A 144,179-nucleotide genomic window follows, 5' to 3' on the forward strand; every position below is an offset into this window, starting at 1 on the left:
GAGCCTCCCAGGAAGTCTGTCCAACACTTTAGGGGAGGCACTGTCTGACTACTCATGACCCAGTTTCATTTTATAGCTCTGCAGTAGGCTGGGATGATGGGAGCTGGTCATCTGGTCAAGATGCCAACAGCTGCCCACTGACTTCACCCATTTGTGGCTTCCTAAATACAGGTTCAATCAGCACTTACATGGACTTCTTTTGGCCTCACGTTCTGTTATGTTTCAGATCTCCATCGGCACCAGACCTTCCCCATGTCCATCTTTTCCACCTCTTGCCTGTTATTAAGTTTGGACTGGAGTACTGGGACCATCTCCTGCAGTACCTGGGCATCCCAGCAAACACAGTGCAGTACTGGCCCTGTTTGAAGAATCAAACCCAAATGTTGCTGATTTTAATTTTTTTTTCTTTTAGTTTTTCTTTCTCTTCTTCTCTATCCTTTCTTTGCCACTGTGTCATGGGTTTTTTTCTCTTTGTGTCACCTCTGCTGTGTCTGGAAGTATGTTAAGAGCCTGGAGCAGAGCTAGAAATGTAAGAACTGACTTTTAGCCATTTGAGGTTCTGGCCATGAACAGCCGGGAACTGCTGACAACACATCAACAGGCCAGGGGAATAAATTCTCTCTGGTTGCTGAGAGCACTGGTGTTAAGATCCAATTATTAAGGTTCTTTAGAAATTCCTCTTCCCAAATTAAGGTGCAAATGAGACCATATGCCAGTGACAATAGTAAGGGTTTTATTTGATGAGAGGGAGAGAGAGAGAAAAGGAGAGACAAGAAGAGAAAGAAATAGAAAATAGGTGGGGGAACAGAATGGCAGTGAAGGAAAATATCACCACTACATGGATCCCAGTGATGTTCCACTGATCCTCTCCAGCTGGTCTTCTTTGTGGTGAAGGTCTTCCTGAAAAGCACAGAATCCCACGGCTTAATATACCCTTGAGCCAGGGGGCAATGTCCCGGCATGTCCCCCTAGGGGAGGAGGAGCATCTCTTACAGCAGTCTGGGGATCTGTTGCATCCAGTGGTGCAAAGCCTCTGGGGAGCACTTTGGGGGGTTATGACTCCCCCTCAGCTGCCTCTCATGTGAAAGTCCCGTGGATGTGGCCTGTGGCGCTGGGGGTTCCACAGCTGGGCTGGTTTGTGTAACCGGATGTTGCGGATCGTGCGGCTTGTCGGTGCTGGAGCGCAAGGTGCCGCGACCTTCCTGAAAGCATCTCCAAAGCAAAGCCGCTCGGCAGGACCTCCACACACTCACACAAGCATACACGCACACACACACAGATAGCTCCAGGAATGCATCGACGGCAAAGAGGCAGGAAGGGTCTCCGTATGGAGTTCCACAGGAGGAGTTTAATGCAGCCACATGCGTGAAGGGTTCCACGGAAGAAGACAAATAACATAGGAGGGTCCAGGTTTAAGTACGGGAGAGGATCGAGTGTCCGAGACCAATGATCTGAGGGCACAGGGACGGTACACAGGCAGGACTAGGGTAAGGGAGCCAATGGGGAATTCTGAGGGAGTGGCAATGGGGCAAGGGCCAATGGGGGGACCTGGAGTGGAGAACCATCTAGAGCAGGAACATATAAGGTATAAAGGGGCAGGGAGGCCAACAGGCCAACTGGGGAAGCAGAACTGGGGTACATTAACATAACAGAGCAGAGCATCTTGGGGCAAGCCCTTTCGGTCACCCTAACCTGGGGAGGATCTCTTGGTACTAGGGACTGTCCCACCAGTGGACTCTCTTTGTTCCTTGTACCACAGGCTCACCGGCCACCACAATGGGGGATAGGTGTTCACTGCCTCAGACCAGAGGTTATGCCACGCATCTGAAACCTCCTCCCCCCACCTCGGTTGCGGCGGAAGTCTGTGTAAACCTGGCTTCTGTGAGCTGTGCTCTCTCCTCACCCCAAACTCACCCAAGGATGATTGAACAATGGGTTTCCCTTTATCTAATCAACAGTTTGGCTTTCAGTACAAAGTCCCAGGCTTCAGGGAGGCTTCTTTAGTTGTAGCTTCTTTATAATGAGCAAAACTTTATATCAGTGTTTGAGGCATGAACTATTTTCAGTCTCTGACAATTGGTCCCTGCTGAAGGTTTTATAGAAAGTATAAGGGATGGGAAAGGAAAAAACGCAACAGTTGTTCTCATCAGTCACTGATACATCGGGGCACTCCTCCTAAGATTTCTGCAACTGAGCACATTAATTGTTGCTGTAGCTAGGGTTAGTTGAAAATGGCTTAAGTCAAAGCAGCGGATGAAGCTTGGTACAAGAATTAGAAACCAATGCTCCAGAAGTTTCAAATTTGAGTGTGAACTTCTGCTGTTCCTGTATTTCAGAAGAATTATCTCTGATGTCAAGAGGCCCAGCTGTAGAGCCGAAGAACGAAAGGCGTTCTCCACACCACAGCCCCTCTGTCATTTTTCTGTGTTTAAGCACACAGGAGGCTGTGCCTAAGCACGGGCTCTAATCTGTGCTGAAAAGGAACCAGCAAGGTGACTGATGCTCTATTTCAGCACCACATTTTTCTATCTGTCTGCTTGTTTTGAACTCTTTCAGAGTAACAAGCAAGATTAATGCTAAGATTATTACTGGTAATAATCTATAAATATTGGTGAAGTGATAACATTTTCCACTTGGTGGCAGATACTCCTTTTAAAAAAAGCACAAACCTCAAAGACACATTTAATGCAGTTTTTTACTGAGGAAAACCTCTGTGGTGCCTGATGAGCACAGAACATGTGGATTCAGGGCTGAGCTGCAGAGTTTAGGGGCAAGGACTTGCCCCAGGAGCCACATATATGGCAGGCAGCCATGCATGGACACATTTTCTCATGTGCTTCTGAACCCACCCATACCTATGCGTGTCCTCTAGGGTTGACAGGAAGATTTTGGCTTTACCATTCGAGGAGTCCATGGCACTCCACGAAACCCACAGGCCTTGGAGAATGTCAGAGCATGCAGGTTTTGGGTGTGTCAGCAAATGTTCAGCTTCCTGTAGGCTGTGTAATTGAGAGGAAATGCTCCCTCTGCTCCTGCTTTCTCCCACCTACCTGCAGGCAGGTTGGAGGCTGTTTTTCCCCATTCCCTCATGCGGTGCTGCAGAGCACCCAATAAGGGACATTAAATGCGAGGACACTATTTCTAATTCAGGGCACTTGGAACACAAGCTGCTGGGAGCTGGAGAGAGCTCTGGGGAGGTATTGCATGGCCCTTGCTTCATGTTCTCTCCAAGGCATCCAGTGTCATTCCTCTAGGAAACTGGGCACTAGACTAGATAAACTGTTACCCTGCCCCAGTACAACCAACCTTTTCCCTTTTTCTTCTAAGATCCCACCACAGTGGGAATGCAGAGGACAGATTTTACCCTGATAGCTAACAATGAACACCTCAGAATCATGTGAATCCATCTACCTGCAAGCAGGACTGTTGCACATTCAATCAGGTTGCTGACTAGAAACAAGGTCATTATACTAGCTGGCAAGCAATTAGTCAATTAAGTTCATGAATGTCAATGCATTTTTCTATGAAAACTTTTCTTATAAAACACACAAAATATTTAAGGTCTTACTCTTCCTTCAATATTCAGCATGGTCCTTAAAATGCAGCCCTTTTTTTTCTGGTGAAAATTAATGCTTGTCCTCAAAACAAGGCCACTGCTAACTCAGTGTTCTGAGAATACTTCTTGAAGTAATACTGTGTCAGCTGGGGAAAAAGAAGCAAACATTGCAATGATACCTCTCTCTTGAGCAAAAGAGCGTGGTGGAAAACAGCTCTGTCACATAGTGCTGTGGACAGTCATGTCCTTTCTGCAGCAGGACATCTCAGTTTCTAGGTAATGCCTTCATCTCTAACATAGCTGCATATTCTTTCAACAAAGAAAAGATATCCTGAGGCCATGACATGTACTTCTGTAGCTGAGATTTATTTTTAACTGTGTTGAACAAGAACACAGCAATGCATCCTCTCTTAGCACAAAGCAACACTCTCAAAGTTCTCTTCTCTCACCACTGAATAGGAAGCTGAGTGCTTCTGTCTAATTATTCTGACCTTTCCACTATCAGGATTTGACTAAGACTATTCAAGGAGCAGAGAAAGAGGCTCTGGTTTTGCTTCAGTAATGTGTTGCTTGGTGGGATCATAGCCATCTGACACTGTACCATCTCTCCTCAGCATTCACTTCCTCTTGAGCCTCTTGTTTGATACCAAAAAGAAAATATCCACCGAAAACAAAACAGCAGGAGAATATAAACCATTCTCATCAATCCAGCACCTCTCCTGTGTAAGAGTGGCTCTTTGCCATTGAATTTTAATGCCAATGAATCCCATCACAGAAAGGGCATGGGCCACTGCTTAGTGATGCTAATGAAATCTCCCTCCCTCTCTATTACAGCCGTATCTGCTTCAAGAACTGATGGTGGAAGGAAGGTGGCTTTCTCTCAGCGAGAGAGTCATATGTGATATGCACAAGTGATAGGTCCAAGGGGGCTATTGGGAGGACCAGGTGCCAGGTGCCAGTCATAGCTCTGCCTCAAAACCAAAATTACATTTATTTCCACTTTCCAGATAGTTGGCATGGTGCTGCCTTTGTGCTAAGTCAACCGCATCATGTCTCTACACAGGGAGTTTTGTGAGGGCTTGCAGTTAGAGTCACATTTTCTATCTCATTACTTTGTCTCTTGCTCATCCTGACCTTCTCACAGGGCTTATTTTCCCCTTCCTGTTCACTTTTCTTTGTCCCCCTTTCTGCTGCTTATGATAGTGACAAGGTACAAGAGTGGCTACCTAAATTTCCTTTCCTTCTAACTAATTACTTTTGCAGTCCCAGAGGAAAAATTTTAAAGATAGGTACCATACTAATTGGACATGAAATTTTATTCAGAGTTCCCCCTGCTCCATGCTTTTGCTATCTTGTATTGCCTGGGACTAGACTGGTGGTTATGATGTAGAAAAATGAACTGTGAAAAATGACAAGTGAAAAATGACCAAGAGCAGAAATGTGGAAAATGATGAGTAAGTAATTAGCACAGTTTAGCCCACTGATCTGAATTTGTTTTTATTATTTATCTGCTGACATTTTTGTACAGCATTGGAAAATTCCTTCTTCCATCCAGGTGGACTACTGAATACCCATGCCATCTGCTTAAATGTCTAATTTGCAGTATGTCATCTATATGACCTTCAGTTTTCAAATCATTTTATAACCCATCAATCTGTGCATCTGGCACAATACCCTCTGTGTACCTGATAACTGGTTAGCACATTTTAACCTCTCTCATGGCAAACAACAAATATTTTCTATGCTCATCACAGCTTTGTTCCTTCCCATTCCTTTGCTATTGCATGAGGGCAACATAATGAATTTGTCAGGATCAGAGTCATTTTCATCTGACATTTTTCAAGAATCCATTTGCTTACAGCACTCAGATTTTTTTATATATTTTGGCTGGTCTTACCTGTCCTGCAGACTCTGTGAAAAAATACCAATTCTGCATTTTTAAGAAGGAAAAACTGTTCAACTCAGCACAGAAACTGAGACTACAAAGATCATGTAAGACAAAATACTGTGGACTGAGAGCATTATTCATGCAGGTGCTCACCACGTGGTATTCTTCATAAAAATAGTATCCGGTGCTGTCATCACTAGAATTGTCCAGAAGAACAAAGCCAAACAGCTGGCTACGTGCTCCAGATGGGGTTAAGTGAATGTCTGTCCCTTAAAGCATTTTCTGAAAAGTTTATATGTCATGTCCTTCAGCTGCCTGGCCATCAGTGATTTTTCAAATGCATTCACCGTTTCCTTCCTTGCTCCCAGCCAGTCAGATCCTGCTGATGCGGCAATACCAGGAATGTGACTTATGTTAGAAGGGAAAATGCTCACCCAGCACATGTTCAGCATGTGTCACAGGGAAGACACAAGCCCAAACAGATAGCAAGAGCCAAAAGATGCCTCCTAGTTCTGATCTCTGACATAGTGAAGCACTGGAGCTCTTAGAAAAGCTTTTGTGCTGAAGGAAGTAGATCGTCAGGGCAATGCAGGGCAGTTTGATGAGAAAAGGTTTGCATCCAGCAGCGCAAGGCAGCAGAAATTGAGGGAAATTAAGCTTACTGTCTTCTGTGGGGGCAGTAAGAAAATTGTTCATATCTTATGGTGTAACCTAGGACACTGGAAAAAGGCGTTAATACTCTTTTTGTTTAAACTGGAAAGCATGCTCATATTTCCAGTGGTCCTGCTAGGTTTTGGCATGAAATAGGTAAAGACAGTCAGTGTGAATGTGCCCTAGAGATGCCAAAATGCATATTGATAGGTCAAACATAGGTGTGCTTCCTCATCAAAAGAAAGAAGGATACCACTGAAGACCATTTCCCTGCAAATCAAGATGACAGCTGGTAATTAAGATCAGAGCATTTCTTCTGTCACCTCTGATGCCTTGGTTAAATCTTGCTAAGTCTGCTGAGCCTAAAGTAAACATTTTCTAGTCTCAGCCACATGTTGGCAAACAGGACTTGACATTGTGAGTGAAACTGGCCAGGAGTTTTCTGGCTAGTTCCTTTACTGGAAAATATGAATTTGGAAAAACTGACACTTTAGTCCAAAGAACGTTTCTAAGTTAAGAGATAGAGAGAGGCGTTTGCCCCCGCAGTGATAATGAGGATAGTAAGAAGGATAACTTATCCTTGCTTTGTCTTACTCAGATCACAGACTTTGGTCTGGGTCTGCTTGGTGAGAGCCTGGTCCTTGACTGCAGACACGGGGGTCAGTCTGCCATCAGCACCTCATGGGTTCCTACTTGATACCTGTGCAACTGTTGATGACAACAGTTGATGTGAGAGACAGATTTTCTATAAATTAATGCGCATACTCTGGATGAAAGAAAAGAGCTGAGCTTTTTCCCTCCAACCTGCTGGAATTACACCTATCTCTAATTCGTGGTCAAAGTGTGACTTTCTAGAAGAAAGTATTCAGTTTCATCCAGTCATAAGAAAGGAGGGATGCTGAAATCTGAGCAGAGTTTGAGCACAGCCCTCACCACATGTGACTCACCATGCTGGTCAGTGCCAGCCAGCTGAAACCCACCAGTGGTAACCTCGCTCATCCCTTCTGCATTTGACTGGTGTAACGGCCACCTTTTATGAAATATCCTCTCTGTTCTCTTCTTAAGCCTTGAAGATTTTAGCAACCTGCTGTCATCTATGAAACCAAGATCAAAGGCAAAAAAATGCCTGTCTAATCTTGAATGTAATCCTCCTTACGTGCATTTGTTCCTGAGCTGTGGGTCGGTGCCAGCAGTCTTTCTATCCCCGTCTTTGAGCTCAGGGATTGAGACACTGGGGTCACTCACACTGTTGCCACCATGGACCTATTTTCCAGCTGTCCAGTTTTTGCTACTATTCATGGTGTGTCATACATAAAGACGTGAGCAGAGTTTGTGAATAGTCCCACAGCATATGACAAAGCTATCAGAAACTGGCCTGGCATCACACTTGTCATACTGCTTTTCAAAATGAGAGTTCCTGTCATTAAACAGCCACTGACCCCTTGGCAGCAGGACCAGACAGGTGGGACACTGCAAACAGCTTCCCCTGTAAATGCCAACACATTGTCCTTATCTGACACTGTACAGCTCCAGGTGATAAAATCTGTTTGACAAAAGTGGAAGCTGGGAAGCCTGCATCATCAGACCTGTAGGAAGCTGGAAAAGTAAATAAATGCATCACTTTATTTCCCTCTTTTTTTTCTTCCAGATGGATCTTTTTTTAGCTTTCATTCATGCTGTATTTCTCGCACCTGCGTGCATCTGTTGTCAGTAAGGCAGAGCATTCAGCACAGACCACAGATCTTTCCTTGTGTGCATCCTCTCAGAGCCTGGCCAGGCTCTTCCTTCCTTGATGGGGATTTAACATCACTCTTTTAATATTCCCAAGATTTTCTTGGGTTTAAATATTCCAAATATTATGTAGTTCTAATTATTCCAGTAAGACTGCAAAATCTCAAGTGCTTTTGTTCCCTGAAAAGCTGGCAAGGGATGTGTAAGTTGTCTGTGCTTTTGTTTCACTTACTACACAATTTGTTTTCTCTGTCTCTCCTATTTGACAGTGCAGAACCAAAATCTGCAAACTTCTCTCTAAACCACCCTGTGCCAAATCTTCCAGGAAGTGATCTGTAGTACCGAGTCCCATAAGGAGCGGTTGTTCCCACTGCAACTGACAACAGCACAAGAAAAGATGACTAAAAGCTATGCAGCTCCTATATTCTTTACATCTATGTGGCTATAACCTATTTAGGAAACAAATTTCAAAATTTCTGTTGTGATTTTTAATTTCATCTACAATTGCATTTTTTGCGTATAGGAATTATTTTATCCACTGCCTTAAAGAAAAAATTTACCATTTTTATCTAAGGTTACAATGAATTCAACACATTGATGCTACCTAGATATAGTGCATTTAGGATAATAATTCTAACTTTAAAAAACAATCTTTTTCTTAAGCTTTTAAAAAGAAAGAGTTGATTAAAGTGTTTATCTCTTAGCTAAGTAACATTAGTCATTGTTCATTGTGAGAAACATAGCCACATATTTACTGTAATACAGATTTCTGTTGATTAATTATGAAAAACAGTACCGCTTTTTCTTCCCTGGAGTTAAGAGAAAGACTCCTGTTTAAAAGAAGGACTCTTGAGAAAACAAATTTCATTTCAAAGGTCATTAGCAAAAAGAAGCCTTTGTTTTAATCTTAATGGAATCATTCTCCTAGGATGACACAAATATCCATAAAGCACCATGATTTCATTTGGGTTTTAAAAAAACAAAAACAACTTTATTTTCCCTTGACACAAAACAAGATTAGCTGGGGTGGTTCTTTTCTGCATTGAGTAATACAATAATAGCTAGGTTGTTTTTCTCTGGCCATCGCACGAGCATGCAGGGAGCAGGGATGAAAACATAAAGTATTTCCTCTGCAGAGCCGCTGAAGAGCAGGAGGCGTTGTGCCTGGAGCACAGCCTCCTCCTCCCACAGCTCCCGGGGCTCGCTTCAGCATCACACGTGCCTGCCGGGCACAGCTGGCTCCCAGAGCCATGCAGATTCACCCCTGCACATTTGCAGTCATGGCCAGGGAGGAAGCGAAGAGGAGGTTGGGCTGGGGTCTCGTATTCTCTCGACCAGCCCACAGACCCCACCTGGTCGCAGCACGCAGAAGATGAAGCTGCAGCTTCCTCCGTGGAGCGGGGTGGGATTGCCCTGCGGTTTGCAGCTGTGGGGGAGGCTGTCCTTCCCCCAGCCAGAAACCGCCAGGGGCTCTGTTTACATCACTGCAGCTGTGAGGTCCTCAAATGCAGCCCAGCTGTTAAAAGCCAAAATGAGCTCCAAACAGTGTGAACCAAACTGTCCTCCTACATCTGCCTCTTCAATCCCATCCAATAAAATGTCCACTGGTAACAGAATGAGGCTGTAAGATGCAGAGCACGTGCTATAACATTACTGCAATGGTTGGTAGATATATCCTACTGTGCCTCCATGGAAAAGGAGCTATCCCAGCCCCTGCCAAGGCCCTGGAGAGGACCCCTCACCTTCACAGAGGGTAAAGTGACCAAATTTGAAAATATTTGCCTGGTTTTTACCAACTCTTATCTGGGAAAAATCTCCAAAAATAATTAGGCTAAGATAAGTAACTGAGTTTACTTAATTTGTTTACAAACCTCTTCTGTTAATAAAGAAAAAAAAATAGGGAAAGGTAATAGGGGTTTCTTCAAACAAATACTGTAAGGTCTTCAGACTTGAAAATGTGTTCATTTATCAGAGGGCAAGCCCTTCGAAAATACTGGAAACGTCCAAGTGCTGGAAAAAATATACTGTACCATGTTAGTCAATTATCTATAAAAGCAAGGGGCCCAATTGAAAAATATTGCCAAGCTGGAGAGGATCAAAATTTGCTCATACCCTATGGCATGAATCTGAGAATCTGGCTGTACCTAATAAAAATCTCCTCCTTGATGCATATTGCCCCATGAAAATTTGTGATTCCTAAGTTCAGGGGGATTTTTCTTTCTTTGAAAGCATCTACAGTGAAAAAAAGACACCATCAAAAAATCTTTTAGAGCACAGAAGGAAAGAGATTATTGTGTTTGTAGCAGATATCTGCTGGAAATTCTGCTCCAGGTATCATAACCTGAATGTGTTGTGAAATAAAACTACTCAGAAAGTTCAACAAATAGAGCAAATTGTTTTCTTCATGGTTCATTGTGAGCTTAGGTACCTTATACTTCCTCAAGGAAGAGCTAGTGCTGCATTTGAGAAACATGTCATGCTCCAGATTTATTTGCATATACAAGAAGAGTACTTTGCAGCACAGTTTGATAAACAGTTTATAAATAGCAAATGTTACTGATAAAAAGAAGAGGGAGGGTATTTTTCAAGACAAGGCTTTTCTTTGGGAACAACTGAAAGGAGGGCATGTAGGAAGCCTTGTACCTCCTGAAGCCCTCCTGGAAGTAAGTAGCACTCTAAACAAAGGCATTATCAAAGGAGTCCTGAGCATCTCAGGAAATTAGCTGTGCTACCTTAACCACATTTGTATTCAAATCCGTATTAACATGGGCATCACATCCATGCCACACTTTCATGATTTTGAGGCCATAGCACAGACGTGTGACAGTCATTTGCATTGTATGCTTTGAAAAATACTGCTCAATATAATAAATCTATTTTCAGAATGTGCAAGAAAGGAAGGGTTCATTTCTAAATAAAGAAACCATTTTCAGGAAATGCAGAGTTTCTGTCAAGTTGTTAGAAAATAATTTTAATAAAGCATTTGCAAAATATTAGAAAATATAAATAATGCATTAATTATTATTTCATAATAACAATAAAGGTATTTGCTTTTAATACGGACTTTCCCCCTTCAAAAGGGCATTTTTTTACCAGTGAACAGCTGATGTTTTGATCAGCAGGAATAAGAGGAAAAAAAGTTGTGAGTAAATGTTTTTAAATGGACAAATAGATAAATATGCAAATAATCTATGCAACACTCATTTCCTATTATTTCCTAAGTAAAAAAATACAGAACTGTTCCATCAGATTCTTCAAAATAAAGTCCTGAAGGGTTGTTGAAAAATGACCCATCTATTCCTACATCTGCTTAATTAATGCAAGTGAACGTGTCAAATATCCATCCTGGTAATGGATTAAGAAATTATCTACAAGCGGCTTTGGAAAGCTGTAGGCAGACAGAATTTCTCAGTATCACTATGCAGAACATCCTGCCCTACATCAAGGCATAGCTTAAAAAGTTGAGGTAAAGCAAGCGGGTTACAAAAATATGTACAGCTTTAAATTTTCCTGTAGCAGACCAAAGCAGCATTACCATAATAGTTACATCTATCATGTCTTCTGTCACTTTCTGGCTCTCCCGCTCCAGTTTTGCCAACCTCAAATGCATATTTCTCTCTTTTTTGCTGGTGTATCTATAAAGCTTCAGGCGAATTTCCCTCACTGATCCCTTTGCACGCACTCCCTGAATTAAGCCAGAAAGATGCTTCTTATCTCCTTCAAATTCCTCCTCATGACATACATATCCTGTGATGCTGACAGGGAATAAAAACCTGTAGCTGCTAGGAGCCTAGGAATCACCTAGGAGCCACTTTGAAAAGTGCCTTTATGAAACAATGTTAGTTGGCAAAGACATGTATGATTATGTTGCTCATGCCCAAATTGTTTCCTTCACTTAACTGTTGTATCCTGGCCTCTGCTGATGAAGGAAAACAAACAGCATAATTTTTACAGATAAGGAGAGCAGAAGGTGAAGGAAACATGGCAGATGGGCTTTCATAAGAAGAACATTGACCTAGAGCAAATAAAACATTATCATTGAAGGAAGTCACTCTTTCACAAATACAGAGAGATTGCATGGGACATTTTTCTGCAAAATATTTAGCCATTGGACATGCAGTTTTAAAACAGCTAAAAGCCTTTTCAAAATTCAAGTCTGGTTGCACAGAGAAGAAAATGAAAAAAAAGGACTTGATGAAGCAATTGGTTTCAGCATTTACCATATGAGAAGCTTCCATTGTGGGTGTTAAATTCACAAAAGGGTTGGGAAGATCAATGCATCTGGTTCTGTTATATTGTCACCTCTTAGGAATATGAAGAGACAGTAACTGATGTTCAGACATCTCTGGTGCCCAGATTTTGAGATGTTCTTGCAAGGAAACCAGCTGAGGCATGCAAGATACTGAGTCCTGAAGGGATGTGGTCAACAGTTTAAGACCACAGCTCTCTATTTAACACTCCTCTGAGGTGCTTCCTTGTTCCTCAAGGACCCTGGTCAGTAACGTGGCCCCAGCAGTCCATAGGGCCTTTTCTCAGAGAATCAGCTCAAGATATTCTGGCATTTCTAACAAATTTGTAGATGCGTGGGGCCTTTGGTGCGAACCTTCCTCTTTTTTACCAGAATAGAGGACAGGCTGCAAGAGCTCTGACCCCTCTCTAAGGGCAAGTCTCTTTTGTACTGCCCTCCTGTCTCTCCTCTCCATCATCTGGCCTTCTTTCTAATCTGCTATTACAGATTTAAAAGATTAAAAGGATGAACTTTGACCATAGCAGCCAGAGGGCCTTCAGATATGACTTGAAAAGCAGGATGGTCTCTGTCCAGCAGAGTGCCACTGAACAGGAGATGAGGCAGTCTTCAGAAGGGAATGGGACAGATTCTTTCTCTGCTTGTTTCACTGGCTGGGTAAATGCTGGCTCTCTGCGTTTTTCAAGAGGTGTTGAAACAGAGGAGCAGATCGTAATTAGCATGATTGTTTCTCCCAGCCATTATGGACAGGGACATCTCTGCCTCTGGGACATCTCTGCCTCTGGGACTTCGACTAGGAGAATCCTGCAGTTTCTCAGGAGTTTCTTACATGCTGTAAGAAGTAGCCTAATTAAAAAACTCAGTTAGGAGAGAGCACTCTGCAAATGGGATACAAAAGTTCTTCCTGGATGGGAGAAGATCACATTATTCTTCTGGCCCACAGGCTGCCTCACCCTTCCCTGCCCTGTGACAGAATGCAAACAGGAGGGACAGGAAGAGCCTGTGTCTGGGTATGAAAACTTGAGACACGGGGCATCAGAAAACTGCAGAAAAGTGCCACAATCAGGAAGAAAACATTCCAGCTAACTGAGGAGGGGGAGAAGATGCAACACTCCCTACAAGACCCAGAGGTTTTCTCTCAGGAAAACTACCTAAAAGAGTATTGGTCCCTTGCTTGGTTGCAGAAGAGACAGTTGAGCTGTGTAAGCCTTGAGAAAGGATTTATACCATGAAGCCCAGTTTACAGATGTACTAAAATGAGGCAAGAAAGTGTGTTTTGGACACATCTGTTGTACCTTCTACTGATTAGCTTTTTGTGTTCCCCTGATGAACATCATGGCTTCTCTGCAGTTTCTTCTTGGATATACAACTGTATAACTGATCATAAATGTCTATAGTGCCACTTCACTGTACAAATACACAATAGGAGGCTACAAGTCTGACACCTGAAAGTTCATTCAATTCCAGGTCTGATATTTAGGCATCATATTATGTGTACATATTTTGGATCTCGCTCCATGATCTTGTACATGTACTGCTTTTCGGTTCCCCAGAAAATCAGTAACCTTGTCAATATTTAAATATCAGATTAGTCTGGTGTGAACTGGTCTTTGGTGGGTTTTGTTGAATTCTCTCCTCTGTTCTTTTCACCTCTATTTTTCATTATCATTTCTTTCAAAATTCTTTCCTCCTCCACTGAGTGCTCCTTAAGTTTTTTTTATGGCAGGCTACTAAATGATCCATTAGCCTGAGAAGCTAGCTATTCATCTGTGGTTCCATACTTTTATACTCACAAGACTGGGTAGGCTACGGCTTAAATATATGTAGTTAAAATACAGGAAATTCAGCACACCTACTTTCTTAATTTCTACTGAGTGAGACTAACAAACTGGCTTTTACTGGCAAATTTCAAATCCTGTACTTGTTTTCTGGTGCTGCTCTTACACAGAGAAATCACAGGGTATGTTGAGAGAACAGAAGAAACCCCAGGACTGTCCTCTAAGACTCTCCTGTGCCAAATTCTTTGTTCTTGCCTGTGGTGTGTGCCCAGACTTCGTATTGCATCCTCTCCCTCTCAGCCTTGGCTCCATCATCCTTCACTCAGCTCTTGGCCTCTGATCTATGTGCAGAAACCAGTGCCCTACAGTAAGAGCCTCAGCCTCACCTAGGGCTGGGGAGTGCACAGGCTCCATCTCTCACTCTCACCCACCTGCTTCCAGGACCAGGTGTCTCTGCTACTGCCGCAAACGGAAGTACAGAGCAGCTCCACAGATGGCTCCTCCTTGATGCTACAGGGTCTGAGAAAGGGCCTGAGATTGAAGGTTCCAAGGCTGAGTTTCCAGCTGCTCAGTTGGGACATCCCAGAGAGCTCAGGGACACCTGCTCTGCTCCTTCAGTGCCTACAGGAGCAGATGTGCTATTTCAGAGATATTTCAGAATTACGGAAAAAATTCCTACTGCCAGCTGATTTTCTTCTCTCTTCTAATGCCTTCTGCTGCCACTCCTGATTCCTAGGAGCCATTTTCCTTCTCTTTCTGGGTAAAAAAATACTTTTGAATTTGAGCTATTCTTAGTCAATTTGAACCTTTGTCCTATATTGAATGTACTACTGAACAGGTACTACTGTACTACAGTACCACCTGTACTACTTTTTTGAAGCCCAGCACTTGAAGGTTAAATAATTTTCTCAATATGTTTTAACACTTTTCTTTAGAAGGCTTATGTCGCCCTTATATTTGGTGGTTTTTACTTTGTCCTGTGCTTTCTGATCTGTATGAACCGACTTCTTTGCTGATGTGTCCCTGTAATAACCTTTTGTTTACTGGGCGCTCACGCCTACCATCATTCAGAAGCAGTTGTTGACTCGAATAGCTTTGGGACTCTTTTCTTACAATTTTCTCCCTCTGCTTGTTTGGCAAATTCCTTCTAGGTTTTATAATTTTGATTAGAGGAGACTTCAAGCCTCCTCCACATTCAAACCCCTGAACACTTCAGTCCAGTTGACTTTACAAACCACTTCCTTCAATTTCACAAACTTTGCCCTCCTGAAATGACTCTATTTATTTTAAACTTAATCTTAACTTCTGCTCATACAATGAAAGGTAATTTTCTACAATCAGCCCCCTTAGAAGGTCCTTAAGCCTACACAAAATTTAGTCTGAAATAAGTAAGTGCAAATTCTCTTTTCCCTTTTGTGATTGTGACAGAGAAAATGAATAGTGTTTAAGGACTCTGCACTTTTATTATCATAATGAAGCAATAAGATCTGTAAATACAGTTTTCATTTATCATGAGCCTTAAATTTGTACATGTTTCATCTGGAAAACTTTTGTTTTGCAAGTGAACTGAAATAACATATTCTGAAGGTAAAATCTTGGCTTTATGGGAATAAACAAGGAACTGAATTTAGTAATGTTAGGACTTTGCCCAAGAGTTGTGAAAGTGCTATCAAGTGTGGAAACTTTCAGCCCACTCTTAGAGAAGCTGGCTGTGCATCACACCCTATGTGTCAGGAAAAAAAGGCTGATAAAAGGCATCTGGGAGTGGACTCATTATTTTTCACTTTTGCATGTACTCTTTTGCAGCGGGGATTACTGCAACAAGTATATTTCAAACAAGGAGTCCCGTGGAAACGAAGTATATATGGACAGATTCGTGGCAGATGTTTCAGGGATGTTTATTTCTCCAGCCGCATGGCCAGGGCCGTCCCAGGAACTCCGCAGTCACGGGACCCAAGGGTCCTTGGCCACCCCGGGGAACACAAAACAACCAATGGGGAATGAGACTGACCAGGGGCAGGGAGACCCCGCGTCTCCCCCCCAGGGCCCCCCGCCCCAGGGCTCCATGGCAGGGGAGGGACCCCAACATCTCACCCATTTTACTTTAATAAAAGGAGAATGAAAACAACTGGACAAACATAACAAGAACAGTTTCAAGACAAAACAAGCCACCCTCCTGAGTCTTTAAATGTCCAAACAGATTCTCTGGAACATCTTAGGGCTGACAGAAGGGAGACAGAACTCTCCGGGCATGCTCTGTGGGGAAACTGAGGCAGGAGAGGGTTTAATTTCTTCCCTCCCGGTTTTCATCCCCCCCTCGGTACCGGAGAGGAATTGTAGGGAAATGGAATTGTATAGGGAAGCCATGGGGTGAAAAACGGATTAGGAATAAACTGGGGATAGGGTGAACTTAGGAAAGGGTTCATATTGGGTATAGGATAAAAGGGGAAAGTAGGCTGTGGGTAGGGAAATTGCTGGGATGGATATTGTTTATAATTTTGTGCATAATGGCTGCCTTTGACTGGAATACCTCCAGGCCCAGTAACATTTGCTGCTTGTAAACCCTTCTTTCCTTGCACTATATCAAATTGCACAACCTCCCCATCTCCTACACTTTGCAGGTAATTTTTAGGGTTATTCCTTTTAATGGCAGTTCTATGGATGAATACATCTTCCCCTGTAGCATCTCGTGTTACATATCCATAGTTGGTTTTTTACATTGTATCATTTCACTGTTCCTGTGACTTTCATGGCTACAACTCCTCCTATCACGTGCTTGCGTGTTCGTCGTGGGTGCCGGTCCTGCGTTGCCGCCGACTCCGATGTCTCGGCCGGGCCCCTCTGTTGTGGCTGCTCCGCGCTCTCCGAGCGGCGCTGCTCCGGCGTGTCTGGGCTCTGCGCGGCCCCGCGTTGCCATCGCCGCTGGCCCCGTGCCCTGTGAGCGGTTCTGCTCTGCCAACTCCACGCTGCTTTGGGAGCGGCCCCGTTCCGGCTCGGCGCTGCGCGGCTTCTCGTGTCGCTGTGGAAAGCGCCGCTTCTCCCTCCGCAGGGCTCTCCGAGCCGTGTGCTCAGAGCGGGCTGCCACGCCGATGCCGGTTCCTGGCTGCTCGTGGCCCACGGCACCCGCGGCGCCTGCGGCATCGCTCCCTCACTCGCGGCCGTGTGTCCGGGGACCCCGAGACAGGGATGGGGTCCGCGATAAGGCACAGGCTCCCAAGGAGGCCGGGCGCATCCAGCGCAGGCACCTCCGCCGGCACGGCTGCAGTCATGTGCCACAGGGATGGCGGCCGCGCGGCCTCGGCCACGGGATAAGTAGGATCCTCTGCTTTAGGGGTAATGGGACCATGCAAATGCTCCTCAAGAGCTTCCCTGATTATAAGGTATGCACGGAAAACTTCTCTTTGATCCCATACTTTATCCCATATCTCGTCCCAGAAACACCCCTCACAAGATACAGGAGGTTCGATATCAAAAAGTAAGTCTCGAGAAATATAGGAGAACCTTTTGAAAAGCCAGATGAAAAAATGTTCTAGATCTCCCGGTTCCAATACTTTCTTGTTTTGTTCAAGGATTCCTTTTACTTCTAGATACATTTTTCTCTGTGGCTCAGAGAGCCCCATTTCCCACGATTCTTCCATAGTCCAGAGAGAATATCCAAACCAAGATGAGAAGAGAGAGATCTAGAGTGATTATTTTACGAATCTTCCTCAGGGATCGGTATCTTGCTCGCATTCCTCCACCAGTTTGTTGCAGCGGGGATTACTGCAACAAGTATATTTCAAACAAGGAGTCCCGTGGAAACGAAGTATATATGGACAGATTCGTGGTAGATGTTTCAGGGAGGTTTATTTCTCCAGCCGCATGGCCGGGGCTCAGCTCAGGAACTCCGCAGTCACGGGACCCCAGGGTCCTTGGCCACCCCGGGGAACACAAAACAACCAATGGGAAACAAAGTTGACCAGGGGCAGGGAGACCCCGTTTCTCCCCTCAGGCCCCCCCCCCCCCCCCCCCCCCAGGGCTCCATGGCAGGGGAGGGACCCCAACAGTACTCCATGTATTTTTGCAGAAGTTCTAGGTAATTGTTAGGAGTCCAGTGTGGCAAGAAAATGTTGACCTAAAAGTGAAATGTGAGGCTTAAAACACAGGCCCAAACTAAATCATAGATGTTATAGTAATGTGCACTGGGGCTCAGACATTATCTTCACATGAGGGGATACAGTTTTTTCTTTTAGCTTAGTCTGTGTTTGCTTTATTAGTCTTGTAACTAAAGATGGATAAAAAATTCTAAAAAGAATTCATTTGAATTTTCCTTCCTCATATGAAAACCATGGGCATAGGCTACCCTCATTTGTAGCTTCATGATACTCAGTATTCAAGAAGCATTCAGGTGTCTAGGCTGCACTCTAAATGTCCTTGCAAGTCCTAGAAATTCAGTGCAACTGTTTACTCCACAAAATATTCCAGGCATTCATTACCTTGTTTTGCACAAGAGTTTCCATAGTTTACCCAGAAAAGAGAAGTGTTATAGCATGCCACAAGCAACAGACAGAAAAATCCCAGTAACCGATAGGCATGAGGCCATCTTCCCTCTAAGACATCTATGTATTTGGGGGATGGTGAGAACAGGTGTGAGGCAAGGGTGCAGGGAGCCACTGTCCAAGTTGGCACAGGTAATTCCAAGATAGTTTAAATATCCTTACAACATGCTTCAGTCCAACCTTGGTGGGTGGGATGTCACAGAAAGGACCGAGGAGGTGTCAGATCCTGTCTGTGTGGCAGCACAGAGTAGAGAGCAAGGCAAACCATCCCACCACAGGCAGCTTCCTGGGTACCAGTCACACAGCCCCTTGCAGGTGTCTGCACCATGTTGATGGTGTCCTTGCATCAAACATTCAAAACTTAGGAGCATTAAATACCATTAAAAATATTAGGTTCCCATTCTTCAGTAAGATGCTTTTTGCAATGCAAAATTGTTTTTAACAGTGTTACTGTCCTTAGGCAGTTCAGATTCTGTGTACAATTACAAGTCAGATTTAAAAACTGGACTTGAACTCACGGTTTGCTTAGGTTCCTGTGAATTTTCCCCAGAAGAAATTATCCCAGTGTGGGAATTATATGAGAAATGCCTACAAATCCTTATTACTTGGCCCAAGGAGCAAGTTCTTAATATATTCACCTGTTTTTGAAGCACTCATACTATGGTTTTATTTTATTTCCTCGGTTCAGAGAGATGAGCACAGGGTCTGAGACGCCTGAAGGAGCGGGCCTGCACTCAGCTCAGCAGGTTTTCACATCCCAGGCATTCCCTTCCACCCATCCACTCTATACCATGAAGCCTGTTCTTCTTTGCTACCTGTCTTCCATCTGAGAACAAATATACGTAAGATAGGAAACATGAGCAGGAGGAACAAATCAGAGGGGACCACATATTGTAATGGAACATACATCTTTTCTTCTTCTCTAGTATTTGCTAGAGAATAGATATCAGGTTTCTGACTGATCAACCCAACTGCAGCAGGCTTTATAGACAAATGACGTTTTAAAAAGCCTTTTAAATCCAGGTTTCTCATGATCGCTCCTGGCAAAGAATTAATCAGTTCAACATGTGAGGGGGTGTTTTGGTCACTGTTGAGTTGATGTCTGAACTGCATGCAGACAAAACAGTCTGTTTTTCTTTCAAAGAAAAAGCTTTGTTGTTTCGTGAAGGACTACAATTCATATTTCTTCCTGAAAGGATAAAAATAATATCTATATTTATATTTTTGTTCTGTGAGCATATTTTTTTTACTTGGGTGGTAAGCTACTAACATTGTACTGAATAAATTGTGGCCTTTCTAAAACCTGCCCTCAAAAACATAGTAGCTTAAGCCAGCTATCAATGTTGTCAATAATTATGTTTTACAATTTCATGGTTGTCATGTAAGAATTCAGATAAGTAAAACAAGAATGACTAACTGCTATGGCAAAATGTTACAGACATTTACAAATAATCAGTCATTGTAATGAATTACACCCTTGTATTACAGCTAATTATTAATGCTTGCTTAACTGTGGGGGGAAGGAGGTGGTAGTTATTTGATTACTGATTATAATTTTCTAGTTACAGCTGAGAGACAGATAGTTTTCTTCCATTTCCAAATAACAGCTAATAGGCTAAAATGTGTCTGGGCAAATCTCCTGTATCTTTACACGGTTTTGCAATAGGAGCCCAGCACAGGGTAAAAGCCAGGGTTCAGGGTGGGACACTGTTCTTTCTCACCATGCAAATGCATGTTTTTCTGAATGCATTTCTCTTTCTCTCCTCTCTTATACCACTTGCAGCACTCATATGTTATGAGGTGGTTTCTCCAGGGAATGAAACTCATGGAGAAAGAGTGAATGTCTTTTAGCCAGTGGCAGTCAAGAAGATTCACAACAAGACTGTGCAAAAGCTATTTGTGGCCACTGCCTGTAACACAGGGAGCACAGGTGTTGGCAACACCTCTGTGAAGGGCGGCCTAGAGCAATGGACCAAAGACAGAGATGTGTGCTCCAGGGGAGAACTGTTGTTGGGTTAAGGAGAATTTTAGAGAGGCAGGTCTCCAATTCACCCTTTAATTTTACATCAAAAGTAATGTCTGCTAATGACTGCTAATCTCTTGCCTCCTCATACATTGGTTAAGAGGTTAACTTCCAAATAAACCTCCAGGTAAATTCAGCATGGCACTACTCTTTCCATTTCAATTTTTAACAAATACCTTGTTCTACTATCAAAACCCTCAGTTATTTTTTCTTCTTAACACACTATCCAAACATATCCAGTGCCATTTTGTTCATGCGTATGCACCACATTGCTTTGCCACATCAGCTTGTCATCCTTACATTTCATTCTTTTTGTCAGATTCCAGCTTCATTATCTTTTCATAGACCATCATTTCACCTCTGTCACACACCATGTTACTCTTTATTTAAAGCAACCCTGGCTTGAAGACATTTAGAGGAATTGTCTCTGCCACTTCCACTAATGCACTGGTGAAATTCATACACTCCTTTTAGTCCTCAGAGGTATTAATTTTTATAAGGCTTTTTGTCTCCTCAGAGTGTGGGAAACCCTTTTGTCATTTTATTAAGTAGCTGAACAATACATGAAACATAACCTTGTAACTGTTCATGCAATCATTCGTTGCAACCCTGTGTCACTCTGGACATTCACTAGGGCAGATGAAAGACCTCAAACACAACCACTATATGGTATATATCATTATATAGCTAATCCTCAGCTGTGCCACCAAGGATTCCAACAAATCAACACATATTCGAGTCAGTGAAATCAGGACCTTCCTGTGTAAAATTTTTACTCCTCCATTTCAAAAAATAATAATTAAAACTACTGTCCAAAGACTTCCACTTACTTTGTGGAAATCAACATAAACCTAAATAATGGTCTAACCTGATGAAGTGAACAGCAAACTCCCACAGCAGAGGGGCAAGTCCATGGGATGCTCTTTGGCCACTGTGCAGGGCCAGTAGCTCTGGCAGAGAAGAGGGGCCAGCAGCCAAGGGAGAACTCTTTCATCTCCCTTGTAAGAAATGTTGGGGCCTTTACATCTGAGTGCTCAGTGACCACTCTCCTGTCCGCTTCAGAGACAACTGAGGTGTGAACAGGAATTATTTGCTCCATTTTGGAATGTGATTTAATTACAACTAGAACAAATGTCAGTTGTGTAGATTTCTGAGTTATCAAATTCCTTCAGTAGATAAGCAGACTCCCTTTCTTAGCTCTTTGACACTCTTTTGGTGATTTTAATGTCTTTATTAAATTACAGGACCATTTTCCATCTAAGAGATGTTCAGACGTAAGCTAAAGAACAACTTACTGGATTGAAAAAAAACAGAGGCTAATTTAATGGTGGTATTATCAATCAAATGATTAGCTGCCATCTCTTGCTTTACCTTGAGCACCAGAGTCCTAGAAACTAAAATTGTAATAATAATAAATAGAAAGCCCAAGAACAATCTGAGTGCTAAGGAAATGTGGCAAACTTTGAACAGAGCCAGAAGGAAAGGAAGATAAAAAGTGTGAATTAATCTTAGCCAGAGAGAAACTTAGAAACTCTAAAAATACTGCCTGCTGTCTTTTCCCATATACCTTCAGCAGTAGGCAGCTACCAATGAGTCAGTCTGTGTCTGTGAATACGTGTAAAGATAGCTGATATCCCAAGGCATCAGAAATAGCTGCCACCAAACACAGAAGTAGTCCAGAGGATCCAGTAGAGACCCTGGCAATAACAGATAACAGTGATGGAAAGGGGAAAGGCTGCAATTCACCTGTATTTTCACACATTCCCAACCATTTTTCTCAAGAATATGACTGTCATCCCCCAACTATTAAACCTTCAGGCTATGCAGCTGTATACACCGAAAACTGACTACAGCAGCTGCAATTCATCTTAACTCTTCAGCAAGTACTTCTAGACTAAGAGGTAGCTTTTAACAGGCTGATACTGAAATCCGTGTGGCATTTAAAAGTGCTTAAATATTAATGGGTGTGTGGGGCTGAAATATTACCAGGTGGGCTTCCCAAGGGGCCTCCTACAAAACCAAGCTCAACAACTGGCAACCAGCTTCTCACTTATAGTCGTCTTCTTCTGAGGAATGTATCTGAGTGAAATTAAACTCTCAGGACATGCCACCTGTAATGCTTACAGAACCAAGAAAGCATTAGTAAAGCATTAGCAGAAAATGAACACATCATCTCATTTGCCTCAACTGGTCTCCATCTGCAGCTGAGCAATGGGAGCATACTGTACCCACCTTCTCATCCAGATCCACCTCACACACTGGAAGGGGCCCTGTGCAAAAGCCTAGGCACCTGGAGCTTTGGTGGATTGCAGAGTTTCAGTAGGATATCTGTCCATGACGGCGTTCCTGTCAAACAAGAGGAGAAGACAAAAGGCTAGGAGTTTTTGCAGCACTTTGAGCCAAAGGAGAGACACTAATTAGGGGTTGACTCCAACCTAATGCGAGGCTGAGCCCATTGGAGGCAGGCCTCTGTCAAAAGGGTGGAGGTTTTCTTCAGTTCTGAGTTTTGCCCACAGTTTATGCTGCAGCCTGGCCATCTGCGAAGCATCAGATTATAGTTGTCTGTGAGTCTCCTCATCTGACAGGAAGGTGTGAAAGAGGATTTTGAAAAAAATATGCAGTGGAATTTCTGTTATTTAGGACTTTTTCCTATCAAATGTCAAGGGGTTTTATATGTATTTAGTGAATTGATTTTTTTTCCTGCCTTCCTATCCCTTCACTTTTTAATCTGCTCAATGGAAATGCTGAGAGGGAGCCGATGGCCTGTGGGGAAAGTGGGTAAAATCAGAAACACATTCAACATGAGAGTCTGTGAGAAATCTTAAGAATTATTTTTTTCCCTGGGAGAAAATATTTCTTTAAAGTCATCTCTAGTTTTACATGGAAAGGGGACTTGGTTATGTCAGGTTGGCCCAGAAATTTTACTTTCATCGAAGCTTATATTGAGCTAAGCTGTTTAATGTTTCTCTTCTCCCTGATCTTTTCCCTAAAGGGGGACCAGATTGCTACTGCATTTTAACTCTGCCAAGTAGATTTTCATACAATTTTCGCCAAATTTCTTCCTCCTTTCTACAAGTTCAGTTACTGCCATGCCACAGGCTTTCTTTATAAGAAAAAACGTAAAATCTCACAAAAGACGTTTTTGTGCCAGCTTCACTGTCAGACTGAGTCTGTTATGACCAAGACCTCAAAACTTTGAATAGAGGATAAAAATTAACATATTTAGCTTCTGTTAAATAATACAATAAAATAACAAATACGCACACCATTTTAAATTATCTCCATATCATATAAGAATGAAAAAGGGTTGCATCCCCAAGTTAGCTGTTAAATGCTTATGGATGTACTGTTCTTTGGAAATATGATAAGCAAAAGAAATCATGCTTTCAAAGTGCAAAATAACCATTGGCTAACATTATCAGCAGTGTGTCACAGAACAGTTTGGCAGGAATTCATACAAGTTTCCTTATTACCAATGTTTGGTTTTCTCCTAAAAGATAACCAATTTTCCATGAAGCACAACATATCAAAAACTCTACTACAACCCAGAAGGTGTTGGTGGCTGCTTGTGTACTATGGGGGATGGCATATGGGCTGTGAACTTTGCAGCGTTCATGTCTCCATGAATACTGTCAAGCTACGCATCAAGCCTCTCTTCAACCTCAGCCTCCCCTTCATTGCACAACAGTAGAACCCTTTTTATCCTTTTTATTTTATGGGCAAGTTCCTAAATCCCTATTGCTCCCCGCTGGATTGCAGCTCCACTGGCTGTGACCTGGAGAAAATGATGCTATTCAGGCAGAAGGTGGTAGGATTTGACCCTCAGAATCCTTAAGGTCAGGAAATATTCAGGAAAAGCCTCTTCTTCTGAGGTTCTCACCTTGATGTTCCTCACCAGGTTTGTCCTGCTGCCTCTCACTCTTAACATGAAAAGGAAGGAAAGAGTTGTTAATGTGATGGTTTGGGTGAAAGCACTTTGAAAAATTGAACAGGAAAAGAAAAATACAGGAGAAAAAGAGACTTTACATTGAAGATTGTATAAAGGTAACTGGTGGTACGACTTAAAGACTCTGCATAGCTGAGGTATCATTTAGGAAATTACATTTTTACTCCACAGACAAGAAATGTCAGCCTTTGGTCTTATCTAAATACTTTATTTTGGGGTATTTGTGATTTTTCATCATCCTCCTGAATTTCTCTGAGGAAAAGAAAGTGATGTAGCAACTGACAATCAGCATAAACAACCTCTAGACTTTAGTGAATTTTCCTGCATAAACAGCAGGACGTCTCTCATAGAAAGAGGTCTTCTTTTCCTGAATGTCTAAAGGCAAAGATGCATGTAGGATTTATTTGTAGTACAGTAACACAAAGAGGCTCCAGCTGAGATAACATTGCTTTTTTCCAGGTGCTCTTTTCACTGAAAAATAGAAGTCCTTGTGTCTGAAAGTTTACAGTCTATCTACAGGAGACAAAGTAGATATTATTGCCTCTTTTCTTGCACAGATGGCATTAAGATGCTAAGAAATAAAATAATTACTCCAGAGTACACCAGAGGAGTCCAGAATCTAAATTTCCCATTCTTATTGCTTGGGTAGAATGACCTAAATTTTCCCTGCCTCCTGCTCTGGTCTCTTGGGTTTGATCTGACGTGGTGACAAACGTGGCCCTGTAGAGGGTGCATAGAACAGGCACGGAGCCAGGAGCAAACCACTATCCCCTCACGGATGCTCCAGTCACCACACAACCCTCCCACTGCAATGTCTCCTACTCAGGGGAAGCAAGGGCTGTTTGCTGTAGAAAACAGTGCAAGAGGCCCCTTGAAATGACCCATGTCTGCAAACAGGAAGTCTTCTTCCTTGCTCCCAAATCAGAGATTTCCTTCTACTCCAAAACATAAAGTTTTAGGCCTTGTGGGATCATCTTATTACCAGTATTAGCTTTACTTTGGATGATCTCATCATTCATGTAAAATTCAGTTCCTACATGAGAAATATATACAAATGGAGGGATCAAAGAAACTCATAGGGATTAACACTCTCTGATCTCCTTTGGGAAACTGAAAAGTATTTTATTCATGTCCTGTTTTTCAGACCAATAACTTTCTGTATTTATTGAGTCTTCTGAGAATTTTCTCCCAGCTTTGAGAAATTTAGCCAAACTGCTTTCCTATTCCCTATGGATATCCTGGCTTTTATTTCAGTCACCTGTACAATACATTTTTGTTAAACTAGTATTGATTGCCACCAAAGTCCTCAACATTTATTAAAGCACTATTAAAATTTTATCTTGTAGAGAGTTTATTTATCGGAAAGAGATGGTACACTTGAGTCCCTTCATGCCCTCAGTAGACAGCAAAGTTGAGTTACCACTGTCTCTACCCAGCAGAGCTGAAAGGCATCAGCAAGATTAAACATTTCCACCAAAGGTCACATCCATGCACACAAAAATGGCCTTACCAACACCTTGCCTCTTTTACCCTCTTCTAAATACATGTATTATCGTTTCTAATATCCAGCTTTATGATTAACACATCGTGATGATTTTCTTGAAGAAATACACAGTTGGACTAGCAAATTCATGCAAATGTTCTGCCAAAATTCTGGGAAGTAATTTATCCCTTGTTGACTACAGGAACCTCTTGCAGTTTTGCTGCTGCCTTTAGCATCCATTGCCAGATGTATTCCTGCTATCAGTCTTGTCTTTATCTCCCTATGCAGCCTCATTTCATCTACTGAAAAGAAGTTGCAGTATTTATTTGAGTTTTGAGTAATACCTGCCTATTTTGAATCTGTGTCCACTTCACCTTCTCTTTCACTATTTTCTTTAAAAATATGCAGCTGAAGAACTTCATGCCTTTTTTTGAGTGTCCTTTCTGAGTTATGAGTCAGCTTGACTTAGCAATTCTCACCTCAGCACTACGATTTTTCACTTATAACACACAGCTCTCTTCACCCACCACCAAATTTTTCTGTTTCTTAGATGCTCTCTGTCTGACTGCCTAGGCTCAATATCCTTATGGTAGTTATTTATCTGTTTACATCCAGTGCTTCTTGTCAAAAATCTTTCTATGTCACTTCTGGTACAAACTTAATGACACAAACAGCTTTGTGAGCCTCCTCTGCACTGACGCCCTATATTCTCCAGTCCAGTCTCATGAAAATTATCTGTCACATTTAATCAAACTTAAGTTTTTCAACATACTAGTCTTAGCTGTCCTATTTGTGTCACAGATGGGATTAGTTCATGTTCACTTGGTCCACGGTTATTTTCTATAATGTCATTTCTTTTACATCTTCACTCACTGCTTACTTAAATCAAGTCTAATGAGATATTGCCTCTTCTTGCTTCAGTGATTATTTAGTGAATAGCTGCTGGTTGTTACACCTTTGAGCATCTGAGCACAATTAGTAGTATTTTTTTCTCCCGTCTATTAACTTACATGTTAAGGCCATCCAAAATTACATTTTCCATGCTCAGATAAGTCTTTGGGGTCTACAAAGAGCTGACAGTACCTTCCTAGTAGAACTTTTCTTGCAAGGCATCTGAGAATTTACAGTGATCCAAAAAGTTTCTTTTTTAGCCATACTTATTTCATTTTTCCTAGAAACACACAGTGAGGTATCCGTACGATATCAGACAAGTGTCCTGTTGCAAAGTGGTTGACTAGGGATTTTGTTTAAAAATTATTTGGTAGTTTGTGGATTTTTTTTTTCCTTTGCTGAGAGGTGTACAATGACATATTTGATTTTCTCCTTAGCCAGATTAAAACCAGATAAAAAGATTTCTGCTCATGCCTTCAAAAATATGCATTTGGGTGGAAGCCAAGAAAAGAAAGCAGGATCTGCACAGATGAATCAGTCTTAATAATTTATTAGTCTAAGAAAAGAGGGTTTATAGCTGAAACCTTTTCGTATTTTTAACATTTGGTTCTAAGGCTCCGTATAAGATAACTATAAACTATACATAAGGTTGCCAAATTAATTATTGTAGAAGAATGTAAATTCAATTTATACCAGTGATAATCCAATAGAAGTTCACACTTTGGAAAATAAAAATTTTTCAAATAGAATTGAAACATTTTATTTTTCAGATACTATTTTACAGTAAGACTTGCTATGTAAATTTTGTGTTCCAATACAAGTTTTTTTCCAGGGGAAAGCCATAGAACATTTACATTTGCATTTATGTTAAAAATGTGGCTGTCACTGATCAGGGAATGAATGCATAAATCTTTATTTTAATTACCAAAGTAAAACAGAGGAACCCTTATTTCAATTGTAGGTGTGCTACTTGGAAAGCTGCAGCTGACTGATATCTCACTACTATCCTCAACTGGAAACTGACCATTTTCACAAAATAACACACAATTCCTTGAACTCACAAGCAATGCAAGTGTATAATCTAGGTCTCAGTATAATAGCTGTGCTGTTTATTTTAACCTCCAGAGAGCTCTATTCAATCCCATCTCTTGGGTGCCTTTCTTAAACCCCCAAAAAGAAAATAAAATCTGACTTTTTGTGTTCCAAAGGCACTTACATTACATTGTGTGTCTTTATAATTAACTTTTTTTATAACAATGGGGTTTTTTCCCAAAGGCCTGATTTCTCTCACTGTTTAAGAGAGTGGCACCCAGCTGGGCAGTTGCACTGAATGGTCACAGGGTCTTTCAGCTCTCCCATTAAGACCTGCCTATTTGAGTGTTTTATAATGTGGCCATTTTTATTCACATCAGGCTAAATCTTGGCAAGTGTGTTCCCAGCTTAGGATTAAATTGTTTGTACAGAACTGAATTGATCTGGTTGTTGCTCAGTGAGAACGATGCCAAAAACCACAGTTCCTGAGGTCAATTTCCACCTTGCAGGCAAGCCGGAGGCTAGCTAGGCATTAAGTAGACCTTGGTCTGGGACACCTATGCCCTCGATCCCTCCCATTTCTGTCCTGTCCTCCCAGACAGTTGTGTCTTTTCTCTTTCTGCAGGAGCCTAACTGAAACCCATTTCTTTCCTTATCAGACTATTTGGAGAACATCCATGTTATTCTAAACCAAAATACCACCATGTTGCTGGGAGCAAGATGGACTCCAAGGACTATCTACAAGGTTCATCTTGATGTTAGCTTCAAAACTAGATTCACAAGCAGTGCAGATGAAGGTGTGGAACAATCAGGCATGGATGGTCCTGGACAGGTCACAGAGCTCACCCCCAGGAAAGCTTGCCTCTGCCACCAGGCCACTATTTGGGCATCAGACAAGGGAGCAGCCCAGGCTCAAAAAGCCCCCAAAAGTCTCCTGTAACAGCCTGCTAACCGTCAGTCCTCAGTACCACTTTTCTGCCCTCAGGTAGCCTAGACTGTATTTTTAAGATTAATGCATTTTCATTTCAGCAGTTCTTTTAAATTATTATTTGATGCCTCTCTGTCTTCTCTTCAAAACATACTGATTGCATTCTAAATACATAGTATTTTATTACAAAGAAAAGAAATAAAGTAATAGCCTACTGTTGCAGTACTTCTTCCCACTGTTGTTTTTACCATTATAAACACCATATTCTGGTCTTAAGGCGGTTCATTGCTGCATTTTTCCTTTTTACTTATGAGGCCCACTTTCATTTCAACTGAAACAGAGATTATTTTCTGAGTACTAAGTAAAATCTAAGGTGTTACTTAATCCTACTAGCAGAGTCATCTTTTTATTATCTGTAGTTCATCATGGAAATTTCAGATGCTCTCTTGTGTCCTGTTAGACATGCCTACAAATGGAATCAATCCCAGTAGTGCATATCTAACACCAAATTGTGTTGATCAGCTAAGCTGGTATGTTGCTCTGTATTTGATTAAGTTGTCCTTTTGCTAACTTAATTGTAAGTAATTTGTCAGTTTTAGTTTCCCAGTTCAACAGACAGTTTCCCTGTTAACAGACAGATAAAGTTTGCATATTCCCTATGTGTATCCCGCTGTGAAGCTAAAAGTGTGCTGTCAATTGCCATGTAAAATCAATTATTTTTAAATGCAATGTCTTACAATTACTTCCTCTACTTCAATGCTTTTAACCTTCATCCTTTGGAAATCCTTCTACTACTGGCACTGTATCTTCAACAAAGTAAATTCAATCCTGTATCATTTTATGGCACTTCTGCCTGCACAAATATTGGGGTTTTATATGAAGATGTGGCATAAGAAAAAAATGTAGTATTTTTCTTATAATTTTCCTGTTTGATGCAAACTATAAAAAGCACTTTTAATCAGTGGTGCTGCTTCCTGAGAAACTAACTCTTCCCATGTTTGCTCACTCCAGGTAAGTACCAAATAGAGGTAAGCTTGGTAGAATTTAGTTTCAAATGCTATAGTCTGTAGCTATCCACAACATCCCAAAGAGTTCAATAACCACATTGAACTAGGTCATCTTGTTCATAGACATGACACTCTAAAATTAACCTAAAATTAAAAGTCTGCACACAGTTTTTTCTTAAATTTAGTTTTGACCAAAGCATTTAAGCTTTTGTAGTTCATTGTGGAAAGGGTTCCACAGAAGGGTAGACCACAACATCAGAAGGTGTCTTCTAGAAACTTCCTCCACTTTATTTACCCTATCCCAGTCAATAACTATTTCAGGGCTGCCCTCAGACATGGCCCTCCTTTCACCTGACCTATTTGCATGCTAGGCACAAAAAAACTGAGATATGCTAGGATGCAGACACACACCCAGCATCTGCTGCCAAGGCAACAGGAACAGGATACTTCAGATAAAGAAGGGATGACGTTTTGGTCCTGCCAACACCCATTGTTTCCTTCAGGAGAGGCCAACTTTGCCAGTAGATCTGGAAGTCATCTAGGATAAACACTTTGCACTTGGCTTACCTTGAGTTTGTCTGACTGAGGCAAGTACAAAGCGCAGCTTTCAATAATGCTATTTAGAAGCTGGAATCTGGGCGCTTCCTTCCTCATGTATATATAGCATGAGCTTGCATGCCTTCTTCTTACATCACTGCCTGAGAAGACATCATCTGATTCTTGCAGTATGTGTCTTCAGCATAACACTGGCTCACTTCTTTGGCCATTTGTGGTATTACTTCATTTCAGCTCTTTGATCAGGTTTGTGCAAATTAGAAAAGGACAGTTTTGGATAAACACATGAAAAAAAAATGGGCAAGTTCAGTTAAATTATTTTCTTATCCCTCTTTTAAATTTCACAGAATGAAATGGGCTGAAATTTTTTATTTCACAGCAAGCAACTCTGTTGTGTGATGTTGGGCATGGAAAACTCTTGCCTTTACCTTCCTGGAGGACTGCACACAGAGTAGTAGCTGGGAATGTTCTCGGGAACACCAGAGCACAGGAAAGAATCTTTTAATTGTCTTTTGGAAGCCATTTTATGAACACAGGAAGGGAGTGCCGTGTCCATTTGGAGAGAAATGTATGCGCTTGGAGCACAACATTCTCTATGAGAAGTCATTGGAGTCTGGCATTGAGGAAAGCCTTATGCAGCCAGCTCACATGGTGTCAGATACTGGTGTTTTTCAGCCTCTCAGATGTCATCACAGTTCATCAGAAAACAAGTAGAAAATCCTCTCTGTGTACTTCCCTAAATGTACATTATGTATTGTTGAGGCATGTCTGCTGAAAGACCTCAAAGCCCTTTGAGCTGAAGCGGCTGCAGAGTGCAAGGGGAGAAGTTGCACACAGGCCCCACTACCCGAGACAGAAGAGCTGCCTTAAGTTGTGTCACGGGAGGTGTAGATTGGATATTATGAACATTTCTTCATGGAAAGGGTTGTGAAACACTGGAGCAGGCTGCCCAGGGAAGTGGTTGACTCACCATCCCTGGAGGCATTTAAAAGACATGTAAATGTGGCCCTTAGGGATATAGTTTAGTGGTGGACTTGGCAGTACTGGGTTCATGGTTAGACTTGACGATCTTAAAGGCTTTTTCCAACCTAAATGACTCTATGATCCTAAGATGCTCTCCTCATAGCCTTCTGCCATCTCCAGTGTACCTAAAGAAGATAAACATTTTTATGTTATGACCTTAGAAACTACAATGGTTGAATGTGCACATGGTGTATTAGGGGTCAGGCTACATACTGTCACCACAGGTGATCAAATCTCTAATGATGAACCAGATTTAAATTGTCTCACACTCCTTAAAAGCAGTGATATAAACCATTATAACATTCACCATAAATATTACTAGCATATTCAGAGATATCAGGCAAAAATGCTACTTATTATGATTATGATGATGATGATTATTATTAGGCAAACTTCTAGTTTGAGTCACAAAATTAGATTTTTTTTTCCTTGATTTTTATTTAACTGAGTAAATAAATGTAGTTGATGCACCATGGAGGAAACATTTGATTATCTGTTTTAGTAAACCACAATGGAACATATGAAAAATTTTAGTGGTTTTGGAAAGACTAAGACAATGCTATAGGAAATATTTCTGAAAGCAAATTAAGTTTGAAAAGTTGTTTCCAAAATGTCAGTTACACTTAGTTGAAACAAAAAGTTTTTAGTGATCCTCTGTCCTGAAGAGTGTATATTAAAAAAAAAAAGAATATACAAATATATATTTTTACCTAACTGTAGTCACTGTGAGGTGCTTTTAGAAAGTTTGGGGTTTTTTATTGAAACTATAGTTCTTGGCAATATTTAAGAGACTGAAATAGGAATTTCTGGTACTACATGCTTATCCTGTTACATTTTAAATGTACAGAACTATCCAAACAATCTGCCTAACTGTATTAAATTTGGGAAGTTAATTGGCTTTACTGGAAATATAATTATGTATCTGCATATTCAGGTATTTTATGTCCACTGACAGTTATTTTTCAGCCATGGTGTTTTCATTTTACCTAAGCGCTTATTTGGAAGTTTCATTTAGAATAGCAGATAATAAAGGTTAGTGTTAACATTCTTGGCTTCAATGCAAAGGAAATCCTCCTGAAATATATCTCACTGTACCTTGTATCTTCAGGATTTATGTATTCCCATGTCCAAGTTTCTATCATCTAAACAGCAAGTGGCTATTCCACTCCGCCCTTTCAAAAGCTTTCCAAAAGCTCTCAGCAAGTGAGAGGGTTTTTCCAATATCTTTCCTTTCTTCTTGTATCCAACAAAAGCATTTTAATATTACAGCAGACAAAGCTTCTCTTGTGAACTGCCCTCACTTCCGCAAAACATTAAGAACATGATTAACTTTCAATGCATTTTTTAAATTTAAGCTCAAAATATATCCCCATACGACAGACATAGCTGATATATCATATATGTGAAAGTAAATGCATGCCAAAGTGCTTTACCAAATATGAATGGCTGTCCTGTAGGCTGAAAGATAAGTATGTGCTTAACTACTTGGACATTCTTAATACCAGTAGAGTTTTGTTCCCTGTATTTTTTTTATTTCTAAACAAATCTCACTAACAAACCATAAAAAGGTTTTAAAAAGGAGAGTTCTGGTGGCTTTATGAAGGGTTTCCGTTCATTGAATGCTTAGGATCATGTTTTTACAATTGCACATTAGTGCTTATTTTGGGGGATTTTATACTACTTAAATGAATTGCTTTTATGACGTACAGTACTTTATGTTGTACTATCTTTGATTTAACTGAGCTAAATTACAACCTTTCCTTTTTATTGATTTTTTTATATATAAAGTGTAATTTAGTTTTCTCGTTTTTGCTCTTTCATTCACTTAAACTATTACCATAGTGCTTTTACTTGTGTATGTGTCAGATTTACCCTTAAAATGAGGCAAATAAAAAGCCCCCAGAACGTCATGGGGTTTTAGTTAATTAAAGATAATAGTTCCACAAGGAGTAGATGCCAAAAGTTACACTCTTTCTACAAGACCAGGTAACAATTGAGTATGTCAGAGATTATGTGCCCAAGCTCTATAATTATCATCTCCCCTTTCTTTTACAAGTTTCTGATCAGAAGACTGTGTGCTCCAGGAAAAAAATTTCAGTGTAATTTTTTTTATGTTGTTGATCTATAAAAACAAAGATCTCATAATACTAGCAATCGTATAAAGTTTACACAGGTGTGTTTTCAGAAAGAATAGATCATATCCAAATATCAAAATTTACTCAAACTCTCTTCCCAGTTAACTGTGAACTTTGCTTGTCACAAGAAATGCAGTCAGTCTCATACCACCTAAAATATTTTCTTAGATTCAGAAGAATTTCCCACAAATCAGATTTATTTTCAGCACAGTACATTGAGTCATACAATAGAGATTATTTTGTATGAAGAATTTTTACCTATTGCTACAATAATCAGAATTATTGATACATTTTCACTATCATCTGCATTCCTTCAGGTCAAAGCTTGCTTCTGGTGCCGCCAAACCAAAAAGAATAAAGAGGCACAGCTGAAAAATCTGTTACAAAGCTACAGTTTTATACTTGGATTTCTTGAACCTTTTTTATCTATATAAGGGGAATCCCCCTGCCTCAGTTCTATGCATACATTGCCTTTCAGAAGCATCTGATTCGTTTTTCGGCTTCAAGGCTCACCCTCAGTATTCCACCAATTGCATTGTTCAGTCCATGCCTTGAAGTAAGACATACACAACAGTTGCTGGCCCCCTTTTACACTGTGGAACATTTTTACTGTTGGCAGCTGAACCATCCCCAGTATCTATCTCCCACATCCTCACTGAAATACCTTCCTTTCTGTCTGTACGACAGTCTTTATGAGAAGCTTGTTCCTGAGTGCTGGTTTCACTATTCTAAATAGGAGGAACCTTCTGACCTTTTCCAGAAGCTCACAGGCACCAGGAGAGCCATAAGTCACCCAAATCTGGCAGTAAACCTGCCTGCATGTCTACTCTTTCTGCTCTTTCTCCTGTGCCTTCATATTTCATTCTGTCTCTTGGTGGTCATGGATGTATATATTTACCTAATAGCAAAGTCTCTCGTGTGCTCTTGATAAAGAGCCTGGGGTCCCACCCGGAAGGTTTCATTGGCACAGGCACAGAGATGTTAAACAACCACAGACAAGCTGTAGGTAAAGGCTTCCGGAGCTCACGGGGTTGTGTGATCCCAGATGTGATTATCTTTAACATGGCGGTGAGCCATACAAAACAGACTCTGCTTTAATCTGGCCTACAGCTTGCAAAAACCTGGTGATAAGCAAGCAGGCATGAAGTCCTGCTCCTGACAGCTTTGGTCCTGCCCACAGGTATCACCCAGAGAGCGCAGACAGGGAATGACAGAGTCAAAAGAAGGTGACGGATCCCTGTTAAGAGCTAGTTGAAATGTTTTCATTTCCAGTTGTGATTGATGAGGCTAAGGAAAGGGTCAGCACACGGATCACTGTTTTCCTTCATTCTCTGAAGAGGCACAAGATAAATTGCAACCAGACTGTGGGTTTTTTTCTGTACTTTACAGCAGTAATTAGTGATTCCAGTAAACAATATATTTAATAACATTATTTGGAGTAATAGGGTGCACCTGTGTTAATTCACAGGTTTTGCAAAAGCAGGGCCAAGGACTACCCACTGGAAAAATGGGAATGAGATCCAGCCACGTCTCTCCTGGACAAGCTCTCTTCTCATCATTCTCACCTGGCAGCAGCAGAGCTCTACATGTAGCTGAGCATTTTCAAGGGGTTTGCAAATATTTTATTTCTGAGTAAAATCTGCTTTTCATAGTTATTTGATTCATTCTCAGTTTTGCCTGTTGTATTGGTCATAAAGAAACCACCTAACATTTTTTAAAATGCATTCAGATACATCCCTGAGTAAATAACACTGTCAAAAGTCTTGCTGGCTCACCCATGGTCCATTGCTTCTATTACAATGAAATCAATGAAAGAGGCACAGCAGTGTCTTGAGAGACCCTTTAAAACCTGCACAATAAAGTGAAAGGCTTGGATAAGGATGTGACATTAAAGATTGTGGATTTAAAGCCACATATGTGGCAGATGTGTTTGATTGTACAGAGAATACACAGCAGCTTCCTATTCCAGTGACCAGAGTCCTGGCATATTAACATGGAACAAGTTAAATAAATGTCAGAGCTTCTAATCCTCTAATACAACCATAGTAAATGATTGTTATTTACTGCAATAATGTGACAGTGATAAAATAAAACAGGACATAAACTCAGGTAGGTAGGCACTAAGACGGACTGCAAATTTTCTCTTTCTCAAGTACAGTACAGGTATTTTTAAGTGGATATACAAAAATAGTCATCAAATATCTAAATTTAGGCTCAGGAGTTTATCACACACACACACTAGCTCCATGCACCTCGCTGAGAAAGGTCAATGCAGCATGACCCAGACTGTGCAAAGGGTTCTCCAACTGGGAGTCAACTGTTGGGATCAATGGAATGGCCACAAGAGTCAAGCTCGGGGATTACAACTGAAATCTGTAAGTATTACGAAAAATATTTCATTTTTCAACAAAGTAAGGGAAAGATTTATAAAGGAAATCTATATCTTTAGTTCCCTAGGCAAGCCATCTTTTTCACTGAATAGCTCAAGCAGTTTTCCCTCTGCTTGAATAACCTGCAATTATTTGCTTAATCAGCTGTTCTGTTCATTGAATCTGGACACCTGATTAGGAAAAGGAACTTCCATCTTATGAATTAGATCATAAGCCAGGTTAAAAGAAACTACTGAATTTCAGATGGGCTGCATGGAAATTTATGAATTTCTGCAACCTGAGAAGCTTGTTTAAAATCATTTGGCAAACAAATATAAAAAATTAACAGTAATTTATGAATTTCTGCAACCTGAGAAGCTTGTTTAAAATCATTTGGCGAACAAATATAAAAAATTAACAGTTTTGGGAAAAGTCACCAACACTACATGAGAGTCCAAGAACAGGAGAAGGAACTGACCATTATTTTGTCCAAATATAGAGGTCTTCAGCTCTGTATTTTGGTGATTACTGAGCTTTGAATGGAAGTATAAGTTTCACATGGGATCTTCTAAAAGAAACTCCCACTGAGCACACAGTGTGCCCCAAAGCCTGGCAACAGTCCATTGCCTTCCTATCTTTTCAAAACAACTTTTTTTGGCCAATACTGGTTTTAAAAAGAAACCATGTAACTCTCTCAAACGTATCAATAGATCCCATGTCCAACTTGGTTTGTAATCCTTCAAGTAGATCTGTCTTTAACTCCTACCCTCCAGAAAGATAGACGGTTGCAGTGGACTATGTAGGTAAGATTTAAGTTGGATTTAATTAAAGAAAACTCTTAAATAATCAAGATCCTTTCCCTTCCAATGTAAACATGAACTATGTCCTCTCATACAATAGTGCTCGCAGCAGGGACTTCCTGTGGATGTTGTGTTAGCATTTTCACACGTCGTGGGCCTGCCTGTGAGAGTACAGGCTGCTGCAGCATTTCAGGATGTCTCTGCTATAGGCAAAGTGCCCTGTGGCAGTCACTGCCAAGCACAGCACATTATCGAGACTCCCAAGGGAGCAGAGCAGGTGTGCCCTGTTGGTCTGTCACCATGAGTAAGCAGGTTCACAGCTTTCTAAGGCCAGAAGGGAGTGTTATGATCACACCCTAGCTCCACATTTCTCCTTTTGCATGCGAAGGAACATTTAAGCAAGACTGCAACAGGACAGCGCTAGAGGAAACAGATACCCTCATTTTTCAGTATTGAACAGAAATGTCAGGTTAGGACCTTGTTTTTCTGACAAAACAAGAGACAATTATCGGCACTTATGTCTCAGTCTATAATTTCCACATGGGTTTTACCCATTTTTCTATGGTGAGGGAAAAAGATCTCTGTTTATAACTAAACTACTCCTCGCTTTCAGGAACAGACTTCCTGAAATTTATGAGGATCACTAAGAAAAGCACTCACTTCTTCATTCCCATTGAATGGTCAAAAGATAATCACAGGAAAACAGTCTTTCAATAATTTGGAGCATTAACTTACTGCAAGAATTAACTTAAAATGCAAAGTCCTAGCAACCAGAGCTACGTAAAGGCTACTGGATGGTCTCTAGACCCTCCAGGCACCTTCACATGTAAGATTATACTAATTTTTAAGACAGGCATCATTTATGGGAAGACACAACCATAATATGAACTGGGCAAAAACAACCATGGCACATGTCCAGGGATGTGCACTGCCAAAGGGCTGGTGGGTGAACTGCAACCCTTTTGACTCCCTTTTCCTCCTCATCCTGTCCATAAACCCTTGTGTCCTCAGCTCTGACAGATGCTATGAAAAAGCTTCACTTCAGGTAGAGAAGAAGTCATAGCTGGAGAGCATCTCTCCTTCCCTCTCTTTTTGGAGCAAAGTGGGATAACAGAAAAGAGCATCAACTTCCAATGAATACATCCTCATAGGAGGCTCTATAACAGATCTATCTATCTCCCAACCAATGTGGTCTTTGAGAGGACATTTTTCTATACCCTCAGAAACACTGTAGGTACATATATGTGTGTATATACACTCACACAGCTGCACTACTAGATCACATTTAGAGCATAATATACAGTCCCACACTGGCAGGGGAATTTTCAGTCCATCAACAACAAACTGGTATTCTATCAGCACTATATTTAAAATAAATCATGGTTGAAATCTGGTGCATGTCACTGCCACACAATAGAGGATCCAGGGCTGACACAGCTGCCAAGAGTGAAAGACTACTGCTTGTGGGTGTAAAGAAGGAGGTTGATTAAAAATATTTGGATGTATGCAAGCAGGGCTAAATTCAGGGAAACACATAAATCAATAGACATCAGCTTTCAGCCTCTCTTGGGGAAGGCCAGAAATTACTCTCACCTGTAGGAGAGTAAATTCTAATGAACACTTGCAATATAATGATAAAACTTCAATTCACTTAAATGGAAGCACCTGACTATAAAAAGTAATTGATTACATGCTATAAAAGAGAAAAGGCAATTACAGGCACAGAATGCAAGAAAATTCTATTATATACAGGATGAAAATTGCTGTACTGTAAATAAGAAAAACTCTCATTTATGTATTTATCTAGAGTAGTTCTGATCTATGATGGCTACCTCAGAAAACCATTGTGCCTTGTGAAGTTGTTGAGTAAGTAAAATGGAATTTACATCCCAGTGAACCAGAGAATATAATGTTATCAGTATAAATACTTTATTTTTTTCCCTTGGTTATAGTAATATTTTTTCAAATTAAAAACCTGATTCTGCAAATGTTATCTGTCCTGCCCACCAGCAAATTTACTGATGTTTAAACATTTCTAATTTGTGCTTGCTCTCAAATAGTCCAAGAACTTACTTAGAACAGGACTTTTATCCAAACATGCGGATTCTCCAAATAATTTGAGTAAAATACTTTTTAATCTTTGGGGAATTATCAAAAATTTTCATTTAGACTCTACATTTTTGGGAGGGTCATTGCACTGGACATTGCAAATTATATAATGCACGAGTCCTCCCTCCTTGAAACCTTTTAACCTGCAGACAGCATAGAAGCCAGTGAATTACACTCTGTCCTCCTGACCTTTAGGTTAAGCCAAGTCTGCTCTGCAGTACATCAATGAAGCAGTCAGTTTTATCACCCCCCTTCCAAAAGGCTGCTGAGTATTAAAACTACACAATGGTATTGTATTCAAAGGGCAAATCTGAACACATGACACTGATTTCAAATGCACATCCTTACCGCTCATAACAGACTTGATCCCATGCCCACTGAAGTCACTTGGGATGGAATTCCCCTCTTTTAACCTTGCACAGTTAGCACAAAAATATCAACACCTCAGCCAAATCTTTGCCATTACAGTCAATGGAAGAAAACAGGTCCTTTAGGGTGTGTCTCGTCTGACCAGTTCTTAACTTCTACATGAGGATGGAATAAATCTCCCTCCTGGAGCTCCTCTATTATTTCCATTGATTGTAAAGTGATCACAGCATAACTCAGATGACTTTATGGATATCTAAAGTTAGTCAAGAGAAACTGGAACCTCTGGGTCACAAAGGTATTTAGTTTTGGTTTTTTTACTCCCTACGAGGTAGCACCATGGTGCAAGTGTGAATCAGGACATGGAAATTTTCAGTCTCTACAGGTGTACTTATGATGAGGAAAACTTCAAAATAACCTGGAGAAGGAAAGGAGTCTCCAGTTCCTTTCTGAGAAACCTTAAGTGCCCCAGTGTGCATCTTCAGATCTCTCTTTACACAGATCTCTCGAGATGAACAGCGAAGTGAGTGTTTATTTAAATTAATTCAAATGCATTAAATGTAAGTTCTGAGTTGCCATACACTAGGTCAGAAAACACAGACTCATTTTACACAAAGACACCTTATGTGGTCTCATGCAAGCCCCACACATCAGCTCCTCAGCCAGCACTTGTCACAGTGTTTGGGGAAATCTCAAGCAATTGCAGAGTTGTACCCCAGCTCTGTGCCAGAGCTGTCCAGCTTGTCCCTACATGTGGACATTTCTGTGTTTTCAGTGCTCCCCAACAGTACTGTCTGGCAGATTGGATTGATGGGCAGCAGACAGGATGAGCGTGGCCAGCACAGGGCAAAGAAGGGTACACAGCAATCACCCAGGGGCATGACCGTTTCATGAACTTGATCCAAAGGCTGTGAGTGTATAAAACTCACTCTGGTGTGAACTTGCAAAGTGTCTGTTCTGTATAAACAGCTTTCACCGCCCCTGCATTTTCTACTTGCAACTTTTCAGATGCAACTCTAAGTTGTCATCAGTGTATCTAATATAATTCAGAGACTGGGCACTGAGAGAGGCAGGTAAAAGCGTATCCCTTTTATTCTAACTCTGCTTCTGCTTAAAGTAACTGAAAAACCATATTAAATTACTTGAGAACAGAGTTAATCATCTTCTTTTTTGTTCTGTGAACTGCCAGGAGACACTAAATTCAAATATAACACTGTAACATGAGGCACCTTTTCTATTCCTTAATATTTTAAGAGCTAATTTGGTTTTACACTAATTATTTGATTTATTGTATTTATTATTGAAATTTACATGTTATGAGAGAAAGATTCTAAGTCAGGAGTTTTGCCTGAATAAGAAGTACAAGCCTATAGCTTCTGTAAATGAAAAGTTGGCTTGTTTTTTCACAGACAAATGTAACATGCTGAATGCAACAAAAACAGATTTAGAAAAAGGAAATAATATGAAAAGGAAAAGAAAGAGATTGAATTTCCAGTGATGTACTTTCAGGCATTTGCATTAATACTTAATGCTTCCAGCTCTGCTCTCTCAAGAATCCATAAACAAGATAACTGGCTCCTTTATGAAAGAATAACATGAAATGTAGCTTCTTTTGCAAAAATTACTAAAACTCTAACTGCCAACACAGTATCTGCCCTTAAGAAATGCATATACTTAAATACATTAATTATAATGTGTTGACTGTATTATCTAAGAAATTGATTTATTTTTTTTCCTTCCAAAATTGTTAATCATGTCCTGTGGCAGATTTGTTTGAGTGTACAATTCCCAAGCTTTTATGCTTTAATTTAAAATAAATTCTGAGATGCAAATTTCATTCTCTTGTTTTCCTTTTTTCTTGCTACTATATTTCCTCCTGTGCTCCCCAGTCCATTCGGGAGATGAACTCCCCATTTTTTTAAGTCCTGTTCGGAGATTTTAGGCACAAAATCCTCTCTAAGCAAACACAATTACAAATTTTACATTAATTACTTTTGTGATGGTAAAATTCTCAAATAGTTACTCAAGTACACTGGTGAACAGGTTTGAATTTTAACACTGATAATATGAATGTATTTTATTTTTATACTTGGGAAAGCCATCTCTCGACCTAGAGCTTCATAGAGCTCTGTGCAGCATCAGGTGATCAGCTCTGAGCCCTGAGGACAGATTTGTGTGAACATAAAGGCTTTGTTGCTGCAGATGAACCACAGTTCCAGTAACAAGTGTTTGCAGTTGGTCTCTTTATTTCTTTATTGCAAAAATTACAAATGAAATAGAATATAATCTCTGCTTATTTTCATCATTGTGTTGGATGGATCTGTCTAAGATATGTCATCCTTTTTTTCTGACCCAGCGCATGGGAATGGTCCTCCAGTCACACCTGGCATGTGTAGATAGGTCAGAAAGAATTCTGGTATCTGAACCACTAAGGCACAAATTGGTGTTGTAAAATAGGAAAGAAACTAATTAATTTAGTCTGTTACACTTATTGAAACTATATTGTGATTTAGCTTCATTTCACATCTTTATTTCCTGACATTCGTCTTAGACTAACTCTCGATTCTGCACAAAACTTCAGCACCCAAGACCAAGCAGAAATAACACAGAAATCCAATGCTTAGTAATGCTCATATTTATTGTGTTAATCATCTGAAAGGTATTCTTTAAGTTCATTCAATAACTTCCACAGCTTTCCATTCTCCAAGGAATGGCCTTGAGAAGATAAATGTACCCTGAATTCCATGGAGAAGACAGGGGAAGAGTGGGGTAGCTGGACTACAGGACTGAGCAATTATCTTACATAGGTACTACTGGACAAAGAAGCAGACTGGGACTTGTAACTCCATGGCTGAATGTTGGAGACCCTGCTAATGGGAAGCGACTTTGGGAGATTTGCCACAGAAAGGGAAGTTTGCTTCTGTCTTTTCTCCACTCCATTCTGTTTTGTTTAACTCCTTCTTTCTCAAGGTGAATCAGGTCAGTTCATAAATCTGGCTGAGTTCAGCACAGAGGAGAACTGGTTAATAATGATTTTGCACCCTTCCCATTCATACAGATCAGGTCAGTGTTTTGGCATGTTGACTTGAACAGGAACCTCAGTCTCAGGTCTCCATTTACAGGCCTGAAGCAGGTACTTACTTTCAGATGAAATTGTGAGGAGAATGCCTCTTCAGATGGATTTAGTTTCTGACAAAATCCTGTTACATGTGTTTGAAATAAAGTTGAACCAGGCTGGACCTCCTTTCCTCTCTATTTTTTTTTCTTTTTTTTTAATTGTCAAGCTAAATGTGACTTTTTGTCAAGACAGACTAGGCCCTCCTAAAAGAAGAAAAGTTGGCTCAGTCCAGGCACCAGCATGAGGCAGCATCTTGGGCACAGAATTAATTCAGGAAAGCATTCACTGGGAAGACCAAGAGCAGTTAAGTACAGCAGCCATAATGTTTGATACACAGGCTTGTTGCCATCCTGCCACCCTTCTGCAGTCAGTCTCACCCTGTAACTTGTACCTCTTTCTGCAGAGCAGCATGGCCAAAATGGGATTGAAGTCAACAGAATTATTTCAGCTTCAGAGCCCCATGCCTGACAATAATCCAGCTTTCCTCTGCATTTAATGTGGCCCTAGCAGACCACCCTGAGCAGCAGCATATACAGACAGGACTTTCTGTGGAAGCTCCCAAGTAGCAGTGCCTGCTCCCCCTCCAGCCACAGCAGCACCAGCCCAACACCTCTGATTCTGGGGTTCATTTTGTTTAGTGTAGGGAAAAAGAAAGGGAAAAAAAAAAGGCCAAAACTTTTCTCAGTGAACCACATGCATAGCTGAGGGAAAGGATGGGAGATGGCTGATGATTGTCAATTAAATTCAAAGTGCTCACTACTCAACAAAAGCACCATAGGAATCCCAAAGGTGACTCTGTGGTATTTCAGAGTGGTTCTGCTGCTGCTGCTGTTGCTCTTGGGGTTTTTTCTTAAACCCTGAACCAAGATTTTTCTTCTAGAAGTGAAAAAGAATTCCTGAGCTAATGTGTTATTGAAGCACTGCAAAACAATGCATTCCCTTTACTTCCAGGGCACATTTTTGTTCAAAATAAAACAGTAACAAAAATAAAATTACTTCTATGCTGTTCAGAAGGGGACTTTGTTAGGCAGCCAAGAATCTTCCCTCATTATTTCAGGCTGTCATTGAGCCTGACTTTCATAATAATAATATTTTTATTACTTTGCATTAATAGGAAACACAAGCCAACACTATCCAGATATAGCTGAGATGAGTGATCACAGCTCCCAGGACTGCACACATAGCTCACAGCTATGTTGTCTTCCTCAGAGCACACCACTAGAACTGCAAAGAAATCCCACCACCAGCCCCTGGCACAACTTGGCAGGAGAGTCCTCAGGACTGCACATAGAAGCTCCCATCCCAGAAACAAATGAAGGGGATCTTCAAAGGGAGCCTCAGGGAAAAGAAGCAGGTTTAAGAACATGGGGTATCCAGGAGATATCACATGTGCCAACAATCCCTTGAGAGGCTTTGGGCATACCTGTAGTGATTTCCTCATTTGAGAGTGATGAACCTCCTATGTTTTTAGGATATCATGTTCATTCAGACCCCTCTGTCTTCACCTTGCACAGCCCTATGTCCTTCTCTCTCTCGTCACCCGGTACAAAGTCCCCATCTGTAGCTGGGTGTGTATGCTTGCTCCAAAGGGTGTGTATGGGTGTATGCTCCAAAGGCTTACCACCCTTCCCCTTCTATCCCATCCTGTTTTGGTTTGGCCATTATTTCAGCACCTGCTTACAGGAATATAATTGATGCCATTGGCTCTTGTAATGAGTTGAAGGATCTGGCAGAAGTTTCCTACTTGTTCTTCCCTTGGTCACTCTATCTGATAAGAAGTTCATGATACTTTCCTGTCTCAAATTTCTATTTTAGATGTACTTCAGAACAAAGCATACCCCAAGTTATTTCAGTAAGTTTCTGAGGGCTGAGAGCAGATTTTCTGTGTTTTTTATTGTATCTAAACTAAGGATATACACACTCTGTAAATGTTTCCTTCTTTTAAGGAAATACAGGGTGGAGGGGGGTGTTTCTCTGATCTGACACCACTATGCTACATGCCTCATGACTGCATTTGTATTCCTTCCATCTACACCACTGTGTTTATTGTCACCCACCCCACCCCCTGCACTCAGCTCTCTTAGACTCTACAGAAAGCAGGCCTTCATTTCTCTCAATAAGACAAAAATTCCTACAAATACTTTGCCCAGGTTTTAAACAAGCTACAAACAGAGCCAGAAGCAATTATCACCATATCCATTAAATGATGATTTTAGCAGGAGAAAATCAGGAGAAATCATGCTTTCTCTGGAAAACAAAATAGCCTGTCAATCTGTAATCACTTTTCCAAAGAATCCCTGCATCACCATTAGCTAAAGGAAACTACTACCTCACCACAGCCTCCATCTCTTCTCCAACAAAAAGGTTAGAGGTATTTCAAAGCAGTTATGACCACATGTGTATAAACTCTCTGATTTCTAATCTATGGTGTGGGGAGAGCACTTTATACTCTTTGTCCCCTCTAACATTATCCTGCTGTCTGAACATCCAGACTGAAGGTTGCATTTCTCGTGTACCTGGTCATGCTTCCACAAGATGAGTCACTCTCCCTGTAACTACTCACTGCCACACCATCTAACAGTTCTCTCCATCATACCCATTAAAATTTATTAAGCTGAATCAAATATTTTCCTTAAAAACATCCATTGCCCCACTAAAAGTGGGGAATCCCACCTGAGCTACTTGAAATAATTATTAACTTTTGGTATGGTTAATATCTTGTGGTTGCCTGAATTCCAGGCCTCTTTCAAGAGTAAATGGTTCATATAGCAAGAGCCAAAAAATTATTGGGATGTTTTTTACAGTAAGTATGAGATTCTGAGCTGACACAGATGTCCTGCTAACTAGCCAGAAAATGTGACTGCCCTGACTACTGTAGTGCTATGCCAGTGAAAGAATCTGCATCTTCATCTAGCATTTTGAGGATAATTTGAGACCAAAATCTATACCCAACTGAAAGAACAAGCTGTGTTCAACACAGAAATTACAAACAGCTATTCCTTCAATTTAGGCAGTCCATAGGAAATAAGCACTTTGCCTTCTGGCTGAGTGCCATTTGCTCAATACTCTGCTGTCTACACAAATGGAAAAATAGATATTCCAGTACCATCTGATATATTTTCTAGGTTACATGCAAAGATGTAGTTTTATCAGTAATTTGGTTTGTAGATACAAAAACTGCGTCCATGAAGGCTTTTATTAAATACCATCAAGCACAAAGAGATTTGTCACAAGCACCTCAACTTCCTCCATAGGTTATGTACCAAATCAATGGACCTTAAATCCAATACTTTAATCCTGGTTAGTACTCTCTTCCTTGAATTTTGCCAGCCCATGTCCATTTCCACACAAAGCCCAAGAACTCAGATTCTTGTGCCCATCCTTTCCCCCAAACAATTATAGATAAAGGATGCATTCTCCTCACATTACTTCTTCTGTAACCTGTGGACATGCTAAGACAACTACCCATGGCTACTACTTGTTTCAGGCAAGTACTTTGATGTGAACTACATGACAACTTCAGAATTAACAGTAATCTGACACACAAATTATTAATTATAATTTCCCCAGTTTACAATGTCCAAGCTTCTTAGACTGTTAGATACCTTTGCCCATTAACTGGCTTTAAAAGTTGTGTGATTAGGAACAGTGTGCCTTCCTGTATCAGATGCTTCCATAATAATCAGACCAGTCTGTAACTCTCACCACAGAGAAAATAAGCTCTTAACTGTATCAGTACCATATATTTTCTCAAATGAATACACTGACTGAACATGTGATATACATAATGCTTTTTCTGTAGATGGTTTGACAGTCAAAGACCAGGCAAGTCCTAGGGGTTTTTTTGCTTGAAAACTCTGTTCTTAGCCATATATTTCTGTTTTCTTCAAAGTTATATTGAGATAACATCTTGCATTTAGAAATATAAATAAGAAAATCCCTCTCCATCTCCATCTTATCTTCACATTGTTTGTCAGGCCTTGTGGCTGGAGTCCACTTCACTGTGTGCACGGTGGGCATGTGTTCTGTTGCCTGCTCCCCCATCATGCACCACTCAGCACGAAGAAAGCAGTGACTGGAGGGATGTCCACTTATCAGTCATTGTCAGGAGCTGGTGGTGACAGCGGGAAAGCTAACAGCCCAGAAATCTCTTAAGCAGCCAAAGTGCAAGAGAAGAAAAGAATCAAAATAAAATAAGGTTGCAGACAGTGGAAAGCAAAGACTGTTATTAAAAGTATATGAACACTTTATTGGCGCAAAAATAGGTGTTGTTGGACTGCCATGTGTTTGTATGCACAGAAGTAATTAATTGATAAATTGGCATTGTTCAGTGTTCAAAAACATTTTTCAAAGTTTTTCAAATTAAAAAGTCAAATATTATGTATTGAAAGTATTTCATATTTTATGTCTTTGTGTATTTCTTCATGTCACTGTTTAGTAGGATTTCTTTCAGGCATATGTACTGGCTTACAAATTATTGTAAATTCTATTAAAAATGTTATCTTGAAACATTCACTCTCAGCAGTGTTTTAAAAGAATATGCAAATATATTGGTCTTCACTCTTCTGAATATTGAGGAACTAGTCAGCTAATCTTCCTTAAAGTAAATCGAACTATACCTTTTAAAAGGAATTAAATTAAATTTTCTGCTGAAAATCGAGGTGCTCAATAGTGGTGGAGCTGGATATAGAGCTCTTTCAAATAGTGTGAGAAGGAAGACTACTCCTGCAGTATTTCATTTTTACGCTATTATTAATAAAAACCCCTTGCACAGTTTTAAGCAGATATAGGGTTCCTTAAAGGTGAGTAAGTCACCACAAAGCAACTAAGAATCATGCAGTGAATCTCTGCTCCGTGCCCCAGGGCTCTAACTAAATTATTTGTCTTTGTGGTAGCAGAATGTGTAGACAATGGGAAGAGCTGAGCAGTCTGCTCCAGGAGGGGATGTTAAAGAGCAACTTAGACTGTACCCATAAGCAGTGACATGCTGTTTCCTTGCACAGAGGTGCAAAGCATTGCCTGAGGGCCTTTTTGCAGCTTCAGACTTGTTTCCACCGCCCTGATGTGTCAGAGATGGGAAGCAGTAAACCATCAACCCCACCACTGGAGCAGGTCATCATATTTATAATCTCCATATGTGCACACACTGACCCACCTCAATTCCTACTTTTGCTCCTCTTCACTTCCATGTGCCTTTGCCAGATAAAACAACATGAAATAAAATCCCACAACTGCATATACATTTTTCTTTAAACAAGAACAAACCTGTCTTCAGCCCCTGACTCACCCTAACTCACCCAAGCCATAGGGTAGTCCTTGCTTGGGGTGAGCTTTTGGCATCCTGGAGCTCAGCAAGGGGGAAACTCTATACACAAGCCATGGGGGATCATTCAATGTACACTGGTGCCTTGAAAGTAGCAGATGCAGTTGTTCCCACCACGACCTCATCCTGGCTTTATCAGCAGCTGGATATGCACAGCACTTTGCAGTCCCATCTGGCCAGAGGTTTCAGCTTGTTCTGCTTAGCTGAGGGGCACCACACACTGCAGCAAGGTGCTACAGGAGAAGAAAGTGAGTGAGGAGGAGGCAGCAGAGGATTTGCAGAACAGACAGCTCTTCAAGTGGCTCTGTGCTCAGCCAAGAGGAGTCCAGTGCACTTGGGGTGCAAACTCAGTTGCCTTCAGGACTTCATGCCATCCAAACAACCTGGAACAATGAAGCCATTCTTCAGAGGAGTCTGCCTCCAGGAGCTGAGCAACTACAGGGCAAGATTTATCCCTCCATGATCAGGGATAAAGCAGCACATCTTGCAGTCTTTTCATTATTTTGGCTGTGAAGGATTTGTCTTAAATCCTTACACAGTGTCAGCCATGTAAAACTTCACTGTAGCATCTCCTGTTAAATCTTCATTTTTATGTTGGGAGGTACAACTAAACTCCAAATGGATTTTGAAGCATTTCACGTAGCTGAGAGTGGCTTACTGCAGTCCTAATGTATTAATTTCATATGCTGAGCTTTACTTCAGAGTGACGAGATAAACAGTTTCAGAAAAACATTTTTCAGTAATTCATAAACAAAAACCCCAGCACTGGTCCAGCTGAGAAATCTTTTTCTCATAAAAAAGTGTGATGCATCTAAAATATGTGTTGACCATCAATGCAATCTGTAGATAAACAAAAATCTGAGAATTTCATTATTTGCACTTGTCTATATTTGATATTAATATAAAATAAACAAGAGCAGACAGTCAATTTGTTTTATACTTAAAAAATATCTGAAAATATAGATGCATTACCAACAATTATTAGCTTATTATTCTAAAAGGATTTTGTAAATTGTTCTCCTTAATATACTACCACAATTTTTATAAATTGCTCTATTAGCACAATTTATGGAAATTTTGTCACGCAGACTGTTAGTAAATTGAGTCTGTTTTTCTCATTTATTTCCATTTTTCTTTGTGAGGGCACAATTCAGCAGAAATACAAGGATCATATTCTTCTCTCAGCTACACCAGACATTTTCTGAGTTACTACACTGGACTAATTTTAAGAAAGTGAGCCTAGATCCTGATTTTCCATGTTGTTAATTCCATAAAAGACAAAAATGTTCTTCAAAATGTTTCTGCAGCTGAGATGAAATTAGTTTACCCATTACTAACAGGATGCTCAAATATTTCTTTTTTTTGTCTTATCATAGTATTAGGCTAGACAGTAAATTCTAATTTCATCTAAAATAATGTGGTTAAATTGCCCATAGAATTATTGTCATTTAACCAAGTTTTGAGCAAATTATCAATGCTGGGAAAAAAAAAAAAAAAAAGCACATAATAAATTAGCAAAATGTGTAGAAAAGGCAAGACAATTAACAAAAATGTGGAAATTATCCTCACTCTAGGCTGACTTCCAAAGACTCTGGTAGCAATTCCCCATTGCACACAAACCTGAGTGAAGCTCCTTTCATGACACTTTTTTCTCTATCATAAACAATATGGGCCACATTTCTGAAGACATGCCTTCCAGAGGATACAGCATCGCAAACAACTTAATCCCAAATATTTGGAAAATGTGGGGCTAGACCTTGAGTGCTATCAAGGACCGAAAAGAATCCCATAGGGTCTTCAATAAGTTTTGTGTAAAATCTTTAATGTTTCCTGTCTAAGAACAACATCCTGGGATCTCCCAAGAAACACTGCAAATTGCTCTGTTTAGAGGACCTAAGGAATAAGGATCATGTTTAAACTGAAGGAATATGAAGGGGAGCCAGTCACCCCAAAGAGGAGGGGGATGATTTTGCCTCTTCTATCTCCAAAGGCTCACAGAGGCAGCAACAGGCTTGACATCAGAGGGAAATAAATGTCCCTGTAACTTCCCTCCATAAAAGGCATTTCATGAAGGCGAGGCACAGGAAGCCAGTCTTGTCAGGAAAGGTTAATAGAGGTGCTGGAGGTTGGAGGCACTGGGGAGTGGGGTGTTACACAAGGAGACAGCCCAGAAATGCTGCCAAAAGCACCCTGTCTCATCAGCAGCAGGGCAGAGGAAAGTAAGAAGAACCTGAGACGTCAGAGGGGAGACAACAGAGACAGGCACAAAAAGTAGAAGGCATTAGAGCAGGTGAGGTATAGAGGAAATGCATCCAACTGTTGGAGAAGGGTGAGAAACAAGATACACGGAGATACATTTAAGGACAACTAATAGTTTCAGAGCAGGACCAGGCAAGGCAGAAAAGTGGGATTGCTGCAAGGTGTGATTTTTCATCAAACCAAGAGATTTTGGCAGGTTTTTGCCATCCTGAGTGCTAAGGGACCTAGTAATGAGCCTCAAGGCTCTGGGGTAGGAGTATTCTTTGCAATGCAGAGTTTCTGCAATTTCACTCACCCACACCTCCTGCCTTTTGCCCCTCTCGCCTCTCTAGAAACAGCAACTGCTTCCTAAAATGTTTGTGTATTACTTAATACTGAGCTCAAAATCAGCGTCTGTCTTATTTTAATGAGCACAATAATATAACTTGTGTTCTTTCATCTGATGGAAAGCACTGGTAAGACAACTGGAGCCCTGCCTCAGACGGAGCAATTTACTCTTACTGTTATAGGAGCCATTTGTAGATCATTTGTTTCTCTAATATAAAGGCTTACTCGAGAAAAGAAAATACATCCTGATCAAGATACAAACATCTTTTAAAAGGGAAAGAAAATATATAAAATGAAATAACAAGATCAAGGATTAAAACCGAAACTGACTTTTTTCATTATTTGTAATAATTTTCCCTTTAAATATATATTTTTAATTATGTTCATGGTTTTATAATTTGATTAAACATTTACAGAGGAATATATAAATGCAAATGTTATAAGAAACCATGCAACAAGGGTCCTTCAACAATAGTCGTGTCACTGTAATACAAGCATGAACTGAAGTCACATAACCTCCTGGTATATAGCCCCCTAAGAAGAGAAACAAAAGTTTCATTACTTTTCTTTCATCTTCTGACTTTAGCCAAGAATAACCAGATCACCAGTGGGTCATCAGGTAGCACTCTCCGTGTTCACTTTTCCCCCCACTAGTTTTCTTTTTTGACAGCTTTACTATCACAGACAAAAATGACACAAGTAGAATCATCACAGAGTCACAGAATGGTTTGGGTTGGAAAGGACCTTAATGATGAAAAATGTTTAACCCCCTTGCCATGAGCAGGGACACCTTCCACTAGACCAGGCTGCTCAAAGCCCCATCCAACTTGGCACTGAACACTGACAGGGATGGGGCATCCACAGCTTCTCTAGACAACATGTTCCAGTGCCTCACCACCCTCACGGTAAAGAATTTCTTCCTAATATCTAATTTAAACATTCCCTTTTTCAGTTTGTAATCATTCCTCTTTTTTCTATAACTACACACCCTTGTAAAATGTCCCTCTCTGACTTTCTTGTAGGTGCCCTTCAGGTACAGAAAGGCTGCTATAAGGATCCCACAATCATATTTGTGTAAATGAATGTACAGCAGAATGCAGGTCTCCACAACCATCTGTGCTTTATTTAAATATCACATACATTCGCATACTTGCAGGCATCTAATAATGAGCAAGCAATGAGGTGTTTGAAGGAGCAGGAGAGGATGCATTTTAGGGAAGCTTTTGCCCTAACTCAAATCACTGTTATGTTTTCAGGGTTTGTGATTCATCTGATGAGCTTTTTCTTCCCTTCCCCACATAGGCAGAACAGTGAACAAGAATACGTGACAGGGTTTTACCATGTACTACCAGAGAGAAATAATTAGTAACTCTGAAGACGTAAGAAAGGGAGCTTTCATAGTAACACTCAGCTTGCACTTGCAGGCATTTTTTTTATTCTCTTGTTAAAATAAAAAACAGGATAAGGACTCTTGATCACAGCTTCTGCTTCACTTTCATTGTCATTGATGGCAATGTTTAAATAGTTTAAAATATTTTCTTAGTCCCCAAATTCTTCAAATAAGTACCATTAATAGATTGTTTTACACAGGCACCAAGAAATTACTAAAAATTCTGTAGAATATACATTCCATCCAGAACACCAAAAAAAATTTATGATCTGGTAATGGAGATAGCAGGAAAGATTTCGAAGCATCATTAGTGTCTAGGATGCAAGTCTCTATGCAGACTTCAAATACATGTGCATGAAGTCAGAACCTGCCCTATTACTGAACAATGAAGGATATAAGGAACCAGCTGAAGTTCTCCCACTAAAAAGCTCATTGCATAGCCATATCTGGTAAGAATCAATCCTCTCTTCACAGGGTCTGAACTTTAACTACTGAACTTTACCTGCTAAGCACCTCCTTAGAAAAAAAGAACAGTAAGTTGTACCTAAGGTGAAGGATGAAATAATAAAATATTCAATTCTAAGAAAAGAGGCATCTGGGAGAGACCAATCCAGGCAATTCAAAGACAAAAAGATGAGCAGGTATGGCACAGAGACAGTCATTACAGCAGGGAAGGGATGAAGACAAGTCTGGAGAGAAAAGGATGAAGTAGAGGGTTGAGCAAAAGGAAGATAACCAGAGAGTAGTTGAAAACTACAAAGAAGGTCACAGATAATAGGTGGGAAGTCGAAAGAGCTGCTTTTAGGGAAGATTAAACTCAGATTCAATTGAATTCCCTTTACAGGGCAGGTGATGGGACTGTTCATTCAGATAGCTGGGCAATAGGGTTAAGAAACCCTAGTATTTGCTCAGGGGACAACTCCAGCTGAGACAGAAGTCTCTTGGAGCACATCTTTCCCCATCCCTACTCTCATGTATTTACCTTAGGAGCACATTTAAAGGGAGGCTTTGTCTGCTCCAGGCTTTTGCTACAGCAGGGAGTTTTAAGCTGTTCAGCTGTTCAAGCGTATCAGATGCTTGCTTTGCTCTGGGGAATTTGGAAATTTTGTAAGGGCACACTGCACACTTGACCCCTATGGAGGGTACATTATAAGAGAGCCCTGCTTTTGCAAGTGGTTCTTAACTTAAATGACCCACCTTTCTCTGGGATTTTAAATTAAGAATTCTGGGATTTTCTCTCTGTTTTTCTCATTTTTGGATTCTTTTTTCCCTCTCCATTGTACCAAAGTCTGTCCCATTGCTCCAAAACTAATATAGCAATTTGACAGGAAATGTTCCTTTTTTAAAAAAGGGTAGGGATGTGAGTGATGCCTTTTCCTGGTCTTAAAATCAAGAGTCAAACATGGTTAGAAGGGAAAAAGGGGTTTTACCTTGGTATTTATTTTAAGGATCCTTAGGTGGACTATGTCCAGGTCAAATGCACCTCAATGCACCCTGCAATGCCCCTACATGATAGATCAAGTATAACATTATAGGTTTTACTAATTAGCATATCTATCAAAGATTCCCCAGTGAGAGGCTCAAGTGAGCCTCCCTTCCCCAGGAACCTTCCCCTGGATGGTTCTATCTCAGTTTACAGAATGTGTTCTGGAGAGGACCTTGGGGTCTGGGGCACACTGATCCCTAACTATGAGGCTTCTAAGATGTTTAGTCTCCTAGCTTGACAAATAAGTCTAAGAATGTAGGCTAAAAAACATTAAGAATACAAAAACCTATAAAAAGGTATATAAAAGGGGTATAAAAGACAAGGCAAAAAATTATCATAGCATCATGAGAAGGTAAAAAATTAATTCAGTAAATACTCCAGAACAACAGAAAAAATAATCAAGGGTCAGGGTGAGGCAAGTACAATCTTTTTTCTTTCTGATGTGGTTTATACACATCCTGGTTTTGCTCATTTTCAAAGCAGGCTTTGTAACCATCAAACCATATAGTAGAGCCCTCTTATTCTGTCTGTAATACCTTTTTATACTCATGCTAATTTAAGTCAACCTAATTTCCAATTTCTGTACAAATGCTTCTTGGGCTTGAGTAAGTGAGAAGATGGTGATTCAGCCAGTGCGTCTCTCGCTACCCTTCCTCACTTTCCTAGCACAGGGAGGGTTTGTAGCTGTGCTCTTCACACTGTTCCTGTCACACAACTCTCCTCAGCTCTTTTTACTCAGATTTTCTTCCTGAGGGTCCTGAGCAAGCTGGCCTCTGATCCGGCTGAATCCAGCTTTCTGCCCACCTGGTCTCTGTTTTGCTGCTTTTTCTCCTTCCTACCCCAGGAGTCAGAAGCTTTGTGCTTTCCTCCCTCGCCAGGACTCACAGCCTGCTGGTTAGGAGTTAATTAACCCCAGACCCTCTCTTCTGCTTTCTGTATCTTCTGAAGAAATGTCACCAACTCTTCTTAGTCATCTCCACCTAATCTGTTGCTTCACTGTATTCCTGGATGGCTTCATAACTAAAACCCTTCTTCCCCATTAGTTTCTGCAGGATCACCCAATGTGGTGATCCTGTAATAATCAATCATCCTCATTTGGGGATCACTGGACAAGTCCTGACATGGTTTTGCCCTTGATGATTACTCATCTCATTGATCCACTCTTCAATATGATTCCACTAACATTTGTACTGTCAGAACTAAGGGGATGTGAAACAGCATAATTAATCTGAGAAGAAAGAAAATGTCTTTGCCCCACAGGAAAAGGTTTAAAACAAATTATAGTTTTGATAAGTGCAGGACTTTCAACTTTGTGCTTATATATCGGGAGCTTTTGTCAGAACAGAAAGAACTGGAAGAAAACAGCAGCAAACCAATATAAGCTATTTGCATAATAGACCTGCTACTTCCAAATACTGATGAACAAGGTTCCCCTTGGCTAAGTTTGAGGGCAAAGGCAATTTTTCTTGTTTTAACATCAGCCCTTTCTGTTCCCTAATCAAGCTGCCATTTTCTGGTCTCTCTACTTCTCATATCCAAAGTTTCCTTACTTTTTAACAACCAGAAAATTTTGTTCAGAGCTCATTATCAAAGTAAATTCTCCCACAATTAGTTTTCTAGACATACAAACACAGAAAATATGGAAGTAATAATTTGCATTTCATTTCTCCATCTTCAGAAGATTCACCAGGAAAAAAATGCAACCCTCCACTGTGATTCTGCAAACACACAAAAGCATCCATCGCCTAATGAGAACACCCACCTTATTTAGATACCTGAACTTGAAGTGATCAATTACAAGAGAGGGACTGTATCTGTACATGAATGCCAAATATTGGTGGAAGACATGCTGGGACATGTGGGCTAACAGCATTTTGGAGAAGTTGGGCTTTTCGACATTTACATAAGCCTTCCAGATTCTGTAAACTCCACGTGGGGTTATGCTGCCTTACTGAGGCAGCCTAAATGATGGATGAGTGACATGGTATCCCATCCATCAGAAGACAGGGAAGACAGGAAACGGGGAAGGTAGGAATAGTTTTGTCCAGATATGAACTCTGCCTTCCTTTTAACTGATGCAGTATCACCAGAGTGGTTCTCCAAAAACAAGTAAAGCTTGTTCTGTGTGCTCTCCAAAGCCTTTCAAAGCCCCTCCTCTGGTTTTCCAGGACTTCTGTAGTTTGGTTAGACACACCTGCACACTTTCCTGCCATGTGCTGTTTTCTATTTTCCACTTCCCCACTCTCTAGACACGACAACCCCTAAAAAAGAAAGCAGTGACCCCCAACAAAGAGTTTTCTTCACGAAAAACTGTCAAAGCCAGTACTGGAATGGAGAACATTTTTTCATCTTCAAACCCACAACTCCATTTTGTATAATTTCAAAAGTATTGCTCTTCACCTATTATGACTTCATATGTTTTCTATGTCTGCACAGGGCTCAGACCAAAGCAAAGCTGTCATGGTCAAGCACCACCTGAGTCAGAACTTCGAGCTGTCTGACAGATTTTACGTGTCATGCAATAGCTCTATGTTCCCAGCTGCAAACTATACATAATGACAATCTGTGTTGCTTCCAGAGACTGTCCACAAGCCAGAAGTGTCCAAAGCATGGATAAAGACAGTCCCTGTGAGCAAGGCCAAGAATAGCAATGTCAGTCTGGTCTACCAGGCACACACCTGAGGCACAAACCAAAAAATCATCAAAAAAGAAGCGTCATTGCTCACAAAGGGATAACGGCATTTCCTTCCTGTTTGTAGAAAATTTTCAGATATGCAGCTGTGAAATGCTGGATAAGAAAAAATCCTTCCTGATTTACATCTCCTGAACAGATTTAATTAGTTGTAGAGTATCATAAAATGCCTAGGAAGCAGGCACTTGCTGATGTATTCACCTGGGAGCAATTTGAGGAACTGTTCTTCAGCCCTCTAGACATGCGAGATGAAAGAATAGACAGATCATTAGCCAACAATGAAATTAAAAAGAAAAATACAGGGACTAGAAAAAGCAATTATCACCTCCATTAAATTTTATCCAATTCACTGTCAAGTGTGGCTGGACAAAGGGACAACAGCTGGCGTCCTGACACTTCCTTGGTGAGCTGCTGCATTCAGGACAAGCAGAGATGAAATGTAGGCCCCTGCACTGAGGGTTAGGTAGGACTTTGGCATAGCAAATCACTCGCTCCCAGGATCACAAAATGTTCACAGGGAGCTGGAATTAAGCTAGCACTGATGAATAATTCAGAGACAGGACCTGAATTTGGAGTCGCTACTCAGACCTGAAGTGAGTAGCTGTTCTGCCTACAGAAGAGCCATTGGGTGTCGTAGTGCTAGGTGTGGTTTAGCAAGCTGCAGCTTTCCCTGAGAGCTCAGCAGAGCTGCTTAGGGCAGTGGGACCATTGCCGCCCTCCCGCTGTCCATTTTGGGACGGCTCCGTGGTTTTGCTCCGGCAGCTCTCAGCTCTACAACACAGTGACGGCGAAGGAGGCCAGAAGGGTCTCCCCATGAGGGCTTCAGAGCACTTTTAATGGTTACATCTTGTCCCAGGGACCCCCGAGGCAGAGAGACCCCGTGATCCGGGCGCAGGGGGTTTTGTCAGGGGCTCGGGGGCGGTACATGGGCAGGGTTGGGGTACAGGAATCGATAGGGAGAGCCCGAGGGAGTGGCCAGGGGTAGGGGCAAGGAACAGGGGGGGAACAATGTGGGATAGGAAAAGCAGTGGGTAAACAGATTGCCACAGTTGGGACTTCTAAATAAAGTCATATTTTTCATAATGTGTATAAAGCAGTCAGCAAGAGTCCTCTTCTGCTCTCCATGGGCAATCCTCTTGCAGGGCAGAGGCTTCCTTCTGATGACTCTTAGTAATTGCATGACTTGGTGAGCAGCCACAAAACCTTCCTGCATGCTGCTGGACCATGGCAAGGTCTGTCTGAACCTTCTCTCAGTTCCAGGTGGTGACTCCTGTGCCTGTCTGCACCTAAGGGACTTCCTCTCCTGAGCCATGACACAGTCATTCTCCCCTACTAAGGTAACAGACTTAGGGCTACAGCTACCTTGCACAGAACAAGCTTTAAAATATTTTATTAAATTACCAAGAACGCGCACCAGTAATTTTCTAGCTTGTTCTCTTAACTGTATCCAAGAATATTAGTAGATCATCATGAGTAGGTCATCCAAGAATGCTGTCAAATAAGGATCTCCAAACTAAGAGGAAAAAATTTATTTTGAATACTTGTAATGTCTGTGATTAAATATGTATATTTCTTATTTCTATTTTTCAGGCTTGCTTTGAAGAATAGGTCATATTTAATGTCCACCATATGGGAAACAGCCCACCAAATGAAACACTACTTGGGATAATTTCATGGGTATTCAGAAGAACACAAAATTAATTAATTTTCCTTCTGGTTCTCAAAATGTACCTAGACAGAAAGGGAGGTTTTATGAGATGCTAATTTTCCTTCTGTCCCAAAATACCACAGGAATAATTTTCTTGATATATTTTGCTATTTCAAATGCTTGTCCTGATCAGAAATGAAAAAATTCAAAGGATGAACAAACGTGAAAGGTTAGCAAAACATATTTGAACCTCAAAAATGTTACATTTGCAGTTTTGGAGAAATCTAAATGTCATTTCATGCAAACAGATTTTCCCATAGCTCTCCTTAATTCTTAGAGAACATGATAACAAGGATACAGTCAAGAGGTAAAACCAAGATTAATGAGACATAAGTGAGGCACTTAATAGTTGTATCTATGGGATGATATGCACAGGAAAATGATGAAATGGTCATGAAGCATGATTCAAGAGTGAACTTCACAAGAAAAAATATGTATCACAGGAAATATATTTGCATTTTAAGAGGAGAGAACTCAATAAACCAGCAGGGCATTTCCGTTTCTAATTACTTGCTACTGTGATTCAGTGACTGGATTCTGGGTTTTGTGAAAATGCTTCTGTACACTGCATGAAAGAGATCAAAAGTCATCCATTTTTATGCTAATATAAAGGAGCTCAATCTCAATACAAGATCTGCCTTGACAGACCCTTATAGAAATACAGCATCCAATTAAAAGCAGCCCAATACCTTTATTGACATAAAGCTCTACAGCAGCATGCATATTTGCAGAGTCCTACATCATCTTAGTCAATTCTTTTTAAGTAATTCATTGTTCAGGTGACAAATTTCTCAGCTTTGTTTGCTGACAAACACAACCTGTGCTTTCACATTTCCTCTCATCCAAGATCCTGGACCAGGACTACAGAGCTAGAAAGTACCCCACAGAATATATGAAAGAGAATAAATTATTTTGAAATACTTTTGACAACTAGTGTAAAACACTGAAAGATCTCAAATATTCCTTTTGCAAAATATGGGCTATTTGTCCCATTTGTCCTAACATTTTCCTTGGAGAATAATATATTCCTTTAATGTTGTGATTTTTTTCTTTAATGACAATGCTGAAGATTGTCTTTTCCCATTTTTTGTCGCACTGAACCACCAATCATAATTTTTAGATCATTTCTCTCAAAGGAAACACATTTTATCCACACTGATAGCACCCTGATGTGAGTACTAGCTGATAGTAAGCAGAACGGGAAATTACCAAGATGCCAATATTTTTCAAAGATATTCCTGAGAACAGATGAGTCTAGGTTTTATATTAGCCTTTAATTTGCTTTAATATAAATTTTCCTAGTTCAAATTTAAAAAATAATTTATGAGAAACACAGTCACTCTCTGTATCACAAGGTGCTACAGTTCCATGGTGATTTTGGAAGGTGACTTCTCACTACTTTCCGGGTGTATGATTCTTACTCTATGAATAGGAGGGGGTTTTTTTATTCTGGAAGATTCATTTGTTGAAGATTAATTAATAAGCTTCAAGCAGCCTACTTTTGCCCTAATCCTCTGTCATGTTAAGGACTTCACCCTATCTGACAGCATGAATCAGAAACTGATAGTGAGGCCTCTCACTGCACCTTGTAAATGAAACACATACACAGGTACCAGAAATTAGTTTCCTTCCTCAAAGCCAGAATGTTCTGGGACAGAAGGACAGGAGTACAACCCAAACCACTAAACTTTGGAAGGAAATTTGAGACAGGACAGGTAGCAATAAAAGAGAAGAGACAGAAGAAAGACAGTTTTTTCCTTCCTCTAGGCTCTACTGACATAGTAAAGTTTTATTAGAAATGGGATCCATCACATCCATCCATGTTAAAAGGGTTGAAAACCTGGCTTCCTTTTTCTGCTTTGCTTTGACAACCAAATGCAACACCCGGAGAAGGGAAGGAGGAGGATGGCAGCATTTGGCACCTGCTGCCATAAGGTGTTCAAGTTCTTGGGGAGAGAGGACTATGGATTTACATGTACCTCACTTATGCTACAGTTTGTAAGACAAGAATTTGATATATGAATGAATACAAAACTGGATCTAGGAAAGGCAAAAAATAGTATTATTAGGACAAAACAGGCCTCTGAAAGGTAGCTGCAGTCCTAAACCCCTCACTGTGCTGTGGGGTGTGCAAGTGGCTGTCCCCACCACTGGCCCCTTGCCCAGGGAATGGGGCTGCATCCAGCCTCAGAGCCATGGCAGCCACGGATCAACAGAGAGCCCTACTCATCCTCTCCCTCCTGCCTCTGGGATCTGGGGAAAAGGCTCAGCCCCTGTCCCTCTGGTGTCCCACACAGAGACCAGCCTGTAGGAAGACTGCAGATGTGACTCACTCACATCCCTTCCAGGGCTCTGGTTGCTGCAGATGTCTCTGCCACCTGGGAAGACCAACTGGGACATGTTTAATAAACTCTGTAGCACTGACCAGATTTGGGGAACACATATTTTACTGTGAAAACATGGAGCAAGGAGCCTTACTAAGAATGCAAATACAGTGCAAGACATTATGTATGAAATATGTTTGAGTCTCAAAAGGGTACTCAGAGGAGTGTCACAGCTGTTAAACAGCCCTATGCCAAGTGCTCAGCACAATATTGCTCTAAGACACTGCACTCCTCAGGAGCCACCTGGGTGAAGGGCATCACCTGGGCATCCCTGGTGCTACTAAAAGCTTTATGGTAAAAATGAACCCATCAGGATACATTCTTTGTCCTGACTTACTTCCAAACTGGGTTATTCAACTATGACCTAAGACATCAGCTGGATTCTGTATTTATCCCTTCCCTCAATAGACTGGTATAGCATGTGGCTATACACCATTAAACAGCTGTTGGCTTTCCACCAAAGCTGGCCATCATTCAGCCATGGATAAAATAATTATGTATAGCACTTCATTGTGTCTAGCCATCCCAAGACAGCTGCTCAAGCGTTAAAGAAACAGATTTCAGGGAATTTTCCCCCGGCCCCATTTCTGAGGTGTTGCATGACCAGCACTCTCCAGCACAAAGGTCTGTGTAGTAAGGCCTCTTTTTAACGTGCAAATGGGTGTGTGCAAAAAGGCCCACAACAAACTTCAGTCTGAGCTGGGGAATTTGGTGTGGTTTTATAATGCTGCTTTTTTTAATAAGGTATCCAACTCTCTAGAGCTGCTCTAGGTAATCCTAATAGGTACTTAATGATTTTCTTCATGTTACTGTTTAGGCTTGAAGTAAAATAAAGTTACCGTGCTACACATGTTCTACAGATAAATCTTTTTGTATTTATTATTTTCTGATTGCCTCTTGGACATTGTGTACTTTTTTCTTCAAACTCTCAATTTGTAAACTGCAGTTGAGAACAATTTATGAAGCACCATTTGAACCAAAAAGCATTTTTAATGAGTATATTTTGCAAAGGGCAGCAGCACCACAAATAACACTAATTAATAGCTTTATTTGATCTGGGGAGGAGGAAAAAGCAAATAGAAACTCAGATATTGATTTGTTCAATGGTCTACTTATTGTAGAAAAGTAATCCTCTGTGTTCTCCACGGAGTTCAATTTTCATTTCTTTGCACACCATATGCAAGTACAACATCTGAGCAGAAATGAGAACTGGGAAATTCTCCTTCTGACAGCATACAGTAAATGACATGTTTCTTTTGGCACTTGATCAGAAGCAGCTTTAGTTTTAATACTGCTGAAAAAGACTTGAATGGAGAGACACATTTTCATTTCTTGCCTATTTGTTCAATATCTACAAACTGGTAAAGCCAAATAATTAGACTGGGCAGTTTAATTCTTAAAGAAGAAAACAAGCAAATACTGCTTAGTTCTTTAACGCTTTCCCAGTTGTGTTCTTTATTTCCTGCATTTGTCAAAAGCTTACAATTTTCTTTCTCTCCCTGCTCCTTCAAGACCTTACTTAATGACTTAGTAAGTAGGATCCTCATGAGTAAATGAGGATGCATGGAGAATACACAAGGGCAGGTTTCACAGTCAAGGGCAAACAAGCCCTTCCCAAAGGTCCGTACTTCCTGCATTGCCACATGGAGCCTGTCATTTTGCAGCAGTTTGTTCTACGTTAGCTCAGGCTCCTCCAAAGTTGATACTGAATGCACTGATTCCCTAACTCTTGAGCAACCCTTCTAGCATAGCCCACCAAATTTGCTGCTCTAATTGCAAGACTTATTAGGTTTTTTGTCATGACACCTAAGTTGCTTCTCAGATCTTTCTGAGAGTATCTTACTCCCCCTGTCCCCTCTTGCACTTCACATGAAACAACAGCCCCGTGTGACAGAATGTAACAAAAATTAAAATAGACTTCTTTAAAAATACTGTAGATCTGTAACACAATGTAATATGGAACACAAAGATTATAGAGATGATTCTAAAATATGTCAAATAAAATTTTTAAAACTACAGGGGCTTTGACTATATCCATATCTCTTTGGTATAAAAAAAACCCTAGATGTGGAGAAATAGTTATAGCCATTAGGACATTTTCAGGGCTGCAGTAAGTCTCTCCATCTGCAATCACCCTGAGGGACTACTGTCACACTGAGAAGTAACACAAATACAACACATTTTACTATTGTGATTTTCTGGATGCTATTTTTTATGTAGGACACCTGGTAAGGGGGAATAACAGAGAAATTTCCCCAGGCCTCAGGGCAGAGTGATCCAGGAGTGACGGATGTCCTGCATCCTGGTCCCTTCTTCCTCCTTCTCCCCAGCTCCTTGTAGACAGCTCAAGGGCTCTAAAGCCACTGGCTCTACAGGACTGGCTCTGGGTTACAAAGTTAAGGAAAGCAAAGAAAGCATTTCAGATGGCAGAGACAGATCAGCTGCAGAGAGAAAGAGAGAGAAGTGAGGATTTGGTTTGTGACAGGACCACAAACCATTTCACTGAAATAGCCTCGCTCCAGGTTTTTTCCATAGGGATGCTTTCTGATCAATAGAAGGGAATGCCTATCTGACTGCTTTCTCTGCTTTGCAAACCAAATTAATAGCATTTCTCAGGTATGCACATTTTAATACCAGTATGTGTTTGGATTTCTTCCAGGTTTGACATTTACTGTGAATTTCCAGGATTTATGTTCTGGAATTTCCTTTGTAAAGCAATATGAGATTTACAGATAGTCAAATACCGCTCTACTAGAGCAGGCATTGTTGTTGTAACAACATGGTCCTCAAATGCAGAAATTTCGTATGTGAGTCCATGACGGACCTATATGTCTGATGGGACTTATAAAAACCATCAATTGTTAGTTACATCAAGGGCCAAAATTCAGTCAGCATACTGATATCAAACACATGGTGCAGCCTGATGAAAGTTCTTCTTCTGTCCAAAGCCTAAAAGGCCATCCCAGAAGGTTCTCTGTGATGAACCCATGGTCAGGGAGAGGAGGCAGTGGCACCCCCAAAGTCAGTTGCAAGTTCAGCAAGGCAGAGACATCACCTGAGCTTCTGCATTCAGGGTGTGTTTCTGTGGCAGATATGCAACATATTCTTTGCTCTCCATGTGATTAGTTTCCAATGATATTAGAGGTTTTCTGCTGAATGTTAACCTCCAGTTATTAAAGCCAGTGATGCTGCCTGCTTTGTGCATGACACCACCACCACTGCACAGGTGATCGCATCTTTCATGGACTTTGCCCATCCATCCCAACCGCCTTGCTGAGCACTGGGTCCCTGCAGCAAATCAGAATGAAGGGCAGGTTCACTGGCTAGCTCTTCCCCTACTTTGTGTCTGTCTGTCCCCTGGACATTTCAGTGTGTATTGAAAGAGCAAAATTGGGCAACGAGCCTCCGGCTGTCTCTGTATTATTTTAAACAGGTATTATGGAGGCAGAGAAAGACACGTATTTAGCCAGAGCTGCACAGAAATGCTGTATTTCCTTTTAAATATGCATAGAAAATTTAAAAAGAAAAATGCTAGGCTTCAGGACTGCCTTTGGCTCTGATTAGAAACAGCTGAGCAAAGCCAAATGTTCAGCTGTTTCTGCAAAGAGATTAACACCTGCTGAAGATAGAATAAAAATATGTGACAGAGTTTAAGAGCAAATATCAAAAGACCATTATTGTAAAACTAACAGTAACACCAGTGACTGATCGCATCCCCACCCTGTCATGCTACATCATTCCTGGGAGGGAAAAAAGCACTTTAACACATCCACAGCACATAAGTAATATGTGCACATATTTTCAGCTCTTCATCCACAGCTGGGAGAATGGCTCCTCGACCCCGTTGTCCAAAGAATATTTACAGATGGTATCAGGTCGTCATGAAATAACATCTACCCAGGCATGCCATGTACGCTTGAGGCAGACAGCTGTATTATAGCATGTGTTGTTATAGTTCATGCTAGCATCCCATTTGGGCTAGGAGGAGCATTCTTAGTGTTTTACAGGGAAACCCTTGCAGTACATAAAGACTGGGGAACGAGAAGTTGGAGAGCAACTCCATGGAAAGGGACCTAGGAGTCCTGGTCAATGGCAAGTTGAACATGATTCAGCAGTGCCCTGGGAGCCAGGAGGGCCAAGCATGTCTTGGCGGGCATCAGGCACAGCATTGTCAGCCGGGCAAGGGAGGGGATTGTCCTGCTCTGCTCTGCACTGGGGCAGCCTCACCTCGAGTGCTGGGGGCAGCTTTGGGTGCCACAATATAAGAAAGATATGAAGTAATTAGAGGGCATCCAGAGGGCAACAGAGATGGTGAAGGACCTCAAGGGGAAGCTGTATGAGGAGTGGCTGAGGGCACCTTGGATTGTTCAGTTGGAGAAGAGGAAACTGAGGGGAGATCGCATTGCATTTTCCTCCTGCCAGGAAGTGGAAGGGCAGGCACTGATTTCTTCTCTGTGGTGACCAGTGACAGGACCCAAAGGAATGGCCTGAAGCTGTGTCATGGGAGGTTTAGGATATTTACCCAGAGGGTGGCTGGACACTGGAACAGGTTCCCCAGGGTGTGGTCGCAGCACCAGCCTGACAGTGTTTGTACAATGCTCTCAAGCACATGTTGTGACACTTGGGGTGCCCTGTGTAGGCCTAGGAGTTGGACTCGGTGATCCTTGTGTGTCCCTTCCAACTCAGGATATTCTGTCATTCTATGTGTGATTTCCCACATTTCTATTCCCTTGTGCTGCAGGCACAGTAGGCACAAGTTTTACCTCTCTGTCTATTGGCTGAAGGAAGCTGCCTCCCTCAGGGACCAGAGTTTCCCCTCAACCCCACAATGCCAGCCTTGCCCCAAATGGTACTGGGAAAGAAGGCCTGGCACTGCCGGAGCTCCCCTACCACCCTGAAGTGCCCTCCCAAGGGCAGCAGAAAAGTGCCAGGCCCTGTGGGCTGCTCTGCAAGCTCACTGCATTTCTCTGAGGCTGATGCTGAAACTGAAATAAGTGACCTCACATTTTTGACCCCAAATCAGAGTTTATTTCCTGATGAAGACCAATTATGGGAGCACTCCAGGTCCCAGTGGGCTCATGTGGCGATCTGTTTACCCATTGCTTTTCCTATCCCACATTGTTCCCCCCCTGTCCCTTGCCCCTACCCCTGGCCACTCCCTCAGGCTCTCCCTATCGGTTCCTGTACCCCAACCCTGCCCATGTACCGCCCCCGAGCCCCTGACAAAACCCCCTGCGCCCGGATCACGGGGTCTCTCTGCCTCGGGGGTCCCTGGGACAAGATGTAACCATTAAAAGTGCTCTGAAGCCCTCATGGGGAGACCCTTCTGGCCTCCTTCGCCGTCACTGTGTTGTAGAGCTGAGAGCTGCCGGAGCAAAACCACGGAGCCGTCCCAAAATGGACAGCGGGAGGGCGGCAATGGTCCCACTGCCCTAAGCAGCTCTGCTGAGCTCTCAGGGAAAGCTGCAGCTTGCTAAACCTAGCATTACATCATGCTCCCCAGTTCATCAACATGGAACTGTGCAAAGTAGGGGCTACCAGGCTCACCCTGTGGTGCGCCCACACTTCCAGAGAGGGAAGCACTCTAGACAGTGTTGAAGGTTACGCTTGCAGGGTCACTGAGAACACACCTCAGGAGTGCCCTGTGGTGCAGATATATACCAACATGCACCACACCACATGGTGGTGGCGGGGACACAGCCCAGGGCTGTGCTCTCTCAGTACTGATTGGACCTCCACAATCTCAGGCATGTGAATTGTCACTTACTCCCCTCAAGAGGAAACACTGCAATTGTACCTGAGGCACATTTGGGTGTGTTCCAAAGCTGCCTGTGGTGGCAGAGAAGATGAGCCCATGCCACCCAGGCTTCCCATCAGCATCTTCACTCCAGCTGCTAGAGACTGCTGCCACCTCTAGTCACTTAAAAACTGGCTGAGGCAAAGGCCATGCCTGGCTTTCCTGTCCCTGCAAACTGAGGAACCGCAGCTTGCTTCTCTCCTGACGATGTGTCATTCTTTGGGCTGTGCCCAGATAGAAAAGCTGTTTAAATGGCCGTGTCCAGTGCACGTCCCTGCACAGGTTCCCCACTCCCGATGGAGGCAATGACTCAAAGATTTACGCCAGCTAAAAGTTTTGAGGCACATTTCCTGAAAGCCAATTTCTTTTTATTCCAGAAGTTATTAATAATAGAAAAGCCTGAGTTTTGTTGGCTGATCTCTTTATTTTTTTTTTTGGTCATTTATTGCAGCTCCATTTATTTCTTCCTCTGATTTCAATTTCTGTTCTTGTTTCATTTTGATTCTAGTTTCCTCAAATATTATGCACATAATTTAAGTAGCAGTATTCAGAAAAAGAAGACCTGGGAGACACCTGTGTAACCTAGAAACTATGAAAGGATGCAAAATGAAGAGAGCACAGAGCATGAGAAAAAAAATACTGACATTTTTATTCTATTTTCTTTCAGTGGTGTATATGGAATGTTGTATTTCTCATGTTATTAAAAAAAAAAAAAAGTAGATATAGGAAGCGTTCTGAAAATATACTTTGAAAGGATAAAGAAACTGGAAGACTATCCATAAGAAGACAGACTATAAAGATTTAGAGAGAAACTAAAAAGATGATATGCAGTAGGTATATCTAATAATGGATTTTCAGAGAAAGTAATTCAGTACATCCTTTTTCCATACCATAAAGGAAAGATACTACCCCTTTGGACTAGAATTTCTTTCAAGACTTTGTGAAAGTCTATTTATTTATTTAGATTGTCAAATTTTCACAAAGTCGCTGGATAGGTTTAAAAGTAATTAAGAATAAACATCCAGACATTATTCTTAGTGTATTATTAGAGAACTGATTGCTTTATACTGTTCACCTTGAAATATCTTGCTTACACCTCTGGAACAGCTGATATTATCAGTTTCATTGTTAGTAGCTGGACTAGGCCGACCAAGAATGGAAATGTTGGGGTTTCTGTAACTGTACAGACTTTTCCAGGTCCAAGTGAGAAGAGTAAAGTCACCTATTTATTCTTAAATGCAGTAGTTTATTACTCGGAGCACTTGGTTTAAAAAACCATAACACTTTGCATGTCAAATACTGCAAACTAAAAAAGTAGAAAAAAAGAGGCTACTGAAACTAAGACAAGGTTAATAAATCTTTTTAATGCTTGAATAGCTAACAAGGAAGGGCATGCAAGGACAGACTCAGTGATATAATCATTACCAAAAAAGGATTTTGTGTCACCTACTACAGAAGTGTAGAATTTAAAACATTTGAAATTATTGCCTGAACACGAATTTCCTTGGGCCAAAATACCATATTTCTGGTAATTGCTTCATGCATTATCTGCAATCACAAATTATTTCACTCTGCCATTCACATGAAAATGATCCAAGGACTGTTGATGCAAGTTCAAACCTATTTTTTCTCTGAGCTGTCACTTTCAGGTGAATGTTGTAGAACAGTGATTTTAATTGCCAGATTCCCTCAACCAAAGGGGTCCATCTGGCTATGGCACAGAGAATCAGAAAAGAAGTAGCAGAACCCTCTGTTTACAGCTTTTAATGGTTCCTTTACTTCTACAATTAGCACTTTTCATAACTGAAGGTAATCACTTAGTTCTCACATCCCAGTTTTAAGTGTCCCTCATTTTAAGGATCATCAGATCTCACTGCTGGAAGAGGCAGTCATGGAGTTTGACTCACTGAAACCAAGAGTTACTGTATCAGAGAGAAATTGCCACCTACATTGATATAATAGTGTTCTCCCTAAAACGACTCTTCAGAGCATCATTTCTGTACAAAACTTGCACGAAGTAATCAAAATGAAACTTCTGTTAATTGCCTAAGATATCTGAAGTTCCCCAGTAATCTGACAAGCTGCAATTAGCTGCATATTTCCAGAGGGACACTTGGGGGAGGAAACAATGCGGGAGGAATGAGGTATCCTGTAGAAATGTGAGATTTCAATGACTTGCATTTTCTTGTATTTATGGATATAACCCTACCAATGTAGTTAGAGCTTTTGTTGCTGCTTGTGACAAAAGCTTGCATGTACCATAAAGGAGCCAGTCTTTAGACCCCTGTTTGAAGCACTGCCGGGCAGGCAGCCATGGCAGCAAGCTCTGCAGCTGCCTGGGAAACCAAAGGCTTGGCAAGGCCTTGGCTGTGGACTACCACAGTTACATTATCATCTGTTTCAAGCTAGGTTGGGTGTGTCCATATGAACAGCAGAAGCAGTTTTGGCAAGAGAGCAGATATGGCTACACAGCTCCACTTTTTAGAAAAGCACTTGAGTTATGAATGCTGGAGCTGAAAAACATTGATTGTTTCAGACCATGCATGAAAGACAGCAGAAGGCAGAAGTTATTGAATCCACATGTGAAATGGAAGAAATTGAACCCATTTCTTTGTGAGCTGGTTTGGTTATTACAAAAGTAGTCCACCAGGTAGAGCATGCCACAGACAGAGCTGTAGACATACAGTAACTTGCCAGCCCATGTCCATGATGCAGAGAGAGGGGTTCTGGTAGAACAACCTTCTCACAGAAGGCTCTGTGTGTTCACTACAAAGGCAGCAATAGCTCCACATGCTCCACATGCTCTTTTGAGAACAGCCCAGTCAAAATCCAGGATTTGTTCCCCATGGACTCAGGTACCAAGGTAAGCATCTTGGCAAAGGAAATCACATTTTGTCTGAAAAATAGTAACGATCTCATTACCAAGAGTTGGAGATTTTCTTTGATTTTGTCTTTTTTCTCCCAATTTGTTCAAAGGAGAAATCAAATGGACAGGTTTAATAATTATAGGCAGTGTGGTTTGGCAAGCTCAGTATCTCTTTCCAAGTAGTGGCAGCTGAATACAGTAGGCAATTCCCAACCTCCTACCCCAGAGCGGGCAATCTCGGTCTTCCCTTGCTGTGTATTTCCTCAACTGCCAAGTACAAAACAAGTATTGAAGGAATGCTGTCAGGTCACATCGAGACCTGAAAATTTAGAATTTCTACCTACCAACATGAACAAGACTGCAGACAACAAAAACCCCTTACTTTTACCTCTATATTAAAAAAAAAAAAAAAGAGTTAGCATGTAAGGTAGCAACCTCTGTATTTCAGAACTGCAGAGGTTCATCTCCTCACAGGTTCACTTGTGCAATTGAGTAAATTGCCAAAGAGAATTTGGGTCTCTCACTGTTGCTAAAGGTGAGGGAATTGGGGGAAAGGGGGGAAGAATACAAAAACGAAAAGTAAATTACATTTTATAAAATCCCTCCATGTTTCAAGCTGGGGAGTTTGATTTAATGTGGTAGATGTTCTTGGAAGTGAGCATTCTGGATTTCATGTGCTTTTTGAGCTTTAATTAAATAATTTGAAAAAGAATACCATATGTGCACAGACTTCTCAAGGGGTAAGCATGTAAATTTCTACGTTGATATTTGCAGACTGTTCAACTCATACCAGCGTGGAAGGAGGCATAGGGATTTTTCATTTCTTCCAAATAAATGCCTGAGCAGTTAGGAAACTAAGTGGGCATCTAGTAATCTTTGTCACATTCTCCAAGGTTCAAGTTCCCCAACAAAGAAGCTACTGCATTACTGAAAAATTTTGCCAGAAAGAAAACACACCTTTATGAGTGTTTTTGTTCTCCCATAGTAATAATAAAAAAACATTAAAGCACACATAATGCAGCAGTCGGTACCTATTCTACCTGTGCAGAAAAAAGCAAAAGGAGCCCAGAAGAACAAAGGGAAGGCACCAGGTGGAGCGGCACAGCCATCTGTACCCTGACTGACTCACTCACCCGGCTTGTTTTTATATACATCAACCACGAGGCAAACTCCCTGTTATGTGTGGCTTTGATGATACGTAATTAGTTGGTGATTTAGCAACCCTCAAAAAAATCCAGGACAGTAATCATGGCAGGGGGAAAGAATGAAAAGGAGCTGAACTAGCCTCTGCAGCAAGCAATTTTTGAACTCTTTGGGTAGTTTGTCAGACTGTAACAATAGAAGTGATTTTGGAAATAGGAGCAGTTGATAAAGTGGCAATGCTGATGATTGACATCCCTCTTCCAAACTAAAGAAATGCTTGTGAATCTGTAGTGTAGAACTCTCTTAAGAAAATATTTTAAAACCTGAGTAACTACTGCAAGCATTGTTTCTCTGATCAGAAGGATGAGGTGAGCAACAGCTACACAAATGGGGGTACAAGGAGGCAGGAGACAACCAGGCTTGAGGTTTAATTCTGGGAGAAACTCACAGCTCTCTCATCAAAAAGAAAGCTCATCTCTATTCCTCATGATGAATAAGATAAAAAAAAAGTATTAAAATTAACAAAAATTATTCCCAGTCTTCACTGCAGCCAGTGTGGAATGTGCCACTAGCATCAACTGATGTAAATATCTGTTCAATTCTGCTATTAAAAAGACAGGAAATATTCTCTGTTAGGAAGAAAGCACTGGAATTATCCTTTGCATTCATTAGAGGTACATATTACAGGGGATACGCATTTATTAAAATACGTAACATAATTGCAGTTTTAGGGAAAGGCTCTGAGGGCTTACAAATATGATCACATTTTTTTAGTTTGTGATCTCTGGGATCACAGACTGGGAAGAGAGCTTTTACCCACTCACTTTATCATTCATCTCAGCTGCCTCTCTCTGCCACAGAAATTCTTTCCAAAAAAGCTAACCTGAAAGCTCCAATTTAACTTGCTGCTCTGTATTTATGCTTAGGTATGTTCCCTTATGGAAAACTATTTTTGAGCAAGCATTTTATATACAAGTGCAATTTACTATGCAAAACTTTGTGCAGGAGAAATAACAGCATCATGTTTGTAACCTTAAGACTCAATATGAGCAGAGTTTTGTGTTTTGTTTTGGGGTTTTTTTTCATCTAAGCTCTACAAAGCAAGAGATCAACTCAAAAATATAAAAATGGTGTTCTGGAGTTGGAGGCAATCCTCGACTTTCAATTATCTCAGATATTATCTCAGAATTTTGCCTTTTTGCCCTCAAAACAATTCCAAATTGTGGGATCTCTAAGTTGGAGATGGTTTTGCATTTAAGATCTCTTAACATTCCAGTGCATTCTAACTTAAATTCAATAGTAAACTCAGCTTAAGAGCTTCAATGTGGAAGTTAAAAGTTTGATAAAAATTATCATAATCAAAAGATCTATCAAGGCAGACTTCTCTTTTACTGGCTGATTTTAATCTTGAGTTTTCACTTAAATAAAGAAAAAAAGAAAACCTCACACTTTCCTAACTCTGAAGGAACTTCATTAGAATTAAATTTACTGACCAAAAGTTTATTCTCCTTCAGCTACTCTTGCTTAGGCACAAATTCTCCTTACACTTCTTCAGTCACCCGTCTTCACCCGTCTCTCTGGTGTTCTGCACAGTTTTGAAAAAAACTATATACGTACACACACATACACACACACACACATATATATATATATGTCCACTGGGGAAAAAAAAGTTAAGCATTAATTTTACTCTTAATAAAATAGGAAATACACATTGCCTTAAATCTCAAATATTAAATCAGTTGTTCTTATGAGATAAATTGTTATTGTCACCCCAGTTGCACAGACAAGAGCCACGAGTCAATGGTGTAATAGTTTGTTCGAAGGGAGAAGCAAGTGTGTGTGCACTCATGCTAGCTAGAAGGGTGAGAATTGGAGCTGCACAATTTCTTCCACAGGACTGACAGGATGTTGTCTGTTGTCTACCATACCAAATAAAAAGGGGGAAAAAATCAGAACTTTACATTTGAAAATTGGGCACACATGATATCAAATCAGTAGCTTTCAGGCAGGAATCATACTGCCCTTTTGGTCATGTTTTGGTCCCTTTGGCATTTTAACATCTAGCAGTGACTCTTGCAATAAAATCAAGAGGAACAAGAACAATAACAAATTCAGAAAGGGTACTGTGAAAATATGAGATTAAAATACAGTTTTGCAAAAAAAGAGCTTATATGCAGATTGCATATAGAATGTAAGATTTCACAGTAGTTTTCATATTGATAAATATTGTATAAAGCATATGAAGACAAAGATTCCTGCTGAGAAGCTGTCTGGTTCATTTCCAAGACATAAAGCAAGAACTTCTAAAATGTAGCTGAGGTGATGAGACACACATTTCAGTTTTATTTCTTAATTTTGCTGACAGACAGTATCAACACCACTTGTTGCCAAGTTGTTCCGGAGTTTATTTTTCCCAAACAGCTCCTTTAAAAAAAACTCTTTTGAATGTTGAGAGCACTCCACAGATAATGGCATGGTGCAATCTTGAGACCTCTGCCTCACCAAAGATAATGGCAGTTCCCTCAAAAGCAGTCAGATGTGCTCCTGTTGTGATATGTATCTGTGTGATGCATTTGAGTCTATTGAGGTATATTGGTATATTTGGGATATTTCAAAGCACAGCATTCTTGTGATTTAAAAAGCTTTTTTTCAAATGATACATGATGTGTAAGAGTGCGTTTGAATCCTATTATACCAAATTGTAAGGCTCATCCTTGGAAGAAAGTACTACAGATCTGGTTGAGGGACATCTGAAAATTCAAACAGGCTTTGACTTCAGGACAGAAGCTTGTACTGCTGGAAAAGGATTGAAATTTAAGATCTTCTAAAAACTCTGGCTATTTGGAATTATGGCACCAGCCAGCAGCATCAGCATTTCACGAATCTTTTCCAAAAGCAGGGAACCTCTGATTTCAAATAGGGTTGTGACCACTTCCATTTCCCTCTTCAACTGTAGTCCTTACCTTTCTTCTGCAAGTGTGAAGGAGTAAGAGAGTTCAGGAGGCAGTTACACTCATTTGTCTTAGTCATCTATTTTTTCTTTTCCTATTTTGTTAGGTAGAAGACACCCAGCTCTTTCTATGCTCGTCAGTTTCCTAGTGCTAAAATGTAGTTTTGTATTTCCAGATGTGCACAAATTTCTCTGAAAAAGAGAAGAGCTGGGACAGACAGTTCCTGAAGCTTAGAAGTCATAGATAACATTGCATAAAATTGCTCTTTAATGTGTTTTTGGGGGCATCTGTTTGATCCTGAAAGACCTGAAATTGTCATCTGCAATTTCTGATAACTTCTGACAAACTTCTGCTTATCGGGAGTGTCCTTTTCTAAGACTGTGCTACATATGATGGCACTTGGGAGGTGGGAGTAGGATTTACTCATTACTGAGGAGTAGGATCTGAAGAAGGAAGTTAGATAATTGGCTCTGAAATGGTGTTTTTACCATAAAATAACCCAGCTCCGTGCTACATTTCTGTCTAGCTCTGGGAAAATATGCTTTTTGGAATTCCTAGCTAAACAGACACATGCTTTCATAGATCGTCGGAGTTCATAAACAGTGTGGGTTCATCAAGTTGGCAATTTGGTTTCATTCTGATCCAGTGCCGCAGTCAATTTGTTGACTTGATTTTGATTTGATGTCTGTAATGCTCCACTTTTACTTTCGTGGAATATTAATGCTAGATTGGCTTTGATTTCATGGTTCTATTTTACTTCAAGTTTCTTAACAAAATATATTGAACTGATCCTTCAAATGGGATTTTCAAAAGTGCCTAATCTGCACAATTTTTTCAGTATGCAGCATCATTGCAGAGCATTTGAAGACATGAGCTAGCCAACCCAAAACACCAACTAGCTCTCAGTGCAGCAAGGAGTTTGCTCAGTACAGCAGTAAGCAGGACAAATACATCACCCAATGGAGTAGGTATTTGCGGGGGAGGGAGGAGGAAAGCTTTTAACTTATTTTTATTTTTTCTTAAGAGTAATTGTTTTCAACAATGTCCAAGACAGAACAGAACTTCCGTGCTTGTATACCATGAGCCACCCAAGGATGCTTCTGAGAAGAGGGGTGTTTGCACACCCAGACATCGCTATCTGAAGTGGCCAGCTAGAGCCCGCATGCCACCGCACTGCAAGAGGAGACAGAAAGCTGCGCTCACACTCACTGCTTGCAAGGACTTGTTTCTTCCACCTGTCAGAGACCAGTCCTCTAAGTTATATGCCTGACACTGAGTAGAGCAAATAATCCCCAGAGCATGTAAAAATGCAAAGGCAATTTCTGCGTTCAGCTGAGGGGTTTCTGATAGGAGGCAGGGATGGCTGAATTGTGAGGAAAACACCTCATGGAATGTTTTGTGCCATTTATTTTCTTCACAGTGAAGGACATGAAAGAGTGATTCAGGTCTGCATACACAGCTCCCCACCCCACATTCACCTATAACACTGATCACACTGAGTACACTCACTGTGCCAGCGGTGACTGAGTTGACAGCAGGACTGCAATTTCACAAATCTTCACCCTGTGCTTGAACTGCAAGGCAGCCTTGTCTACTCTTCTACACTGCATTTGCAAGCATCCCACAGCTAAAGTGAGGCTAATTCACAGCTCTCAACACCCTCATGCACTCCTGTCTTGACTTGGTATTTTAAAAGATTGAGAAATGTAAATGTTCATGACCTTAAAACTGAATCACCTTTTCAGTCCAGTTGCTCTTTGTCTTTCTTCAGGCTCTAAAGAGATTGGTTAAAGAGATTGGCTCTAAAGAGATTAGTTTTTACTGTATTACTATGCTGAAAAGCTAAGTTAGTGCTGCCACAGGTCATCTTCTTATCAGTTAGTTTTCATCTGGAGTTGTCACTTATCATCCTCAGCTCAGACCAAGCACCCCCTTTTCTGAGTAACAATTACAGAACCACAGAATCATGGAATGGGCAAGGCTGGAAGGGACCACATGGGGTTATCTGGACCAACCTCCCAGCTCAAGCAGGGTCATCCTAGAGCACATGGCATGGGATTGTGTCCAGATGGTTCTTGAATATTTCCAGTGAGGGAGATTCCACAACCTCTCTGCGTGCACAGTCACCTACACCATAACAAAATTCTTCCTCATGTTCAGGTGGAACTTCTGTGCATCAGTTTCTGCCCATTGCCTCCTGTCCTATTGCTGGGCACCACTGAGCAGAGCCTGGCTCCATCCTCTTGGCACCTCCCTTCAGATACTCACAGACATTGATGAGGTCCCCTCTCAGTGTCTCTTCCCGAGGCTGAACAGGCCCAGCTCCCTCAGCCTCTCCTCATAAGAGAGATGCTCCAGTCCCTTAACCATCTTTGTTACCCTCCACTGGAGCTGCTCCAGGAGCTCCAGGTCTCTCTTGTCCTGAGGAGCCCAGAGCTGGACACAGCACTCCAGATGTGCCTCACCAGGGCTGAGCAGAGGGGCAGGATCACCTTCCTTGACCTGGTAACATTCTTATGCTGGTATATCGTTTCTGTAAATCAACCAAATAGTCTCTGTAGGAAAGCAAATTCACCTGGTAAACAGGACTCACAGTGGTTACCTGATGGAGTTTGTTGTAGGAAACAATTTCCCATCTCCTTTGCAAATTTCAATCTGGTATGTTCAACTTCACTTTCCTCGAGAGCCCATCTTCCCCTGCCTTCCTCTCAACACTTCCTCCCACTGACTTTCCAGGCCTTTTTGCTGCATTTCCTTCCCAAGCTGCCTCCCTTCCCTCTCCAAGAGGCCTTTCCCCAGTATTTGCCATATGCATGGCCCCACCAGTCAGTGCTGCACCTCTCATAAGTTTGTATTTTTCAGCTCCCACAGTCAAATGATTAGGTGAGAATCTTGGCTAATGGTTTTAAGTAAGTTTCCTAGACCTTGTGGTAGCAAAGAGAAACTTAAAAACATGACTCAAGTGCACCCTAAAGGCTAAGAAACCTAAAGGCAATAAACCACACCCTAAACTTATTTTATTTTTAAAATCTGTTTTAAGTTTTTAACCAATCTCAGGCCTTTCTCAGGCTTTTCTTGTGATTTGTGAACATCTGGGATTGGCAGTGCTGCAATCTGAGCAAGCAGGTTGGAAAATGTATTCCTACACTCCAGCTGCTCCCTAGGGTCCACTTCCCACTGTTCCCACCGGACTACGTCTCCTGAAATGACCTTCTTCTGAGATGCACCAGGGACTCCACAGCATCACATAATGAACCACTGCATTGCCTGAGTTTCTGCTTCCCCATTGCTATCTTTGGAAAAGTTAATGACCACGTTGGTTTTTTTGAACTATCCCAGTGAGAGTAGCGTTCTTCAGGCAAGCACAGATATCTGGAAGCAGGAAAAAGAGGTGTGATCAAATCCATGTGTTTTCCATTCCAAGAGGGGTATGTATTCAGCCTTCACCAGCAAAATTGTCCTCACTTGCTTTTCTTCTGCAAAAGAATGATTCCAGGCACTCCTTCAGCTTGGTAAACATGCATAACTAGAGGTTGGATTTTTCCAAGTAATAAGTTTTTGTTTCTTTTGTTGTCATTTCCAAACATAGGAGGCCCAGAATAAAGGTTTGTATAAGATTTGCCCATCAAAGATTATTGATTTCCTGCCTAAAAAACACGGCATTTCACTCCAGCTGCTTACTCTGTTTTTCCTCTGTATCTTATTCTGCTCTCAGATCCCCCTGTCATGCTGGGCAGAAGAGCCTGCCTCCATTATTTAATCTCTAGCCTCGGTAAGTGCTTACATTTTAAAGTTAAATTGATTTTTCCCTCTGTTCTGTGAACACTGTCACTTGGTCTTCTAGCTACACCAGTCCACCCACAACAGCCAACAGAATTTGCAAAGTGCAAAGTACAAAGTATACATTTTATAAGAAGCCTGAAGAATGCTGAATTCTAATGAAGCAAGGCCAATGTAATAAAAAGCACTGAAATTCGGTGCTGATGCTACTAACGTCACTGGTAGACTTAGCCCTGCTGCGATGAGAACTGCAGGGATTACTAAGCGTGTCTTCCTTCTTAATAGCTCAATTGATGGTTTCAGTAGTGATGCACAAGTTGCTGCCACGTGCTAGATAAAAATAACTAAATACAGTATGTTCACAACAGTGATGATCAATGTGGGTTATGACAAAGAGTCTTTTAAAGGGAAAACACATTTCCCAACTTTGGTCTACTAAGGGTTAGCTGCTTCATGAAACTTACTTGAAATAGAAAATAACTTTTTTTCATTTGTGCACAGTCTTACTGGTCATGACCCATTACTGGAGGGCAATAGCAAATAATTTATTTATTATTAATTTTTAATATAAATATACCAGAAAAACCAAATCCCTGATATTTCAAGGTAGGGGTTGGAGCTTAAAATCACAGAAGTCTGTGGCTTTTTTTGTTGTTGGGTGAATAAACAAATTACCACAAGACCGGAGGATGCTCCATTGACAGGAACGCAGAGCTCCTGGGATGGAGTCACAGAGGATAGAAGATGACTTGTGGCATCTCATATTAAAAAAACCTAATTTCTTGGTGTCCAGACAGAAAGGCTGCACCAAAAAAAATCAGACACAAGAGCATATCAGAAAATTTGCAGGTCCTCTGCCTACCAAGGAAATGTCTAAAGTGTGACATACACAGCTCACATTAAGTAATTAATGAAAGACTTGATTATGCTACTGACCTTGTGAAAAAATATGCTTTCTGTCACTGAAAAAAATCAAACTTGTGAAAATTAGCTGCCCCTTCCTTCTACATATGAACTACAGACCTCCTCCTTAACTCTCTGCTTCACTAGATGTAAGTGGGGATAGCAGGAAATCATCTTATTACTGTTAGTTGTTGGCTACTGATACAAGCTTCAGTAGTAGCTACATGAAGGCATTAAAAGCCTTGAAATGGAAGCAGACAGCTGAGGGAGGGATGGGCTGGGAAGGAAAGTATAGAGAGAAATGAGACTGCAGCCTACTCCAGCTGCTGCTTGATCTGTGAAAATAGTAGAGCCTTTTCTTAATATATGCTTTTAGGATGGGATTGAAACACTCAATAAAAATACACCTGGAGCTAACAGACAGTTAGGTTTTATTGCTGCTTCTTTTTGTCTGTCAGTACTCCTTAGATTAACCACTTCGCTTTAATTTCAGTATTTGAACAAATGGTGCTATTACAAGCTTCTCCTCAGAAGCAGTGAGGTGGTTTGTTTTGGTAGCTGAGTACATTATACCCACAGACTATCCTCTAAGCCCTAAAAAGAATAAAAACCTTTGTACTGTGCTAGATAGTCTATTAAGTGAAAACTGAAAATTTTAGAGGCAAAACACCTCTTGCAAAACATGACTTCTACCAGTGGCGTTGTTCAACTTCATGAGGAGTTGGGTTTCCCACACAGTGAGCTTCCCACTAATTGAAATCAGTTCAAAAAAAAGCACACTGTGAACTCTTACAAAATTTACAGGAATGCAAACCAGTGGATGCCATTACATCCACGCAGCCTGAAATGCATGTTAAGATAGACAAGCTCCTCTTCTGCTGAGTTTCCCCAGAGCACTGCTCTCACCTGGTGAAGCATCAGAGCAGCATCATTTTTCTGCTGACTGGCACCAGATGCTGCTGTCCTGCAGGGATGAAAGGGATCAAAGGGAACTGGTTCTCTAGAGAGCACTGCCAGCTTTCCCAAAGTCTGACAGTGGCAACATATGCTTACATTTTCTGTTTTTTAACTTGTAACTCTTATTCTTGCAACCCCAAGAGAAAGAGGAAGGTGTGAGCTCTCTCTTGCTTAAGCTGAAATGCAGTAGCCATTTTTGGTCTCTCAAACTCTCTGGTAGCTATGCTCCTTTTTCTGTTCAGAAGGCTGCCTTAGAGGAAAGCCAGGTAGTGCCTATATTTGCATGCCAAGGCTGTGATATTGGCAAGATCAAGGCCAAAACTGTGCCCACTTTTTCCCCCGGTAGAAGCTGATTCACCGAGAGCTCTGTTATGTGCTGTGTCTGCTGTGCCACATATCGTGAAGCAAAGCCAACAGCCTGGCTAGGGATCAGTATTGAACAGAGAGATGACACAAATCACTGGGGAACTGAAATGACTCACTGACTTTGCATTCAGCTCCACACCTACAGCTTCGTGGTTATTACATTAAAAATAAATTAAAGCACTTTATATTATCTGCTTTATGAGGTAGTATTAGTGACAGCTACCAGGGTGCTGTGCTTCTGTAAAACCCACACTTTACAAATATTAAATTACACAATTATTTATAAACACAGCAGCTTTGTAAAACAATAGAGATATGGTAAATGTAACTAAACCCATGCACTAAGTTCAAAAGAGAGAAATAATGAAGATATCATCCTGTCGTGAAAAATGAGTGACAGATTAATAAATTTTTCCACACATTTCAATATATTTATCATAATCCTTCACTGAGCATTTCTAATTGTGACATGTTTGCATAAGATCCCTTTTTTAAAATTGAGTCTTAGCAAGTGCTTGCTCTCCTAGAAGAATAATAATGCTGGACTGGACCAGTGGTCCACTGGGTGAAATTCATAATGACCACAGTTCTAATGTAGCTGGATGATGAACTTGGTCTTCAACTTTAATCTTTTAATCCTTGTGATTAAAGCATAACTATAAATGAAAAGAAGTTAATTCCTAACATTAAAGTTGTCAGCAGGATATTTTCTTCCACTTACTTCTCTAGCGGTAAAATATCACCCATAACTGTGACTGGGAGTTGTTCTTAATGTGTTGAATTGGTTTATCCTAGGGTTTTGGGGTTTTGTTTTGTTTTCTTTTCTTTTAAGATTTCTAACATATTTGTTTTCACTTTGACCTCCACTTAAAATAGCAATAACACTTTGTTCTTCCTCTTTCCAGAGCTGCTGAGGCTATGTTTTTCCAATTATTTTTTCTGTGTTCTTTGCCTTACATTACTCAGGGATATTTTTCTTCTTTCACTCTACCATGTTTTAGCCTGCTTTTGTTCCTCCAAGTTCCTCAGTCATCTCTCATCCAAGCTAACCTGGTTCACTTTGTCTACTGCATATTTTTCATCTCAGTGCTCTACCTACTTTTCAAGAAAAATATGCATGTAAATACATGTATTCAGAGAGGGAGCCAGAGGCACTTTAGTATTAACCTTTGCCCTCACTGAGAATTAACCATTTAATCCCACTTTAGCGAGGTTTTCTTGTTTTTCAGTCAGGATGGTGCAGAATTTCAGCTCTTCTTCCATGTAAACCTATTATCCTCAGTCATACATCTAATGAAGGATGAAGAATTTTCTGAAAGGAAAATCCAATTTAAATGCCATCCTGTTCTTTAGTACTAGATTTCTGTTAACTTATTCAAGGAGTTGGGTTTTTTTTAATAGAGAAGTTATGATTTATCACATGAAACACAATCTCGATTAAAAATACCTGAATATTATTTCAGTATCTCCAGGTGTCAGCACTCTGATCTTATAACATCCTTTACTTTTCTTCCTTATAAAGAATAGGTTTCAGAAAAATATATCTGCTATTAATTCACGTGGTGAAGATTAAGGCAAATCTTTCGCCATTCGCTCTCCTTAGCTACAGTTCTGCAAAGTTACAGGTTTTCATGCAGGCTTTCTGATTTCACTTTATTGAAGACTGAAGCTTTATTTGGTCTTCTGTATCTCTGGTTATTTGTGTTGCCCAGGTCTCCCACATTTCTGAATTCTCATATTTTTTTCCCTCTTTATTTCCCTCAGTTGAGCAAAACTACCATTTTTTAAGAACTCCGGTTTGCTTAGGAAAAACCACTTGAAGCCTTGCCACTGAGTCTGGGGTGTTTGCTCTTACCATCCTGCTTTTCATTGTACCTATTTCTGTCAAGAATGATTCCAGGTGGCCTTCACACTGGTTTCTAATAATTTTCACATTTTAAAGTACCTTTATCTGTAGGAATTTTTTTGCCAGATTTCCTATTACACAAAATACTTTTTTTTTAAAAGCTAAGTGTTAGGGTGATAATTAATTTCTAATAACTTATTTCTTTGGAACACTCATCAGAGCTTTTTAATGCAAGTGTCTATATTTAGGTTGAAAAATAATTTGATTTTTCTAAAGCACTGAGCTCTCTGGAACCAGATGAAACTGCTCAGCATTTTAAAATCTTTATATTTGGAAGTAAAATTTTGCATACCACTTATTTTTAACGTCCTGAACCACATCATTTTGGAGAAAGAAAACAAACTTTACATGGCACTCCAGATGTCTAAAACAAGCAAATAACATTAACAAAACTAGGTCTCTAACAGCATTTTAGAAATTTTAGAGAAAGCTTGTCTGGTCTGTAAATGCTTTAGGGCCAGCTCATAAGCAAAAACTTTATGAGCAGAAATCTAGAGACACTAAGTGCTAAAGATAAGAAAGCAATTTAAATCTCTTCCACTGGAAATATTATTAATTACCAACATTTTTACAGTACTGCCATCACCAGCACATACCCAAAGCCCCCAGAAATTATTTAGTGACCTCAGCCTTTCTTTCTTACAGCCCTGTACAGACTGACATACTTTCCACAGAAGCACTTGACTTCAGTTAATGAAGTTATCATTCAATGAAAGATAAAGGCTTGAACAAAGCTTCTGCTTTTGCTATATTGCTATTTTTCCAGAATCTCGCATAAACAAGACTGTTGTAAGAAGAGCATTTGCAAAGCAATTGTAAAGGGCATCATTCTACCACACCAAAATTATTTAGTCTGGAGCCCTCCCTGGCTTTCTTCTTCAGCTTTATTGTCAGTAGCTATGCCAAAAAATCATAAGACATATGAAAAAAAAGGTCAAAGTGAAACAGTATTTTGGGGTTTGTTTTTAAAATAACTAAAGTCAAAGCAATTTTTTTATTTTAAGTAGATTAAGCATTAAGATTAAGTAGATTAAGTTCAATAGGAATCTCTGAACTGAGTTCTGAGTCACTTCAGCCTAGCTGCCATTGTTCCACAAATTTCACAAGCCAGTAGACTTCTTGACACGTAAAAACCTTTTAGTTCTTTAAGAAATTCTACAGCAAGCCAAAGTTAAGAAGCTGCTTCAGTATTTTACACAACTTATTCCAAGTCATTCTTCTAAAGTCCCTTCCCTTAATAAATCACTTGAATAATTCCAGCTCCGCCATCAAAGATAAGTGCTGTCATGCATAGGTACTAAAGCTGTAGTTTCCCTCTGTTATTCCAAGTAACAGATTAGATAGCAATCTAATGTGATCTATTTCAAACATGGGAAAAACAGTATTCATTTTCATTCAACAATAGCATGTTCATGTTCATCATCATTATTATTATCAGTCTGATGGCCTTCTTCCCCAAGAGGCTCTTACCTTCTTGAGACAATTATCTTCTGCTGCTAAAAAGATTAAATATATGGTGAGATGTCATGTTTGAAAACTATATCAAAAGCAATTTTTTTGGTTTTTTAATATTTGCTCAAATGCCAGAGAGTGTTTCCTAACAAAACCATAAAAATCTTTCAAGTAGACTTTGGTACTGAATACACAGATGGGAGCAAGTTCTCAGGGAGGATAAATATTGTGTCTTCATCTAGTCATGAGTGATTTATGCCCTCTGATGTAGCCCAGTTAAATAACCATTTCCTGTTTCCTTAGTTACTATCTGAAGTAGCAAATGATGGCTACTGCAGAAGCAGACATCACTCTCAACAGTGAGTAAAGTGACAAATGGAATTACGTGGATTGACTAACTCTGAAGATGACACAAAATGGAAATTCCTACCAGAGAAGTGCTTGAAGACATGGTGTCAATAATTTCCTCAGTCATTAAAAGAGCAGTGCATTCAGTGCTGGGAAATCTTTTGAGAAGAGATGTAAAGCTTTTCTCAAAAGAGTTCACACAAGCTCGTCCTTGAAGACCTCATCTGGGCTCTCCACTAATGGAAAGACAGACAGACAGGCATGTCACTCACTTTCTTGATCTGCTTGAGCCTATTTATAACCCCATCTTAGTGTGTGTCAAACCACAACAGGATTTTCACCTGCATCCCAAGTCTGTCTCCACAACAGTCAGAACTGGCAGTAGTATCTTCTTCAAAAAGAAACCCCAAACCTCAGTGAGTGACTTGCTAAGAGCAGATGTGGCATGTTCCACAGGTGGCATGTCACATGGGTTTCTTTGCCCTGCAGTCTCTAACAGACTTGCTGGTTTGTCAATACTTTTCCAGCAGCAGGTTTAATGCAAAGTAGATGATTTCATCTTAATTCTACTAAGAATTTAGGAGACGTAGATATTGAAAAGATGAGATTTGGCATCGAAAAATACCTGGAAATAACCACTATTATAAAGTTGCCTCACATTTGTAACTTTAAAATTCCCACCAGGTGGGAAGTTAAAATACAAGACAAAGGAGGTGAGGGTAGAGAAGAACTAAAAATCTTTTCCTTCTTTGTTTTTAGTCTGTTTGCATCACATGTAGCCAAATCATTTTCTTTTAGGTTAGTCCCAGGTGACAAATTGCTGAGCAACACAGTGTCACCCTTACAAAGAGCAAGCTGCCCTGTCACATTTAGTCAATGTGCACTTCATATTCTAATGGATTTACATCCATGCATTAAAATGGTTTGGGTTTATTCATCACGATTATTGCAAGTGTGGGCTGCCCGTTAGTTTGTCTCTTCCAAATTGAACTGCTTTATGGAACATTAAGGTAAAATAGGAATGCCCTGTGGGAAAAGTAGGAGTACTCATGGCCAGTCCAGGCTCCTCTTGCACAGGGGTGGGTACCTGAGGAACCACCTTGCAAGGCAGCCACAGGTGCTATCCTGCTTTCATTCCCATTCCAGCGGGCTCAGGCCATGCCAAGGTGGTGCCATGTTGGGGTCCCGCTCCCTCGGCGCGGGGGAGCCGCACCGTGCTGTCAGCACTAGAGGGCACTCCGGCATTAGGAAGTGCCGCGCCGCTCCGCAATCCCCGGGGTGATGGAGGCTCCGCCGCTGTGGGACGGGCCGGGTGCCCATCACGTATTTCCCACCGGGAGACCCTAGGCATGATGAAAGCAATGCTCTCTCCCTGCCCAGCGCAATAAAGGGGACGTGGGGGGTGTCATGCTGCCAGTGAGGAGCTGACCAGGTAATACTGCAACCTTGCCAGCAGAGATAAGCAATAGCCGCCTTAGGCGTGAAGCAGCGTTTGGAAGAAGCCACGTGGCTCTTCCCAAAGGAATGGTTAGTGTAGCACTTCTCATTCACTGTGCTGGGTTTCTTTCCTCATGGCTTTTCCTTCAATACCCTGGTTTTAAAGAAGCTCAGATTGCAACTACTCATCCGTCTTGCAGAAAATGCCGTGTCTTTGTGAATGAGCATCTCCACCTCCTCTCCAGCAAGGCAGGGAGAACGGCACATTTCCAGACGATTGCTTTTCCTCAGATGCTAATGAGAAAGCTGTTTAAGAAGTGTACAGCTAATGGGCTAAAATACGAAGGAGGAGAGAGGGCTACTCGACCAGACAGTCACTTTCCAGAAGGGAGAAGAAGACTGTCACTGAGGTTCAAAAAACCAGCCCATGGCTAGAACATGAGAGGAGCCCATTCCCAGCAAGTTCCGCTATCTTTTTTGTAATGGGAGACTTAAACTGACCTTAAACCATCTCCAGCTGTGCTTTAGGAAGTTTAGCCTTAGTCTAAATGATGTTAATTCTAAAATATTCCCTTCATGACTAATTCATATTTTTCCTTGATATTTAATCTAATTTGCTGCAGGCTAATCCCTTTAGGTTTTGGCCTGTTGACAAACAAAAATGACTAGTCCCTGTACTCCTGTTCCTTCTCTCTGTGGATCTATGGATACTTATTATCTCTTTCAGGTATTTTTTATTTCTTCAACAACTCTTAGAATATAAAAACAGCTGCTACTCTTCCTAGTTAAGGGAGAAGAAGATTCCAGGTGTTCAGAGATGACTGAGGGAGACATTATCAGCAAGCTTTTTGTAAATGCTACATTCCGCATACATCTATCTGGATGAAATTATTTTGTGTCTAAGTGCCTTTAATTACCACCTATAGGCTCTAACTGAAATACTTCTCCCTGGGGTGTTTTCCTCCTTGCTCTTCTGGGTAATATATCAGGGTATCTTTTTCACTGCTTCTGTTGGCTTTAGTTTAACAGCTATTACATACTTCATTAATATTTTAAGTAACACATAATAATAATAAATAATAAACTCAATGCTTAATGTGACCCTTTCAAACGGCAGTAGCTTTGGTTATGATCCTGGACTGCAATATTCCACAGATCCTTTGCAGAGAGTTTCTCAGTGATTGATATATATGGAAATTTGCTCAAGAAAAACTGGCATGCTACGGCCACCAAGTTTCTGTTGCCTAAGAAGACAATGTCTCTCTGTCATCCTAGAGCAAGGTTTGTATTCTTTTCTTTTGTTTAGAAAATACTCTGAAAATTCAGACTGCAAAAAGGTGGCTCAGTAGTTTTTGCAGCAAGTGGAATGACAGTCCTAATTTCAGCCCAAGTTTTCATAGGCAGCCTTGGGGAGCTATTTTACCCAACCTGCATCTCTCAATTTCACTTCTATAAACTGAAGATAATGTTCCTTTCCCGCCTGGGAAATACACTGATACTAGTGAGATATTTGGATGCTATAAAAGAAGACCTAGGCAAAGCTTGTGCAGAGTCAAATTATAAAAGTCCTGAAAGATAAACAAAATAAATCAGATTTAATATTCTTCAGCTTTTGTTTACCTACCTTCAACACTAGAAATTCCCTGGACTCACTGCTATTCCCTTGTGCTGTCTTCATAAGTGAAGCCTTGAGCTGGTCAGATCACTTAAACTCAGACAAAGCTTTTTCCACGAGCTGCCTCATTGTGGTAGCTGGTTTAGGCACCCCAGCCACAGCAGTGGCTAGAACAAAAACAAAAGAGGTTATTGGGACATAGATTTCTTTTTGTTTTGGATTAGCATGCACTAAGCAACATATAATCAATGCAAGGAAATTTTTAACCCATTCTGGCTACATTTTAAAGAAGAAATCATTTGGAGGCTAAGTTGGAGAATGAGAAACTTCATCTCAACAGGCTGATTTTTGTAATAAAAAACATTCTGCCTTACAGGAGGAGAAAAGGAGAGGCATTCCCACCTGCTGCAGATGATGGTTGCCTGTGTCCTCTAAAGTAATGATCCATCCTACAGGCCAAATTCTTCCAATCTTGGTCTTGGAGGCATCACCTACAGAAAAGTGCCCATATGCTTTAGCATATCTTTTTTAAATGAAAAATTGTTAATTTAAGCATGCTACAGGTATACACGTGAAGCCATAAGGAAAAAAGGAAATCATACAAGCTGAGCTTAATTTCTAAGCCCTTGTCCCACAGGATTACTCAAACACGAGTCCAAGGTTTTTCAGATAACTGTGGGGCATTTGAGCAGTATAAGGCAAGTCCAGAAAGTAGTGGACCCACTGCTCATGCCCTGCAGAGTCTCAGCGAGTGTGCACGGGCAATGTGAGGGCCTTCCTGTGAATACGTGTGCACTGTGATTGTACAGGTCTGCCAGGTAGAATATCTGGCACTTGCAAAATTGTGCTCATGTATGCCAAAGGGCTGGATCACAGGGCTGGAAATCCCAGGTAAAATACAGAGGTCCTCAGAATCTTCCCAAACTTTTCATTTGAAGAATTAATAAGAGAAAAAATAATTTTCAGGGAAAAATGTGCATATATCAGCCCTGTTATCAAATATTTTATTTTGATTTCTTCAACCCCCCTGGGCAGCAACCAGTTCTAAGTTACAACACTGAACTGGATGGAATTACTCACATATTGGCATGTAAATAGGTGTCTGCAGAATTCTGAGCCTGCTTTAAGATTAAACTTTACTGCCAATGGCAATAAAGATGTAATTAGCATTATTGTAATAATGGCATCATCTTTTGTCTTGTTTTTTCCCAGTCAGGAATTAGAAAAAGGAAATAAAATTATGTCAGTCTGCATGAGAAGAGTGCTAGACCTGCAGAGTTATACAGAGCACTGCAAGCATCTTGCTAGTGCAAACAAGAGCAACTCACCATAAAATTAAGGGAACAAACACTACCCACTCAACAGCATAGAACACAATGTTGTTCTTTATTATATTATTTAAAAGGGGCAGATTTAGTCAGTCATAAATTAATAATTCAGAAGGTGTAAGAAGGCACAGCCAATTAGCTGCAGTAATTTGCATTTTTATGCTCCTTCATTAGTTTTCTAAGGTTCTTCTCTCCTATTATAGCAATGCAAATGCCATCTTCCAAAAGGTGAATAGCCAACCTGTTTTTTGTTTGTATGGTAATGAAGCCTTTTCAATTATTGAAAGACCAAACAATTTAATAATTTTTAAGACAAATTTTTGCTGCTACAATATCTCTTCCTTGTGTTGTTTTTCAAGAAACATGCTTTTTAAATGTAATTTATTTTAACCTGAAGCAGGGAGTTTATCAGGCAGCTGATTTTCTGAGGTTCCTAGAATCATGCCTAACTTTAATCATGTGAGTAAATCTCTTGAAGCAAGGTATTAAAATCCTTTCTTAATTTAGAGGCTGACAAATAACTCAGTGTATGATGTCTTTGTTTGCAGCATAGGGTCTCTTTATCCTTTGTGCAGGAATGAATTGAGAAGGGTTTAATATATGAATTTGACCGTTAGGGGAACTTCCCTTTCTTATGCCCATGCCCCAGGTATCTGCTGGCACAAACACCTTCAAAAGCTTCCTGCAGCCTGCCCCAGGGATCTCCCTTTTGGTCTTCACTATCTGTGGGCACAGTCTCGCTAAAGTTGACATCTTTAACTTCTGAGACATACTCCTGAGACCAGCAAGGTTAAAGTCTTCCTGCAGGCATAACTGAAGTCCTGGTCACCAGAGTGCTGCAGGGCAGCTGTGCTTGCTTGGTCTCTGCCTTCCCATGCAGGGCACCAGCAAATCCCACTGGCTTCCCAGAGAGCTGCTCCTAACCTGCAGCTGGCCTGATACGTACTTATTTTTCCATTTTTACTCTGGTATTTTCCTTTCCAAATGCTTTCCATGTGAGGCCATTTCATTTTATTTTTATAATTATTTTATTTTTAATGCGGCCCCTCATTCCAGATGTAGATAGTACGTACACACACTCAAACACACGTATAAGCAAAGTAATGCTGAGGCTGCACCTTTATAGAAATGTATCTGAGGCAGAGGGTAACCCAGGAGAACTATACAGCTGTTTCAGAGGGCCGGTGGGTACTAATCTCAAAAAAAAAAAAGGGAAAAAAATTAAAACCTGGAGAATGAAACAAAGATATGGTATGTTTTCTGAGGCAACCTCAGAAGGGACTTGTGTGTTCAGGTTACTATGACTGCTATCAACTGGCTGCAGAAGACAGGAAACCTGCCCTTCTCTGTTTGCATCAGCAGAATGCTTTTCTTTTGGGATATTTGGTCTTTCTAGGGGCAACCTACAGCAGCGCTCTCTCCTAAGGAGCATGGCACCACTCCCCAGCCCACTGAAATCCACTCCATCCTGTTCCCCAGTTGCTTCAGCCTTTCTTTCTTTTAGCAGAGGTGGTGTTCACAAACTGCACAGATTGTCTTGGAAATTTTTGGCAGCAAACAACATACAAGAAGGCACAGATTTTGTCATTTCACTGATAGTGCAGAGAGCAGGCCTATAACACAGAGCAAATGACCAACCATACAAGAAGCAGGGTGTGTTGGTGTGTTTTAAAAGGCTTTCTTCCTTTTTTTTGTTAACTTCTTGGTGAAGGCTGCATGTGAAGGCCAGGCTCCAAATCACTTCAAGCAGGAAGGGCAGGGTGGCAGAGAAATGGATGGCTGAACCAGCTACATGACTCAAAGGCAAGTGACATTATGCCAGTGGGTATAATGAGGTGAAAATGGTGCCAGCAGGCGCAACAAGAAAAGAGAAACAAAATGGCTTGAGTTAATATGTAAGTTGAAGTAGAACTGGCTAAAAATAAAATAACCAAAACTTTGCAAACTATACAAATAAAGACATCTGAAAGTAGAAAGGAGAATATTTTCTAACATCATAGTAGTGGCAGGAGTCTCTATCTGTGCCCTTACTCCAGCCCCGTTACCTCCTCCCCTTGCCCCCAAGGCCAGCCCCAACACATCTCCTGCATGACCCCATGCAAGGGGACAGAGGTGGCCCACAGGCAGGCTGGGGCTGTGGGCTGTAATCCCACAGCAGGACAGAGCCTCCTGACTTGCAGAGTTAATGTCAAGAGCTGCAGTGCTTTGTGCTTTCCTCTTCCTACGTGGACAGAAAAGAGGGTCTCTGAACATGCTTATTTGGAGACAAAAGACCAGATTTTGTGATCTAAGTGAATTTCTGTTCTTTACATCAATCAGAAAAATCAGTCTTTCATTACTTAGTGGAGAACTTAAAGATTTCATATCTTATATGTCTGATATTTAGCTTATAAATTAAAATTATTTGCAAAGCACGTTTTTTAAAAACATCACTAAGACCTTATTGCAGATCATCTCAAAAGAATAACGTGACCATTCATATCTCTGACTGAAATATGTTAGTATTAGAAGGGATCTGTTGACTATTGAATGTGACTTCTTATATCTCACATCTACAGGACTCCCCTAAATGAATTTCTGTATCAAGACCAATAGTGCAGCTAAGCCAGAATAAAAACTGATCATGGTTTCAAATTTTCTCTTCAGACAAAGTCCATTACAGTAAGTTTTTCCAGTGGTCAGTTCCCTTCTCTGAGGTTAATTACTTCAAGGCTAAATTTCCCTAATTCCAGGCAATGGATTTTGCTAATCTTTTCCAGAGAAATTAGAAATGCCTTGGTACCATTTTTCTATTCTTCAGTAACTCAAGAGTTTGAATTGTAGTCCTTCATTTTCAGCATATTTTCCAGCTCTATAAGCTCATCCAGAGTTGCTATCAAACCCTTCTTTCTAAAGAAAACTAAATAAATAATGTTAAAAAAAAATTAGAAAAAAGGCCAAAATCCTTTCCCACAGGGTAGGATGAGCAGTGATGAAGTACGATGACAGGCTGCTGGACTCCAGCAGGAGCACATAGGAGGAGCTGTGCAGTACCTCCCTTTCTCCTCTAGCAGAGGCACAAAGCCTCAAACTTCCCTTGCCAAGGGGCTACAGTCTGTGTAGCACTTCCTCTTTTCCCTCACAGTAAATCTTTGCCTGAATAATGCAAGCTCTCTGCTTTTATTCATATTCTCCTCGTTATAGTCCAATGATCATTTTAGCACTTTGGCCGTGGTGCACCAGAGGAGCTCCACGTGTATCTGATTATCCATCATAAAATCAAATCCCTTTCAGTCCCTTTTTCCCAGCATGGAGTCTTTTCCATCCTACAAGTGTGGCTCACACTGTTCTTCACTGCACAGGCTTCCAAAAAAATGACTTGTTCCATTTCGTAAAGAAAGTCAGATTGCTCTGTCATTCACCAGCCTTATTTATCATTTAATCCTCCGCTAGTTTTAGTGGTATAAGAAAACTTCATGGAGAAAATGTCATGTTTTCTTGTCTCATTAAAAAAGATAATGTCTGAGGGAGATGGACCTCATGAGGGCCAAATCCTCACCATGATCATTCCTTATTTTCAGTTATACCAAAATATACTTACATTATATTTTAAATAAAATTCATAGGTATTAGGTTGATTTTCTATTTCTTTATTTTCTTCACAAAATGTCTTCTGGCATGAGTGAGAGCACAGCCTTTCGAAAAATTTATTACGTCAACAATACTATCCTGATTGAAAAGAACTTGTAATCTTATCAAAGGATGGGATCAAATTAGTCTGACAAAAATTATTTTTGTGAAACTAATGTTGATGGACATTAATTGTGTTAAAGCAATCTCATCTTGATAGGCCCTTAATTTCCTGGCTTAGTCCTATTATCATTTTTGAATATTGGTACACATTAAATTTTTCCCAACACGAAATTTGAAAATTCTCATGTTTCAACACTGTGATCACCAAAATAAAATGCCTATGAGGGTCTTTTGCTAGTTCTTTTAAAACTATCAGATGAAAGTTAATTAGACATGCAGATTTTAAAATGTCTAACTTGAACAAACTGCTGTGTAACTGGTTAGAATTAAAAGGACTGCATCATCATGTCATATGACTCTACCATCTGGCTTTCCCCAAATGCAGACTCCAAGTGAATGAGATTCTGCCTTTCATGAATTCTTGTCAGTTCTGCTGTCATCATACAGTCATGGAGCAATAATACTATCAGGATTCCCAGTACAACTGGGAACTCCTTTCTCTGCCTTTTCATTCTTGGATCTCCTAACCATAGATGTTTGTCTTTAACATTTTGCTTCCACTGTCTACTTCCTAAAATCCAAGAGAGTTGTTATTATGATTGCTCCAGCTTTTTTCACATTTCATTATGATTTAGAGAAATTTTTCATTTTACTTTGACCCATACTGTTCTTTCCTCAAGTCACTGCAACAACATAATTCTGAAGTGTGCAATTTGGGCATCTAGTAAAATGTTATTCAACAATGGACAATTATCTTTCTCATGTTTCTGTTTACATTTTCTCTAGTTGATTGTCTCAATATTATTTTCAGCTTTATTAAATTGTCCTTTTCAACCCCCTGAGAATATGTATTCTTGGCAGAACTCACAATAAAAATGTAATCAAGATAAAATCAGTTTCATCTATTTTTTCAGTTCTTTTATTAACTCTTCACTTCGTAAGGTCTTGAATAGAGTTAGGCCCCATTAGAAACAATTTTTGTTCATATAGGAAATTGTTATATATAAAATTTTAAAAATTCAAAGGCTGCCTTAAAATCAGCTACTTATATCACATCTTTCGAACTGATGCCAACCCATAAAAATACTTGTTCTAGCCACATATTGTAGCTCAATGGTTGCAGAGCCAATTTCCTTATTCTCTAGTGTGTTTGTGCATTTCTGGCAGGCCAAAGCTAGCAAATTCTCTTGTGCTTTGATCCTACAGAATCCTTCTCTTTTTTTATCCGTGGCCTGTAATTTGAACTTGATTGAGGCCATTTTAAAACGGAATCTGTCTCATACGGCTGCATGTTTCATTCAACCTTTTCCACAAAGACTGTTACAGCCATTAATTTTAACATTACCAGCATGGGAATCTTCTTATTTGCTTTCAGAACATCTAGCTTTATGCTAATTATTGAGACATTTCCACTGTGTATATACCACATAATAAATGAAATGCTGTATCTATTAGAATCAACAAGTTGCAATTAATCTATGTTATTTAAATATTTTTAAATTTCACTGTTATGGTTATATTTGCCATAGACAAGGTCAGATAAATTAAACCAGTGTGAAATGCCAGGAAAAGCAGATATTCCCTATTTATTTCTCTACATTTCATATTCTTACAATCCTTCCACAGGTTATAATGAGTATGAAATATGACTGAGTCTAGACAAATGTGTTAAGGTCTTCTATTAGCAAATTTCTTGGTACAACTGTCATTATTTTTTTAAGTTGCTATGGAGACTTACAAGTTTGAGGCATCACTGTTTCAATGATTTTCCATAGCAATACTGCTTTGGCTCCAGTGCACACCCCAAAGCAACCATGAACGTCCTCCAAGATAATTTATGTCCAGTTGAACACACTAAAATATCTACACAATTTCCTAGAATATGGTAGTAAGCAATAAGATGTGAAAAAGGACTGACCTACTTGATAAACCTATTGTTAGACAGAATAAGTTTCATAATTGAGATTTCAATAAAATAAAAGTTAAAAATACATAGCTGGGAGAAAATAGGAAAGTCAGAGTATTTTGTCAAAATAATATTTTTATTCTTTTCCAGTATTTTAGATTTTAAACCTTAAGACCAGGTCACCCCTGGTAAACCTCAGACTTCTCAGAAGATAAAATACTAGACTTTTTCAGGTATATTTTCTTCCTCTTTATGCTTAAACAGAAAAAACTATTTTCCTTTTCCTTTTTAGCTAATTGCTGCTTTATGGAACTGTGGAAGTAATAAATTTTAAGAATTGTGTAGCTCAGTGGCAATAATATCAAATGACAAAATTCTAAACTACAAAGCTTGTAACTATTATGTGGATGAATGAGGAACTCTCACTCAGGCAGACATGTAAAATATTATGTTCTGAATTTAAAATACTCAGAATGTGATGTGTCTTTCACCAAATGCAGAGAGATATAAGCAGCCAGGAGTAACTAATTTTACACCAGTGGAAGTCAGAGAAAATACAGGAAGTCGCTCCAGGCTGGAAGTGAGGTAGACCTCACCTCCCAGAGGTGCTGGGCAGGGGCAAAATACACTGAAAATTTTGCTTCCCACCATTTATTTTCACTGATGCTTCTCAGCCTTTTGTTGCAGCTTCCATCCGTTTGCATGATGAACCCAAAACAACCTTCTAGAGAAATAAAAGAGAGCAGTTCAAGTGAGAACCAAAAGCAAAGTCAATCAAAGCAATTTTTGCCATTGTAGTGATACTTCAGACCATGGTTGAGTAACTCAAATAACTGATTGATTAAACAAAAAGGCCACAGAAAAGTTACCTCTCCTAAGAAAGAGATCAAGGTTCTCCCTCCACCATTCAGCCCCATGATTTCCACACCCTTGGTGAGCAGCAGCGGAGGAGATGCCCTCACATGGACATGCAGCCCTTGACTGGGGTTCTAAAGGAGCAAGAGCAGCCCTGCTCCCTCTTATTTCTCATCATCACTAACATCCACACACCTGGCCTGCCTTCCTGCAGCTCTCACATAACTCAAGGCTACAGATGGATGTTTTTCACACATCCAGCTTTTCTTTTTTTATCAGTTTACCGAAGTCTATTAATAAAGAGAAGAAATAATAACAATAAAATTCCCTTCCTGTGTTTCTCTTAATCATTTTATTTCACTGTTTGGAAGAAGCGCCAGGAGACACCTTCAATTTTTTAAACATGTTCTGGCTTTTTATTTTCCCAATGTTTCACATTGAGGGTTAATTTTGTTTGCAGGTATTTTGTTTGCATTGCTAACATATTTTCCATTAACATACCCCTTTGTAGGCACATCAGACCACAGGATGCTCATCTAAGAACTTTTTTACAATAAAATTGCTGTGTGGTGTGTATAACTTTGAGTTTTCACCTCAGTAACATTTTGTTAGAAAAAAAAAGCATTTTTCTTCAAACAGCTTGGACTCTCTGCATGCTGGAGATACTGGCTTATGGGAAGACTACGCTGGGTTGCAAGTCTCTGCATGGGTTTTGAACTAGTGACTAACCAATTGAGTGGCCAAACTGGTTCTGTGGACACAGATGTGTAAGTTAATTAAATTCTGTGACAAGGAAGCAGAACAGCACTTTCATTTATAACCATGTGGAAAAGTCTTATAAATGTATGACATAGGGCTTAACTTCTTCTGAAAACAAGCTTGCATGGAATACCTCTATTGCAATGCAAGGGAGCAAAGATGCAAGATTGCAGCACCTGGTGTAAATGGGCACTGTACAGAGTATGTACAGGACTAGTATACACGGTCATTTCCTCAGTACAGAGTACGTAGGACATGCAGCAAACAAACCAGTGTGGTTTGATACCATAGATCTGACACTTTTTGGTGTGGAGAATGAAAACAGTCTGTATTTTAAGGTTAAGGGTGGACTTGTTCCCCTAGTTATTTCACTTGTTTATACATGGACATCAAAATGACCAAACTGTGTCAGACCACATATTCATCTATTCTAGTAGCCTAAAAGGGTCCCTTTAAATTCATCAAATCACCCTGTAAAGCTGTGATAACGTGGGAAAATTCTGCTTGCGTAAGTAATGTTTTACTTGGAATAAAAATAGTCTGTGATACATGACAATAATAGCAGGGTTGAAGTCTGAAGTATCTATCCATTCAAACACTATTAAGAAGAGAAGAGTGGGCTTTTGCTATTTTTTCAGCCTCTCAAAAGAAAAGAAAAATCAACATAGCTACAATATGTAAAATGGTAATAATAAGAATTGAAAATAATTCTAGCTTTCCAATGAATTTGTTCCTAGCCCAGGATTATAAAAGCCATGTACTTAGAAAGTGGACTGCATTTGCAGTTGAGAAAAAGCATTCCTATCACCATGCAAATCTCTTAGGAGGAATATCCCAGAAATGGACATATGAACACTTATTTCTGTCCAGCAGCTAAAACTCGTACTTTGCAAGGAAATTTTTAATAACTTGTGTGACTCTGAATTAATACAAGCAAGTCAGATGCAGCTGTGAAAAAACACTCTCATACAGAACTGATCTGAGGCTCTGAACTATTATAGACTAATTGCACCCATGTGATTGATCCCTATAGGCACAGATGGACTCTCCCCTCCCAGACACTGATATGTGTCCCCAAAGGAAACAGGCATAAATTAAATGAGAATAATCAGCCTGTTTCACAGAAAGCTCAGTGAGACTTCCATGCAAAGGGAAATGTGCCTTTAGAGCTCTAATCCATCTGAGCCAAGTATGATTAAGAATCATGAAGAAATGGCTGAAACTCTGGGGTAATGGTATTTGAGTGAAGGTATCACTCTGCTTGCACACCCTGACTTTTGACTATTTCACTGTGTATTTTATGTCTGCATAGTACATTGCAGAAGAACATGTACTGACACTGCCTTTCAGCGAGGAATATAGCTAGGACCAATGAAAAAAAAAATTCTAACTAGCTGCTAGGGTTCATTTTGAATCCATCTACTGAATACGTGGGACCAGATTTCATTACAGTTATCTCAGGAGACACCCGAGAGCCCCCGGGCTTGGAAATGACGGCTGAGCTCTGCCCAGGATGAGGGTGTACCCGTGGGCATTCTGCCTTCTCACAGCTGACCTCCACCGGGAGCAAAGCCCACTGCTGACTGACAGCCAAAATGAGACATCAATCACAACGAATTGTGCAGATCTTCAATCCTCCCCTTTCTTACAGGGAAAAAAAAATGAACAAAATTAACATGAAATCACTGAAACTCCACTGAGATGAACAGAATAATTCCAAGCTCAATAAAATTGTTCAGAAAGTGGCTTGGGTTTTTTTACCATCTGACATCTTCATATTAAAAGACTGACATCTTCACTTATGTCAATCTTTTGTTCCATTTTGATTTTTCATACAGGAAATCACTTACACAAAAAATCAGTATAAATAAAAAAAAAAAATAAGGCTTGCCAAAACCCGCATAGGCTTCTTTTTCAAAACAGGTTTGATATTATTTTTAACTAACAGGATCATCCTTTACAATACCTGTCAAAAGAAACTGTAACTAAGTTCTCCTCTATTTCAGGATCTGTACAGAAGTACTAAATTCCTTCTGTAATGGTTAGACTTGGTTTATCTTTATCCTAGATTCTCTTCACAGGCTAAAAAGATGATGAAATACAGACTTCCTTAAACTAAAAGTGTTGGAAAATGCAGATAGGCATCTAATGACATCCAGATACATAATTCTATGGATAGGATGGATAGGGGAAAGATCCTTTTATTTCAGGTCCAGGTAGCCCTTGATACTGGACCTGACACACAGGGGATCCTGAATTATGTGAGGTGTTTCAGCTCCCTGTGGTGATGCCATGCACTTTGCAGCATTTATTATCAAGGAGTAAGTGGGGAGCCAGAGGCTGCCTCTTTCGCAGAACGAGAACCAAGCAGCCACAGCACCTCAGGACAGGCTTTGTCAAAGGTAGCCGTGAAGCAATACCTGAAGTTGCAACTCACTGTTAGTTCTTTTTCTCAAGTAGATGATCCTTAGACTATAAAAACCTACAGTTTCTGTCAGCTAATGTAGGAAACCCTTTCCTTTAAGTCAGTGGTGTCTGTGCAGTGAAATTTAAAGTCTGGATCCAAACACAGCTGATGACTCACTTGGAAAGCTGCTACAGCCACACATAGCAGCACTTGTAATACCGGCCACCTTCTTTTTTTTGGAAAAAAAAAATCCCAATATTTTATATACAAAAAAGAAAGCAGATTCTCCTTCATTTATGTTAATAAGTTCTATATTCATTGTTGTCTTTTTCCTGCATAGTGAATTTTATGACTTTAAACTCTAAAGGTGAAAGAGTAAGAAGTTATCCTCGTGCTATGAATATATATTAGATTAAGTGCAAATATAATTCTTACAGTGGATGTGCATTTGGTTTGTATTAATTATACCTCTGTACATCTGCCACCCAGTTAGCTCCCAATATAGCCACACAGCTCCAGCAGCTTTACACAACTGAAAGGAGAAAATAAATCATTGCTCTAATGAGAGTTCAAAATTTCATTAAAGAATTTGCTGGAAGAAATATGAAAATAATTCAATCTGTAACAACTCTGGAATAAAAGAGAATATTTCAGCATGTATTGAAACATGACCTAAAAATTCCAGTAAAGCATTCTTCTTTTTCCTATTATGTGAACTGTAAGAAGTCTCTGTACTCTCTAGAGTAAAAGTAAGTTTTCACTCCTGGTAAAATCACAGCATGTGGATTTTTCAGTATGTTCTATTTTATGTTACTGAACCTCAGGTTTTTAAATTGTCAGTTTCATTTATAAAACACCAGAATATACTAAAAAAAATGTTTGAAATACCAACATTTATCCTTCAAATATGAGACCTCAAGAGCACTAATTAATATAGATTAATTAGTCAATGTCTCTGACCAAGATCTTATCACTTGAGAGAGTGTGGGTGTTCTAAGATGTTAGTACAGGGTGTTTCTAGTCAGCTTGGCTTGAGGAGAATATAGAGGTGGAGGAAAAGGGAGGGATTTTCTGTGTAAAAAAGAAGAAAACTGATAATGTGCATGATAAATCCACATTTTTGCTGTATTTGTGTGCCGTCAGCTTGCTCTGAGATTCTGAGTTTACACTAACTGATTACAAATAAGCACACAACTGCAGAAGCTCCAGTTTTCCAATTGCTATTGTAAGGAAGTCAATTGTCCTACATATGTAGGGCAGCCCTGGATGTGACAGATATATTGGCATCTCCACTTGTGACTTTCTGAACACTGCACGATGAACGATGGCTTGGGGAATCACTCCCAGCTGTTTGCTTGTTTTCTTTTGAAAATAGAAGGCATGTTTGACACTGGTATGTTATCTCAGCAGCATAGCTGCAAAGCAATTCCAAGAAGCAAGATAAATTAATTTTTAAGAGGTAGCACATTCCTCTGTGTGGAACAAAGAAGACAAGTCACATTTCAGCTTTAAATTAGCTTACAAAACCTATCTTTTAGTTATAAAAAGTAAGATTTTTAACTGCAGAAACACAACAAATTAGGAGGAGGATACAATCACTTCTTAAGGGTTTAAAAAATTGTGAGTATCAGTTTGACTTTTGGTTGTTTTGTCACACATGTCACATGTGTGATGGGTCATTTCTGGTCATGCAAAGAGGGTAAGAAATACTGCAACCTAACCCTGAACTCAAGGAAAGAAACAATTAAAGCATAATGTGGCAGTACAGTAAACCAAATAATCATATCAAAAATTATCGCAGAATGGAGCAGGGTTCATTCTTTCTAAAATAAGTGCTATTGGTTCACCAGTAACTTCAAATTACTGATATAAACTTGATAACACTAAAAAAGTCCCCCAGTGTTCTGTACAGGATATCCAATTGATTTTATGTTTTCCGTCATTTGTTTAAACAGAGTGGCTTACTTTTGTGCAGATAAGCAGCAGTTTCAGGTGCACAAACAGCAACACATCTGAAAGGAGCCTTATTCTCAAAGGGGTAGCAGCCAGTATGCACTGGACTAGGTCAATATACCCTTTCCAAGTTACCTTCTTTTTCAAAAGAATTTTGGTTACATCCTGAGATTATCACAAAGGAAAGAGGGACAGATTCCAAAGTCTTTCAGAAACTGTGAGTTTAAGGAACACAATCAACACATACTTTGTTTGATGTTCACAAAATAAAAACTTGGAGTGCATGACAGAAACTCACTCTCCAAAAAATCAACAAGAGATCTTCAACTATAATGCCAAGAATGTGAAAATCATGCTTTGCTTATGTATAGTTACAGCGAGTGCTTTAGTGAACAAAAGCAACTGCCCAGAAGCCAGCTGTGTACATGTTTTTACCCCTAAAGCAGCTGCTGCATTTGACTATGCCCCTATGAGAGAAGGAGTCTTCTCTCCCACTGGCCACTATATTAAGTAGCTCACTGTAATTGCTGCACAGCACTTGGCAGGGGCAGGCATGGTAACAGTTAGCATTAATAAAAGTAGAAACTGTTTTCACAGTTGCATGTCTCACAGTCCCATGTGTGAAACATTCCACATTTCGTGTAGACAAACAGGAAGGACATCTACAGCATGGATGACTGTGGATTGGAACAGAACGAACGCGCGCAGCAAAGAGCGTGTCCATGTGAGCACAGACAGTATCGAAGTTAAGTATTTATGCAGTAAGAAAATATGCAAGTATGATGATTTCAGAAATCACTACTTATTTATTTTGTGTTTCAGAGCTCAGTGTGCACTAATAAAAATTAATAACCTCGAGGGGCTCTTTTAATTTAAACATGAATCTCTTCGTGCATGAAAAATAATGTGTCTGTGTGCATGTTTCGATAGATTTTTCCTTACACCTTCATCCGTAGGGAAGGAATGAGTCAGAGCAGCCAGCATATAGCTCTATCTGTACCTGTCTATTCCCAAAATATCACAACAAATATTTAAGGATCTTTTCAAACGACAGAAGTAAAGGTCAGGGTCATAGCAAAGGGCAGTTTGTGGAGGAGGAGATTAGCATTTCTCTAAGTGATTTCTTCTTCCATCTACTTTTTTATATCCTCTATAAACAGTCCTCTCTAATTTCAAACACATTTTTTGAATTCTGCAGCGAAGTCAGTTCTAAAAAGGTATCGTCCAAAATAAATGTTTTTCTTGGCTCATTCATCAGCTATCCTGTCTTTTCTAGTATAGATATGGGTAGAAGAAGGCATCCGTGTGTGTGTGTATATTCTGTATATACACAAATATCAGTGTTGCCCCTATTTAGCATTCTGTACCCACACACTACTTACGCAAAGGTATTGACTGGAGAGCTTTGTTACTAAGATTTTTTTTTATAGTCTCTATTTCATTGAAAAATAATTATTTAATAGATTGATTAAATTAGGTTTTATCTGTTTTATCTGACTAGTAGGCTAATGCCAGCAGAAAGTTCCAGGTGCTCAGCTCCTTTACAAAACAGATCTTTATTTTGCATATCCAAACACAGGGCAGCTCTCCAGCATCCCACACACACACTGAATTCTCCTCTTTTAAGCAGCTGTAAACTGTGTGCTAGGTTGTCTCTGAATTCATACAGACTGCATCCCCATTTCATTTATTTTTAAAGATTGCCTTTAGATCAGAACTTGGTAAATGGCTCGGTGGAAGGGTGACACCTCCACTGCCATCCTCTGCCTTGTCACCATCCAGCAATAACCAGCTGCTTCTAAAACAAAACTAAATGCAGTGTTTCCTAAAGACTGTGGGATAGAGTGTTCATTTCATTTGTGTTTTGGCAAGCAGTTTTCCAGGTTTCAGATGAAATTCCTCAGTAATAGTTTTCTCTCTCTCTCTCTAAATGTGTGGCCAAAAAGCATAAAGAACTTGATTCTTAATAGTTTTTCAGTTCAGGTCTTCACCTACTATTTCGCAAAATGAAGAGAGACAAGGAAAACAGAACCAGTGATCTGAGAGCAACTCATAGGCATCTCACACAGGTATCATTTATTCCCATTCAAGCTGCTGCCACCAGCTGCATTCAGCCCCATCCCTGCCTGGCTTCGAGCATGTTGGCACAGCCACTGACAGGCCCTGCGTAAGAGACTGGAGGAGTCAGGGATGCTGAAGAAAAGACTCCAGAAGCCCCAGCCCTGGCCCTGCACTGGCCGTCAGCACTCCTGGGGCAGCAATAATCCACCCACCCCACTGGCACTCCTAAATGTAGGGCTGCTCCCCAAACTCATCACTGACAGCACCTGTGCCTCTCCCCTGCCCCAGGAATGTAGGCCATGGCCTGCCTGCTCATGTTTCTGAGGGCTCTTGGTGAATATTTCCTTCAAGCCTCCCCCAGTTTTTAGCCCTGTACTACCTTCAGCAACTGATCAGTGCTGAGCCCATGAAAAGCTCCAAACAGAACAGTGGAGACACAGCCCAAGAGTGCAAGAAGATTTTTCTCTACCCTTTGGACTGTACGTGTGACAAAGTGTATAAACATGATGAAACAATACCTAGGCTAGAGAAAAAAAAAAAGAGACTATATCAGCTTAAAATGCAGAGTACATGCAGAGTAGCTTGGGAATTTGCTCCTGATTTCAGGCAAAAAGGTAAGAATTCAGGACTTTCTCTCACCACATAGTTTTTGGAGAGAACTAGAAGGGTAACTATAAAGAGGTAGAAGTCAGTTCTGGAAATGAGTTTTTGTGTTGTTTGGCTGACTTTCAAAGGATCTGATCATTTTAATACTGTATGTATTAAACTGTTCTGTTAATGATGTGTTAAGGCAGTCATGGATTTACTAGAGGTTCTAGGCAGATCAAGGCTACATCTTCCCCACTGGGCACACAAAATCTTGGACAGACATCATTTAGCTATCATTTCAATCAAGGAAAACATAGTAACTCCTTTCTAGAGCTAAACTAATTATTAACATTAATTTTCCTTTTGTTGCACATAATTTCTGCTAGAAGGATGACTCCAGGAATGTTTCATTGCAAATTTTCCATAGCTTTTTCTTCTTTGGTTGCCTTGGTGTATGGCCCTATACTTACACTATTCTCTATGGCCTGGCAATATAGCCAGAGGCATTTTGAATCACTTCACGTTCAGAAGGAGTGGCCTTTGTGGATGTGGTTTTAGCCCACTGGAAAAATAAAGGCTGAAACATACTTGCTAGCCACAAATTTTGCTGTTCCATTGAAAGAGGATGGGTTTGAGCTTTTGAGCCTGCAACATCACCATTAATAATTTACGGAAGACGACAATCCTGTATCACTCATCAAACAATTTAGGCAAAAAACAAAACAGTAAATTATCTGCAAAGGTGAAGGGACATATCACAGGCTATTGATGATCTCCTACAGATGTTGTTAGAGAGTCACATGGATACACAGAATGAAAAGGCAAAATAGATTCCTCTTTATTGGTCAAGTTCTTAAGAACTGTGAAGATGGTTAGTTTAATTCTGTGCTCAAGCATGAAATCTGCCTATGCTAGTTATTAGTTTAACAGGATTTTTTATTATTTACCTTGAAATATTAAGGAACACATTCTTAGTACCAGAAAAGTCCTTTACAAAGAACAGGACACCAGCACATACGGAAAGCCATGTTTCTCATGTGCATAATTGCAGACTGGCATTTGGGAGAACTGTTTCCTTGTCTCAGGTGTATCACTGCTTATCTGGGTAACCATGGAGAAGTCATTCCCTTGTCTTCTACCACAGCTTCCCCATCAGAAGAGTATGAATAATAATGTCAGGCTTCTTTGGAAAGAACTTTGAAATCTATTGGTGGAGAGCATTGTGTAAGGACAGGGTATTACAGGTAATTTATTTATGGTTTGCTCAGCTGTGTAGATACTAGTCTAAGCTGCCCTACAGCAGTGATCACAACAGACTTACACTCCTGGCAGTTAAAGTTCTTCTCTTGTGTTCACTGCCCAAACTCTTGTTCCAATTCCCCTGTCTCCTGCAGCTGACAGGTAGAAGATCCATCACAAGTTCTGGCCCATTTTAGAGCTGTCTTCATAAGTCCTGGGTATCCCAGTGTCCAACCTCCACTGGCTTGGGTGCTTCCCTTCTCATTCCCACACTCCATTTTGTGACATAATGTCTCACAAGACCCATCCCTTGTAGTGCCACCTGCGCAGTGATCCCCACTGCACTACCTGCACCATGCCAGCCAAGGAAAGAACCTCCTCCTCCCACTTTCTCAGTCTCTCTGTTGAGGGCTGCCACAGTTTGGTTTAAAAAAAAGGAAAAAAAAAAAGGAAAAAAAATAGCAAAGCACCAAAGTATTTTCTTGTCTGAAAGCACAGCATCTGATAAGGATGTGCATGACTATAAGCTGCTGACAGCAAATTGGATGAATGCTGGTTTGCACACATCTCCAAGCAAGCAGGAACTCCATCAAACTTGGTTCCCCACCCCATGAGGAAAGATTTTCAAAATAAGGAGCATTCTCCAGTCCAGTAAGGTTGAAAAGCATCACTGAATTAAAGGGGATGACAGGATGGTTTGCATATTTGACCATTGTTATACGAATTTGACTGGAGAGGAGGAGACCAGCCACCCTAAAAACAATGGCTTCATTAACAATGTGAGAAATCTGCAATGTTAGGATGAAGCCAATCTGGTTTACCTGAAAAATAATATAAATAATGCACAGGATAAGGCCTTGAAATTGCCATAGAAAATACTTTGGGGGGCTCAAAACCTATGTAATAATTAGTCACAGTTTCATTAGGTTTTCCCCCAAAGTTTCGTCTCCCTTTTCAAGCACTACCATTCATACGATACAGCTTAGTCACTACCAATTGAAAATTAATTATAGGTCTGATCTAAAAATTAAATCTTCCATCCTGTCTTTATTAATTCCCAAGGCAATTCCTTTCACTTCTTTTTTACCATAATCTGTTTTCAGCCCTGCATCACCACTGCCTTCGGAACCGTCATTTTACTAACACAGTATTTACGTTATTTTAATTCATAATACACCATCACAACAGAGTCATTCTTGGCGGTAGGTCTGTGCTGCCCTCCTCCCTATTTTTTTAAAATCACAACAATCCTTTACCATAGCAACTTTTCTTGGCTACCTCCTCATTCCAATAACTTGTGAGCAGCACACACTTGACAACACTGATCAGACCACACTGCCTCTGTGCCAAATTGAAAGGCCACTCCTCTTTGGAGCAGTAAATGCAATCCCAAAGTTACAGGATGAAGCTGTTGCAGGTCTCTCAGAAAGCTCATATTCTTTAGAAAGTTACTGAACATTAAAAGTTGCTTGTGCCAAAATTTCGGAACTTAGAAGTAACCCAAGGGAGCAACTCCTCCCTAAGCCTTTTAATTTATGATAGGAAAGGAAGAGCTATAAAAGCTAACAAACTTTTCATAAAACTGGAAAAGGAAAAAAGTGTTCAACTCCAGAAAGTATCAGACAAGGAACAAAAGGTGCCAAAAGTCATGCTGAACCAACTTCTTCCAACAATACTTAAGTTACTGCCAGTTTGACATTAGATTTCTGGGTACATGTGAAAGCAAGAGCCCACTTATTTAACAAGGGTTGTTATTTTATCTATCTAACCATAACTTTCACAATTACACTTTATGTAAAAATATCACAACATTATATTTTCCTTCAAAGGTTTTCTACATAAATTTCCTCATGACTTAAAGCTATATATATAATATATATATATATATATAAATAATTTCAATATTCACACTTATGTTTTCATACTGCAAAACTTTTTCAAGTTAAAGTACAAGAAAAGGGGCTCTGATTGTTATTGAATGATTTGAAAATGATTGAGAATTATTAATTATATTTGTACTATCAGAATAAGAAACAGCACTAAGAGTCTCAGTAAGCCATTTCATACTTCCATATCAGTACAGTTAAAATAGTTTTCAATTCTTTTTATAGTGAAAAACTAATATTTTTTGATTTATTTTTGGTCAGAAATGCCATCATTAGCCTCTGATTGCAAACCAACAACTTAAAGAAAAAGACTTTACCTGCCATTAGTAGAGTTGGATGAAGATAAAAAATATTCAAGAATGTAACATTTCAGTGTAGCCAAAAACCTGTGGAGATTATTAAAAGTGAGAGATTTTGAAGAGGAAGTAGCTACTATGTAAACATAATAAACAGTATCACCACATAAACAGAGAATCCCATAAATTGTATGGCTGTAAAAAGTGGTAGGTTTTTTTAATTGGTATAATCTTAGTGATGCCATACATTCCCTATTTTTCCTGAAAATGACCAAGGTTTTGTAATTCTTTCAAGGTTCAGTTTCTAGTCTTGTTGCCAGAGATTTGCATGCAGAGATAAGACAAGTGCTGCAGCAGTGGTACAGATATAGTCAAAGGATATGGAGCAGTCGTGCTCCTTCTTCTTAGAGCAACCTAGCTCTTACTGCTCAGGTCTACACCTGGAGTATTTGTTCTCTCCAAAGCCATGAAAAACAACAATAGATTCACCTCCACTCCTGAAATGAGCCCTTCTGTCTCTGCTCTTTCTTATAATTTACCAGGGCATCTCTCCTTAGTGTTTTCCTTACTGACTCCAGACTTTGCTCTTTCTAACTCTTCATCACCTCATCTGGCAACTTCAGTTGTTCCATGAAACTTGTCAGGCTCTTCATGATGTATCTCCCCAATGCCTTCAAATGCAGCTAATACTGACTGTTCCCCTGGTCCAGGAAAGTTTCTGTTTTCATCTTTACTTCCGCTACTCAGACCCCCACCAATATGTGTGAGAAAGTGTTTCTGCAAGGCTTGTCAGAAAATTCTCCAGGTCTCATTCTTCAACTTCATTTTCCTACCATAAACATGATCTACATTGGTTAGATTTTTTCTTCTTTGTAGCCCATAAATCCACCTCTGCTACTCCATTTGCATTGCTAATGTAGGGCTGCTTATCCACTCTTCTTTGGCAACCTGCATTCTCTGCTGTTCCTGAAATAGAAAAGATTTCTCCTCTCCTCTACTGTCCTAGGGAAAACCTCCTCATTGCACATAGCTTAACCAAACTAGGATCAAAGTGTTTTGTTAATGACATTATTAACTGGCAATCATGACCAATATCAATAAAAAAACAGATAAACCATAATATTATATAACATGAAATGCTCATAAATATCCATGAGTTTCAAAATTGCCTTCTACAAGTAATCCCAAGAAGGACTGTTACCCCATACACACAACTAAGTACATACTCATGCACACACACATACAGTGGTGTGTGGATCGCAAGCTCTCCTCTCCTGGCAGCTCAAATACTTGCAGACACCTCCAGAGGGAGATGGGGATGCTGTCACTTCCTGAGGACCCGTGCTGCACCCTACAATCCACAATGCACCCCCTGCACCTGCTGAAAAAGCACTCCAGAATGGTGGATACGCACACTCTGAGTTGCTGCCCCCCATGCCATCAGGCTCTCATCTGGCTGCAGACTAAAAAGCAAGTTGTTAAAATCTCTTTTTAAACTTTCTCAACAGCATCGATCTTATTTTGACTATTTTTTATTCAGCATTGATAATGCATGAATTATTGCAGCAGACTGATGCTTAGGCTATCAGGTCATGGATGCCTCCTCTGCAGTCTACAGAAGTTACCTTGTCTGATTTTTCCTCAATTCATTTTTTTGCATTTTGCACCCTTCTCCCTGTAAAATGTGAGAGTTGCAGGGACAATGGCAACAGCCAATTTGGATAGCTGCAAAAAGAGAAACAGGCTTCAATCTATAACCCCAAAACTCTGTGTAAAGACCCAAATCCGTCAAATCTGAAACTTGTTAGAAGAATATAGTGCTTGTCAACATTTTTGTGAACTGTTCCAAAATGTGAATGCTAACTGATTCATTTCAAACTGTTTTAGACATTCCAAGGTTGTTTGGAGTTGTTTTTCTCAGAATGACAATGGAGTATTTTGGAATGAAGCCTGATATATTTTTCATAGGCTGAGAAATTAATAGACTAACTCAGTGAGAGCTCACTTTGTTTTTGGCAAAACTTATGGTGTTTGCATTCTCGATCCCTTTCTTAGTTTGTGTATATTTCTTGTTTCAAACAGCCAGTAATATATAGTAATTTGAACTCTGTGTCATGGAAGTGGTTATGTTTTATCAATGCCCTTCAATCAATCCCCAGTTTCATGTTAGTTCCAGCCTCTTCTCTGATCTGACATATTCTGCATCCTCCCAGACCAGTACCTTTCACAAAAATCAAAGGCTTATGCTTCAGAAAAAAAAAAAAAGTATCTATATTTTACCTTTCCTTGTCTGACATTTTTGTCTGGGGAAAAAAAATCACCTTAAATCCTAATTAAGAAAGAATTTTATAAATAAGTAAGATATGCCTTTCAGAAATCAAAACTTGCTTGGTAAGCAGTAATTGATTCCAACTTTAATAACAGAAGGTGCTTTAAACCACTAATACTGTTACCAGAAGATTATTTGTGAATCTATTAAAAAAGACCTAAAATTAGGTTTATCCAGAAAACATAAAAGTAATTAGCTATATAATATTCACAGGGACTTAGTTGCAGCACCTCCTGTCTGAATATTTGCATTATATTTCTGTACCTTGCTGATTCACTATTTAATTTCAAGCTCCAGAAGAAAGCTTATCTTCTGTCCTGTATCTTATTTCCTCTATGTGATGTCCTAAATTGCACTTGAAGCCTTGCTTCAGAATTTTTCTAAAGAAAGTTACTTCATTTGTTTTGGCACTTTTTCTTTGCAATTTTTCCAGTTGTCTTCCTGCTTTCATTATTATTTTTCAAAACATGACTCAAAAGGATTCCATCATGCATTGCAGATGACAAATAGAGATCCTATCCTACCAGATGAACATTTCTGCTGATAGAGAGAAAGTATGACTCATCCTGATTTCTTTCAAAATTGGGCTGCATCAGACCTAAAAAATCAAAATTCATTAGCTATCCCCATGACAAATGCATGTGAAAGATGGTGCTATTGAATTAACTGTGTTTCTTTGGCTTATTGTGTGCTATCTTTCCTTGCACATCTACTTAGAGTTCAGTAGTTCAGATTTAACTCAGTGCCAGTGTTCCTTTGTTGTATTGCATGGCATCTCCACATGGAAAGGACAAGATTTTTTTCCTGCTATTATTCTCATATTCACAATTATAACTTCCTTTATATTGAAATGACCATTTCTCCAGATGCCCTGGAGCCATTCCACAGTCAGGGTACCCCACTGCAGTAGGGCAGACAGGCAACTCCCTGCCCCAGCATGAGTTCACAGACCTGCAGTCTTCATGCACACACAGAAGGGCCCTGCACTGCCAGCTTCTGGCTGCTGAAAAGGGATATCCTGGGAACTCTCAACTTTCTGAGAAGCAGCATTGTTTACCTGAAAATGATCGCTAGGAGTCAAAGAAAGGGTGAAAAATAACAAGCTGCAAAGCTGATCAGAATGTGTGAACCTAAGATTCAAGAGAAGTCCTTTCTTCAGAGTTTTAGTTTTTCTTTTCTCACTGTACAGTTCCTAGGACCCTTCTCCCTCCTTAGTTTCAGCCCATACAAGAGACATGCAAACATTACATTTCTCAGCAGCAGACCCTGGCTCATTCTTCTATTGACTCCTATCAATGCCCACCACTACCTCTTACATATTCACAGGAAATCCTCTGTTTTCCTCTGTTTATGCTCCCTGTTGTCCCACTGAGCCATGACAATTACACTTAGACCGAGAAAGGCCTCTAAGATAATCTCCCAGACATGGTGTCTGATCTAGTATCTGATCTCCTAGTCTCATTGAATGGGAAGATTTTACTCACCATCTATTCAGCGACATGTTCAGTGTTCCAACTGGTAAAAACGTTTGAAAGGCAGAAAATCTGCCAGAGATCTTTCAAAATTCCTGTCTTAAAACAACCTCCATTCACTTGATAGATTGAGATGAGATGCTTTACATGGTCAATATTGTAAGTATGTTTGTGGGCCCTGTTTATGGTCTTATATCAGTGCAAAGAACAACAGATGAGAACATAATTGAATAGAGAGTTGAAAAGCACCACAGATTAATAAAAAATGGTAAGAACTAAATAATCCAGCTTCTGTAATAGTAAATATGTCTATCCTATTAAAATCCTTAGAAAGAATTAATACAATGATAGATAAGAGCAAACTGATGGATACAATTAATTTGTTCTTTGCAAAGACTTTTGAAAACCAAATCTCCTACAAGTGGCTCTTAAGAATACTTGGAAATCATTGGAGAGTGCCTCTACAGCAGAGTTTTAATCCAAATCTTCCCCACTTTCTCTGGTTTGGGTTACAACGTGGAGCTGCCTCAGAATGCACAGGTTTCCTTCCAGACAGAGCTAAATCAGAAGATGCAGGCATAAAGCAGACCTGTAATACTTCAAATGCCACCATGTACTTAAGCTCCAGACTGTATCAGAAGAAATCTTGCTGAGTACAAACTCCCAAAATGCAGGAGGCATATACATGAGGAACTGCCAACTGCTTTGGTCTACAGACTTGCTCTCCCTGAGATGTCCTGCTGGCTGATGCAGCCTGAGTCTGGGGCTGACATTCATCCTGTAAAAGTTACTATATCAACTTGTCTGTCCTAAGTTAGGATGTCCCTTTGGGGCAGTAAAAAATCAGCCTCATGTGACTAATCATCTGCCTTTTGGGTGGTAAAACTAAATCCCTCAAAGCAACTCTACAGGGAGAACTGACTTATCCCAGGGAATGTACTGTAAGGAAGCTGGTGGTGGGAAAAGACTAAGGTGGCTCAGCAGACCAGTGGAGTGAAAGGACTTAAAAGTCAGCTAATGGGCACTGGGGCAGATGGTGGGGCTAGAAGATTTTGGAGAGACCCTGGGGTGTGAGGGTCAAACTGAGATGGAGCAGTGGACCTTTTTTGAGGTGTCTGTAAAACAGGAATTTATTGCTGCTTGTCTTTTGGCAAACTCTCACCCCTTTCTCAGCCACAGAACAGAGGAGGAGGAGGAGGAAGAGGAGGAGGGGAAGGAGGCAGGAACTTGTTGTTTATGCAGCAAGCTCTCCTCTTACACACAGTCCTTGTGCCCTTTGGCATAGGCAAAGCTGTTGCTTTTGCTACTGCTGGCTATTTACTACTCTGCATGAGCAGCAAGTTGGCCCTGTCTGTCTTGAATGAGACACCCAAAGAACAAGGGTCTTCTCTGGTGCACCAGCTTACAAGCTGCCTTGCCAGCTCTCCTGACTGACACAGGCTCCAATGGTGCCTGTTACGACTCCCCTCTGCCTGCAGCCATATCCTCAACAGCCTACAGTTCTAACATTTTGATGAGGCTAATTGCAAGTGTCAGAGATGACAAGTGTCCTGAGATAGTTCACTGCAATGAGATCACATCTAGCAGCTAGTCTAAATGATAGAGGCTGAGAAAAATGTATGCAAGGTCAACAAGCATACCAAGTGCCCCTGATACCAGGCTCTTATTCTCATATTAAAAAGTTCCAAAAGTTCTCTAATTGTTATCTTTGCATTTCTTTGGAATTTAAACACTTAAAATACATTTCTCTTCACCCATTCTCAGCAAAAAAACCACATTCTCAAGACTGTAGTCTTACCTTGAACATTTCCCTGGTATTTTGCTGCGCTTTGGGTGTCACTTACCCGGCAATGCATCCTGGCCAGCAATCTAAAAAGGGAATTCCAGGTAGTGTTTACACTGGCACTTTCCTGCAGCTCTCTCTTTCCCCTCTGATACAGCTTCTCTGTGTGCAGCATCAAATTACCATGTCGTTTTTCTACTGCCATATTGTATTGCAGTCATAAGAATTTGCTATCTACATTTAGGCCTGTTTCAATATTCCCTCAGAAGCCAATATTAATAATAATCATCATCATACTTTTCAATATTAATTCTCCATAAAAGATTTCACTAACTGCCTACATGTGCGTTGGATCTCAGCCTCGTGACTCTGTGCTTATTCAAAGAAAATATTTTACATAAACTCAGTACAGTGTCCCACTGCTTAGAGAGAGAGACAGCAGTTCAAACGGATCTGTGAAAAACAAGAGAATTAACTTGTTTTGATGAGACCAACCAAGAAGCTTGGCTGAATGTGCTACATCAGAATCTCTGGCACATCTCCTCCACTTTGAGGTACTATGACATCAGCTATTTTTTGTTTATTGAATATCTTGATAAACCAAGGTTTATTTCCAGCAGTAGTTATTTCAGTAGGGTTGCTTCAGCAAAAACAAAGGCAGAACTTGCACCTAGTGTGTTGTGTTAGGTTTCCACATGCTCTTTCTCTCTCTTGCTTCCTCTCAATTTTTAATGTCTCCTCTTGCTGCCTTTTCACTGAAGAAGCATAGCCGATTGCAAGATAGCTTGCTCACATTTGAAAAAGCAAACCTGGCTGCTCTCCAAGATTTCTCATTTTCAGTTACCTGGAACATTGTTTTAAACAGGAACCGCATGTATTTGCTGGTAGGCAACCCAATAATTTCATTCTCCACAGGAATTTTGGGATGCATACATTAATGGTATAAGCACGGGGGGAAAAAAGTTATTCTGAATGAGAAACCTAGTGTTTACAAAAGCAGTGTTTGATACTTCAGGGTGGAATTTGGTTTCATTCCCCAGCATGTTAAATCATAACTAGGCATGTGTGATCTAATACAGCAGAGAGATTTCCTGATTTGTTTTTAATTGCCAGTATACACAGACAGCATTTTCAGCACAAGTTATTTTTACTTGAGATGAAAGAAAATGGGAGCAATAACAAAGCCTTCATGAGAAAATACTTTTCTGTAGCATATCACATTGACTCTGTCTTGCAAAATGTGAGTTTCAAGAAATGTCATGATGCCCAGAAAAGGAAAGTAACTGCCTAAGGTCCCAGATTAAGAAAGGATTCAAGCACAGCTCTAAATTCAATGGGACTTAAATACAGGCTTTGTTTAAGCACCTAATTCAAAGTCTTCATAAACCAGGATGGTTTTTTATATATACATACATATATAGCATATATATTTATTAATCACTGTTCATTGTAATGGATTCACAAATAAGAGAGCCACATATAATATATACCTAACATGGTTCCCATGACATGTTTAAACCTAAGTTTTATTCTGTATTTGCCCTATGGCTGAAGGTAGCTTGTTAGGAAGGGAATTGGCATTTGTTCATTCTCAGCCCTTCATCTGTATTAAAAGATTCACATCCTACTGTAACGTTTTCATTTACAACCCCTTCAGGCCAATAAAAAGCATAATCATTTTCCTCCCCAGTAACTGCCTGGACATCAGCTTTAATTTCAGCACACTTTTCTCTTCCTAAACTTTTTTGTCTGGTAACAGCTGGTCAATATATTTCTTCATTATGCCCCTTTTTCCAAAAACAGCCATGCCATGCTCCCAGTAATATACCTTCCTGACACCACCTTTGTCCTAATTGTTTCATCCTTTGTAATTTTATGCACATCCTACTGATGGATGTGGAATGTCTGGGAGGCGTACATTATAGATTGTATTTCCTGCACCAGATTTATCCAGTTTCTGTGCAAAATACATGCTATCTGTAGCAAATCATAAAGTCTAGAAAGCCTTTGAATAAAGTTTCCAGTATGGTGGACTTTGATACAGAGTTTGTATTTGCAAATAAAATTCTGCTTAATTTCCCCCAGAGCTTTTTCAAAGGTATGTACAAAAACCTCATTTATCCATTTGATCCTGGGAGATAAGCAGCAGTTCTAACATGCTTTAGTGAATGTGTCTGAAATTGTTTCAAAACAATTGTGGACTGTTATCAAACAATTTCTTCAGATAATCCAGAAACAATCAATAAACTCAATGAGTTTTTGATATTCTGGCCAGTCGACAAAGCTATGTGCTGGGACAAGCACCAGATATAGCTGCCTACATGACTGATTACTAATCTCTGTGAAATCTAGATCATTTCTATCTCATTTATGTGTCCTGCTACAACGTGAAGGATTTCAATCCCATTAATTTTCTGTCACTTTACCATCCAGAGCAGCTATTAAAGTTACAAACTGCATTCTCAGGAAGCAGCGTATTTTCTGAGGCTGCCCTTTCGAAAGCCTACTTATTCAAAGTAATTCTGCATACTAACCCATGACACTCTTTCAGTGCCCTCTCTTCCATGCTTTAGGAGTATTTGAACTCTTCCAGTTCTAGATGTACAAACTCTGGCATATTTGTTAAAAGAAATATTGAGCTGCTAGCATGCTAGGCATGTTAACACTGGATAGAACCTACTAACTGTTGTCATCCTTGTCAAAGACCTTTTTCCTTGCTCAGAGATCAGAGATGATGTTTAAATTAAGGCAAATAAGAAAAATTAAATTTCCATGAAAGTGCTAAAAGATTGTCCCATAGCTTAACCTGATGGGTCAAATACTCTCACTGCTCAAATTCCCAGCAGAGAAAGAAATAATCTTTTATAATTATAAAAAAGGTAACAAAATCATACAGGCCAAAAATATTCTACAAGTAGCACTAGTAATTTTGGTTCCAGTTTCACATAGCTCTTTAGGACATACTTAATTTGTCCAATTTTCTGAATCAGAGTCTTAATCAATATGTTCTTGATCACCTCTTTTATTCAGTGAAGGAAAATTATTTTAAGACCAAATCAACTGGAGATTGTATCTAAAGAACTAATAAAAATTATGAAATTGAGTGATTGGTGAAAAACATGCCTCTAAACTTTAAATCATTTTAGAAACACATGCTAATAGATAATTATTATTTAAACATTACATTACCTAAAACCCCCCACCCCCTTCCTACCTTCCCCTCAGGTTAGCCACCATTAGTGTAATTGGCTGATTTTCTAAATGCATTGTCCTTATGAGGAATCTTAAGGCAGATGGTCTGAAGAGCATGAGTGGCTCTCCAAATAATTTCAAGGGAGGGTCTCCATAAACACAGAGTAGCACAGGATGAAGCTCGGTGACTTCTGTACCAGAGACTGACAAATGCAAACTCAGTGGGGAGAGAAGGTGGCTGCTGCAGGGACTGACTAAGGAACCAGGAACTCCCAAGGACCCATGAAGTAAGGACAAAAAGCATGGGAATCCAGAGGAACTGTTTAGTCCAGGCAGGAAGCTGAGGTGGTCCTTGCAACCTGATTGTTACTGAATCATCAAACTTCAGGCTGAAAGCCTTCTGTGCAGCCTCTTCAGGCCTGATGAGAGTGTTGTGCTTTCTTCCTCTTCTGTGACAGGGACAAGTTACATCTCCTCCTCTTTACTATGTATAAAGAAAATGTTGAGGAACAGTGTAAAAATCTCAGAGCAGTTATTTTGATTCTTTTGTTCGTGATAGCTGATGTCTGTCAGGGCCCTGATTGCACTCAGGGACTCTGCAGCCTATCTCCTGCTCCATCCCTGGGGCTTGGCTGCCTGTACCTAAGGACAGCTACCTTTTGGTGCAGTGGTATCACTTTGGTCAGACTCTTGAGAAAGAGCTGGGAGAGGCCTCCATGGGACCTCCATTCCTTGCCTTGTAAGATGCCTTCAGGCTTAGGCCCTTGCTTCTAGTCATTGCTTTAGAGTGGTCTGTTTTACGAATATTTGTGCCTAGATCCCAAAATCCTCTTCTCAAAACTGAAGACAGCTAAAACACCCAATAGATCCTTCTGCCTACTTTTAAGACAAATCTCCAGGTGCAGTAGCTAGATTAAGGAGAACACTCAGACTGAGGGCTCATCTCCACGTGAAAGGAGAATTTCTTGACCTCTAGCTAGTGGTTAATTCAAATCCCTTCAAATGAAACTCAAAGCATTTCTGTCCATGGAGAAAAGTGTGGCAAGACATAAGGGTAGACACCATACCTCTTGGAGTCATGAGGGAGAAAGGAGACCATAAAAGCAATAACCTCTCAGGTTTCACATTATCCAAAACGTAAGTCAATATATATTTTTATTCGTTGGCAGGGTATTACATGTGTGGTAGACACAAACACAGACACAATACCTGTTTCTGTAACAGCCCACTCAAAGCTGAGTAGCTACCTCTCAACATGCACACTCCCCTCACCCCCATTTTCCATCCCTTTGATCCCTGAAAATATTTACTTTACACTGAAAGCCAAAACCTTCTACCCAACTAAACTAACAGCTGCTCAAACTTCTGAAAAACAGCTCCTAAGTCTTTTTCTACAAAAAAAAAAAAAAAAAAAAAAAAAAAAAAAAAAGCAACCTGATCTGTTTGGTAAGAATTATTCTCTATAAACTTGTTGTCTCTGTTTATGGACCTGTTCCCTTCTGGAAATATAGGTTGCATCTGCTTGCTTGGTTGTAAAGGGCTTCTGTGATGAATCATTCACATATACGCCTGTCCCACATACGAACTGCCTTGCAGAGATGTATCAAAAATTAGCTTAACAGTTTGGAGCAGCAGCTACAAGTTTGGGTCTGACTGGGAGTTTCTCAACACTTTATACTTTGGCCTGTGTTGTAAATTTTGTTGCTTGAAAGTATATTTTTGAACTACTACAGTGAAAAGGAACAGAAAAAGGAAAAAGCAATCACTTAAATATGTGAAATGGCACATTTAAGTTAGCAAACTGGCTCCAAATAACTAAGAGTAAAATGAGGGTGGCCAGTGCATTCTGAGCATAAATACCCATGTCCATCAAACTGTCTTAGGCCCAGGTGCCTGAAAACAAGAAAGTGTTAGCTCAATATGCAAAAAATAATAATAATAATATCCCTGAAATGGCTGAGAGACTGACTAAAAGCCTCTACATTTTGCAGTAGACAAAAAGGAAAAGCAAACAAAAATGTATCAGGAAACATGGAGGAGAATTGGCACAAGGGGTGGTTTTTTTGGTGGTTACAACAGAATTCCCACTACCAATTTACACTTCGAATTTACTAACATGAATATAAAGCATTCATGCAGTTTCATCTGCCATGTACACCATGTGTCTGTGCTGTCAATTTTGTCTCCGGCAGGGATTAAGACTGGGACACCTCCACAAGCAGCACTGTTCTCTCACTCACACAAAGCAGCATGCAGCTTACTATCAATAGTCAATCAAACCATGTTTTACCCCTATTTATCACAGCATGGTTCAGCCAGGAATTGCAGGTTTCAACAAAAATGAATAATTTTACCAGCAAGCAATACAAACTTGAGATGCCCTTCACCGGTCCCAAAATATCTTGTTTTCCTGGACCACATCCATACCCTGTATGTCAATGGTAGCTGTAGTCTAGCTGAAGTGACTCAGATTCAAAGCACGAAGTGGGGGGTTTAACAGAGGAATTTATACTGAGCCTCCGATTACTTCATTTTCACATAAACTTGCGGCATTCTGGGTGTAGCTCGGAGCCAGCTCTGATCGCGTTCGCGGCACCGCGCTCCCTAACACAACCCGGGGGACACAAACTTTAAAAGCAGGGCATTACCCCGCGCTTCGAGACACTTTGCTACGAGGAGCCTAGTAAAATCCAGCGGGGCTGGTGGAAAAATCCCGAAGTTGCTGGCTCGCCGGGCAGGCCGGGCTCGGCTTCCCACCCAGCTAAACAAACGGCTGATAAGGCGGCGCGGGCGGCAGCGCGGAGCTCGGAGCGGGGCCGCGCTTTCCCAAGGTCAGCTATTTAGGGACAATAACAGGAACACGCGGCGGCGGCGCTGCCCCGCCCCGCCCGGCGCTGCCCGCCCGGCCCGCGCCGCCACCTGGCGGCACCGGCCCGAACCCGAGCCGGAGCCCGAACCCGAACCCGAACCCGAACCCGAACCCGAACCCGAACCCGAACCCGAACCCGGGAGCCGCGGCGGGCCAGGAGGGCGAGCTCCCATTCTGCGGGCGTGGAAGCGCTGACCCGGCCTGCCCAGCGCCTGCCTGCAGCCTGAGGGATGGGCCCGCCGAGGCCTCTGTGCCCTCAGGGTGCCCTCAGTCCGGTGTCTCCACAGTTTTCCTGATGGTCCCATGTCTTCTTTCTTGTGAAGCAATGGTGGGTTTAGATGAATTTTCACAAGCACAGTAGTGAGCTTCAAAGAAGATGGACAATCTGGTTAAATACCTTGACGCTGTGTCTTTTTTTATCGCAGTAGGTCTATTGTACTAAATGTTACGGGTTTGTGACCCCCCCCCCCCCTTACATCCCATGCACACTGTGCCTTTGCTCCCATGTGGGGTGTACTTGGAGTTCCTGCTAGTCCAATGTCCCATAAGTTACACTGGCGTCCCTGGCCCTCAAATCACAGGGGCTTCAACTGTATTATACCAACAGTTTGTGGTAGGGGAAGCCCCTCCATGGTACTGAGCAAACATATGCTCAAACTCAAATGTGAGTAATTCTTCATAACAAGAAAAACTTTGCACTCCCTGGTGAACGGGATAAGCAGAGTGCTTAAATACACTCGTTTCAAAGAACTCTGCCTAATCTTCTGAATAAATAATTTCAGAGAATAAGAGCAGTAACAATCTATTCATTTTAGTATCAGAATAGCAAGAATGTATTTTAAACCAACTATTTTTTCTGTCCCAGGAAACGGCCTGCCTACCTCCTTTTTTAAATACTATTTTTATACTCCTGGTGGCCTGGATTCAGGATGGAGTTAATATTTTTCTCCATGACGCAGTAGGCAGAACATGCTGAAACTTTATGAACCCAGAAGAGTATTCTCTATGATAAACAAAAACAAACTAAAAAAAAAATCTCTTAAGAACTCTGCAACTCATATGGCTTTTACCATCTGGCACACAGTCCTGGCACACTGTAAATCTTTGCAAGTGGTATCTCCTTTACAGACCCTAGCACATAAAACCCATATGCCAGTGGCTTGTAGAGGCCACCCCCTCAAGTTGCCGTCATCACGTTATCGCGGTGTGAGATCTTCTAGGAAGCCAAAGCTTTTATGGTATTTCAGATGGTAAAAAAAAGTCCCTTGCCTCCAAACTGTAACAGTATGGACATTGACAGTGAGGCAACTTTCAGTCATGATGCCTTTCTTTAGAAATGTCACCAATCACACTCAACACAGAGAGCTGGGAGTTGAGCAAAGGCAAACCTTGAGAGGGGGATTGAATGTTGAGTGCTTTAAAGATAATTCCAGGGTTATCTCTGGAAAAAATTAAAACAACTCACATTGAGACATTTAGTAATACAAGATACTGAGGTTACATTTGATGAATACCAACCCTAATGACAAATATACTCTGTGTAAATCTGAGCTCCATGACTTTTGGCAAGGATATTTGCCAACAGCTCAAAAGTCCTGGCACAGAATATCCACATGCCCATAAATTTCTGCAGGCACAAATACATCTGTTAAATCATTCCTTCATGCTTCCCTTCAATATATAAAATCCTAAGTGTTGAGCACTTCATCACCAAGCTGTCATAGGCCATCCCTGACCTCCCCAGCACAAAGGGATTGGAGCTCTGAGAGAGCTCAGAGTAGGTTCCCTGGAGCAGTATGTCTTCATCCCCAGCAACTGAAAGGATACGAGAAAGCAGAAGGCCCTTAAAAAGTTAGATTACTCTGAATGAGGGCTGTCCTTATGGATTACGACTAGATTTTGATGCCAGAAGGCATAATCAGGTCTAACCCTATGAATAATACACACGTGGTAATGGATCCAGCCTACCTCCTCTCTATAGTCAGGATCTTTTTGATCTGCTAAAATGAGGCTAATGAAAATAAGGGATGTCTACATCTTCCCCAGACATTGTTTGCTTTCTCTGAGGAGCTGTCACCATTTCTTACCTGAAGTGGGGAAGCAGTAGAACTGTAGTAGGATAAACACAAATTGTTTAATCATTTACTTTATACATAGAGACATTTTTCTCAAATGTTGAGGTCACACAGCAGCTCTTTCTTACGGCATCACTGATGAAGGAGCATCCTGTTAGATTGCTGATGCTGCTTCTGGATTATCACAGAAGGTGGTTGTTGAACAAGGGGACTTTATGCAAAACATCAGCCTACTGTCTGTACACACACAGAGGGCTGCACAGATTAAGGAGCATGTTTAGGGTGAAGCATAATAAGAAAACAAGAATCCAGTCTGGAAAACCAGTGTTTCTTCTGTACTCATACATCCACTTAAAATCTGCAATTAGTTACATTTTTGTTCTTAGATAATTAGACAACCTGATCTCTCCTTTGTATAAATATAAAACGTTATTAGAATTCCTACCCTGATAATACCAGCAGCAACTTCCATAGCCATTCATGGCTCTTTTCTTTGACTAAGGGCTGTACCAAGAGAAGTGAAAGAAAGCCACTTCTTCATGTGACATCAAGTGACTTTCATCCCAAAGTGCATTCTTCATTGCTCGCAATTTTCAAGTACAGAAACTCTACCAACATTTTGGTATTGTTGTAATATTTTTATTGGAAGGATTAAGAGATTTTTAAATAGATAAAGCAATTTTTAATTTGATAGAACACTAACATTTGTCTGGTCGCAAATGTAATACTAGAGCAATAATAAAAGACTTAGAGTATGATTACGGGATATTACTCTTATAAGCTCAAATTAATAATTATTAATCTATTATAATAATTGATTCTTCTTACCATAGCAGCCACAGCCTCTGTCATAGCTTTCTCTGTAGTAAGTACTGTACCAGAGAAAAAAAGTGGGAAAAATAATCCTTTCTCCAAAGCCTTTAAATTTAATGTTACATACAGCAAGTCCGTTGTAGTAGGGGGTTATGAACAGGGAAGTTCAAGAAACAGTAAAGCCAGATTGATCAACATGATGGATTGACAGCCTTTGACAGAATCTGTCTGCTTTCAAGGATTTGCAGAAAATTTTGCCCAGAGACTTTTAAGGAAATGTTTACAGGCAGATGACATGGTAAATTTGCACAGGTTCACAGGGAGAACCCATGGCCTTCTCACTATGTGAAAAGCGAGCTTGGAAAGGCATATTCCAAAATGTTAACAGGTGGATGACAAATGCTAGAATCTTAATGTGACAGGAAGCGGAGGCAAGATTTTAAACCTGATCTAAAGAAATGAGTGGGAGAAATGATACGGGAGGAAGCCTGAGTGGGAAGAGCAGGACACTGCTCTGTAGGGTTGAAGAACAGGGAGGCCATGTGTTGATGCACAGGAACAGATGAGTCTGTCAAAGACAAGAAAGAGAAAACCAGTCTTTGCAGCAGAATTTTCAATCAATCTCCTTCCTTTTGTCAACCTTAGAGGGAAAAAAAGGGAAGAAATAAATAATAGTAAATATTAAAAACAAGAATAGTTTTGAGATGTAGCAGGTGTCTGACAGGGTAAAAGAAATGGCATATTCAGAGGGACTGTAGTGGAGAAATTGGTGGGTTTAGGCACAGCACTACAGCACAGTTGCAGAGAAGCCTGAGTGATATCAGAGGCATGTGTGATGTTGAAGCAAATGGTGCTACTTATTGTCTAGGAAAGACATTCTGGGTAAGGATGGAGAATTACCTCTGAGCCTGAATATGAGTAGGTTTTAAGAGGTTTTGTTGGGACCATAAGTAGAATGTCTTTTGCTCTTAAGCGTTGACTATGAGTTTTAATATAAATAAGAAAATATATGTATCAGTGTAAGTCTTGACAGTAATATCTATTACTGATATAAAGAGCAGCACCATGGTAAAGTGAGTGATTGAAAACGGGGATTATAGCTGAGGAAGTAAGAGAAGGTAAATATGGTTCTGGAACTTATGTTCAACAGATGTAGCAGAAACTACAGTGAAAAAATGTTCTATATGTCCCCTGTCATTAAACAAGCAAGAAAAGTGAATAAAAGCCCGAGTCAGAGTTGGCTGAGAAATTTCATATCATCAGCATTTTTATTGAAGTGAGGAAACCAAAGCCTGTTCATATCATATTTTTTAGACATCTTGTTGAAGACAAGTTTCGTGATGAATTTAAGCTGATCTAAAAACAGCCTGATGCTGAGATGCGTGGTCCAGCTTTCACCACATTTCTGCTGCTTCATTTCTATTACCAAGGTAAATCAATTTAAAGTTAACCCTGGAAGAATATCATGAGTTTTAAGCAACATCAATGCATTGATCTGACCTCCCTGAGACTGAACAAGTCACTGTAGCAAGAGAGTGGACAGAAACAATCAGTTCTGGGTGGGATGGAGAGGGAAAAGACAGGACTACTCTTTTCCAGGGCAACAGTATTAGATCAATTTTAAAACAGTGGTACAGAATTCAAAGCTGGTGTCAACTTTAGGTGCTCTGAATGATGATTAGGAGTATCTAGATTTCCTAGGCTTTGTGCATTTCTCTCCTCTCTTTAACAGTATTACAGTAAAGGAAAACAAATTTCAATATAAAAGACCGATGATAAAAAAAATGACATATCCCATAAATGGCAATTTTTCATGGAAATTTTCTTTTCCATAGATTTTCTTCTACATTTTTCATTCATTTCAGTCCTTACATTCCACAGAAATGCATACTTACTTTACATTGATTTCATAGTTCAGATTGTTGGGGATTCAAAGGCTGTAGCAAATTTTCACTTTTGAGTAATTTGTCTATCCTTACTGTATTTTGAGATATAGAAAAATGCAGTATCTTCTTCTGAACAATTGAATTTTCTTTCTGTTTTTTCAAAGTATCATAAAATATTTAAGAAGTTGTTAATATCTTGTGTATTCTGGTTTATGTTTCATCATTGGTGTTTTTACCCATAAATACCTTTGAGTGTGTGCCTAATACAGTGATCATGCAAAAAAAACAAGAGACAAAAGCAAACCAACCAAAAAAAAAAACCAAAACAAACAAACAAACAAAAAAACTAAAAACATGTGAGGATACTGTTGCAAAAACTCAACAATTATTCAATCACCCACATTAAAAAAAATACACAAATACAGCCCCAGCAAGTATTTTCTGGGTATATTTAGCAATTAAAATTTGGGACATTCAATGTTTACTGAACTTAAAAACTGGAGGCTTGAGCTCACAGAAATAGACTTTAGACCACTCATTTTATTAATACCCGCTTGCATGCTCATCCTATCAGGTAACATGAATAATGTGTGACTTATAATGCTTACTCAATTAAGCATACCAGCTCATAGTTTAAATATCTAATAATGATACTTGAGCAAATTATAATTGAATTTAAAAATGCACTGAATGCACTCCCATTGTGGATAATTTGGGGAGGGTGCTCTTATTTGTTTTGGATAAATCTCAAGAACAACAAATTACATTGTTCATTTGAAGTAAATGTTTATTTCCATCAAAATGACACAGAGCTGATTTTAGTTATACCCATAGGTGCCAGTGAGAAACAGCATTGTACTTTTAAACATATTTTATCAGCTTTGATTTTCTGTCTAATCTTAATTCCTTTTCCTCTTCTTTTCCCCCCTCATTTACTGCTACATTTCTATTTTTAACTATTGGGATCTGAAGTATGTTGCCCATAGTTTGCATTTTGATTTTATACCAACATGCTATTTTTTGTATCTTTCATTTGACGTGTCTTAAACCTATGAAGGTTTCATGAGAACCATGACATCATAAAAAAGTAATCTGAATTTAATACCAGGAAACCAAGTGGGGAAAAAACTTAAGAAAAGTAAACAAGGGCTTCTGTTGCAGTAATTGCCATGAAAAGTTTGCAACATACCCATTCTTAATGAAACAATATACTGAACAATCTTCTAATGACACAAGTGTACACAATATCTTTCCTATTTTAGGAATCCACACAACATCTAAAAAAAAAGATGTTCAGAAACCAAAGAGATTATGTAACTCTAAAGTACTCAATTATAAAGGAAGACAAAAAGTGTGAAACAATTCAAACTTACAACAAAATTTATTAAAGCAATTAATATATTCAAGACAGTACAAGCAACATTGTTGTGAATTCTGAACAGAATGAGAACTATTAAAGAGCAAAACCAAAAAGGCAAGATCATTCTTGTCATGAGCTGAAACCACTCATAGATGCATCTCTGGCTTTGCCTTTGCTGTTGTGATTCTTTTAGTGGTTCTGGTGGTACAAGGGAGACTGTTAGACATCAGCTTATAACTTCTGCCCTGTTTTCTTTGGGAGCCTAGCATATTTCAGAATATCCTGTATCCCATTTTAAGAGGCCCATATTAATCCTTAAAGGCCTCTGGTTCAGGAAAGTTAACTTTAACCATGTGCTTAGTCCCTTTTCAGAATCAAAACCTGGAAAATCAACTTTTTAAGTGCAATTTTTAATAGATATTGTTGGCAGAGCAGTTTTTATCATATTAGTAGAATCAATCCACCTTGATGCCCTTATCCTTTTTAATAATTTATATTCTCATCTGGCATTTTTACAATCCTACATTAAACATGAAGATTTCCTATTGGAGGTGTAAAATAGCCCTTCTGAAAGACATGGGAGGGAAACACCCCAACATTATGTTAGCTAAAACTGTGCTGATTCTGCTTTGACATTCACCAAAGATAATGAGATACAGTTACCTACTTATTTCTTGTCACTTTTGTTATTACTGAGGTTGAAGTACTTTTTCCTCCTATAAATCTTCACGTGTGTATTTACATGAAATCAATAGCTAAAAAAAAAATCCCAAACCTAAGCCTTTTTATTTTCAAAGGACATTCACTTTTATGTAATGCTCCTGATGTGATTCTTGGGGCTTTCCTGTGCAGGGCCAGCAGTTGTGTGTCCCTTCCAACTCAGAATATTCTTTGATTCTGTACTACTTGACCCACTTTATTCAACCAGGATGATCTATCAGTAGAATTAGCTTTACTTCCTAGAAATTATGATAAATGCTAGGATATTGAATAGCTATCCCATGATAAGGGATGTTGTTTAATCAGTGTCTGTATTACTTGAAAAAAATAGAAGTTCACCTAAATATAAAGTAATCTGATAAAATCATCTCACTGGTCTCTGAGATTCTGATCAATTTATTATTCTTAATCCTTCAAATTTTAAGAAAAATTACATCCTTTCAACAATACGTAAGGAATACACTTCTCTTTTTACAGAAATTCCTTCCCATCAAACTCTGTAAAAAGCAGCAAATCATTATACCCCATCCAGAGCATCTGTTGCTAAATTTGGCTCTTTTGCTACTTACTCAAATGTGAGGAATATTTCTAGAGGACTACATTTTGTAGAATTGACATGCCAAAAGTTCACTGACCACACTGTCTTCTTAATAGCTTTGTTTGCTAGTTAGTTGTTTCTGAGTGCACTTATTCAAAAGGATTTTGAAGCTGCTGATGTGTTGTATTTGGTTCTTTTGAAATGCTGAAAACAGTGTCTTATTATGTTTAGATTTTAGCTTACATTTGTAACCAGTTCTAATTGTTTCATTTACTCATGCTCTTTTAAGGTGGACGGCAGAAAAAAATGCTCTCTTTTCAAATTATTTGAAGATTATCCTTCAGTCAACCGTCATTACATCGAGTTAGTAAATAAATAGCTTTTTCATTGAAACTAAAATTACAGCTGTCAGGTTAATGTACCCAGATGAAACTTAAAGAGTTCAGGGCTTGGCCAAAGTTTCCCTGCACAGCCTGGGACAGAACTCTTCATCTTCTTGCACTTAAGTTTACCTGTTGTAAAATGGAAAAAAAGTAGCTCGTGTCTTCGTCCCCACCTTTTTGCATTACTGCAATTTTATGCAATGAGAATCAAGAGCTTTCACTAACTATATAATAAGAACCATAATTTGTGAACAAATGTAACAGATTCATGATTTTAAGAATTAGGGTAGTACCACTGAGATGCTCTCTATGTGGCCTGTCTTTTCGGGGTCCTTAGGATTAGTCCCAAAGTATGAAGACTACTGTGGTATATTTGCAATTAGCTGCTAATAAATTGCCTCCTTGCTTCCATTTTCAAGAAAGACTTAGAGACAGCTCCTGGCTTAGCCAATATGATAATGACCAAGATAGAACGAAAAGAAACTGCATCTCCCTTTGTGTCATGACATTCTGAATCCAGGCTGAAGGTTAGATCTAGCCTACCTTTCTATGACACTGAAAATGATACATGGTTATCTCTAAATATCAGGTGCACTTTTCTTCAGCTGTCAGTTAGACTTAATTCTGTTGTTAAAGGATTTGGCAGTTTGTGACTATTAAAAACAGTTTGCAAGGGATATTGTTGCCCTTGGCTGAGTTTTGCATTTTAGCTGTATCCCTATTTTAAACCACTGTATTTTCCATGTCGCATGAATTGTCAAGTGTCGTCTTTCAGAAGAATGGATAACAGCCCTCACTACAAGCACACAGAGTATACCTATGTTCCCGGTATGCTGTTTATGTATTTTATATGTTGGCTTAATATTCACTTAAATGCACGTAAGAGAAAATAATATCCATATGTTGCAACAGTGAAAAATGAGCTATAAAATTATCACAAAAATGAAAGTCAGAATGACAGAATATTCTTTGTATATTCACACCAGCAACAAAATGTAGAAATGATCTAAATTCAATCTTCCCAGATCTAAAACTTCCAAGTAAACACCAACTTGGGACTTTCAGCATTTCTCATTTCCAAGTAACATGGCTTCTAGGAGAACAAATAAATTTAAGCTATTTTAGTTTGGACAGAAAATGAATTCTAATTTGCAGACACTTTCTCAGGGAAACCTTTAACAGTAATGTCTATTCTTAGCAACAGAGGAAATTCTGAGTACCTCTGTGACTTACGTTATCTGATACCTAATGTTTCTGAGCAGTTTTTTGGGGGGGCAAGGTGAAGTCCCACATGAAGACACCATAGGTATGCAAGTATTTGCTCCACCTATGAGAGAATAAGTTTCTTTTAGAAGAGGAGTGTCTAAAGGAAAAGAGTGTCTTTCTTTAATTGAGATAAACAACCCCTAACAATTCGTTTGAAATCATAAATTTCTGCTTGGAAAATATGCACTATCTGCATTTGTATCTTGTTTAAATAAGAACTGATTTTTTTCCTATTCACATTGTTCGTGAAGCCCTTAAAATGAAAAAGAATCACATCTTATTCTGATAAAATATGTGTGTTTACATGAGTGTATTTTATATATATATATATATATTTGCGCAGACATATATGTGTATATATGTACATAGATATATACATATTTCCAAGAAAGGAGTAATTGCAAAATAGGCTCAAAAGATTTCTCCAATCTCTTACTTTCTAGTATGTTATACCCTTAGTAGAGGGAGGCTTTCCAATCTTTGGATATTTAAAGCGATATCTGTCAGCATTGAGTATGAAGTTAACACCAGTTATGAATACAACCTTCCTGCTGGGCAGTCATTAGAAAGTTGTTCTTTCCGATTCCTGTGTAAATATCTAGGTTAGATTCCTAATAAAAATTCTGTGAACTTTAGCTGAAACAAAAATAACAGAACTATTTGAGGTTTGTTACAGTCACTTCTATATCCAGCTGACCTTGTCCCAATTTTAGCTTTGTTTCCCTTTTCTGTGTGGCTTCTGGGAAACTGCTTTGAAAATAAAATCTTCTCAGAGGGTCAAATCCTGAACTTCTTACTCTGACAAAACTTCTATTTAGCTTTGCCTTGCAAACAGTTGCCTTTGCACTCCTCATTTTTTTCAGAATCAGTGCTAAAGTTCAACTGCTAAGGCAATGGTAACCTAGAACAAATTAGGATATATTGAACACAGCCAGTTTGTGCCAAATTAAGATTCATAATACTGGAAAAAAATTACTACTAGTTCAAGCATACAGGAACCTTAATAGTAAATAATGGTTGTACATTGAACATAAAGAATTTGTTTACTTTTTTTTTTTTAAGATGTTGAAAAAGTAGCAAACTAACTTTACCCGAGAAACTAATATTAAGTTCAGCAAAGTATTTTCATTTCAGACCATATGCTAAGGACTAGACTATGCCTTTAAAAAGCTAGTACAGAGCACTCTTCACTGGTTTTCATCCTGAGATGATGGGAAGAAAGGGCTAGAACACATTGCTTCCCTCCTCCACAGGGGAAGTTAACATTGTCCAGTCTTTAGCATTGCACTGGACTGTAAAGCAAGATCAACACAGGTATCTGCCTCTTTGTCCCTTCATGTCCCATAGTGGGAGTTTGTACTACTTGTGTTACCTACCTAGTTACACTGAGAAAAACATTGGGAGGTTGTATTTTTCTTTTCCTTTGTTTCTTGCTCTTCCTCAGTTTCTCTATTACTATTATCTTGACCTCTTCTGTAAAGTGCTTTAAAATGTTTAATGAAAATACTACATTGCTTATATTTATTTTTAATTGAAACAATAGGAGACAATTGCAGAGTGGTAATTGTTAGAGCAGTTTTCCTTTTAAATAGACTGTCTGTTCAATGATGATCAAGTCTGTACCAGCAAAGTTTAAATTTCTGTCTCTGTTTCTCAAATATGCTAAAAATGTACATTCTGTTCTGGTAAGCTAAAAGAATCTTAAAACTTAAACCTCAAAGGTCTCATAAATCAGAGTTTTCCCAGGGACATAGTATACATTTACTGTGAAATGCTGTAATAAAAAAATCAGGAAGACTAATTTGTAGCCACCACTGCACTTGTGAGCATTTTGTAAGCAGAAGACAGACTTCTAACTAATAATTTTCACATAAGTTCTCCTGATCTCGTAAGCTGTCACAATAGACAGCACAAATATTCATGTGTGCAGTCCTGGCCCCTGTTAGTGTTGCAATGCTCCATTAAAATGGTTGCTTGCTAAGCCTCAAATGCTGCTGCTTCGAATACTGACAGTGGCTAAGGATAGATCTTTCACAGCCCCACAAAGCCACAGCAAATGAAACACTCCCCAGTGCAGACCTGAGCTGCTGTGACCTCCACAGTGGCAGAAATAGACTGTACAGACTCTCCAGCTTCCCTTGCATTTTCCCAAGTCAGATGCATGCTATTGTCCAAAAAAAAAAAAAAAAAGCTGAGGATTGCATAAGGCATCTGTGAAAGCCATACTCTGCAAACCCTTTCTCTGTCTCCTGTTGTTTTTGCCAGAAACACAGAGGGAAGTATAGCGTTGGCATCCTCCCCACTTCACCCAGAGCAGTAAAAAAGCCTAACAGAAATAGCCAAAGGATTGAGACAAGAAGGACCTGTGGGCCAGTATGCCATGCTCATCTGATGTTTGTTTCTTCTAGAAGTACAGCTGTTGATTTTGTGGGACTACCAACAAAATGCAGACCAGATGATTTATCTACTGGAGTAAATGCTAGTACTCACTCATAAGGAGAGCAGGCACCAAGAACTTGTGAAACAGGTGCTACAAAACATAGCTAAATTGGGAAGAGATTTTTGGATACCACCTACATGGCAGAACATACAATATTGATTTCAAAGTCTTCAAACGTTCATCTTGAGGAAAACCCCCACAAAAAATACTTTGGGAGGAAGTCTGCAACAGGGTAGATACACAGTCACAAAAATATGGCAACAATTTCATAGGATGATACACTACTAAATTAATAATAAACCACCTATTCAGGATGTAACATTCTACATGTTACATTTTATGACCAGAAAAACATTTGCAAGAAAAACACTGACATGCTTAGAGTTTTGAAAAATTATCCTCTTGAGCATCCAGTAGGATACAAATCATTCCCTAGGGCACCATGAGTTCTAACATCCCTTGAAGAACAACAATGGATTAACTTTATAATGTATGCCACAGGTAAATTATGGTCTGTTAACTGAAGTAGTAGATTTTAAAGCAATCAGATGCACTTGATTTCAAATAAAAATAGTCTTAAAAGAACACTAAAGTAGCAAAATTATGAAATGTCATGAATTAAAAAACTTTGATTTGACCTACTTGAACATATGCACTATAACAGTCTTGTTCTGCAGTACACAAAAATTCTTGGCAAAGTAAAGCTTTTGCAGGTCTCACTTTGGTAAAACTAAGTAAAAGAGAAAATTTCTTTCTTCTTTCTTTTGCTTCATTCACCGTCTATCTCAAACTCTAAATGGCAGAGAGGGATATGGCATAAATTAGGCATATAAATTAGCCAAATGAATGTTACACAACATGTTATGTGCACAAAATTAATGACACCCACTTAAAGTGTTTAGTCAGAAAGTGCAAATGAGAAGTTTTGAGACCTTTATCAGAATGTCTTTAACAAACTCTACTGAGAATATAGAAATTATATTGTTAAAGGTTTATAATTTGGATAATTCTGCCTGGATGTTCCTTAGATCAGCAAATTCATCTGTCTTATTTCAGGACTGTTCTTTTTGTCTCTTAAAGTAATCTTGATGTCAGTAGTAGAGTTGTACTAAATATTGATTTTTGAGAAGAGGAGATGACTGAACATTTGCACAGATACTTCTTTACCTTTCGTTCATTATTTTTCTTTGGAATTTAAATATAAAATCTGCTCGGAACAAGGAATAAATGTGAATCCTCTGTTCCACTCACCTGGGCAGCCCACTCCAATGCCCAATCACTCCTTCTGTGAAGAACTTCTTCCTAATATCCAACCTAAACCTCCTCTGGCACAGCTGAAGACTCTGTCCTCTTGTCCTGTTGCTGGTTGCCTGGGAGAAGACACCACCCGCCACCTGGCTGCACCCTCCTTTCAGGGAGTTGTAGAGAGTGATAAGGTCCCCCATGAACCTACTTTTCTCCAGGCTAAACACCCCCAGCTCACTCAGCTACTCCTCACAGGACTTGTGCTTCAGACACTTCACCAGCTCCATTGCCCTTCTCTGGACATGCTTCAGCACCTCAACATCCTTCCTAAACTGAGGGGCCCAGAACTGGACACAGGACTCAAGCTGTGGCCTAACCAGTGCCAAGAGCAGGGGAAGAACCACTCACTGGTCCTGCTGGCCAGACTATTCCTGATACAGGCTAGGATGCCATTGGCCTTCCTGGCCACCTGAGCACACTGCTGGCTCATGTTCAGTCTGCTGTCAATCAGTATCCCCAGGTCCCCTTCTGCTGTCCAGCCACTCTGTCCCCAACCGATAGTGTTGGAGGGGGTTGTTGGGGACAAAGTGCAGGACCTGGCACTTGGTATTGTTAAAACTCATATTGTTGGATTCAGCCCATCAATCCAGTCTGTCCATGTCCCTCTGCAGAGCCCTCCTACTCTCCAGCAGATTAACACTTGCACCCAACTTGGTGTCATCCACAAATTTACTGATGGTGGACTCAATCCCCTCATCCAGATCATCGATGAGGATATTGAACAGGACTGGCCCCAGCACAGATCCCTGGGGGACTCCACTAGTGACCAGGGACCAGCTGGATGCAGCACCACTCCCCACCACTCTCTAGGCCTGGCCATCAGCCAGTTCTTAACCCAGCAAAGAGTGCACCAGTCCAAGCCATGGGCTGCCAGCCTCTCCAGGAGAATGCCATGGGAAATGGTGCTGAACGCTTAGCTGAAGTCCAGGTAGACAACATCCACAGCCTTCCCTGCATCCACCAGGTGGGCCACCTGGTCATAAAAGATCAGGTTGGTCAGGCAGGACCTCCGAAATCCATCCTGCCTGGGTCTGATCCCCCGGTAGTTCCGTAGGTGCTGTGTGATGGCACTCAGGATGATCTCTTCCATAACCTTGCTGGGCACCGAGGTCAGGCTGACAGGCCTGTAGTTTCCCAGGTCCTCCTTTCAGCCCTTCTTGTGGATGGACATCACACTGGGCAGCTTCCAGGCATCTGGAACGTCCCCGGTAAGCCAGGACTGATGATAAATGATGGAGAGTGGCTTGGTGAGGGCATCTGCCAGCTCCATCATCACCCTAGGATGGATCCCGTCTGGTCCCATAGACTTGTGAGCATCTTAGTGGCTCAGCAGATCACTAAATGCTTCCTCGTGGATTACAGGGGGGCTATTCTGCTCCCAAAATTGTGCTGATGGGCACCAGCCCTTTAGCCACTTATTGATAACATGGGTTTTCCTGTTCCTTTGATCATTCATCCCTGCTACTAAAGGAATTGAGTAGAATGCCACCTGCACTCCTGTCCCATCAACCAATTGACCCAGAGCCTTGAAGTCCTTTTTATTTACCCTGGTACCCTTCTTATCAACCTCATCACTGCCAATGTGGACAACCAGCAGAGAGTAGTAATCAGAGGGATGAATTAGTTCAGAGAGTCTCCTGGTAATATCCCATACCCGGGCTCCAGGGAGGCAACATAAAAGTATCTACTCCCTAATAAGGAAGTGTGTTGGAATTAAGGCTTTTATGTTTATGGAATGTCATAATATGTTCTCAATTATTAATTATTAATGCAATTCATGTTTTAAAAATGTAAGGATCAACTTCCTTCAAGAATAACTGAAGCAAGGTCAATTCCAATGGTCAGACTTCTGAAGCAGTCTTTTTGTAAATGGAGGCTAGAAGGATGGAAAGAATGAAGAAGAATGAGAAAAAGACCATAAGGTCTGACACTACAAATTCTTCATTTCCATCTTCTAGCTGGTTTAAGGACTCTTCCCTTGTTCTTAAGAGTGCATTCCCCAGAAATTAAGTAAAATCATTCCCTATTTTGCTTACCAAAGGGAACCAAGCCAAGGTCTGTTCCCATCCTGTTCCAGCTTACAAAGCAAGTCTTAATTCTTGGTGGAGTCAACTGCTCCCAAAGGCATGTAGCAGCACCATAAATATTTCAAATACCAACTGAGTGCTGGGAAGCTCCGGGAGGCATTGGGGTCTCAGTGGAACAAGATGCCTCCCCTGGGAAGTCATGAGGTTGTGTAATGCTGAGCTGTGCTTACAGGGATAACCACGCTTCCTGTGTTGCTTATTAAAACTTAGATTACTTCTTGTTCCTTTTAAGTCTACATTTGTGGTTTCTTATTAACCATTCCTTTAGCATATTATCAAAGTCTGATGATACAAAGTCCAGTGTGTGCATTCCTTTACTTTTAGTCCAGTTTCCCCAGGAATATATCTTGCAACTAGAGCATTTGTAAGTTTTCATGTTGCCTATCTGCCAGCCCCTGGTAAATCTGTTAGCTACTTCTGCCCAAATTCAACAGGGAGCTGGAAGACTTGTCTGTATACATTTCCTACAAGCCTCATGAACTAGCCTTAAAGGTCGAGGGGATACAGACATTGCTGTCCTGGCAGCAAAGGCTGAAGTGTGAGTGCAATCATGGGTAGGCATAGGAGAATCCACACAGAAATTCACCCTTAGAAAAAAAAATCATATAAAATAAGGCTTCATTAATTCCACTGTTTATGGAACTACTTGATTTAGGTAATATATCTACATTGGAAAATCAGATGACAGGAATATCTTTGTTAATTTATGGATCATTAACAATTTTGTATACTTATACTAATGTATGTAAGTAGTAAGACATATTGATTGCCTGATCCAGCTCCCATCAACATCAAAGGGATCTTTCCACCAAGTTAAGAGGGAATTGGACTAGGCCTATGCATAAACATTTATAATAGCATCATTAAAACACAATTATTTTGTAAAAAGCTCAAAAGCAGAAACAAAAGAAACTTTTTAATCCAGTTTTTAATGCTGTGGTAGATTTCATTTATACAAAAAACCAGCATAAAAGGAAACCACAAATTCATATTCATAAAGTCATAAATGAGTGTACCATAAGTGTAAGTAATGTTCACTTCCTTCACTATTCCTGCAATTTTATTATATTTTGGAAATGAAACTTTCCATTATTCAGTAACACTGCTTACAGAGGTGGTTTTCACTAAAGTACAAGATCGCCAAAGTTACTCTGCTGGATGGAAAATTAATGTATATGAGGTATGGGATTCCATTACTCCTTTTTTAAAACATCTATATAAATTAACAGGAAAATTTTCAGAAGGCTTGGCTTTCATGGATTCATGGAAGTCCTACAGAGGCTTTGGTAAATGCCTCCATTGAGGAAATATTTCATATCCTCCAGTAGCCTGCTATTCTACCCAAGAGAGCATTCATATGCTTTTGAACCTAAGTTGAAGCTCAGCTAAGAAGCCATTAACTGTCCAGATTAATCCTGTATTGGAAAATCCTTCAGGGGGGATGGAAATTCCAAGGCAAAGCCTTAGCAGATTTTCCGCTGTATTGTTCTTGTCGGGAGAAAGAGAGGTTGTATTCCCACAGAACCATCAGTGGGCCCAGTCCAAGGGGCTCTCACAGGATTCATCAGGGTCTAGGAGCAGCAATCACGCATAAAACTCCCGTGTCTTCTGATTGAATTTTTGATCCACTTCTCCCAAAAATTGTATTATCAAATTCTCCCTCTCTTGTTGTAACAGTCCCAGGAACAAAATTCGGGAAGTCATTGTGATGCCTTTTCCTGGTCTTAAAATCAAGAATCATACACGGTTAGAAGGGGAAAAGGGATTTTACCTTGGTATTTATTTTAAGGATCCTTAGGTGTACAAGTCCAGGTCATATGCATCGAGATGCACCCCGCCGAGTCTATCTCTGTCCCCCCCCCCAACATTGAGTATAACATTATAGGTTTTACTAATTAGCATATCTATCAAAGATTCCCCAATGAGAGGTTCAAGTGAGCCCCCCTTCCCAAGGAACCTTCCCCTGGATGGTTCTATCTTGGTTTACAGAATGTGTTCTGGAGAGGACCTTGGGGTCTGGGGCACACTGATCCCTAACTACGAAGCTTCTAAAATGTTTGGTCTCTTAGCTTGACAAACAAGTCCAAGAATGTAGGCAAAAAGCACTAGGAATACAGAAGTTGTAAAAAGGTATAACAGGGGTATAAAAGAAAAGGCAAAAATCTTCATGGCATCAATTGAAATGTATATAGTTTAAATGTGCTCAGGGCAAAGCTAACATTAGTTAAGAACTTCTGCTGGTAGGTCTAGGTCTCTGGTTTTGCTTTTTCTCAAAGGAAATCTTCAGGCCTATGAAAGACCATCAAAAATAGGAGGAAAGTTCCTGAGAATAAAACACTTTTTTCACCCATAGAATTCATCTTGGGGTTATGTTTTTTGCTACTGGAAAGTATTTAGACTTCTTAAGCCTGTATTAAACATCTGATTATTGTATCAGTACATATGTGCGCACACCAAATACTTTTTAAAAAGGGAAAAAGAGAAAGGTTTAAATATAAGCTATAGTTATAGGAATAGTTTCCAGTGCAGGACTGTGCACGGACTGAATCCTGAATGAATAGGTGGGCAACTGTGTAAATTAGCCCTTCTCTCCCATATTCGTGCTCTTCTTGCCTCCATGAATAGAATGCCCTCCCATAGGCCAGACCATAGCATGCTCCCATCAAGTCCCCTGAACTGGGTAATCATGGGTACCCGGTAAAACTCAAGTAAACCTCAATAGAGTCTGGCTGTCTTTGGAGACTAGAGCCTGACTTCAAATCAATACAAGCATATCGGGTTTTGCACAAAGTACATTCATCACCTATATACATTTAAAATCTAAACTGTGTCTTGTTTAAGTCACATAGGATGTAGGTTCTTCAGTAGGTTTCTGATCACAGAATTTAAGTTCCTTAACTAGCCAGGGCACTCTGGAAATTTTTAGATACCATTTCTCTGCTAGTGTACTTTTTCCAATCTCAATGAATGAATTCTTCATTCCTATGCCTATGACACAACTACAGTCTGTGAATTCTCAGAAGAAAGACATCTTAAAATTCAATATTCATTCATGACAATATTAATTTTGGTTAATTAAATAGGACCAAGCGCAGGGTATATTAGCAATGAAACTCTGACTACATGGTAAAAAAGCAGACCACAAGACATAGCTGCAATTCTGTTTCTTCTGCAAAGATGGATTATTGATAAGAGATCTTTTTTTTCTAAAACCTGGAGGTATTATTGCTGATTTTAAAAGAACACTTAGTATGTTTCAGTTCAGCTGATTTTGAACTACTACTTAACTACCCTAACAGATAATTTTCTTCAGAAACTTAAATTATAAACCAAAGGTTTGTAAGCCATCAAGCAGTGACTGACCCTGCTCCCAGCTTGGATAATATATTTTCTTTTTGATACTCCTTACACTAAAATTGGTAGTTTGACTGCTTCTTTCTAACCTGTCTTTCTCCTATATAGAAAAATTTTCCAGACAAGCTCAACTTGCTAAATGGCATATATAAAATTGTATTTTTTTAAAAAATAGGTATTTTTGCTTATAGTGTAAGCATATGAGGTGTCAATTATAAGAGAAACTCATCAACTGGTTGCTGATTTTACTTGAGACCAAATTAGCTGGGAGAAAAGTCTTCAGGTGAGAAGGTGTGAAAAGTTATGGCAAAAGTATTTAGTTTAAAATATTTATAAGCGGACTCCTATTTTACTCTTCTTGTGTGGCAGTAATTCTGGGTAAAGTTCTTTCTATAAGGAGGTCGCCATGTCCTGCAAAGAGCTAAAGAGGACACCATGACACTCAGTACTTAGGAGACTGCATTACAGTTTGGTTTACCCAAAATATATCAGGAAAAGAGAAGACTGCTGTAAAGGAGACCTGACTGCCACAAGAGAATACAGTAGAGAAACTGGATCAAATTATTACCAAAACACCAAGAAATCAGACTAACATGTCTATGAATTGATTAACCATGTCTATGAGTAACTTCAAACAACTACATCAAGGAAGATTATCTGAATGATCATTTTTTCTCAGGAAGGCAGAAATAGAAATGAAGTGTTATGAATTCCTGATTTATTCTGTGTGGCAATAATTCTTCAAGTATTCTTATGGAAATGGCTTTCCCTGGATAGTAAGAATGTAATGTGGTAGAATTTTTTGTTTGTAGAGTTCCCTCTTATATTTTTACCTTTCTGTAATATTTTGTTAAGAAGTCTTGTTTACTATCGTTCAGAGTGTATTTAGACTTCTTGTAGTGGCTTTGCTGCAAAGGAAGTGACATTATATATTAATAATATTTTGGGAGGTTGTCACCAAAGCATACAGAAAATGGTCACTAGTTTGCTTTGAATTTGCCAAGTCATATTAGCAGAATAATTTTTAAAATATCAAAAAGTAGTAATTGACATCTCTACATAATGGATTGTTTCAACATGTCATTGTTTATGTATGTAAAAGAAAAGGCAAAGAAAAGAAGGGCTATGTCATCCAGATGAGAAAGGATGCATGCTGCTCTCCAGCTTCTTGAGAAGTTTTGAACTAGTGTTACTCAAGGGTGGCACTATCCCCTCACTGTTCCCTAATACACTGTGAATGAGGCTTTCTCAATGCCTTTAACTGATGCTGTCCATTGTGAGAGGCCTGTTAGAAAAAGAGACACTTAGAGACAATATAATGATTGGTGGCTGGCAAAGACATGAAACATCTGGGCTCCGAGTTGTACTTTAATGAAAGTGGAAGTGTCCCCACCTAAAGAGACTGAGGATCTGCCCAGAGTCATCTGTGCTGTGCTGTGGCCATGCTGCTCAAGAAGGAGGATAATACAGATTCAAGTCCTCTAAGGTAGAGAAAGGATCTCCTCAACATTTTCCCCCTTCCTGGGCTGTCTGATATGAAGAAAAGCGCTGACGGTAATACCACTAGGAATCTAGTTTTCCATCTCCTTGAATTTAATCAGTGTGTGCCTAAAAACTGAAATACTTTAGAAATGGCAAACTAATCAAGATATTTCAACTTTGGAGAATCAAATATAAGATTTCCTCAGTCTGGATGAATTAGGTTCCATTCAATTTTCCGGATTTTAATCTTGGTGACAAGAAATAAAAATATTCAAATGGCTTTATCGTCTGTGTAATTGGTTTGACAGCTGAATAAAAAATTGCCACAAACCGAAACCCAAAAATAAACAGAAAAAACCCACCAAGAAACCACCTCAGAGTCCTTCCCCCCCGAAGCAAGGTTCTTTGTGTAACGCAGCAGAAATGAGTGTCACCCTTCAAAGACAAATTCTTTCAGATTGTGTTGAATAATTCATTTTCTGTTTTCTGACTGAATTTTGTAACAGTTGGTTGTCTTGTCAAGAATCCATGTGATCATGTAGAGCACATTTGGATACATGTAAAGATGTTCAGCTTTCTCATCTGCCTTGCTGGGGTATGAAAATTGTCTCATTATCCCTTAGATTTCCAGCTGATTTTTGCTGATGGAGGTGAATGGTCACTGAGACACAGTATTATCATTGTTGCCATACCTCCTGTACTTGAAAAGATGTTATTACTACATTCGCTGCTATTTGCTTTTGTATAAAAAGAAGAGGCTTGAGCTAAAAACGTCATCTGTTGAGCACATATGCTTCTATTTCCAAGAATCTGGATAATTTAATTATATTATCTGTTACAAAATGTTCTTCATACAAAAAGTGCTATTTGAACAAATTTTTTTAATTAATACTGAATGTCAATGCATGTTATAAAATGTCAATTTTTCCCAGACAGAATATGCTTTTGTTGACTGATGTGATATGGGTAAATTAATGCAAAATAAAAATTTAGTCTATTAACTACCATTTTTGCCAACTGGCAACATTCACTCTCTACCTTTTTTTTTGTGATATGTATTTGGTGCCAGAGGATGCTGTGTATAGGATTTTATCTTCAGCCTCTCTTCTGAGCTACTGTTTTTCCCTCATTTACTACTATGTCTTTTGCCCGTTGCCTCAATTTCTTTACTAAGGTTACACTTTTAGACAGCATTTTAAATAATTCCAAAAACCTTTGGGTGAACTTATACATAACATAATAGAGTTAATTCAAATAAGAAATAAGTTCTGTTAAATACTCACAATACAGAAATCTTCTTCTCAGTTTTTTATAAACTCAGTTTCAATTCCACAGGACTGTGTGAATAGAAATAGCTGCAATTCTGTGAAATCTGTAGAAAATATGTGCTTTTAAACTTGCCTATCACAAATCTCCTCAAAACAGTTCATATTTACAAAAAAAAATAAAGTAAAAGGAAGAGGAAGAGGAAAAGGAAGAGGGAAAAGAGAGAGAAGGGAGGGGAGGGGAGGGGAGGGGAGGGGAGGGGAGGGGAGGGGAGGGGAGGGAAGGGAAGGGAAGGGAAGGGAAGGGAAGGGAAGGGAAGGGAAGGGAAGGGAAGGGAAGGGAAGGGAAGGGAAGGGAAGGGAAGGGAAGGGAAGGGAAGGGAAGGGAAGGGAAGGGAAGGGAAGGGAAGGGAAGGGAAGGGAAGGGAAGGGAAGGGAAGGGAAGGGAAGGGAAGGGAAGGGAAGGGAAGGGAAGGGAAGGGAAGGGAAGGGAAGGGAAGGGAAGGGAAGGGAAGGGAAGGGAAGGGAGCAATTAAAGCCAGGATGCTAAAGAAGACCAAGGCTGAATATTCACAGAGGTGAGAAGTATCTTGCAGCTACAATGGCAGCTTGGAGATAGCTCCCCTAAATGTCCAAATTTCATTGCTTTACACATGCAAATATACCTGCATCTTAGAGAAATTTTGTTTGTATTTAGTAAGGCTTCCCTTGGGCCACAGCAGAGTTCCAGCTAAAGAAGGATTTGTAGATGTTGCCTCCAAAGGTCCCAGTACCTGAAAGATGAGACTAGGAACCAGTGGCACCCCGAAGTGTGAAGGTAGCCGTACAACCCAAACAAGACAAAATTGCCAGGTACCAACTGCCTTGCCACATCTTACCCAAATGATGCAACAATGTCCAGCCCTCCTCTTCCACCACTGCAACTCCCTTCCTTCAGCAGCACTGGCTCTAATTGCATTGAAAGCAACACAAAGTTTAAACTAACATGCAGTTGTGACAGAAAATCACCATTCTAGAAGTTCAGCATTTGTTAGTGGACCATAGAAATTACCTACTTTTTCTTATATTAGGTTGAGATTATATTTATTTGTAATTGCTGATTTTTCAATTTTTGTATTTGGAATATTTTAATAGTATAGTTTTAACCCTCATATATCCGGAAGGAAGACCTACAAATACATGTAGATATAGAAACAGCACTTTGACTAACATTAACATTGGCCACTCAATGTGATTTTTAAAGATACTGGTGATTTTGTTGTTGTTCTAACAGTAGTAATACAGAGAAAGGAAGTGTTCTGCACACAGTATAGCTGTGAAATAAGCAGAAAAATACATCTAAATGGAGTTCTAAGAATACCAAAGAACCATTTCTCTGCCCCTCTTCACCAAACATATTGACAGTTTCCGATTTCCTTTAGGTTTCACCCAGCAGTAAAGGTCATCAATAACCTGTCCCACCTGACAGTGCATGGTAGAAATTGAGCTTTCATCTCACTCATCTGAAATACATGTCACAACAGGTGACAGCAGTTGTCTGCACTGCCCCCAAATTGTAGAAAAAGCTCATTTTATAGCCCTAGTGTGCCTTGGTATTGATCGCAATGAATGAAAGCTCTGAACTCTAGAACAAGAAAGTGACTGCGAAAACAGGTAGAAATAAAATAGTATTTTGGAATGAATGGGAAGTTTTGCAAAAGACAGAGCACCTGATTGCTCTGATTTGATTTGCAAACAGTAATTTCAGATAATATGACCGCAATGTAATCAAATATTTCCATATCAGATGTGAAGTTCTTTGTAGTGAGCTCCCAGGAAGTGAAAAATCATCCCTGTCTGCTTCTGAATGCTCTTAAATACAATGCTTAAGGAGAATCTGAGATCAAGTGAACACTATTCCTCAATGAATATTTTCCCCAGCAGAAGGTTTAAATAGAGAGACACGCTTTGGCATTTAAAGGAATATAATCTAAAGGACAACTGTCAGGTTTAACCTTTTACACGTCACAACTGTTAAATGGCTGAGACTACTGACAGACAAATGTATAACAGGGAAAGAACAACTTAGAAAAATTAACCTGTAATAGCTTATAGTATAAGAAACAATATGAATAACTAATGGCTTGTTCACATCTGAGAATTTCAAATACCCTGATAATATTCTATGTGTTGACATTTCCTGGGTAAGTAGTCTTGTTTCCTATTTATTCTACATATGCTATCAATATTGTCACGGTTACAGTCCAGCTAAATTATTAATACATATGTACAAAAATTCTGAGGGCAGTTAGATTTAGAATGAAAGTAAACATTCCAGATTTGTACATTGCTTTTCTGCCTACAAAAAAAAAAAAAAGAAAGAAACAACAAACAAACAACAAAAAAAAAGGAGAAATCAGAATCACAGTTGAATAAAGTTACATGTATTTCACTTAAGTAATTATTAGGTAGAACTTTATGAAGTTAATCAGAGCATTTTTACCAGCTTCACTAGGTGTTCTGTCCTTTAGTTACATGCATAAAGTTCTTGTAATTGAACGTTAGCTTCAATGGGTTTTAGGAGTGAGACAAATTAAGATTTTTCTACTAAAAATATGTTCATCGGAGAGTTAAACCAAACTCTTTTTGTCACTTTTAGACTTTAAATCTCACTTACTAAATATTGAATTTTAATAGCAAAAAGGCAAAGCATTGACTATAAACTGAGATGTCTCTTTGAAATATTCATGGTGATCTGGAAAAATTAATTGATACAGAGAGAATAATGAATGTCCAAGGAGCATTCCTTTTGATAATTGTCACTTTTCTTTGCCTATTTTGTAAAAAAAAAAAAAAAAAAAAAAAAAAAAAAATTCCTTTTCTTATAACAAATTTAAAATATCAAAGGTATTATGGAATAATTTGTAATATAAATACCCAGGTGGACTTGAAATACTGCATACTGCATAATTACAATTTTTTAAAGCTTCAGCTAAGTAATTAAAAATACCCTATCTTTTTTGTATTTTTAAAATTAATTGTGTCTCAGAATTGTTACATTGAGAATAAATATAACAGATCTTTAAGAATTAGAAGAGTCCATTTGTATAGTTTGTTTGTGTTCATTCCAAAAGGTTCTCCATAAACATATGATCTAAACCCAATTGCATCATTTAAGCTGAATCAAGGACACAGTTTCTTGTATAAATGAAAACAAAAACAAAGCAAAGAAACAAAAAAACCAGCAAAGCTGCAATTTGTGAGATAAGAAAATGTTATTAAAAAAATAATAATTTTTTTTTAACCTTGATTTGCTGAAGCAAATATTGGATGACCAAGGAAAGGAAGGTGATTCAAGATGCTTTTGCCCTGCCTTGATGCTGGATATAAAAACTCAGTTGTGTAGAGAGGACATGGACTTTGTACATCCCACTGCCAGCTGTTCTGAGTCTCTTTCATGTAAGTCAGGGGAACTGTGAATTGTTGTCCTCTTCCTGATTGCCTGCTCAGGTTCTTGAGACAGTACGGTTTTATCTTCATAAAATCTACTACAAGACTAATACGTCAACAGGACTGGAACACCACTCTAGTCTCAGTCTGATCACAAGATCCAGCTGAAGGCTGAGAGAAACATTTCCAAAATGCACATCAGTATGGTGACACTGCTACACCAAGTGCTACCAAGTGCTACCAAGATGGACAGTAGCTGAGACAGAGGATGAAAAAGCTGTATACAGCCTGTACAATAGTCACAAGTGTGATCTGCTTGCTGCATGCAAATCTAGTAATGAAAAATCACCTGTAGAACCAAATCAAGTGGACAGTAAAAAATACCTTTTTACTCCTACTCTGCATTGCTGTGAAGAGTTAAGCAGACACAGCATAACAGCAAATCTTTCTCCCTGTTACTAAGTAAGAAAACCCTAACAGCTTCACTGCCATAGGGTAACAGTAGCCCTGTAGCAGTGTTTCTGGTAGAATTGAAGATTAGCTCGTGACAGTTGACTAACTTTTTTTCAAACTTTTAATCTAAACTCTCTGTATCTCCTTTTCTGAAGAAAAAAAAAAAAAGATTTTTTTAAATAATAAAAAAGTAAAAAGAGAAAAAACCCAGTCAAACGCTCAAGAGAATATATTAATTATATTAAACCTTACAAAGTCTTTCATAACTAAGCTCCCTATCATGAGTTAAAGCATGCTAAAATCTACCTATGTGCTCTAGAACCTAGTTACCCTGGGGGACAGTTTATAAAAGGCTGTAATCAGCTGTGGGGACTAGACCAATTAACTAGGAAAGGAGATGGGAATTGTTGCTTTAACATAATCCCACAAATAAGGCGTTTCCTAGAATGGGGGTCTGCTTGAGCTCAAAAGCAATGATGACTGGAACACTGAGAGAAGAACCCATCTGATTTAAAAGGGATGGCATAGTAGGCCATTGACATTCATCCCCTATATATTATGACAGGGAAGGACTGGGAGAATAATACTGATAATGTCTTGTGGTTTTATTCTTTTATTGTTAGGAAGGGATAGAATTTGAACTATTGAGGAAACTGCTAATATATTGCAAGTACCTACCAATGGTAGGATGCTATTCCCCATAACTCCATCCAACCCATTTATCCCCCTGCTTTGAGAAAGTTTTCTTGTCTGCCTGTTCTCCATGAGTCTGAACTAATCAAACCATCTTCCTTCCCATCTTTCTTATTGCTGAGACTTCTCTGCTCCTCAGGGCTTGTTTCCCCTCACCATCATTTTTCATGCAGAAATATTTTGAGAAGCAGGAGATGCTGTGTTCTCTTCCTAACTGCATCACTGCCCCTGTTACAAGCAAGTCGTCTTACCTTCGTGCTTGTTTCCTTAACTCCCATCCAAGTCTCTAAACTTAAGACTCTAAGGTCACACTTGAACAGATACATGCTGTTCAAAACGCTGAGTATACAGCTACATTCATTTGCTTCTTTCAGCCAAGCCTGACCAGGAAATCTACAAAAGTGTCTTCCTGCAGACTGAAACAAAAGGTGTAAGGCCTAAATATCCTTCGGAAAAAACAATAATATGTGGGGGGTTGCCCTAAGATGTTACAAAAACTAACACAGACTAAACAATTGTTATGAATGTTGACCTATACTACCTTGTTCTCTCACTGTAACCATACCCCAGTAACTTAAGACACATGAACTTTGCATACAGTATCTAAGCTGTACGTGGTTCTAACCAAGATACCAAAAAGCTGAGTAGTTAGACTGTCTGCTAACTATCCATCAAGAGAAATAAAGCTCAAACAATTGATAGAGATACACGTTTACTCTGGGAAAGTATCTCTGCCTTACTCTCATAAGCAGCATTATCTCCCTACGATTAATGGAGGAACTAGAAAAATCTGATTCCCTCAACATTCTTGGTAGATACCAGAAGACAAACTTCTTAATTTGGCATAGGTGAAATTGCTGTAATCAAAACAGCCTTTCACATTGGAATAAACATTTTTGCTAACCCACATCATCATCCACAGAAATTGAGAAGGTGATTATAGACATGAATGGAAGCAAGTCAGTGGGATAGGTGGCTTTTATGGCCAGTTATATTTATCAGCATTAAAATCTAGAAAGAACTAGAAAAAAACACTGGAAATTTTCTGTGATTCGTTGGAATAGAAGCTTCTATCCAGCTTTAATAATGATATCAAAAATAGTTTTCATTTGCTAAGTAAGTAATGAGGCAGGTTGAGATTGTTGTAACAACCTCTAGCATCTGTGAGTTCCAGCCAAATACACAATGGTGCCTGAAAAAGTTATAGAAACATTGTCAGGAAACTCCCAAGGGGTTATATTTATGGCAAGATCCTCTTGCCATAAAGCAGGATCAGCTATAATTGACTCTCAATCAACTGCTGATGAGGGTTGTGGACTACTCGTATTGCAAGACCAGAGACTCCTGAAATGCTCTGCATGAGACAGCTCACATCCATGAGCAAGGAGAGTTGTGTTGGCAGGACACTGACACACTGGTGTGCTCCACATCCGCTGGGTCCCCACCCTCTGCAGTCACCATTGTCACCAGCTCTCTCTTTTCCCCCTTTCATTCTCACAGAGTGATCCCAAAGACCATCTTGCATTCATCCTGTACCTCCTAAGGTTTGAGGTAGGGTTGGGTTTCAGGTGTTTTGTTTCTTTCCCTTTTCAGGTTACTCTTAATAATCAAGACCTGACTAGCCCCACACATATGAATGTACCTGACTTAGTGAAATTTCTCTAACACAGAAGATATACTTTGGAGATGTTTCATAGGTATAATCCTCCCAGAAAAAGAGAGAGGGGAGATCCTCATTGTCATTGATATTATCATTATAAATCTTTTTTCAATGGTTGCCACTCACTCATTATTCAACAACCTTCCTTTCAGCATTTGATTGAGCTGAAAACCAGAGGACAAGCCATTTTGCCCCTATTTGAATCAGTTGTTTGAAGTGTTTCAAACTCAGACAAGTTCTGATGAGTTTGAACTGAAATAGAAAGTATTACAGCAGGGCCCTGACTTACCTTGATAAGCAGCTACCCACCAGCTTTGTCTGTACCCACCAGCTTCAGCCCTTCTGCTTTTCCTTCAAGAGCTCAAAACAGTGTTCAGAATAGGAAGTACCTTGCTTAGAATGCTCTGAACTTTCCATGGACCTACTAAACTAGGGGAATAACTATGATAAACCCACATTCACATCCAGTGTATCTCTGATCCTATTTGATTTCATCTATTTTATACTGCACTTATTGATACACGGCAGATTGCAGTGAAATAAACACAGTATTTTCAGATTTATATTTTAACATTTTAAATCTTATCAGTATGCAGCACTATGAAGAGGATTGTGGATGCTGATCTAATCCACCTACTTTCTGGTGGCCAGATTTTCTGTAATAAAAATGCAAATAATCCCTAGAATGACATACCAGTTTAAAATACTTCTACTTTTCTTCTGTAAACTGACAGCAAATTGTCTTTCCTCGCTAAGTATGCTTATTTGTTAAGAATATTTTCTTCATGCTAAAGAAGCTAAATCCAACGTGACCTTGAGTGTGATCAATTTAAATACAACACTGCATTTCTAGACATAGCAGTTATTTCTCCCAATATGCTTCTGGTACATATCCTTAAATAGATATTGACTTCCTAGTTCCTTAGCTTTGCAATTTTAAAGTTATATATTCTAACATGTTAAGGTCTGAAAAAATCCTTGGGTTGAATCCACAGTTTCAGTGACTTAAGTGCAGTGTGAAGAACTACACCTATAAATGGCCAGTCCTA

At 39.9% G+C, this 144,179-nt stretch overlaps 1 long non-coding RNA gene across 1 annotated transcript; it reads right to left on the bottom strand.

Moving 5' to 3' along the window:
- Positions 1–24,296: 24,296 nt before the first annotated feature.
- On the bottom strand, positions 24,297–104,366 carry LOC309585888. Its single transcript, XR_014227334.1, has 4 exons — positions 104,298–104,366; positions 85,669–85,757; positions 85,276–85,433; positions 24,297–24,331 (listed from the first exon to the last, which is right to left on the bottom strand). It is a non-coding gene; the product is annotated as an uncharacterized lncRNA (long non-coding RNA).
- Between the last annotated feature and the right edge of the window lie 39,813 nt (positions 104,367–144,179).

Source organism: Coloeus monedula (assembly GCF_965178545.1).
Source record: "Coloeus monedula genome assembly, chromosome: 2".
NCBI lineage: Eukaryota > Metazoa > Chordata > Aves > Passeriformes > Corvidae > Coloeus > Coloeus monedula.